This window comes from Budorcas taxicolor, chromosome 15 (genome assembly GCF_023091745.1).
Source record: "Budorcas taxicolor isolate Tak-1 chromosome 15, Takin1.1, whole genome shotgun sequence".
Taxonomy (NCBI): domain Eukaryota; kingdom Metazoa; phylum Chordata; class Mammalia; order Artiodactyla; family Bovidae; genus Budorcas; species Budorcas taxicolor.
The window spans coordinates 19,725,695-19,869,873 of NC_068924.1; the positions used below are offsets into that span (position 1 = coordinate 19,725,695).

At 38.1% G+C, this 144,179-nt stretch overlaps 1 protein-coding gene across 1 annotated transcript; it reads right to left on the reverse strand.

Annotated features, from left to right (window-relative positions):
- Positions 1–1,847: 1,847 nt before the first annotated feature.
- On the reverse strand, positions 1,848–105,061 carry RDX (radixin). Its single transcript, XM_052652103.1, has 16 exons — positions 104,906–105,061; positions 87,961–88,034; positions 79,970–80,053; positions 75,460–75,555; positions 74,663–74,937; positions 68,071–68,154; positions 67,726–67,872; positions 66,517–66,613; positions 65,537–65,700; positions 51,233–51,363; positions 35,455–35,615; positions 33,462–33,554; positions 27,235–27,471; positions 26,160–26,320; positions 6,837–6,934; positions 1,848–1,865 (listed from the first exon to the last, which is right to left on the reverse strand). Exons 2-15 carry the CDS (start codon positions 87,970–87,972, stop codon positions 6,868–6,870), a joined length of 1,809 nt encoding a protein of 602 aa, XP_052508063.1. The 5' UTR covers positions 87,973–88,034; positions 104,906–105,061; the 3' UTR covers positions 1,848–1,865; positions 6,837–6,867.
- Positions 105,062–144,179: the final 39,118 nt, after the last annotated feature.

Here is a 144,179-nt window from a genome sequence, read left to right on the forward strand (position 1 = left end):
TCTTCACCATGACCCATGTCTAGGTTTGACACCCACAGGCTGAAAATCCGCAACCCTCCCCATCTCCACGAACAAGCTTGTGAGCAGCTGGTTATATGGCATTATCTGTAATTGTGTTTATCTCTTATAGTCACACTATAACAGAGGTGACTGATCATTCATCCTGTCTCTTTTCTGGTATTTCCCCCTGTATCAGCAGTCACAGCCAGACCAATCTCTGTGGAAAGATCTGGTGGTAGCACATGGGAATTGGCTGCAGTAGCAGCAGCCCACGCTGCGCCTCCTTTCCCTGTTGACCAAGCCTCGGGGTCTCCGATGGATCTATTAAAAGGTGAAAGTAAGAACATACCTGGCTGACTGTTTGGGTTGTTACCTGATCAGTGGTTCGAAGGCCCCACCAGGTGATTTCCTCGTGTTTCAGACTGCATTGTTCTAACACATAACAGCAGTCTCTCAAGTGCTGCCTGAGAACCCCGGCCGCAGGATCCCAGCTTCGGGCTCCACTGCACCCCCAGGCCTTAAGGCCGAATGCTTCTACACCACCTGCCGCTTGTCATCAAGGAGCAGGCTGGGAAACCGCAGTGTGATAAGAAACCACACAAAGTATGTGATTATCTTTCAAGTTATAAAAAATGCCTGATAAAGCAAAGACTTCAAATTAACTATGAGACCAGTCTGGGAACAAATATTTCTTGAAAGTTGACAAACGGCATAACAAAAAAGTTGTTTCCTATGTGTCCCCTTTGGAAGGGCACAGTTTCTATAACAACCAGACTGACTTAGTGCCCTTGGAAAACCTCAGGAACAGATTCAATATCATGCTGGCATACTTTGTGTGGTTTTTCTGAAAGTGTTTAAGAGGTAATTCTGTGCCTGGCCAGTGAGCACCTGTCACATAACTGAAGCACAATACATTCTTCAAGGATGTCAGAGTGGCTACTGAAAAGGCCGACTCCTGCTGCAACCTGTTACCCAATCCTCTAAGCTTCAGTCCTCAGACATTCAAGCCACTTTGCAGTGTCAGGAATAGTGCCACCTAGTGAATTAATAATGTGGCTTCACGTCCCAGCTCTGCCACCATACCCCTCAGCCTTCTTTCTCAAACACTGGCTGACTCCAAGCTGACACTTTGTGAAATGAGAGAAGATGAGAATCTGAGACGGGACAGGCAAGCCCGCTGGCCAGTAGGGCAGTTCCTCAAGAATGTGGTAGTCACTGACCACCATCAGTGTGCAGAATCAAGCAGAAACTAGTGCCCCAGGCTGATGTTAGAATATATTTATTGCTACATTTATGTACAGTTATACAAACAGCCAGGAATGAAAGAGTGTCGCAACAATTTTTCCAGATTCCACAGATGTGTGCCAGGAAACAGAGCTATATACCACTGAGTCTGCTCTTGGTTCAAAGCCAAAAATGTCACATACTTTTTTTTTTTTATGGAAAGTTCTTGGAAATCCTCTCAGCTTATTCCTCCTTACAAGCTAGTCATGCAGAAAAAAGTGGATTCTCAGAAGCCTATGCCTTCAGGCATCTGTTGTGAGGATGGAGCCTTGAAGACAGGATGCTGGCTTAGGACCTTCGGGTGCAGTGCAGAGCTCGACTGTCCTGGCCCAGCTCTCTAAGCTCTGTCCTTAGGAAAGACAATCGAGAAGGGGGAGGAGAGACACAGAAGAGCAAGAAAAGGGAAGCCAACAGTTGACAGGTGTGGAAAGAACCACCACCAAGAGCCCTGACTGAGGGAACACTTGTCCATTGGGCTCCAGCTGAGATTCTGGACTTTGGGGGAGAGAGACATTCAAATCATCAGGCATATCTTGGTATGACCTTATCCTAAAACTCGCCATGTGTCAAATCCCAGGGACCTGCATGAAGACACAGAAAATGAACAGGAAAATTAGGCAAGAGAGAAGAAAACAAAACTTTTATATATCACCGTAATACGGTTGAAAAGGGCACCACCCTGAACACCTTTCCGGTGACACATAGCCAAGCCTGAGTTTACTATTTAATTATGAAGGGGGATGGAATGCCACAGAGGAAACACAATGATGTACACACTGCAACAAAACAAAGGTGGTTCCACAGACTCTACACTCTGACCTCGGCCTTGCTAGAATTACTTTTGGTTCTCAGAAGGAATCTAACATGATAGATCTTGCAGTGTTCAGATCCAGAATCTTGATGCAGATATGAGATCATGGTATAAACAAACTCCCCTTCACGTCACAGTCTGATAAGCCTTTGTATGTGAATCACAAGAGAAGTAGCTGAGCCGCTTGTGAGACAGGTGTGCCCAAAGGATCAGTCCCTTTATTTTCACCAGTTCTGTCTTACCCACCTCAGGCCACTACCCCTCCCCCACCACCAGGGGTCCAGGAAAGGTCATCAGATCAGGTCTAACACAGCCTCCTAAACGAAAATCAGCCTAGCACCTCAGAGAAATGACAAGGCCTAAAGGCTGAGAACAAGAAGCCTGGGGGTCTGAATGCACCGGACAACCAGAGGCCTCTGGGGCTGATTCAGGACTCAGATCCAGCCTGTCACCCGAGGCTGTAGGTGTTCTATCCCTGAAGACATCTGCCAGCTCTAGTTCATTGGTCCATGGCTATCCATGTCATGTCTAATTCCTCGCCATCATAATCCCTCGGGACCACTCAATCACAAAGAGGCTGAGGATTCTGATACAGAAATCCGCAGGTCCCCGAAACCTGTCAGAAGTCCCTGTCTTTTTCCTTGGGTCAATAACACTATAATCAGCTAAGAAGGGGCCCAGCTGTTATTCTGAGGCAGACAACTATGTGACTTTTCAAGCTGAAGGATGTGCTGATTGCCACCTCCCTTGATACTTTAATAAATCTGTCTTTGGACAATTCAAAATGTCTGTCACTTGCAGAAACTTTCTTTTCGTATGTCCGACGGCAATAGCAGAGTTAAACTCACTCAAAGGATTCACTCTAAAAAGCAAAAACATAAATGCGAGGAAAGCAATGAGGAAAAATTGCAAAACATCAGGCAAATTTCAACTGGAAGGATTTTGCTGGTGGTGTTGCTCAGTCGCTCAGTCATGTCCGACTCTTTGCGACCCCATGGACTGCAGCATGGCAGGCTTCCTTGTCCTTCACCATGTCCCAGAGCTTGCTCAAACTCACGTCCATTGAGTCGGTGATGCCATCCAACCATCTCATCCTGTCGTCCTCTTCTCCTCCTGCCTTCAATCTTTCCCAGCAACAGGGTCTTTTCTAATGAGTCGGCTTTTCGCATCAGGGGGCCAAAGTATTGAAGCTTCAGCTTTAGCATCAGTCCTTCCAATGAATATTCAGGGTTGATTTCCTTTAGGATTGACTAGTTTGATCTCTTTGCAGTCCAAGGGACCCTCAAGAGTCTTTTCCAACACCACAGTTCAAAAGCATCAATTCTTTGGCACTCAGCCTTCTTTATGGTCCAGCTCTCAACATCCACACGTGTCTACTGGAAGCACCATAGCTTTGACTAGATGGACCTTTGTCAGCAAAGTAATGTCTCTGCTTTTTAATATGTTGTCTAGGCCTGTCATAGCTTTTCTTTCAAAGAGCAAGCATCTTTTAATTTCATGGCTGCAATCACCATTCCCAGTGATTTTGGAACCCAAGAAAATAAGGTCTCTCACTGTTTCCATTGTTTCCTCATCTATTTGCCATGAAGTGATGGGACCGGATGTCATGATCTTTGTTTTTTTAATGTTGTTTCAAGCCAGCTTTTTTACTCTCCTCTTTCACCTGCATCAAGAAGCTCTTTAGTTCCTCTTCACTTTCTACTGTAAGGGTGCTGTCATCTGCTTATCTGAGGTTATTGACATTTGTCCCTGCCATCTTGATTCCAGCTTGTGCTTCAAGAAGCCCAGCATTTCTCATGATGCACTCTGCACATAGGTTAAATAAGAAGGGTGACAATAATTAGCTTTAACGTACGCCATTCCCAATTTTGAACCAGTCCATTGTTACATGTTCAGTTCTAACTGTTGCTTCTTGACCTGCATTCAGGTTTTGCAGGAGGCAAGTAAGATGGTCTGGTAGTCCCATCTTTTTAAGAATTTTCCAGTTTGTTGTGATCCATAGTCAAAGGCTTTAGCTTAGTCAATGAAGCAGATGTTTTTCTGGAATTCTTTGGCTTTTTCTATGATCCAATAAATGTTGTTAATTTGATCTTGAGTTCCTCTGCCTTTTCTAAATCCAGCTTGAACATCTGGAAGTTCTTGGTTCACGTACTACTGAAGCTTAGTTTGGAGAATTTGAGCATTACTTTGCTAGCATGTGATATGAGTGCAATTGTGTGGTAGTTTGAATATTTTCTGGCATTGGCCTTCTTTGGGATTGGAATGAAAACTGACCTTTTCCAGTTCTGTGGCCACTGCTGAGTCTTCCAAATTTGCTGGCATAATGAATGCAGCACTTTCACAGAATCATCTTTTAGGATTTGATATAGCTCAACTGAATTTCCATCACCTTTGCTAGCTTTGTTTGTAGTAATGCTTCCCAAAGCCCATCTGAGTTTGCACTCCAGGATTTTTGGCTCTAGGTGAGTGATCACACCATTGTGGTTATGTGGGTCATTAATATCTTTTTTGTATAGTTCTTCTGTGTATTCTTGCCACCTCTTCTTAATATCTTCTGCTTCAGTTAGGCCCACACCGTTTCTGTCTTTTATCGAGCCCATCTTTGCTTGAAATGTTCCCTTGGTATCTCTAATTTTCTTGAAGAGATCTCGTCTTTCCCATTCTGTTGTTTTCCTCTATTTCTTTGCATTGTTCACTTAAGAAGGCTTTCTTATCTCTCCTTGCTATTCTTGGGAACTCTGCATTCAGGTGGGTGTATCTTTCCTTTTCTCCTTTGCCTGTCACATCTCTTATTTTTCAACTATGTGTAAGACCTTCTCAAGACAACCATTTTGCCTTTTTGCATTTCTTTTTCTTGGGGATGGTTTTGATCACTGCCTCTTGTACAGTGTTATGAACCTCTGCCCATAGTTCTTCAGGCATGTATCAGATCTAATCCCTTGAATCTATTTCTTACTTCCACTATATAACTGTAATGGATTTGATTTAGGTCATACCTGAATGGCCTAGTGGTTTTTCCTACTTTCTTCAATTTAAGTCTGGATTTTTCACTAAGAAGTTCATGATCTGAGCCACAGTCAGCTCCCAGTCTTGTTTTTGCTGACTGTACAGAGCTTCTCCATCTTTGACTAGAAAGAATATAATCAATCTGATTTCAGTATTGAACATCTGTAATATCCATGTGTAGAGTCATCTCTTGTGTTGTTGGAAGAGGGTGTTTGCTATGACCAGTGTGTTCTCTTGGCAAAACTGTTAGCTTTTTCCTTGCTTTATTTTTTACTCCAAGGCCAAACTTGCTGTTATTCCAGATATCTCTTGACTTCCTACTTTCCAAAATGGAAAAGAGTTACATAAATGCCTGCATTGGAATTAATGGCTTAAAGATGAATAGCTAAGAACAATATTATTTGTGGCAATCTGGATTGTTCAGAACATGTTTTAACCAAGAATTTTAGCTCTAATATCAGGAATAAGATTAACTAGATTCTATGGAGTCACAAACAGCTACATGCCTTTCAAATCAAGCCCTTCGAGTGGATTTCAAAACAATGAAAATATTTTGGGGATGTCATGGAATGTCAGAGATTCAGTGAATGACCTTAAACTCAATTCATAGCAATCCAGAAGTCAAGGTAATTAAAAAGAATGAAATAATGCCATTTGCAGCAACATGGATGGAACTTGAGATATCATACCAAGCAAAATAGGTTAGAAAGACAAATACCATACGACATCCCTTACATTTGAAATCTAAATATGACACAAATCTATGAAACAGAAACGGACTCACAGACATAGAGAACACACTTGTGATTGCCAAAGGGGAGTAAGAGTTGGGAAGGGAAGTATTGGGAGTTTGGGATTAGAAAATTAATAAATATCAAGGCCAAACAAGCAAATCATTTCTAAAAATTATCCAGGCTAAGTGAAAATAAATCACCATTTGTTTAATGTCACATGAAACGAATCTAAAAAATAACAGTTATTCCACGTCTTAAAGTATTGTCTCAAATATATTCTCACTGAGTTTTGTGTGTAGAATTTGGGGAGGTTTAAGCAGCAAGTTGGGGTGGGGGGCTTAAATGTACCACTGAAGATCTATAAGATAAACTGTTCTGCTGTAGTTTTATTTAGAAATGGGATGAGTCGAAACATAACTCTGAAACAATTTCTTATGGTAATCACGTTGATCAATGATTTTTAAATATTTCCAAATTGCAATCAATGCACAATACTAATCTGGTTTACGAACCAATTCTGGAATTCTTTTACTTAATATATAGGTATGACACTTTATTTTTAAGTATATCTGAACATTTTTTCAAATAAGAAAAAAAAATCCTTCCAACAGCACACAAGTATCATATGTGTGAGCTGGCACAGTGTTACTCTACATCAAGAAGGTTCTTTCACAAAGTAAGAGAACAGTCTAAAGTAGCATGTCTAATCACCTCATAAAGATTACAGCTAAAATCTCACTGTAGTAAACTCTATCTGACCTCAATGTTCTTGACTGGCAAAGAGCTGAAGAGACAAACAGCTGAGAAAGAATCTAGAGTGGGTGAGATTAGGTGCTGCACAGGGAGGGCTGGCTCTGGGTCAACTCTTTTGACTGGCATTTCACTAGACTAAAAGCTCGGGGCTGTGGATGCAGATTCAGGTTTTATGGGGTCCTGCCAGCATTTCTGAAGTGGCTAGGGTGTGGCAGGTCTACTGGGAATCTGTTACCAGTTGTACTTACCCAGTGAGGCAGAGAGCCTTCTTCCTAACTGTTACATTTGTTTTATACTGCTTTGGCAAGAACGCATCTGGAACAATGCATACAGTTTGGGTCCCCACCTTTTAAAAGAGACATAGAAAGGTTAGAAAGCATTTCAGCAAAACAACACAGAAGGAAGCCAACGCTGTAGTACAGAAGCCAGAAGCACCCTTGTCCCCTGCATTCTGTAGAGCCGTCTAGGTAACCAAATTGCCAAAGCAATCTCTTTCCTAATCTTTAACCTCTAACTTTTCTTTTTCAATCACTTTTGAATCTCCACAATTATTACAATGCGAAAATAAGAATAACTTTAAATCTCCTTTTTAAAGAGATGCTAGAATTCTCATAGTTGCAGCCATTCCACACAAACTAGTCTTAGTCTTATGACCAGGGAGAATGGAAAATATTGTTTACCGTATTTTCTATGCTTGAGGGTTAAGCAACTGGAAACACAGTTACTGATAATCTCTATCTTATAAGTGGGTTATTTATCAAAAGGGCAGCTGTGGTGGGCTGTTTCCCATGGAAACCATGTTATGGATGACTAGTTTGGTTTCCAAGCAGTTTAATGCATGAGTCTTTGTAGTAAAATACAGTAGAACTCTCAAACTTGGATAAAGGAACACAGAAACAATGAAACAAAGGAGTTTTACAATTTATTCTTTATAGTGAACTTTGATGTTAAATAGGCAGAATTAATTAGAGGGTGATTAAGTAGTATTTGAAATTTAAGAACACTTTACAGAAAATTTTAAGTATTTTCAAAGACTTGGAAGCTTAGCAGAGCTGGCACTTTACTGTATCAAATGTCAGTCTACAATGTATTGCTGTATATTTCCCCCTAGTAACCAGCACTGTTCTCATCATTCTTAACAATGAGGTAGATTTATAGTACCCATAAAGGAACAAAATGGGAGAGAAGGAAAAGGAAGGAAAAGAGAATGATTTTCATGAGTATACTGAAAAAAATTTTCGTAAGAGCAAGAGAAAGGAGGATTGGGGAGTAAAGTGAATAAATATTATGGTATAAGAAAGAAAATAAAAATAAATGAGGAGTTACAGTTGTAACAGAGAAAACCACGCATGCAGTTGCCTAAGAGGTGAAGAGTATCAGAAATGTTGAAAGCTCGCCAGCAGGGGGCACCATAAAACTAAAAGGCCTCTAAGAAAAACAGCAACTCTTGATGGGGATGGGGGCTGTGAGTGAGAGATACAGACACATCAGCGAGGCAGATATTCACAATACAAGTGACTCTGTTCATGGAGTGCCAAGCCATAGGTTAGGACGTAAATCATACTGTTATCCCGAGAATGAAATTTGGTTTAATATTAGAAAAATCTACTAATTCAATATGCCAACAAATAAGCACACACACATATTACCTCAAAATACAAAGAAATTGCATTTGATAAATTTTAAGTATCCTTTTTATGTAAGAAAAACTCTTGGCAAAATAGGCATACACATATAAAGAAGTTTCATTAACCTGATAAAGGTCATCTACCAAAACAGCAAACATACGTCATGGCAAATGTTCGAAGGATCTTTTTAAATCAGAAATGAGGTGCACATATGTTCTACATTGTACCAAAAGCTTCAGTCAAATCAAGCGGGTAGATAAGGAAAAGAAGTTATAAGGATTGAGAAGACAGACTGAGAATGGTATTAACTGCAGAAGAGGCCTATTTATGCAGAAAGCCTGAAAGGCTTCAGAAATTATAAGAAATAGTAAGAACTGAGCAAGATTCTTAAATATAAGATCAGCAAACAAAAATCAACTTCATTTTTATATACCAGCCACAAATAGCTTTAAAATGTAACACCTAAAAAGATACTAAAAATAAGATGCTTAATAATAAGTCTAACAAAAGAAATACATGATCTTAATGGAAAATTTAAACTTTACTGAAAAGTATTAAGGACATAAATAAATGCAGAGATATTACATATTCCTGACTAGGAATACTTAAGTACTGTATAGATGTAATTTTCTCCAAATTATTAATATATTTCCAACAAAAAGGCTTTTTCCCCATAGTATTTAAGTGAAGTGAAGTGACTCAGTCGTGTCCGACTCTTTGCGACCCCATGGACTGTAGCCTACCGGGCTCCTCTGTCCATGGGATTTTCCAGGCAAGAGTACTGGAGTGGGTTGCCATTTCCTTCTCCACCATAGTATTTAAACTAATTCTAAAATTTATGTAGAATAAGAAAGGGTCAAAACTAGTCACAACTACCAAAACAAGGTGGAGAAACTTTTAAAGGAAACAGGCAAAAAAGGCTATTTCAAAGGAGACATGAAAAGTCCATAAATTTAAGAAAAATTCTGAACTATATTAGTAATCAAGAAAATGCAAACTAAAAGCACATTTTAAACCTTTCAAACTGGCAAAAAGTTAAAAATCTAGTGATAGCAAGTGTGTTCAAGTTAGTGTGGATATATTCTTCCTTTGAAACACAAGTTGATGCTTCCATAGAAAAGTTGAACCGATCAATTCCCCTCCATAGGTGCAGATACTGTTGCTTACATTACTAGGAAACATGTTCAAGAAGATTTCAGGGTATATTGTTTGTAAAATAAAAAATACTAGAAACAATCCAAGTGGGCATCATCAAGAGAGTAGAAAAATTGTAGTGCATTCATGAGACAGACACCTTCAGAGCAGTGAAAATGAATGAACCACAGCTATGTTCATCAAAACAGATGTGCGTGTGTGTAATCAAAATTAGGTAAAATTCCTATGCATGCAAAAGAAGACATACTGTAGATACAAACAGTTAAAATTTTAAAAAAAGGTGATGTGATAGGGGAGGAATATAGAATCCCAAAGCAACTGGCAATGTACTATTTTAAAACCTGATGCCTGAGTATCTATTATATATATATTTACTAAGAAAATGTACTGTATATAATAAATTTCTTTGTTCATATTTCTCCTAGGCACATTCCTTTCCCTAACCCTGTTGAAAAGCACTCTCTCGTTTGTATGTGTTTAAAACTTTCAGAAATCAATGGAGGAAAAATACTATAACAGTTATAAATTTGGTTCCAATTATCTTTGATCTTTTAATCATTAGAATTTGAAGGTCTCAAACCCTCTAGGTAGAGAAAGAAGTCAATAGCTACTCTGAGGACACTGAGTAAAAGAAGCAACTGTGTTAGTCTCACAGGGTCGCACACCCTCATTCTAAATAAGTGATCCTCAAAGTATGGTCCTGGAACAGCAGCATCAGCCTCCTGGTTAAAGATCCAAGTTCTTGGGCCCCACATAGACTTGCTGGCTCAGAACCTTTGGGAGGGAGAAGCCCTGCAAATCGGCATTTTAACAAAGTCTGCAGATGATTCTGATGCACCCAGTTTGAGAATCCCTGCTGGAAAATTTTCAAATTTATAAGGAAATCTCTTCATTATTACAAAATAAAACCCCTCTACCATGAACTAAACAATCTAGACAGCTAAGAAAGCCGTATCACTGGCCCTTGGAAGAATCTAATGGTTTTTAAAATCCTTTAATTCAGAGGTCAGCAAACTATGCCTCAAGGACCATTCAGCTCATCTATTTTTTTGTTGTTGAGACCATGATTTAAAAGTCAAAAGAAGATGATTTCATGGTACATAAAATTATAAAGAAGTCAGATTTCAGTGTCTGTGAATGAAGTTTTACTGGAAGGTAGCCAGGCTCCTTCACTCACATCACCTATGGCTGCTCTCGTGCCAGAACAGCGGGGCTGTGAGATGTGACAGAAAATGTCTGGCACACGAAGTTGAAAATATTTAATATCATTACAGAAAAAGTTTGATGACTCCTACTTTTTTCAGTAATTACAGTCTATAATCTCAAAGCGCAATATAATCCTAGTGATTTTTCTCTGAAAAGTACAATTTTCCTTTTAATTCCACAGGCAAAAATCTAGTAGTTTAAAAGAATTCTTAGGAAAGTTAAATCAGATCCATTTTTTATCGACAAGGTAAAGCAAATAACCCACACAGAGCATCGGAAGAATGTTTTTAATTATGCTACTTTCTCTGTCTTCAAATATTCTAATAAGTGACCAAAGGAAAAAAAAATAAAAACAAAAACAAAAACAGCTGGTGAATTTTAACGAAATATTCCATCACATTTAGCTCTGGAAATTAGCTTAGAAATCTCCATAGGCATTTCAGGTGACTCACTTAAAGTGTGAACTTGTCTCAAGGCTGCAGAGACTTGTTTCTCAGGCCTCACTCTGCAGCCGCCTTCCTCCGTGGCTCTTCTTTGGCTGAAACTCTCTAGGCAATCTGATCCTCAGTCTCTTGAATTTTTTTCTAGACCAAGTTCACTACTTATTACTGAAGTCCTGCTCACCAAATTCCAGAAATATATTTAACATCTATTAACTAGCTGAAACGGCCTGTTTCTAGCCATAACCATCTTCATCTCAAATTTTATTTTCCACTAGATTTCTAAGATTCCTTGAGCACAGACCCACTGGATTTTGAGAGCTTTAACACTCAATAAAAATAAAAGGATGTTTTCTTACCCTCACAAGAATAAATCACATATTTCAACTTAAAATCTTTAAGCTATACTCACCTTTTCTTGAAAATGAGAGCACTAAACTCTTCACAGGTTGGCATTACTAGCCCACGCGAGAAGAATAAGTCTGATCTCTAATTTGATGGGGTTTGGTCTCCAGGTCAGTGTTACTCTGTATTCAGTATAATATTTAGAGCATTCTTCTTTGCCCTCTAATGAATTCATTCACTTCATGTAGACAGGAAAATCCTCCAAAGGACAGTCAAGTGAAAATGTCTCGATTGGAAACTTAACCTTTTATAGTTTTAAAAAGCAGGGGAAGGGCGACTTTCAATTCAAAGAAACCCATACCCACGGCACACTCTGCCATTATAGTGGCCTTTGGGCAAGTTTTTGTGTGTGTTAGCCGCTCAGTCTTGTCTGACTAGTTGGGACCCCATGGACTGTAGTTTGCCAGGCTCCCCTCTCCATGGAAATCTCCAGGCAAGAATACTGGAGTGGGTTGCCATTCCCTTCTCCAGGGGATCTTCCCAACCCAGGGATTGAACCTGGGTCTCCTGTGGGTTTACTGTCTGAACCACCAGGGAAGCAGGTTACTGAAGTCTGAAATGGGATAGTGCACCTACCTTCAAGGGCGCCTACAGCATTTATGGTATCCTTGTACAGATTAGGAAAGGGTGTCCGTCCCTCCAGGCACGTGGTCCCAAGGTGCATGCTTGCCTGGCACACACTAAATTTGCACATCTGTCCCTCCACTTTTGCCCTGTGCTTCTGTGGGCTCCTTGAGATCTGGCTCCTTTCCAAAACTTCATCTCACAGATAACTTTCCCTCAGGCTCACTTAGCTCTGGACATACTGCCCTCTTTCCTGTTCCTTGAACCAGTTGAAGCCCTTTCTTGCCTCAAGTTCTTTGCACATGCTTTTCTCTCCCCTTGGAATGCTTTAAAGCAAAGCTTATAAAGCAGTGTCCAGTGGGCCACTTCTGGAGGACAGACACATTGTTTGGCTTGCAAAATGTTGTCTAAATGTTTTGAAATAAATGACATGCAAACTTTAGGAGATTTCACATAAAATTACATTTCTACTTAAATGTTTAAAGCATTACTCTTTGGACACTTTTTAAAAAAAGGTGTCTGCTGGCTTATCCTGGAGAATCAGAAGGGGCAGCGGCACTGAGGGTGCTGCTTTGAGGAGCTGAGCCCTCTGGACAGGCGTGGATGATTCCCCATCAGGCCCAGTGTGCTCATTTGATCCTTCTGGGCATTTACATTTACTGTCTTGATTTACTTTAAAATCTTTTTTTATATGCCACTTCCTCTCAGAGACTTCTTCCGACCTTTCTACCCTAATTATCATATTTTTCCCAACTCACTCCCTTGTTCCTTTCAAAATATTAATATAGATCTGTTGCTTTCATAGGTCAAAGATGGCTGAATATTGTCAATTTTTCATGACCCAATCTAATACAATTTTCAAATTTTAAATTATTCTGCATGTGTGTTTCATGTTTTACCATAGAAAGTAAGCCCATTGATAAGGATCTAGTCTTTTTCACTATTATATTCTCGGTGACTAGAATGTACATAGTACCTGGAAGGTACCAGGCACTAAAATATTCGGGTGAATAAATGCAAGGGCTCCTCCAAAAAAGTTCCTTAGTAGCTCCACAACATACATAAAAGCCATCTTAACCTGTCCTCAGGTCCCTAGAAGTAACCCAAGTGAACTTTCCTAACCCACAGCCCAAGGCAGTTCTACTGTCTAGCCCCTCCTCAACTCTAGAGCTGGCTTTAGTCCCAGACTTCATCAGCCTCTGCTTACACAGCTGATGCCCCTGGTTTTAGCATTGGAAATTACTCTTAAGGTACAATTTTTTCCTTAACCCATGGGTAAACCAGCCTTGAGAATACCACTGGACATCCACATTCCATGGGGTCACAAGCAGTCGGACAGAAATTAGCGACTGAACAAACAGGTAGTTTCAGCATACCCCTTGTCTGGAGGTTTTTGCACACATAACGCCTGCTATCTGGATGGCCCTCCTAGCTTTGCCTCTCACCCCAAACCACAGACTAACTCATCCTGAAAGACTTGGTTTAGGAATCATCTCCTCCAGGGAGCCTTCCACCAAGATTAGATGCCTTCCTTCTAGGCTCCCAGAATTCATCCACCCCCATTTAATAAAAATACACACACATATATACAGAAATATAAAAATATATGTATAGTACATTGGATAGTAAGTGCTACATAGAGTAGTTAAAAGACATAGGTACGGAATACTGGGGCAAAGTGCAATTTTAAATAGGGTGGTAAAGGAAGGCCACACTGAGGTGACCTTGAAGCAAAATCCTGGAAGTGGTAAGGAAGTGCATCGTAAAAATATCTGGGGGGAAGAAGTCATTCTGGACCGAGGTAAACAGGAGCACTGGCTAGTTTAGAAGATAACACTGAAGCCAGTTGACCTCAACTCAGTGAGAACAGGGAAATCAGCAGATGAGGTCTGAGAGTGACAAGCGATCAGATCCTGGGCTCTGAATGGCCACTGAGAGGGATATTGCTTTCACTGAGATGGAAAAGGTCTGGGGGTTATTTGGGCATAAGTGACAGGATCTGACTTACCTTTCCAAGGCTACTGTCTTCACAGACTGTAGAAGAACAAGAGAGGACTCCAGAAAGCCCATCAGAAGGCTCCAACAACACTACAAGCAATCCTGGTCTGTGGGACGGGCTGACAGCTGTGGAGGGTGTATGAATGGTTATTTTTTAAATGTATTTTTGAATGTTGGGCCAACAGGTTGGTGATTAGATTGGGTGTGGATTAAGAGAAGAAAAGAAGAATCGCATTACAGTCAAGGTTTGGGCCAGATCCACTCAAAGGAGGGCCGGGGAAGCAGAAGGCTAAGGCAGTAACGAGTGGGCGGGGGGAGGAGGAGGGAGACCTCAAATTTGGTTTGAGGTAACAAGTTTGAGATGCCTATTAGATATCAAAGTGGAAATATCAGGTAAATAGTTAGACACACATGTCTGGAGTACAAGGGAGAGGGTTTCGGCTAGAGATTTGTTTTTAGCATACAGATGGTATCTCAAGCAACAACAGGGCATGAGGTCACTAAGACAGCCAAGTACTGAAGACAGGGCAGGCTTGGGCCCTGGTACACTCCAGCATTCAGAGGTTGAGGTTCCCTGAACCTCACTTATTCAAACATACACATTATTTTCTAGCAGTAGATCACAAACTCTTCATGCTCAGGACAAACTGTCTATTTTATCTCTACAGACTTAGTACAGGGCCTGGCACACACTCAATAAACTTCTGCTGAGCAATACCTTGTTCATGGGGTTACAAAGAGTTGGACATGACTGAGCAACTGAACTGAACTGAACCTTCTAAAGAGAATCACAAAGTCCTTAAAAGGCAAACAGAAGACAGAAAAAAATAGAACCCATAGGACCGAGGGAGGTACAAATACTAATACAACACTGACAGATGAACAAATATTATGAAAAACAAAAATAGCATAATAAATGCCTTTAATATACCAGGCTGCAAACAAAATATTCCATGTATATTATTACAGTCAATGCTCATAGTCAGTAGTACTCCCATTTAACAGACAGAGAAACTGAGGCTCAAAATGGCTGAGTGGCTGTAATACAAACCCTGATGAAATTCACTACATTGTGCTGCTTCCCATCTATCTATTTCAGACACTCTAAGTGCCAAGCAGACTGCCTGTTTATCTAACCTGATCTGGACTGGTAACATCTGGATCTATGTATCTATTGTAGAAAAACAAAACTGCTGCTGAAAAAGTAAGAGAATCTGGGAAAGAATCCTGCACCCCTAGAAAGCGGATAACCATGGGCTAGGAAGTCTGTATGTTGACTTGACTAAACATTTCTAAGCATTCCTGTAACCTACGCAAAAACAGAACTCAGCAGCTGGAAGAGCAATAGAAAGATGGCAACTACTACGGACTGAGGACCTAGACTTCATGAGCCTCTCTGGTATTAGCTTAGAATTTACTGTGACTCTAAGGGAATCGGAAGAGAGGCAGACTGCAAACCATTAACATCACTGTTTCTTCTAATCAACATGAAATATCATTAGCACTTTGAAACTAATCTAGGCTGTATCCCCCTAAATTATTTGGGGTCCAAGAAAATCACTTAACCAAAAGTCTATAGGTACAAGAGCAATATTTAATCTGAAAAGTAAAGTCTGAAATCAAAGGACGTTTTCCTAAAGTCAGAAAGGAAGATCACATAAATAGTAGGATGAATTAAGTTGATCTATCTTCTTAAAAACCAAAGAAAACTTTGACATTCTATGAAATACTTTTGCCTCTGCTTGGTGTCACGGTCAAGTGCTTCGTCTGCAATTATCTGACCTTGCCATTTTTCGTTTTAATAAAAGTAAGCAAATGAAAACTCTACACTGAAGAAATGGTGGCACTCAAAGGAAATTAAAAACCAAAAAGCTACCCAAGCTACCTTTAGAAAATCCTACCCTACTGATTTGCTTCTTTTTTCTTTAAATAACATTTTCTGATTATAAAATTTGAAGAAGTCAGAGGAGTTTTATATACTGGCTGATCTTTTACCCTTTGGTCCTCAAAAGTGAAAAGACCATTACAGCCATCTCACCTTTTAAACCTGAAATACAGAAATCCAATTTATGAAATGGAAAAGTGTCTACTTTTCTTATAAAGATGCTTCTATAAGCACATATTACTACTTACATTTTTAAAATGTAAAAAGTGCACCTATGTCATTTGAGTAAACCAAAACAACCTCCTGTATTTTAGGAATATCTAAATCTTATATAAACTTACCTCATCCACACTATGACACAATATCTTAAATAGGATAAAATGCAGTGTTTGCACAAGAATACATGGCAGTACTGTTTATAAAACAAAGTATTAGTAAAAATATAAGTTTTCATAAGGGGCATCCACATAATACTGTGGTATTTTGTACTTCTATGTAATGATTTCCAAATTACACCATTCAGTGAAAGAAGCGCAAACTGTGTATACAGAATGCTATACCTCGTGTAAACAAGAAGTATATAACATATGCAAGCTTCTGTATGTATAGGTAATTTCCAGGAGGTGTAAGTTGGAAAAAAATATTGGGTTGGCCAAAAGTTCATTCGGGTTTTTCCATAACATCTCATGGAAAAATCTGAACTTTCTGGCCAACCCAATAGTTAACTTTGGGGAGAGCTGCAAGACTAAAGGACAGAGGGAAGTAAGCTTAACTTTTCTGTATTACCTTATTTCTACCTACTGACTTCAGTTTCATGGTTACATATTTTTTTTTAATTTTAATGATTTAACCAAGTTCTTTAAAAATGAGACTTAGTCATAAAGTAGTTAAGTATGACCTAAAGCACCTTTACAAAGGCAATTTCAACACGTGATAATAAAGACAATGAAAAATGTATGTCTTTAATAGCTATAACTTAATAGCTACTTTCCTAGATTTTAAAATTTTCTTTATGCATAGCTCAAAATTCTTTTAATAAAAATGAGAGGGAATCTGGCAATAATAATTATTTTAATGATTAAAATAATCTCAAAAAAAGTAACCAAAAATCCTTCAATACTCCAGTTTTCTGAGGCTTAGCTGTGATACAAACTGTTGCTATATATGGATATTTACAAAAATCAACACAAACAATTAACCAGTGTTTGAGAAGGAAATTCTACCTGTACTGTTTGGGGTAATGGATATCCTGATATTTACTTAAAGTAAAAAAATAATTTATAGTAAAAAAAAATGGTAAACTTAGTGGAAAGTTAAGTAATTAGCAAAAGGGCTATAAGAAAACTGAATATTATATTTCAATACTGGCTATTCTAACATAAACCATTATTATTCAGTAAACTCTATTATAAGAAAACCAGATACACTGATATTAAAGAAAATGCAATTATTTAGTGGCAGCGAATCAAGTTAATATTAGGATACCTACTCACTGATTAATTTAGAACTCTGATGCTCCCCAGTAGCTTGAATTTTACAAATGAAGGAAAATTTTCCCAGTCTCATTAATCAAGTCAATATCATGTTTCTTTGTATACTAATCATAATAACCTCTCATTTTAACTCCTGAACATCTTATCTCAACTTCTCTTCTGATTTTTTTACTTTCTATACCTTAATTTGAGTTCATGTCTCAAGTTCATGTCTACAGTTTCCTTGACACTTTCACAGGGTCAAATCTGTCTCATAACTCTACCAGGGCTTTGCATAAATAGCAACTGCTCTGTAAATCACTGGAAGAATGACTGCCTCTATGAATGAATATGCATGTATGTATTAATCTTATTACTTAATGGAAGAAAATCCATGCCTCCTAGTTTTCCATTCAACTTTCCTTTCATAATACCATTAAACTGAAAGCCTCTTAAAATTTCTAATGCCTAAGAACGAACACATAATGGCTCAAAAATAGGTAGTGGAGAACATTTTCCTACTTCTGTACATCACATCAGTAATCTATAGAAGACATACTGGCTTCCAGTCTTCCTAATGCTTGAGAATATTCCCCAAACGTTAATGCCAACAATCTGCTCTAAAAATGAAATTACTTTTTCCAATGGATGTATCTTCTATACATTGATAAAAAGCCTTTGATACAGCCTATGTGTCCCCCCCCCCCAATTCATTATATTCTTAAAGCATCAAGTATACTGAAATGTAATGTGGCCCAGCACATTAAACTGTAAATAATATACATGGTTAGGTTCTGGGTTCTAATTCAGGTTTTCTACTGTTTGGTATGCTAGTTTTTACACAATGAAGGTATTCACAATGTATTTTTAGAATACAAGTAAAAGTACTCTTAAAACACAAATTAAAAAGCTTCAAACATCTATATTTAATCTCTATGCCAATGATAAATCAACATATTTTAAAGTTGGGGGGGGACCATCCACCTATAACTCAGATTACCAAAAGAGCATACATTTATATTCAGAATTTTATGGCCTAAAAATTGAGAAGTATATTAAAATTATCTGGGGAAAATAAGCAAAAATAAGGGGGGAAAAAATAAACATATCATTTGGGCATAAGCATATGAATCCAAAAAAAAAAAAAAAAGCTAAGTTGATGAGCATAATCAGATTCTCAACTTTAAAAAACCTTCAGCAATTTCCAAATTAATTTGTTCAAAGTTGTCACAGCCAATGAAAAATTATTTATGTATATTGAGATAATCCTCATTGAGTTGTGTTTCGATATATATACTCCCTTCATAATTATCTGAAAGAACTTTTTCCTGGACCCCTTAAAACCTATTTGAAAAAACCTTCAAGTTTCTTCCAGTCACTACATTATTAGAGTCATCATCGAGCAGAAAGGATATTGATAGAACTGCTGTAGGCACACTTTGCAGTAAGTTTTTCAACTATAAACAATTCTTAATAATTCAAAAGTACATGGATATTAACATTTGGTCAACACATGCCAATGAAACAATGAGTCTGGAATCTAAATGTCTGTATTTGATCCTAGTGAAATGCTCCAAAACAGACGTTCTGATTTGGAACTATGAAATCGCTTATAAAACTAGAGTGTAACAGAGTGCAACAACTTGTAATTAGAACTCAGAATCTCGTCTATTTGTTCTTGGGTGTTCTTAGTTTCCAGCTCTTTTTTTGTCCCACTAAAGAACCTATTCTTAAAAGCTCAGGGATAAAATGGAGGTCTTAACTGTCCTCAAAAGATGTTATTTGGAAAACAAACGGAAGGAAAACGATTACCACATATAGCAAACATGAGAGCAAATTACATCTAAATGTTTCCTTTAAACACTCAGAAGGTAGTAATACCATTCATTTCCATGACCACAGCCTTTCTGCAGGCTAATTACACTATAGCCCTTTCTAGTCCATTGTACAGAGCAGCATGAATTTTCCTTTGGAGCAAAGTTCAGTTATTATTCCCTTCTGTAACTGCATTCCCAAAGGCACCAGATGTCTTCAAATCAAACTAAACCACCTCAGCAAAGGATTAAAGCCCCCATTAATTCCTGACTCAACCTTCCCTAGCTTTACCATCCTGCAGTCAGAACACAGGAAACTACATTTTCTATTCCAGTTATAACAGTCTACTTTTCATCTCTCTAGACTTTGACCACTCTACATAATCTCTCTTCTGTCTCATTAATAGTTCCTTCATTAAAAGGTATTTTTTCCTCTTAAAAAAACACAAGACTAAAGCACAGGAAACAAAAGAAAAATAAATTAAATTTCATCAAAATTAAAAATGTTTATGCATCAAAGAAGACTATTGATAGAATAAAAAGGCAACTCACAGAATGGGAAAATTATCTGCACTCATATATCTGGTAATAGGCTAACATCCACAACATATAAAGAACTTCTACAATTCAACAAGTTTAAAATGGTAAAAACATGAATATACATTTCAGCAAACAAGATACAAATGGTCCATAAGCGTAAGAGAAGATGTTCAACACCAGAGAGAAATGCATCATAAGGAAATTAAAGTCAAAATCAAAATGAGATACCACTCCATCCACTTGGACTGCTATTAGCAAAAGCAACATGAAAGGGATTTCCCTGGCTGTCTAGTGGTTAGAACTCAGCACTTTCACTGCTGTGGCTTGGGTTCAATTCCTGGTTGGCAAACTAAGATTCTGCAAGCAGAGTGGCCAAATAAAATAACAACTTGAGGATGTGGAGAAACTGGAACTCTTATGCATTGCCAGTGGGGATATAAAATAGTGTAGTTGCTGAGAAAGACAGTATTGGCAAGTTTCTTAAAGAATTAAACACAGAATTACCACATGATTCAGCAATTACATTCCTGGGTATATACTCAAGAACTGAAAGCAGGAACTCAAACAGATATCTGTACACTAACGTACACAGCAGCACTGTTCACAACAGTAAAAATGCAGAAATAATCCAAATGTCCATTAACTAATGAATGGATAAGGGAAATGTGGTATATGTGTACAATGGAATATTACTTAGCCTTGAAAAAGAATAAAACTTTGCTATGTCCTACAATACAGATGAACCTTAAAAATATGCTAAGTGAGATAATTCAGATACAAAAGGATAAATATAGGAGTCAGCCCACTTATATGAGGTACCTAGAATTGTCAAATTCAAAAACGCAGAAATTAGGATAATGATCACCAGACACTGGGAAAAGGGAGGAATGGGAAGTTAGTATTTAAAGGACAGAGAGAGTCTGTTAGGGCTGATGAAAAGCTCTGGAGATGGGATAGTGGTGATGTGTGGTTACACAACAATGTGAATACCCTTAATGTCAACACTTGACAATTGTTAAAATGGTAACTCTTATACTTTAACACAATAAAGTAATGAAGATTCAGCTGAAATCTAACTCTACTAACCTTCTCAGTATTGAACACAGATTACTATACGGACTGGTTGTCAACTGGGTATAAAATGAGTCTTTTTATAAAGTTAGAAAACCTTTTTAAATTAGGCACTTTATTTTTTTAGAGTATCCTTAAACATTGATCAGTGTTTAAAATTCGACCTATAAAATGAAAATTAAGTCATTTATCAGAGAACAACCATACTTAAGAAACTGTACTGTCTATTCTTACTCTCCACCAGTTGCCCATTTTCCTCTACTGCTCTTCTTTATGCTGTAGTCGTCTCCTTCATCACACAGTGTATCTTCGTCTCCTTCATCACACAGTGTATCTTTTTATCCAAATCAGCTAACATTTAAGAGCAAATAATTACATAAATGGAATGATGGTATATAAAACTAAAATGCTACATCTGAATTACAGACTTTAGAGTATAAACAAAAGGAAGGAGAGGAAGGGGTAGTGTTGCCCTATGAGCTTAAGACATTCCTGCATTTCTAGGTTTATAAAACATCTTTTTAAGTTTCATACACTATAATACAGTGCTAGAAGGCTTTGATATAATAAATCCATATTTTATCAAAAGGAATTTCCCCAAGGATTATTACATAAATCTCAGAAATTCTGATCCCATGTTACCACTAAGAACATGGACATATGGCTGTATAGACTTAATTGAACAACACCAGTCAACCACTTTTAGGAGCAAACTCAATGACATGCATAATTATCAAAGCAAACCTAAATTTTAAAAATGTTCATCAAATAAAACTGAACAATTAAAACTAATAAATTACAAGGATGGAAGCAACTGACTAGATATAAGCACGGAGGAATCTGGGCATACAAATACCATGAATCAATAAAATGGTGTTGCCATCTTAAAAGAAATTTAGTATTGTAACAGATTATTGCAAATGATCCAAGAGCTAAGATAAATATTTGAGGTTTCACACTTTAAGATAGTCCAAAACAATGGGTCACAGTCATTTTACTCATACTTCTATATCCTAGAATATACAACATACTGAATAAAAGTGTATTGGCTAAATGTGTGTGTGTCCTAAGTTACCTCAGTTCGTGGGGACAAGAAGGGTGTTTAAGAACCTGGAACTGTTTAGTAGCTAGGGAACTCCATAGCCAAACATAAGTTTGAATTTAAAGACATGCCATGGGGTAATTATCTCAGTCATAATCTTTAACCCTAAAATTCTGTAAGAAATAATAAAGAATATTTCAACTCCTAAGGCAGCATGAAAGTGACAGTCACTCAGTCATGTCTGACTCTTTGCAACCCCATGGACTATATAGTCCACGGAATTCTCCAGATCAGAATACTGGAGTGGTTAGCTATTCCCTTCTCCAGGGGATCTTCTCGACCCAGGTATCAAACCCAGGTCTCCTGCATTTCCAGTGGATTCTTTACCAGCTGAGCCACAAGGCAAGCCCAAGAATACTGGAGTGGGTAGCCTATCCCTTTTCTAGCACATCTTCCCAACCCAGGGATCAAACTGGGGTTTCCTGAATTGCAGGTGGATTCTCTACCAATTGAGCTATCAGGGAATCCCCTAAAGCAGCGTATGTAACCTCAAATCAGAAAACTTTTGTTATCACAGTTTAAGGGAGGTTGAAACATTGAGGCAGCAAAGCAAGAAGTCATCATCTTTCCAGAGGGAAAATGGTAGCTCTTAAAATCACTAAGATGGAGACATTAAGAAATTGGTCCACTAGGAAAAAAGGGGAGTTAAAATTAACTGGAAAAGCCAGGGATGAGAAGGTGACAGGCTTTAATATATGGCAGGCCAATTTTTCCTTGCTAACAGTGTAATACATGAGGAGTCATATTGCCTTGACAGTTTATGAAGTTATGCTATCTGCTGAATCCATAGTGCTTTTAAAATGTAGTAGAGTATTTGTCATTCTACATGATAAACCACACAGGACTATTTAATAGACTATCTCCTAGTTAAAAAAGAAAAAAAAAAGGAATGAAGTACAGAATAAGAAAAGTTAAAGTTATATTTAGAACAAACAAGAGAGAACTACCAGTGTGGTTCCATATTCAATGTTTCCCCTTATTATAGACAGATACCAAAGCTCTGGTTTACTAATCAGTTCAGTAAATTAATGCTAAAGGCAATAATCCCTATACTTTAAAGTTTTAGATTTCAAAAAGACTAATTACTTTTATTATGCATGCATACATAAAATGGGATGCTCTGGGGCCTAAAAAATCTTTTTATCTTTAATTCTAAAAATATCACCAATCAACAGGTGGTAAGAGCTGAGACAGAAAGTAATGGTATTTTTAATCATAACATTGGACCTCTTTTCTAATGATAACCAGGAGTGAGTTCTAATCAGTCTAAAATAACTTCCTAAGTGCTAATTCTAGTTCTAAGAGAAAAACTCTACTCAGATAAAAAGCAAAATCTAGGTAACACAAAATTCCCCTTTCTTTTCTAACAGGGTCAGAATAAAGAGATCACTACCTGTTTTTGAGGGCAGAAATAATAAAGTGACAAAATATTATTATAAACTGAGAAAACACCTGGCTTTTATTTTTCTTAGAATAGATTTATCACTTGTTTCTTTAGGAATAATCTTTATGATTTTTAAGAAGCACTTAGTATATAGCTCTTTAAAGAAAACTAACATTTTAACAGTGAGATTAATCAATGACAATGAAACTGTTTCTTCCTTAGGAAAACTAAACACTCACTATACAGTAAGAGCAGTGACTAGAAATCTTATATGATATTCTATTAGGAAGAGGGCTGATCTTTAATAATTTAACTTCTCCAGAAAATTAACAATCACTTACTTCCATACCAAAAGAGATATATTATTTTAGGGAAAGAGTAAATGTATTGAGATTTTAAACTTTTTCCTATTCAATTCTCATTTTAAAAATATAATAATTTACAGATTAGAAATTATAATTTTCAGGAAATATATATAAGAAGTCCATGTTAAATAACAACAGTGAACTGTGAAGGCATGAGCTTTTGTCACTTTATTGTTAATCAATGAATGTTATCCAAAATTATAGATGTAATGTAACTTAATTATACAACACAAAATTATGCTAATGGGAAAAGCCTGTTGGAATTTACCAAATACTCATTAATATATTTTTACATTGCTATATGAACATGTGCTTCTCAACTGCTAATAATAAAAGTTGTAATTGGTTTAATGAAAACCCATATTGCAAATAGTTGTTCCTGTTTAGAAAAATTCACACAGCTTTAAAAATGGATTAAATCCATTTTAATCCTAATCTACAAATAGATTATAAACAGCAAATATAACTGGTAATTTTTCAACACTGATATCAAACTGAAGTAGGAATGGTAGTGCACACAATTCAAAATGAAGCAAATTAATAAAAACCCAACAGAAATCCAAATTTTCACCTATTATGGCAATTGTTTAATGCTCTGAAGTGAACACATGCTTTAAACCATGAATATCAGGGCTCACCATCTATTCCTCTCATGTGCTACAAGGAGAAACATCCTCTTCCACCGTGTTTTGAAGGATGTGCACAACCACTGTACAACAGTCACTTCAAGGTTAACCAGTTACTTATTTGTCCTACTAAATCCAAAAAAATATATTAAATGCAACCTTTCCTTTTCATAATGTCTGCCCAGATTAATCCTTTTAAAGTCAGCAAAATCAAAAAAGCACAAGAGATACTTTCAGACACAACTTAAATCTACTGTGCATGAAAAATGTCTAACAAAATGGCAATTTTAATAGATAAATGTAAATTTGAATGCATAATACCAGATGGAAAGTAGCTGAACCACACAGAGAAAACAAGGCTTTCCTTATCTTCAAATCTAGATGTTTTACAGTAAAGAAAATGTTAGAACATGTGAATATTCAACATCTTTTAAACTGGAAAGATTTCTTTGTAAAACATTAATGAAATTAATATAACCTAAAATTATAATTTCTAAAATACAATTAGCTAATAGAATTTAAGTATCTTTAGAGATTGAAAAAAATAAGCACAATGATTTAGAAACCAAATATGCTAAAATGATTATGTAATAATTACATCAAGAATGAAGGTACAGACATTCGTCATATGCTACAAGGGCAACCTCTCTCTCATACATTCACACACACATACACACTTCCCCAGACATACAACACCCTTCCAGAAGATAGTATACCAGTGAGAGCTTACAATTTTAATACAAATCAGAGTCCCACAGTTCAGTTTAACAAAAAGGCAGTTAAAATTTAGCACTCTTAAGATATTCAGAAGGAAAAAGAAATCTCAAAAATATTCCTTTATGATGGAAAGTATCTCTATGTGTCATAAAGCATACAGCTTACACATTTCACTGTGTTTGAACGACCAGTCACTGCAGGTATAGTAGTGAGGTAGTATTACTGTCCCTTTCTTGGGACTGATGTTTTCATACGCTGCCCTTCCAGAGAGGTCCAGGGTTTTTTTAATGATGACAATCAATTACCAACAAATGTATAATTTCTTTCATTAAATATCTGTTTTTCTAAACCAATCTATGAAATATTTCAGAGACAACTGCCATTTGCAGTAGTGTTTCACCAATACACCTTCCTAGGGAACCACTTACTACCTGCTGTCCATACCTTTGTGAAATCAGTGGGCAAAGAAAACCAAAGGATGACAGGAGATGAAACACCAATCAATCCAGCTGTCAAAGAGGACTGTAATTTTAAAAGATCCAATAATGTTTTAAATTGAGCTTTAAAAAATTAACCACAAGCTGTACACTACACTATTTATTAAACTTTCTAATCCTTTTCATGATTCATAGCCATCTTCTACACAATAATCAAAGACTTTTCACCTATGCTTAATTTAATCACTGCCCATGATTCAAACATGCAGTGCTATGGTTAGAGGGCATATTAAGGTATGAAAAGTACACACTGAGAAAAGGAGAATGAGAGAGAATCTGGAAATATATGCAGCTAAAATATGGGAAGAGAAGGAAAGAGTGCTCTACCTAAACACTCATTAAGTCACCATCATCCTGTAAAATGTACAAAGTGCTTAAATCATACACACACATTTGTCAGACATGATAATTAGTGTTAATCTTCAACAGAAAAAAAAAAAAACAGAAAATGAAAAATGTGAAAAAGGAGGTGATGGAGCACTGTTCTTCATTCCCTGGCCCAAAAGAAAAAGAAAATCAAGCATGGTATCACACTGCCTTAATGCTGAAAAGCTCCCCTTAAATGTCTTTTAGCCACCACAGTCAAACTGGTGTAAGTGCTTTGGCAAGGTGGGATGCATTCCATCACATCTGCAAAGGCCTGCTTTTCTCTGCTGGTGGTTCAGCTTATGAAGAACATGTATGCAAAATAACAGCTCTCACATTGCTTCAAACTCATCAATACGTTGCTTTGTATTGCCTTGCCGAATCTGTCGCAGAGTCTTGTACTTATCACGGCCTGCTTTAACATTCTCAGCATGAAGAACATCATTTTGTGTTTTCTTGGTTTCATCTCTGGCTTGGGCTAATTCTGAACTTAATGCCTGTTTAAAAAATAAAGAGTATGACTATTATTATTTTCTTAGATTTTAAAAAAAAATCTATGGAAAAGGTTTAAAGACAAAAATACATATATAACACATCTTTGACTCTGTACTAAAGATTTCCACTGTGAAATCTTTTTCTTTAAGTTGTTTGTGTGTTTTACTTTTAGTAATGGTGGGGGGGATAGTGGTTAGAAAGGAATACCCATGGCCTTTCATTTCTATACTCTGCAACTATGATTTGTGTGTTATTCTAAATTTCCTTAACCTTCTCATCTAATACCTGAAATGACTTAAAAAGGTTCAATGTAGCCATTATGGTTTGTGTTACCGTAAGATCTAAAATCTATACCATGAGAGAAACTTTCTCCAAAAGGATAATATTACCACTATCACCTCATTTTTCTTATTAATATTTAAAATTTCACAATTTAAAAATTAGAGAACTTATTTTAGCAAGTTCTCCAATGGGTATAATACTACTAAAATTTACTATTTTGACCTAATTATGCATTTAATAAGCTGATATTTTTGCCATTATAAAATCTAAACAAAAAATTTAGATTCTGTAATGTCTTACGGGTAGTCTTTTAAATTATCATTGCTTTATACGTATACTGTTTAAAAACAAAGTTTGCCTCTTAAACACAGTACTAACATTAGGTTAAAAGTTATAATTAAATAATAACTTACTAATTAAGGTCTCTACACAAGGCTAACAAACATCTGGTAACAGGGACATACAACGGAAAAAATAATATGCCTGTAGGCCAAGCATTTACAAACCAACCACAAGGCCAGCTAGAGCCAAACGCTTCCAAAAATCAAGTATTCCTTTTTAGTAAGTTTGACTTAACAAATGGGGGAAATGCAAACTATATTTAAATGTGCATACAAACTGCAAATTTAAATACCTGAAGTTGCTTTTTAACACGTTCATTTTTCTGTGTTTCTGTCACACGTTCCTCCTCACTTCTATGGTTCATTACCCCATCATTTGATAATTCAGCGCTAGCCTCAGCATTATTCTCATCGTGCTCATCGTGTTCATTTTCTGTCGGAGGAATGACTGGTGGTGGCGGAGGCGGGGCAGACATCACAGTCTTTAACTCTTCTTTGGTCTTTTCCAAGTCTTCCTGGGCTGCAAAAGCCTAAGCAGAAAAAATAAGCTTATCAGCAACTTACTTTGAAAACCAGTAATTAAAAGAATCAAGTCATCCTTTCTTTCTATATGTCAAGATAATAAAAACAAGCCCCAGTGATAGAAGCTTATTTTCAGAATTAAAGACACCACTGTGCAAATCCTAATAAAACTGTTAATTCTAGCAAGGATTATCAATTGCTGCTAAAACTGTTGTACAAATGGTTGATGAGAAAATGGATATAGGTATAATGACAAAGAAATTCACATGTTATAGATTACATTTTAGCTATGATAAAATATAATCAGACATGGGAAGAATAAGATTGTTATTACTCTGATCCCATGATTATTACTCTAATCCCATGATCAATTAAAATGATCAATTAACTAATGGTGGGCCAATCAGATATTAAATGTCTTCTGATATAATGCAACAGGAAATATCGAACATCACCAATTGTCTGAGTAATTAAATCGTGCTGGGTTGCCTGGAAAAGTCCTGGTGTAATTATTAACAACACTCCCTTATACTCTCAAAAAGTGTTCCAGTTTGGATAGTAAATTATATGAAAATTTCACTTATAAGGCATCATAGCCAGAAACTTTTCACTTGAATCCTTCAAGCTTTTAGATTTATCTTTCAGCTTACAAGAATACTGAAGGAAAAAAGACAAGCTGAGTAACATCATAAGGAAACTAGAAAAATACAGAAGGAAGGACAATGTGGATCCTTTTAATAAATCAGTATCACAAAAAGAAGAACTGCCCTACTAAAAGAGACAGAGCAAACAGATGCAATGCAAAGTCCTACTTTGGACACTGGCTTGGCAAATTAGCGCAAATAGACTTTTTGGGTCAATTCTGAATACTGTGTGCTCAGAAATATACCCACGCATATATGGTTAATTAACTTACAACAAAGCAGCCAAGAATATAGATTAGGGAAGGGAAACTAGACAGCCACATGCAAAAGGATGAAACTGGACGCCTACTATACACACAACAGAGAAATATCAACCCAACATGGATCAAAGGACTTGAACATAGGACCTGAAACCATAAAACTTTTCAAGAAAATATAGACAGTAAGTGCCTTGATATAGGTCTTGGTGATAAATTTTTGGATTTAACACCAAAAGCAAAAGCAATACAAAAACAAACAAACAAGTGGGACAACCTTAAACCAAAAGGCTTTGCAAAGCAATATATATATATATACACACATATATATATATATATACACACACATATATATCAAGAATATATATCAAGAAGAGGCAAGATACAAAATGGGAGAAAATATATGTGAATTACAGGTCTGATAAGGTGTTAATACCCAAAATATGTGAAGAATTCATACATCTCAACAGAAAAAAAAAACCCTAATAGTATTTTTTTTAAATGAGCAAATGATATAAACAGACATTTTTTTCTAAAGAAGACAGAGATGGCCAACAGGCACACGGAAAGATATTCAACTTCATTAATCATCAGGAAAATGCAAATCAAAACCACAATGAGATAACACATCATACCTGTAAGAATGGCTACTATCAAAAAGACAAGAAATAATTAGTGTTGGTAAGGATGTGGAAAAAAGGGAACACTTGTTCACCTTCACTGAATGTAAACTGGAGTAGCCACTGTGGAAAAGGGTATGAAGATCCCTTAAAAAATTTTAAAACAGAACTACTATATATAATCCAGCTATTCTACTTCTGAGTATTTATCCACAGGAACAAAATGCTAACTCAAAAAGATATATGCATCCCCTCAATATGTTCACTGCAGCTTTATTTACACAACAGCCAAGATAGGGAAGAAAACTAAGTGTCCAATATTGTATTGCTGTTCTTTCATCACTAAGTCGTGTCTGGCTCTTTGCAACCCCATGGACGGAAGCTTGCAAGATTCCTCACTCCTCTGTCTGTAGGAGTGTCCATGCAAGAATTACTGGAGTGGGTTGCCATTTCCTTCTCCAGGGTATCTTCCTGACCCAAGGATTAAACCCGAGTCTCCTGCATTGAGGGCAGATTCTTTATTGCTGAGCCACCACGGAAGTCCCCATACAATGCAAATATAAATATAAAGACATCCAAAATCTTAAGATATTGGATTTCCATCCAGTACACATATACAGTGGAATATTATTCAGCTATAAAAAGAAAATATTGCCATTTGCAACAACACAGATAGACCTTGAGGGTATTATGGCAAGTAACAGAAGTCAGACAGAGAAACCAAATTACCTCACTTATATATGGAATCAAAAAAATCAAAAAACACACAAAACAAAACAACTGAGCTTATGGATACAAAGAACAGACCAATGGTTACCAGAAACAAAAGTGGAAGAGGAATGGGAGAAGGGAATCAAAAAGTACAAACTCCCATGTATAGAATAAATGAGTCATGGGGATATAATGTACAGCATTATATGGACTAACATGGACTATAGTTAATAATTTACTCTATATTTCACAGTTGCTAAGAAAGCAAATCTTAAAAGTTTACATTACAAGATGAAAATTTCTGTAGCTATATGATGATGGATGTTAATAAGACTTACCATGATGATCATTTCACAACAGATACAAATACCGAACCATATTATACACCTGAAAATACATTATATGTCAATTATATCTAAATGGAAAACTTTTGAATATAGTCTAAGATGAGATGAAAACTGACTAAAATGGAACAGTATGTACAGCATGAGCTCACTCTGGACATACAACTGTACTGTTGTTGTTCAGTCACCAAGTCATGTCCAACTTTTTGCAACTCCATGGGCTGCAGCACACCAAGTTTCCCTGTCCCTCACTATCTCCCAGAGTTTGCCCAAGTTCATGTCCATTGCATCGGTGATACCATCCAACCATCTCATCCTCTGTCACCCTTTTCTCCTGCCTCCAATCTTTCCATGCATTCTGGGTCTTTTCCAGTGAGTTGGCTCTGTGCATCAGGTGGCCAAAATACTGGAGCTTCAGCTTCAGCATCAGTCCTTCCTATGAATATTCAGGGTTGATTTCCTCTAAGATTGACTGGCTTGATCTCCCTGCTGTCCAAGGGACTCTCAAGAGTCTTCTTCAGCATGACAGTGCAAAAGCATCAGAGTTCAAAAGCATTAATTCTTCAGCGATACCAATGTATATGTATACACATACATACATTCAATATGTCAGCAAATTTGGAAAACTCAGCAGTGGCCACAGGACTGGAAAAGGTCAGTTTTCATTACAATCCCAAAGAAGGGCAATGACAAAGAATGTATAAACTACCACACAATTGCACTCATTACACATGCTAGCAAAGTAATGCTCAAAATCCTTCAAGCAAGGCTTCAGCAGTACATGAACCAAGAACTTCCAGATGTACAAGCTGGGTTTCAAAAAGGCAGAGGAACTAGAGATCAAATTGCCAACATTAACTGGATCATGGAGAAAGCAAAAGAATTCCAGAAAAATATCTACTTCTGTTTCATTGACTACGCTAAAGCCTTTGATTGTGTGTATCATAACAAACTGAAAAATTCTTGGAGATGGGAATACCAGATCACCTTACCTGTCTACTGAGAAACCTGTACGCAGGACAAGAAGTTAGAACCACACATGGAACAACGGACTGGTTCAAAATTGAAAAAGGAGTACAACAAGGCTGTATACTGTCACCCTGCTTATTTTCACTTGTATGCAGCACATATCATGTGAAATGCCAGGCTGGATGAATCACAAGCTGGAATCAAGACTGCCAGAGAAATACCAACAACCTCAGATATGCAGATGACACCACTCTAATGGCAGAAAATGAGGAGGAACTAAAGAGCCTCATATAGAGGGTGAGAGAGGAGAGTGAAAGAGCCGGCTTAAAACTCAACATTCAAGAAACTAAGATCATGGCATCCAGTTCCATCACTTCATGGCAAACAGAAGGTGAAAAAATGGAAGCAGAGACAGAGTTTATTTTCTTGGGCTCCAAAATCCCTGGGGATGATGACTGCAGCCATGAAATTAAGATGCCTAGCTTTCTGGAAGGAGAGCTATGAGAAACCTAGACAGCATATTAAAAAACAGAGATATCATTTTGTCAACAAAGGTCTGTGTAATCAGTTATGATTTTTCCAGTAGCCATGTACAGATGTCAGAGTTGAACCATAAAGAAAGTTGACAGCTGTAGAACTGATGCTTTCAAATTGTGGTGCTGGAGAAGATCCTGCAAGTCCAGCAAGGAGATCAAACCTGAATATTCATTGCAAGGACTGATGCTGAAGCTCCAATACTCTGGGCACCTGATGGGAATAGCCAACTCATTGGAAAGCCCATGATGCTGGGAAAGAGCGAGGGCAGCAGAAGGGGACAGCACAGCATGAGATAGTTAGACAGCATCACCGATTCAATGGACATGAACTAAAGCAAATTCCCGGAGATAGGGGAGGGGAGAGAAGTCTAGCATGCTGGAGTCCATGGGGTTGCAAAGCACCGGGGCACAACTCAGTGACTCAACACCACCACCACACATATGCACATAGGAAAAGATCCTGGAAGGATATGCACTGCGATGTTAAAATACTGATCCTAGTTTGTGGGAATGTGATTTTTTTTTTTACATGCATTTTCTAATTTCTATAATTCACAGGATGTGTTTCTGTGATACATTATTTTTATAAGTTTATGTGTCCCTGAAGTTCATCAATCATTCCTAAGAGGGATACAATTCTAATAAAGGAAGAGTTAACATAAGTTAACAGTGCTTTCACTTTTGTGGAGTTCTATGTACATATATGGGCTTCCCACGTTGCCTGCCAATGCAGGAGATGTGAGTTCGATCTCTGAGTCTGGAAGATGCCCTGAAGAAGGAAACAGCAACCCACTCCAGTATTCTTGCCTGGAGAATCCCATGGACAGCGGAGCCTGGAAGGCTACCGTCCATGGGGTCACAAAAGAGTCAGACACGACTTAGCAACTAAACAACAACATGTACATATATACATAACTCTCAATATAAAAAACTCCCTTATGAAACCCAAAATGCTACAAAGAAAATTTAAGAGTGAAAGAAAACCATTTTAGCTAATAAGTACATGTTGTTGTAGAAAAGTCACAGAACTATATACCTTTGAGTGTAAAAAATAATTATTATAGTTTCATTTAAAAGTTTAAAGTCTGAATTAAATCCTCCTACCTTATATTCCCCACCCTTCCAAGTAAAGCCTAATTTTTCACATTTTTTGCCATTTCAGACAACAGTGGTTTCACATACTTAGGAACTCCGAAATCTCAGTATCATTTTGATTACATTCTTCTAATTCAACCTCAGAGCCAATCAATTGGTTGCCATGCCCCTTTGAGTCTATCAAAAAATGTCCTTCAACAATTCCTGTCCCTCTCTTTTCTCAATGCCACATCCTTAGTGAGTCATTAGCTCGTAAGTAATCCTGCCCACTATCGTAATCCATCCATCATTCTGACTGCTAAGATGTTTTTATAAAACCATGCTTCATCATGTTACAAATGTGTTTTGAAATCTTCAGAGCCCAAAGTCTACAGATACTTCCCAACATCTTTCCTCTGAGCAGGGCGTTTACTTAAAGCCTTTCACAGCTTAATGACTTCTCTAACTTTCTAGCCTCAACTCTCAAAGTTCCTGAAATCAGATTCTTCCTATGCTCAATCAATTCCTACAATCTGGAATGACTCTCTCTTCAGTCCCCATCTTTTCTACCCCCAAACTGAATGTCATTCAAGAGCCAGCTTAAACTTTAAGGGTGGGTGTCCCCAACACCTGCCTCATTCCTAAAGAAACTAACACTTCTGTGTTCTCAAAGTACTTATTAGCTTTTATCACTAGATTAATATTAAACTACAATATATACACATTCACACAGTGGTATCTCTTCCCCTCTAAATCATGACTGTATCTTAATCTCTATAAGTTCAGCATATGCTGGGTACAAAATAGGTGTTTGGTAAATGACAGTGATGAACAAATGATTACTTTGTGTTGCCACTCAGTAGCCTCCTCTTCCTTTTTCTTCTTGGCTTCCTCTAGAAGTGCAATCTTGGCAGTGAATTCGGCAAGTTCTGCTGCCTAAAATAAATGAAACAATTGCCAATACTAAAAAACATAATAGAGTTTCAATAATTTAAGTCAAAAAAGCTTTAATACACATAAACTGTTTTTTTCTTTTTTGGCCACGTCATGTGGCTTTTAAGATTTTAGTTTCCCCACCAAGGACAGAACCCACGCCCACTGCAGTGAAAGTGCAAAGTCCTAACCACTGGATTGCCAGGGAATTCCAACATGGACTCTTTTTATACGTTTCTTATAGAGCCTTCTATTTTTTTAAAAAAAGGAACTATTTCTTTAAGATCATAAAAATCTTATTTGTATTATAAGCTCATAAGGAGACAAAGTGAGACTTTTTTTATTATTCTATGTACACAAAGTTACTCCTGTTTTCATAGCAAGAACCTAGGAGCTACTTTTTAACTTTTGTCAATAAAATATTTGCTAATACTTACAGAAGGAAAAAAAAGAAAAAACTGTTTACATAATGCTTTTTATAGCACTTTGTCAAATAATCTCATTTGACTCCTTATTAGATGAAAGGGAGGGATCTGAGGCTCAGAAAGACCCAAAGACATACAGAAAGGAAATGCCTAAACCAATATTTAAATCCCAATTCTTCTAGGTGTCATGCATACTCATCATTTGCAGGTCTAGTAAATACACACACAAAAATCCAATCATGACCCATCTTATAGTTAACTTCTGATTATCTTATAAAATTTAGAATATACATAATGGCAATTTATCTAAAGCAAAACATGCCAGTAGCTTATATAAAATCTAAGGGATCAGAATCCTTTGTTAGCTACAAGCTCTATGTATCTTTTATGGTTTTATTTCTAGGTTTCTTTTTAAAAGAAGAAATAAACAGTTTAGGCTCATTTCCGAACTCTGTCATTAAGTTACTTGGATCTTTGGTTTGCTTTAAAGAAAGTATAATATACCCAATTTTACACAAGTTTTTTCTTTCTTTCTTTTCTTTTTTTCAGTTTCCATTATCTGAACTTATTTTCTTATTAGTCCTCATTGGCAAACAAAATTTTTACTGTTGATTTTGGGTACAACACACTTCTGGCAGTGGCTGCACAATATTGATCATTTATTTATTACAGTAAATAAATACTGCAACCTCCAAACTGTCTATTTTTACACTGATACTACCTTTATGATGACAGGTATTCCTCTGTCTGAATACAGAAAATGGTTCATTTACTTCATGGTTTTCATGTTTCTTTGTTGTGCTACTTACTGCTTTAAAATACATTCAAATAAAAAGGTATTTGAATGTATTTTAGGAGTTCATGTTTCGGCTTCCCTGGTGGCTCAGCTGGTAAAGAATCTACCTGCAATGAAGGAGATCTGGGTTCAATCCCAGGGCTGGGAAGATTCCCTGGAGAAAGGAATGGCTACCTACTCCAGTATTCTGGCCTGGAGAATTCCATGGACTGGATAGTCCATGAGATCATGAAGAGTCAGACACGACTGAGTGACTTTCACTTTCACAAAGATATGTCTTTGCAGTGAGTGCACATATACCATAGCCAGGAGAGCTGAAAACACATTTAACCAACACCTTTGTGTTCCGAGGGCTTTGTGTTCAGGTGGCTCAGTAATGAAGAGTCCACCTGACAGGCAGGAGACAAGGGAGATGTGCCAGTTCAACCCCTGGGTCAGGAAGATCCCTTGGAGGAGGAGATGGCAACCCACTCCAGTATTCTTGCCTAGAGAATCCCATAGACAGGGGAGCCAGGCAGGTTATAGTCCAAAGGGTCGCAAAGAGCTGGACATGATTGAGCTACTGAGCATGGGACGATGCATTTGTGTTCAGAGAATATACAGTCTGAAACTGTGGGACAGATTTTATCCATGCTTTTGCCTGAATTTTTCTTTTTCCCCAATAGAACTCAGGTCCCCTTACCAGCTGCTCCTGATTCTTCATCTGGTCGGCAGCCTGTTTCGCTAGAGCAGACTTGGCCTCTTCAGCAGCTCGACGCTCCTTTTCAAGCCTTTCTGCCTCTTCTTTGGCTCGTTTTCGTTCCTGGTCCAATTCTAGAGCTTTTCGAGTCTGTTCTTCCAGTTCTGTCAAATGTATGTATCCCCCAAAGCAATGATTAATTCTAATTTTCTCATTATGAAAAGAAGCTGAAACAGTAGCAAGGAATATAATCTGTAAAGTTTTTAAAAATTAGCACATCTTTAAATGAACATACACCTCGTTTTTAACTTGAAAAAGGCCTAATACATTTTAAAACTATATTTACACTCCAAAAATGCAAAGAAATGAAAATTCTTTATAACTCAAGTTCTATCCTAACTCTAGAAACCTATTCTTTATTTCATTTTTAAAAAATATTCTCTCCAAAAGAGAACCCTCCTACACTGTTGGTGGGAATGTAAAAACTGGTACAGCTACTATGGAGAACAGTATGGAAGTTTCTCAAAAAACTAAAAATAGAACTATCATATGACCCAAAAATCCCACTCCTGGGCATATGCCAAGAGAAAGCCATAATTTAAAAATATATATGCCCCCCAATGTTTGCTGCAGCACTATTTACAACAGCCAAGACACAGAAGCAACCTAAATGTCCACAGACAAAGGAATGGATAGAGAAGATGTGGTACGTACATACAATGAAATATTACTTGGCCATCAAAAGAACAAAATAATACCATCTGCAGCAATATGGTGGACCAGAGATTGTCAGACTGAGTGAAGTAAGTCAGAGAAAAACAAATATCATATGATATTGCTTATATGTGGAATCTAAACAAAAGGGTACAAACAAACATATTTACAAAACAGAAGTAAAGTCACAGATGTAGAAAACAAACTTATGGTTACCAGGGGTTGGGGGTGGAGGGAGGTATTGGGACTGACATACATACACTATTATATGTAAAACAGATAAATAAGAACTTGCTGTATAGCACAGGGTACTCAATTCAATACTGTGTAATGGACTATATGTTAAAAGAATCTTAAAGAAAAAAAAGAGGGGATATATGTATAACTGATTCACTCTGCAATACACCTAAAACTAACATAACACTGTAAATCAATTACAATTCAATGAAAATTCCAAAAAAAATGCTCTCTCCAGACTTTTTTGAGAAAAGATATATCGCTCTTTTGAAGTTTTTATTTCGTTCATGCTGGGTACTCGTGGCGTGTGGGCTTCCTCGAGTTGCAGCACAGGAGCCTACAGGACTTGGGCTCAGGAGTTGTGGTGCTCAGGCTCTCTAGCTGTGGCGTCCAGGTTTAGCTGCCTCGTGGCAAGTGGGATCTTAGTTCCCTAACCAGGGATCGAATCCATGTCCCCTACATTGGAAGGCAGATTCTATGCTTTACCACTGGACCAACAAAGAAGTTCCCTCTCCAAAGTTTTGACCAAACAAACTGTATCTATTTTTAAAAATCTATAAAATAGCACACTTTAAAACTTGTGGAAATTTTTACTTATCTAAACTAAGTATTAGATAAGTAAACCCAAGACATTAAGACTGAAAACAATACTTAATGACTCAAATAGAAATTGTGATGTAGACTGTATGAATTCCTGAAAATTTTGAATTATTAGTACACATCCATTCCTCAAGCAGGAAGATAAGAAACTAGCATTTGGTGATGAATGAGATGAATTTTAATCCTTAAGTATACAGATCATAAAGTTAATTCTCTTATTCTAACGAGCTGAGTGAGAAAGGAAAATATTACTAGCATAAAGCCAAGAGTTTAAATCAATTTGAAAGTACTAATTTTAAATATTATTCTGACAATCTATGTTAAGTAGCAAGGACATCTGTGACAGAAGACAAGAGAATGTCGTCTATGAAGATGGGTGCAATGTCCTACAAAGGATGACTCTCCCATTCTGTATACTTTAGAAAAGAGGGAAACCTAAAAATCTATAAGTCAAAAGGTATGAAATCTAACTGTCACATACAAATCACCTTACTGTTCTTATGTTTGCTGTTTTTGGTCAGAACTAATTTAAGTAACTACAGTTAAGACTTGGGAGAAAGCAATGGCACCCCACTCCAGTACTCTTGCCTGGAAAATCCCATGGATGGAGGAGCCTGGTAGGCTGCAGTCCACGGGGTCACTAAGAGTCAGATTCGACTGAGCAACTTCACTTTCACTTTTCACTTTTCGCTTTCATGCATTGGAGAAGGAAATGGCAACCCACTCCAGTGTTCTTGCCTGGAGAATCCCAGGGATGGGGGGGCCTGGTAGGCTGCTGTCTACGGGGTCGCACAGAGTTGGACACAACTGAAGTGACTTAGCAGCAGCAGTAGCAGTTAAGACTTGGAAGGGTTTGAGAAGACTGGGAAGAAAAATGACTTTAAACTCTAAAGTGAAAAATTCTATGTGGCTATTTGGCTATAAAGATGAAATGTATGTAAAAAAGGATGTTACTGAAGCTAAAGTCTAGAATTAATTCATTTTAGTATTTGTCTTCTAAAACTTAGACATCAGAGCTAGCTAACCTCTCTATTATAATATTCTATCTGGTTGACTGACATAAAATAAAGCTTACAAAGTTCATGACTTTATCCTTCTTCTAAAAAAGTAAACAAATAATTAGAAAAGTTTACAAATGAAAACAAAGCTTTCTCTCATAATAAAAATTCTTTCTGTACTATGATATAATAATGAAAAATAAGTCTGGGTTACAAAGTTAACTTTCAAAATAAATATTTCCCAGTATTCTTTATTTTCTATCAGTTTTTTTTTTTTTGTAGTAAGTATTAATTTGAGGAACAGGAGATAAAGCAATGATTGCTTTGTGGTATATTAAGAATTACACAGATGTCTAATTTTTTAAACGTTGAGAAATTAACTGAAAACTTCAAATCTACTCTAGCCTCTTCTAGAAAGTAAGATTTTGAAATGCCATACATCTCACAAAGATCCTCCTGCTTTCCCCTCCAGTGAACTGTAATTTGTAAACTACAACTCAGTGATCAAACCCAACCCAATATCTTGGTTTTGTAAATAAAGTTTTACTGGAACTCACACCCTCACTCATTTAGGTATTCTATATGACTGCTTTCATGCTGCAGTGGAAGAGTTGAAAGCTGTAACAGATCATGTGGCCTGCAAAGCCTGAAATATTTACTATCCAACCCTTTATAGAAGGAGTTTGTGAACCCATGAATTAGAATATTTTAGGAATTCCCTGGCAGTCCAACAGCTAGGGCTCAGTGCTTTAACTGCCGTGGCCCCAGGTTCAAGCCCTGGTGGAGGGAACTAGGATCCCGCTGGCCACGTGACACAGCCAAAAAAAAAGAGAATATTTCTATGAAACAAACATCCCTCCAGACCTTGGGTCAAGTTAGAAGTGCTTGAGGAGAAGGATTAGATAGGGAAAGTGAAAAACATCAATGTTTTTACCCATCTGGGTCATAAAAATCTAGAACCTACAATTTTTGAGGATCTGGCAAGTGGGAAGCCAAGGAATCTGGCTTCTTTTAGAATCTCAGCTCTTTCAGGATGAAGGGGGAAAGTTCCCAGAATAAATTGTTTCTCTCACTAATAGTACACAGCATACTGATGTAGATGGTTACGGAAGTTAAATTAGGAGTAGACCAGGAAAGTTATTCTAAGTTCAAGCTAATAAAATTTGTGAAAGTTTCTCTTCTTAACCAGGTTTGAATACAAGTACCACTTGATTTTGACAAATCTAAGACTTTACAAGCCAAATGATCTCTAATGTTACCCCAAGGGCAAAGATGGGAAACTATAAAGTTGCAACAGTTATAAGTAAAAAATATATTAATTAAAAAAAAATCTCAGAAGGAGTATATATATATATTTTCTTCCTCTTTCCAGTCTAGGGCAATAGTTTATTTTTACACTGGAGAAAGAACTAATACTATTGATATTATAAAACAAAAGCAAAAGTCTTATTATTAAAATTCTTAGAAATCACAGAAAAAGAGTATGATCATAAATTACTCGCTGAAAAAGCAATTTTAAAGTATCTGTACTACATCTACACAATGAAGTATTGTGTTATTGTAAAAAAGTAAGGAAGATATCTTTGAATACATATGGACATTCAAGATTACGTTAATTGAAAACAGCAAGGTGCAATCTGTTTAAGAAACAAGTGGCGAGAAAAGCATATCTTTGTGTGTATATCATGTGCTTGCTTATTTTATATTTAAAAAATGGTATATAATAGTCCTAGCAGAGTGGAATAAAGGCAGAGCCTGCAATATTCTATCAAGCTGAGAAAACAGAGATCTAGACCCTGAAACTGCAAAAGCATCCAAGACTTGAAAGGACAAGATCCTGAAAAGAAATAAATAGAAAAGTCTCAAAATCTGTGTGTTATTTCCCCTCAAGATATTTGCCAACTCCTAAAATGTACACATATGGGCTCAAATACTACAGAAACAAGTAAAAAGTAGCTGTAAGAGTGCAAAGAGCTGATCTGAGAGATTAACACTCTCTTGCAGTTTGGGAATCAAAGGCTGGATTCAAGGCCCTTTAAGATCATAGAACTGTCTTTCAGATGATGCCTCCAAATGGCTACAGACTAGCAGTAAAACTAGAAAAAGACCAACCTTAACAAAGCCTGAAACCCAGCACAACTCCCTCAAGGTGATCTGCACATATTCTGCCTGTCACAAGAAAATTAAACCCTCGCTAAAAAAAAATGTAGGCCTTTCTTGGTGGCTCAGATGGTAAAGAATATGCCAGCAGTGCAGGAGACCTGGGTTCAATCCCTGGGTTGAGAAGATCCCCTGGAAAAGGGAATGGCAACCCACTTCAGTATTCTTGCCTGGAGAATCCCATGGAGGAGCCTGATGGGCTACAGTCCATCAGGTTGCAAAGAGTCAGATACAACTGAGTAACACCACTTCCCTCCCTCACCAGCCCTGAAGGAAAATAACACCATCTAAAGTCTCTATAACTTTTTCACATACAGTGTCATGCATCTAATCAAAACTACCAGGCATACCAGATAGGACCAAACGAGGCCCTTTAAAATCCCCTCCTCCACCCTAAAAAGGGAAAACAGACTACAGAATAGACCCATAAATTAGCTAGACATTGGAGATAACAAGCAAGGTCATTAAAAGAACTATGACTGATACTGCTTATCTAGGAGAACCTGGAAAAAAAGCAAAGCATGAGGAAAATTTCAAAAGCCAGACAAACACTGGCAATAATGCAGAAATGGATTTTCAGAAGTCCAAAAAACCCTCTGCAAAGATGCCAAGGGCCAGAGTCCCATTTGTAACTATAAAAGTTCAACTTACCAACCTTTTTCTTATGACTATGAATATAGTCTTTCCTTTACTACCTTCCAGAAACTCCATACCACCTTTACCTTTAGGCTCACCATCTACAATTGCTAAAGACAACCAGCTAAACACTCAGCTCTTTGACAGAGACTAAACACACTGCTAATTTTATTTTAGCAAAACAGTGAGCCACACACTAGAATCATGCATTAAAGGAGAAAAAAGAAGCCATCTCGAAAAAGATAAAACATTTATAGCCACCAAACAAACAGCAGAACTTTAAATGTGAAGAGTGTGTTAAGCTCCTCCTGTGCCTGAAAATAAAACATTAAAGGAAGAAAATCTGAAAGAAAGAAAAAAAAATGTACACACACACACAGGAGCAGTGGTGGAGAACTTAACAGAAAAGCATGATTATAAGTGCCAACTTAGAAGATAAATCAGAGTTATGGAGCTTTCATCACATCCAAAAACTGTTATCACATCCTCAAGCCACAGAAGTTTGCAGCAAAAACATTTTAACAGCTGATCTTCCTCTCCTGGAGTTTCCATTTCCAGAATATCTTCTCCAGGAGCTCTCTCTTCAAAAAAGTACTGCGAGTAACTAGAATAGGAAGTCACAGAGATTGGAGGAAAGGAACAGTTAATATAGCAAAGAGAAAACTACCAACCTAGGAATGAACCAGGATGTGCATCACCTCACAATACCTTGGGAGGAGAGGGTTTATTCTGTGAAACAGCAGCATATTCAGATTGTTGACTTAAATGGAAGAGCCTAATCTTGGCAGATATTAAACTCTTCTGTAGACATTAGATGTCTTCTTATAAACTAAATGGCTCTCTAATAATGTTTTTCAAGTAATTAATATTTTCCATTTCTCAACCTCAGGATTATAAAAGTATATAACATATAACCATTAACAACTAATACCATAAAAGATTAAAGGTAAAGTAACATGGCAGCCCAAGAGTCACCTTACTTTGAAACATGCTTCCTACCATTTTACTGTATACCTATGACTTATTTATGAGACACATCAGTTAAAAATCTTTTTAGATACAACTAGTAAATGAACTCTGTGGCACTGGCAGTTCAACAGGCAAACTAGTAGGTGGAACAAAGTCTAGCAATAGATTTATACATAGAGACTTCTGGATTTGTGACAAAGGTGATGTTATGTACGGTACAAAGTCTTAGCAATAAATGGATCTGGGTCAGTTAGAAATACATGTGGGTAAAAAATAAACCTTGACCCTTACAAAAGTCACATATATGGACTATGGACCGAAATGTGAAAGGTAAAACAAAATTTCTAGAAATAGTAAAGAACAGTAAAGAATAACACATTCATAATCATAAGGAAAAAGAGTTATAAACAGAGCTTAAAGTTGACTGTCTTTTCATGAAAAGACACCAACCATTAAGAGAGTAAAAAGGTATACCATGGAGAGATTTTTTTTTAAAATAATACATGTAAAGATTTCCTTTACATGATTAATAGGATCAATAGATCAATAGGAAAGAGAAGAAAATTCAATGTTCTTTTCTTGAATGGGCAAAACAAGTGAAAAGGCACTTCAGAGAGAGCTACAAGGATTTGCTAAGGTACTCAGTCATCAGTCATCAAGGAAATACATTGTACTAACTGTATTCACTAGAATGGCTAAACAAACAAAAAAGAAATCCTGACAATAACGAGTGGGGGATGTAACGATGAAGATGTAGAGCACTGGGAGGAATGAAAATTGACACAACCACTTTGGGAAACTGATGGCAGTATCTACAATAGCTCTGTACAGCTGTGATCCTGCAGTTCCACTCACAGTTCCAGGTGTGTACACTCAACAAATTAGTGGGTAAGTACACCAACTACTATTTTCAAGAATGCTCATAGCAGCCTGATTTTATAATAGCTTCAAACAGGAAATATCCCCAATGTCTATCACCAGTAGAATGGATAAACAGGTAAATACGTGCAGTCAAATATTACACAATAATGTAAAAAAAAAAAAACTACAGCTATCTGCGTAAGTCTGAGCAAAAAGTAGCCAAAAATAAGTACACATGAATTTCTATGTGTTCAAACACAGGCAAGATGATTCTAAGACATTGTGCCAAAAACTCAACTAATAACAGCCCAAAATAAATAATAAATTGGACTTTATCCAAATTTAAAACCAAGGAATACCATCAACAAAATGAAAAGATTACCCACAGGAGAAAACATTTGCATATTATATATGTGATGTAAATATGAGATTTACACAGAAATTTTTAAAAGGTCTTCTACCTCAACAACAAAAAGACTTGATTTGCAGAGAAAATCTGAAAATACATTTTTTCCAAAGAGATAATAAGGATATGGAAACATGCTCAACATCATTAGCCATTAGGAAAACGCAAATCAAAACCACAATGAGACAGCACATCACTGCCATTTATGATGACTATAATCCAAAAGACAAACACTGTCAAGTGCTGGTGAGAATGTGGAGAACACATGTCTTGCTGGTAGGAATGTTAATGGCAAACAACAGTTATCTTAGAAATCAGATGGGCAAGTCCTCAAAAAGTTAAACATATGGCCCAGCAACTCCACTCTCAGGCTTACAGCAAAAAGAAGTGAACACATATGGATACACAGTAACCTGTATGCAAATGTTTACAGCAGCATATTCACAACAGTCAAAGGGTAGAAACAACCCACAAGTTCAACAACTGATGAAAAAGTAAAATGTAGCATCATATGCATAGAATATTATTCAGCAATGAAGTCCTTCAAAGATGCTAAAACAGGATGAAACTTGCAAACATTATGCTCAGCACAAGTCACAACAGACCATGCTTTGCATGACTGCATTTATGTGAAATGTCCAGGACAGCAAAGTCTATAGAGATAAAAAATTAAATTAGTAACTGCCCAGGTATGGGGGGTGGGGAAGCAGGGAGAAATGGGAATAAATGGGAGTGACTGCTAACAGGTATGGGACTTCTTTCAGGGGTGATGAAATTGTTCTAAAATCTTGGTGACAGCTGCATTAACTCCTGTGAATAATACTAAAACCTATCACTTCATACACTTCAAACGGTTGTGTGGTATGTAAACTGTATCTCAACAAAGCTACTAGAAAAAAAAATAAGACTAAACTTCATGATGATATAAATCAGAAAGATATCTCACATTTGGGATGAAAAACTGACTTGGAAGAGACACAAGAGGGGGTTCCCTGAGGGCAGGTAATGTTTATCTTGTTTTGGGCAGTTACAAAAATAAATTCATTTAATAAAAATTCACTGAGCCTTACATCTAAGAGGTATGCACATTATTATACCTATGAAAAAATTTCAACAAAAAATTTTTACTGTAACTGTATTTAAAAAAACATCAGTAAATTATTTACTTCCATTTTAGAAGTTAGGAACCTAAGAAAATTTAGAGGCTAAAAATGACTTGCTTATGGTCATACTGTAAATTAATATCTGAATTAAAGCTTGACTTCTATTTGTAAACAATGCATACATAAACCCCCTTCTGCTCACAACTATTACTTTTATCACATTACCCTGTTTATCTCCTTCACAGCACTTAGAACTACATAAAATGATTTTTATTATGTTACATTTATTACTGTCTTTCCTCAATAAACTGTAAGCTACACAAGTGTCGGGATCTTATATGTTCAATACTATATCCCTAACAGCCAGAAAATGGCCTAGAACAGTACTGGGTGCTTAACAAGTTGTCATTGCTACTCAGTAGCTCAATCGTGCCCAACTCTTTGCAACCCCCTGAACTGTAGCCCTGAAGGCTTCTCTGTCCATCACCAACTCCTGGAGCTTGCTCAAACTCATGTTCATTGAGTCAATGATGCCATCCAATCATCTCTGTCGTCTACTTCTCCTCCTGCCTTCAATCTTTCCCGGCATCAGGGTCTTTTCTATTGAGTCGGCTCTTTGCATAAGGTGGTCAAGTACTGGAGTGTCAGCTTCAGCATCACTCCTTCCAATGAATATTCAGGACTGATTTCCTTTAGGATGGAACAGTTGGGTATCCCTGCAGTCCAAAGGACTCTCAAGAGTCTTCTCCAACATCACAGTTCAAAAGCATCAATTCTTTGGCACTCAGCCTTCTTTACTGTCCAACTCTCACATGCACACATGACTACTGGAAAAAACACAGCTTTGACTAGATCGAACTTTGTCTGCCAAGTAATCTGTTTTTTAATATGCTGTCTAAATTTGTCATAGCTTTTCTTCCAAGGAGCAAGCACCTTTTAATTTCATGGCTGCAGTCACCATCTGCTGTGATTTTGAAGCCCAAGAAAATAAAGTCTGTCACCGTTTCCATTGTTTCCCCATCTATTTGACATGAAGTGATGGGACCAGATGCCATGATCTTTGTTTTTTGAATGTTGAGTCTTCAGCCAGCTTTTCACTCTCCTCTTTCAACTTCATCAAGAGAGTCTTTAATTCCACTTCGCTTTCTGCCATAAGGGTGGTGTCATCTGCATATCTGAGGTTATTGATTATTTCTCCCGGCAATTTTGATTCCAGCTTGTGCTTCATCCAGCCCAGCATTTCGCATGATATACTCTGTATAGAAGTTTAGTAAGCAGGGTGACAATATACAGCCTTGATGTACTCCTTTCCCAATTTGGAACTAGTCTGTGGTTCCATGCTTCTTGACCTGCATACAGGTTTCTCAGGAGGAAGGTAAGGTCGTCTGGTATTCCCATCTCTTTGAAGTATTTTCCACAGTTTCTTGTGATCCATACAGTCAAAGGCTTTAGCACAGTCAATGAACTAGATGTTTTTCTGGAATTTTCTTGCTTTTTCAATGATCCAGTGGATGTTGGTAATTTGATCTCTGGTTCCTCTGCCTTTTCTAAAGCTAGCTCAAACATCTGGAATTTCTCAGTTCACATGATGTTGAAGCCTAGCCTGGAGAATTTTAAGCATTACTTTGCATGGGTGAAATGAGTGGTGCAATTGTGTGGTAGTATGAACATTCTTTGGCAATGCCTTTCTTTTGGATTGGAATGAAAACTGACCTCTTCCAGTCCTGTGGCCACTGCTGAGTTTTCCAAATTTGCTGGCCTATTGAGTACAGCACTTTAACAGCATCATCTTTTAGGATCTGAAATAGCTCAGCTGGAATTTCATCACCTCCACTAGCTTTGTTCATAGTGATGCTTCCTAAGGCTCACTTGACTTCGCACTCAAGGATGACTGGACTTCACACTTTGGCTCCAGGTAACTGATGACACCATCATGGTTATGTGGGTGATTATCCAGAATGAAATCACTATACCCCTAACTCTTTCCTATGGCTTGTTTTTTGTGAAAGTGGAAATTCATTTTGAAATGTGGTATTTTTTTAGAACAGAAACTAAATTCAAGTTTGGCTGTCATATCTCAAATACAGTTACCAATGTTATCTTAAAAATAGTTAAAGAATGACAAAGGAAGCTAAATAATCTAACAATAATGAATATGGCAATGCAAACTGTTAGCATGATTCTGTTTAATTATTTGTGACATTTCAAATTTCAAATAGTACCATCAATATCAAATTTTTAAGAAAACGACAATAATGAAATACGTTTCTTTTCAAACAAAAAATTACTGGTTTATCTACTAAATATCATGATTTAGAAATGGTTAGAGCTACTTATCATTTGAATGAGAACTTAGCATAAATTACAAGACAACTGATGCAGAGTTTAGGACAGCCTGGAAAAGCTTTATTATTAGGAAAAAAAAAAAAAAGAGGAAACAAGCAAAACTGGATGTCCTTCACCTTAAGATGACTGATTTGAAACTGTCTTGACAAGGATGCTCTATATTTTTTCTTGCATTCTATCTTCCTTATATTCTTTAGTGTTCACTTACTTAAGTACTTGTCTGTATGTAAATCAGCAATATTTTTATCACACATCTAAATAAATAAGATTGAAAGATTTAGTAAATAGCTATTCTCTCAGAAAAGTTATTATATAAATGAAAAGCTGCTATCCTTCAATCTTCTCTTTAAAATCAAAGCAGTATCATAAATTTCTTTAAACTTTCCTTCTATAAAAAACACTTTAGTACATTCTAGCTTTTTCCCCAAGATTCTTCCTCTAATATAAATATTGTTTACAGTCTTCACATAGCACTTAGCACATGTTATCTAACTGTATTAAAATTTTTATGTATCCATCTCATTTCTATCAAGCACACAGGCTTCACTCCCATGAACACTATGTATCTGTCTGTCTAAAATTCAGCACAAAGTTGGCACATCGTGAATATCTGCTTTAATTGATGAAAAACCACCTGGAGTGGGTGAAACTCGTACAGTTTGTGTCCAACTCTTTGTGCCCCCATGGACTTCTTCAGGCCAGAATACTGGAATGGGTAGCCATTCCCTTCTCCAGGGATCTTCCCAACCCAGAGATCGAACCCAGGTCTCTCACATTGCAGGAGGATTCTTTACCAGATGAGCCACCAGGGGAGCCCAAGAGTGGTATAAACAGCATCAAGTCGGAATTCAGGAAACAAGTTTTACCGTTGCGCTATGGCCTGCAAACAAGTCTCTTTACTACCTTGAGGTTTCAAACTAAACAGTTTCTAGGTCTCTTACAGCTCTGAGAAGTATGGTTCCTCATGAGTCAGAGTAAAACCCAGGGCTTTTAAAAATCTATTTCTTCTCTTAGAAATATTATTTCCAATCATCTTACAATTTGTACATTTATAACAATCTTTGTGACTTCCTCCTTTAGCTACCCATCTGGGCAAATTATTCTACCCACTGCTCAAGAGCATCATCCCACCATCAGCTGATGCAAGGAGCAAAAATAAACCTTAAATAAGACTGATAGCTATTTTCAACAGAACTGAATGTCTGATTCTACTAGTCATCAGGAAAGCAAGTACTACCTCTTAAGAAGGAACACAGTATTTTATTTTGCTCAGTATCTTTTTTGTCTATTCTAGAGTTATTTTAAATTCCATATATATTTGTCAGTATACTGAATTGGTGTTTTTCTTTCTGGCTTACTTCACTCTGCATAATCGGCTCCAGTTTCATCCATCTCATTAGAACTGATTCAAATGTATTCTTTTTAATGGCTGAGTAATACTCCATTGTGTATATGTAACACAGCTTTCTTATCCATTCATCTGCTGATGGACATCTAGGTTGTTTCCATGTCCTGGCTATTATAAACAGTGCTGCAATGAATTTAGAAAGATGGTAATGATGACCCTGTATGCGAGACAGCAAAAGAGACACAGATGTATAGAATGGACTTTTGGACTGTGAGGGAGAGGGAAAGGGTGGGATGATTTGGGAGAATGGCATTGAAACATGTATACTATCATGTAAGAAATGAAGTGCCAGTCTATGTTCGATACAGGATACAGGATGCTTGGGGCTGGTGCATGGGGATGATCCAGAGAGATGATGTGGGGTGGGAGGTGGGAGGGGGATTCAGGATTGGGAGCTTGTATACACCCATGGTGGATTCGTGTCAATGTATGGCAAAACCAATACAGTATTGTAAAGTAAGATAAAGTAAAAATTAAAAAATTAAAAAACTAACTAAATAAATAAAAATAAAGTTACTTTATATAAACCACACTTGCTAAATATAAATGTAGCCCTTCTAAACATACATTGTAGTTGGGACTTCCCTGGTGGTCCAGTGGTTAAGAATCTGAATTGCAACTCAGGGAATGCCAGTTCAATCCCTGGTTGGGGAACTAAGATCCCACACGCCATGTAACACAACTACAGTCTATGCACCACAAAAAAAGATTCCGCATGACAAAGTGAAGATACTGCATTCTCAAAGCGAAGACCTGACACAGCCAAATAAAAATGATATTAAAATAATAAAACATTAATATAATGTAACATTTTGATTACCTACTGTCTAGGAAGTAGGTTCTTTCAAACATGTTACCAAAAACAAACAAAACATGGCTACATATTTAATATACTGAATATACTTGTGTATTTTTTAACATACTGAAACTAGAGACTGAGTTCTAGAAGAGTTTAAATAATCAGAATAGTTTAAAACGCCTTAAATTACCTAGATGCCTTAAAGTACTCAAATATCCATAAAGAGATTTTATTTAAATGCCAGAAAGCACTGAAAATGTATTTCTGCGTATGGAACCCTGGAGAGCCCAAAGAAAAAAATTAACACATACAGTCATTTGTAATGTATAATAAAAGTACATATAAAAATATTTGAGTACTACAGAAAATGAAAAACAAATATATGAGCACTGGATACATGAATGTGCCTTAAAAATGTTTATGATTTAATTCCACTAAGTATTAAATTGGCAATTAAATGGAATTAGGTCTATATATATTCAAATCCTGAAAGATGATGCTGTGAAAGTGCTGCAATCAATAAGCCAGAAAATTTGGAAAACTCAGTAGTGGCCACAGGACTGGAAAAGGTCAGTTTCATCCCAATCCCAAAGAAAGGCAACGTCAAAGAATGCTCAAACTACTGCACAATTGCACTCATCTCACACACTAGTAAAATGATGCTTAAAATTCTCCAAGCCAGGCTTCAGCAATAAGTGAACCGTGAACTTCAGGATGTTCAACCTGGTTTTAAAGGCAGCAAAACCAGAGATCAAATTGCTAACATCTGCTGGATCATCGAAAAAGGAAGAGAGTTCCAGAAAAACATCTATTTCTGCTTTACTGACTATGCCAAAGCCTTTGACTGTGTGGATCACAAAAACTGTATAAAATTCTGAAAGAGATGGGAATATCAGACCACCTGACCTGCCTCTTGAGAAACCTGTATTCAGGTCAGGAAGCAACAGTTAGAACTGGACATGGAACAACAGACTGGTTCCAAATAGGAAAAAGAGTATGTCAAGGCTGTATATTGTCACCCTGCTTGTTTAACTTCTATGCAAGTACATCATGAGAAACGCTGGACTGGAGGAAGCACAAGTTGGCATCAAGACTGCCGGAAGAAATATCAATAACCTCAGATATGCAGATGACACCACCCTTATAGCAGAAAGTGAAGAACTAAAGAGTCTCTTGATGAAAGTGAAAGTGGAGCGTGAAAAAGTTGGCTTAAAGCTCAACATTCAGAAAACGAAGATCATGGCATCTGGTCCCATCATTTCATGGCAAATAGATGGGGAAACAGTGTCAGACTTTATTTTTTTGGCTCCAAAATCACTGCAGGTGAAGACTGCAGCCATGAAATTAAAAGACACTTACTCCTTGGAAGAAAAGTTATGACCAACCTAGACAGCATATTCAAAAGCAGAGACATTACTTTGCCAACAAACGTCTGTCTAGTTAAGACTATGGTTTTTCCAGTGGTCATGTATGGATGTAGGAGTTGGACTATAAAGAAAGCTGAGCGCCAAAGAACTGATGCTTGTCTTTAAACTGTGGTGTTGGAGAAGACTCTTGAGAGTCCCTTGGACTACAAGGAGATCCAACCAGTCCATCCTAAAGGAGATCAGTCCTGGGTGTTCATTGGAAGGACTGACGTTGAAGCTGAAACTCCAATACTTTGACCACCTGATGCGAAGAGCTGACTCATCTGAAAAGACCCTGATGCTGGGAAAGATAGAGGGCAGGAGGAGAAGGTAACGACAGAGGATAAGATGGTTGGATGGCATCACCAATTCAATGCACATGGGTTTGGGTGGACTCTGGGAGTTGGTGATGGACAGGGAGGCCTGGCGTGCTGCGGTTCATGGGGTCGCCATCGGACACGACTGAGCAACTGAACTGAACTGAGGTCTACATAAAAAATGGAAGTAACCTAGATGTTCTTCAACAGATAAATGGATAAACAAGCTGTGGTACATAAAAACAAAAGAATATCAGTCATCCGTAAAAAGGAACAAATTTGAGTCAGTTGTAGTGATGTGGATGAGCCTAAAGCCTGTTATACAGAATGAATTAAGTCAGAAAGAGGAAACCAAACATGGCATAATAATTTGCATTGTATGCAGAATCTAAAAGAATGGTACAGATGAACCTCTCTGCAGGGAAGGAATAGAGAGACACGGATGCACAGAATGGACTTGTGGACACAGTGGGGGAAAGAGAGGGTGGGACGGACAGAGAAAGCAGCATCGACATACACACCCCATCACGAGTCACATACACAGCTTGCGGGGAGTAGCTAGGGAAGACAGGGAGCTCAGCCTGGTGCCCTGTGAGGGGCTAGAGGGGCGGGGTGGTGGGAAGGGAGGCTAACGACGGAAGGGACGTATGTACAATTTTGCTGATTCATGTAGTTGTATGGCACTGTAAAGCAATTTTCCTCTGATTAAAAAATATATTTAAAAAAAAAAAGACAAATAAGATGTAATAGTATTAAGAAATACTATATTATCTGATGACAGAGCAACAATTTTGAATCCAGTATCAAAAAGAAACTTTTACCTTTCTGGGCTTTCATTGTCTGTTCTTCAATTTGCCTCAGACGTTCCATCAGCTCTTCCTTTTCACGTTCTATTCTTTCCTTTTCCTTTTCTGCTATTTCTCTTTTCTTCTTTTCATTCTCTAATTGAGCCCTTAAAAGGAATTAAACTTTGTGTTGTTACAAATTAATATATGAAAATATATACATGAAACCTAAGTACTAACTGTAAATCAACTAAGAAGAAATGACAGCATATCAATATTTTTAGTATTCATTATATTTAGATGTATTCAAAAGTCATATAGTTAAGAATATAGGACTACAACACTGTTACATATACACACACTGGATTAAAATATAGATTTTATTTTAAGGTCACAAAAACTATAGTCAGTGACCGTTTAAACTGAACTCCTGACAATTAATTATACGTGAGCACAAAACAAGTTAACTGCACAGCTGCCATACCTAAGAACATGCCTTCTTTAGATTAGCTGAAACCACCCACTGGCATAAACAGCAAGGTTTGAAGGGAGTGCACAGGCTGTTTCACTTTAAAAAGCAAATTAACATGGAAGGGCAAAATATTTCAACCATTAACAATTAATACAAGTTTAATTTCTAAGGTAGTATCAACTTAAGATGACAAATCAGTTTAATCTCCTTTGACAAATCCCTTAGAACGACAGTATGCATCTGCTGCTGCTAAGTCGCTTCAGTCGTGTCCCGACTCTGTGCGACTCCATAGACGGCAGCCCACCAGGCTCCCCCGTCCCTGGGATTCTCCAGGCAAGAACACTGGAGTGGGTTGCCATTTACTTCTCCAGTGCATGAAAGGAAAAAGTGAAAGTGAAGTCGCTCAGTCGCGTCCGACTCTTTGCAACCCCGTGGACTGCAGCCTACCAGGCTCCTCTGTCCATGGGATTTTCCAGGCAAGAGTACTGGAGTGGGGTGCCATCGCCTTCTCCGAGCCCACCATCTAGTGCTATCTAAAAAGATCCTCCTGAGAGTTTGGTGGGAACGAATGCTTTTGTCATTTAGATGCATCTACCATGGGCCTAAATATAGCCAAATTCATTTATCAAACATCTACCAAAGGCTTACAGTGGATCAGACTCTATGTTGAAGGCCAGAAATATAATGATGAATAAGATTTAATTATCAGATAATATTATCTTCAATGGGAATAATATTCTCTTTTTAGTTAAGAAAATAATAATTATGCTTTCATCTAAAACTTATCTAAATATACCTAAATACTTACAAAAGACATAGCTGCCATTTGATGTCAGTTCTGAATTTCAAGCCCAAGTCACATAATTTCTCAACTTGCAATCTCTGATAAGCTTGTCAGCAAAGTTTTACTACCTATTTCTTCCTACAGCAACTAGCACCTATCTGCTTTCAATATGAAAAGAGACTCCAGCTTTGGGGCAAACAGGCAGAGTTGTAACAAGTCAGCAAGAAAAGTAGGCCTATGCATTAAGTGTAAGGGTGACCATATCTTCCCAACTGGTTTTAATGAATACTCACAGCATTTAATAATCTAAGGCCTAGAGTTCACTCATGAAAGGGGAACTCCACCTCTGTTCTAGACTTCCCTACAAGGTACTTTCTCAACAGCCAGAAGGAAGATTGAATAACTAAGCGCCCCTCTGCCCCCAAGACTTGGACTCACTTTTAGCACATTCACCTCTTTCATCCTATCTCAATCGACAGAGTATATACAGGTAAACAGCCCCCACTGCTGTAAGAGTCAGGGTTTACACAGGTTTAAGGAAGTTTGAGCATCCCAATTTCCTTGAGAAAAACAAGGGCCTGCAGGCCCCACAGATACTGCTGCCCTTCCTGTATTCCTTAGAAAGCTGAAAAAGCAGTCTTGTCTGTGACATCAAGAGCACAGTATTTCTCAAGTAATTGCTAGTATGGCCAAGAGCTACTTTTTCCATGCCAGGCTGCCTGCTACTCTAAGATGTTGACTAGCCTGCCCACATCACTCCTCAGTCAAATCTAGAGCTGTCACAGTCTCCAAGACAGTTAGCTTCCGCCCTGAGACAATGAGACACTTCATGAATACTTACATCTCACCAGATCTGAAGACCAAAGGCTACAATAATATTCCACAAACTCAGAACTTTTCAAGTCATGCTCTGGCACACAGATGGCCCCTTCTGGAGGTGGGCACTGGTGCTGTTTCCCTTTTCCCTATTGATGTTTCATTTGTTCTTCCTTAAGGATGGAGGTAAAGGAGACATGGAAGCAAGAGATAAAGACTGAAGATAACAACAAGCAAGTTGGGCGGAGGAATTTTAGTCTTTATATTGAAAAATGAAATAAATGTGTAGCCAGTATTTAACTTGATTATGACAGCTAAAGTGTTCTGTAAAGTTTACTATCCCGCACTCTTACAAAGTTTGTATTTCTCATCTCACAAGAATTCTCATCTGCCAACAGCCATCACCAACGAATACCCCACTCAATTAATACAAATGACTTTGGCTCTCCACACTTCTTAGTGATACCTAGTTTCTTTTTGTAGGGAAAACCACTAGGCCATTCAGGTATGACCTTAACAAATCCCTTATGACTGATTACACAGTGCAGGTGACAGATTCATGGGATTAGTTCTGAGAGACAGAGACTGAGTGCCTGAAGAACTACAGACGGAGGTTCGTAACACTGTATAGGAGGCGGTCATCAAAACCATCCCCAAGAAGAAGAAATACAAAGGCCTTACAAATACCTGAGAAAAGAAGAGAAGCGAAAGGCAAAGGGGAAAAGGAAAGAGATACCCATCTGAATGCAGAGTTCCAAAGAATAGCAAGGAGAGATAAGAGAGGCTTGCTAAGTAAGCAATGAAAAGAAATAGAATAAAACAATAGAATGAGAAAGACTTCAAGAAAATTAGATATATCAAGGGAACATTTCATGCAATGATGGGCACAATAAAGGACAGAAACAGTGTGAACCTAACAGAAGCAGAAGATATTAAGAAGAGGTGGCAAGAATACACAGAAGAACTGTACAAAAAAGATCTTCACAACCCTGATAACTATGATGGTGTCATCATTCACCTAAAGCCAGAGCTCCCCTGGAGTGTGAAGTCAAGTGGACCTTAGGAAGCATCACTATGAACAAAGCTAGTGGAGGTGATAGAATTCCAGTTGAGCCTTTTCAAATCCTAAAAGATAATGCTGTTAAAGTGCTGCACTAAGTATGCCAGCAAATTTGGAAAACTCAACCAGTCACAGGACTGAAAAAGGTCAGTTTTCATATCAACCCCAAAGAAAGGCAGTACAAAAGAATGTTCAAACTACCACACAATCACACTCTTTTCACACACTAGCAAAGTAATGCTCAAAATTCTTCAAGCTAGGCTTCAACAATACAAGAACTGAGAACTTCCAGATGTTGAAGCTGGATTTAGAAAAGGCAGAGGAACCGGAGATCAAATTGCCAACATTAGCTGGCTCATAGAAAAAGCAAGAGAATTCCAGAAAAACATCTACTTCTGCTTCATTGACTACACTAAAGCCTTTGATTGTGTGGATCACAACAAACTGTGGAAAATTCTTAAAGAGAGAGGAATACCAAACCACCTCACCTGCCTCCTGAGAAAACCTGTATGCAGGTCAAGATTCCTTACCCCTGAGCCACCTGAGAAGCCCCATATTAGAATACATTACTTTTTAAAGAATATCAGATAGCACCAATTACATTTTTCTTAAAATGAAGACTAAAAAGCAACATATATCCAACTTCTATTCAAACTATGTACTAGTAACATTAAAAATTATTTACTGCTACTACTTAATTATGTATTAGGTACTCTGCTAAATGTTTCTATACTGACACTATTATTTCTCACAAAAACTCTTGAAAGGACTATTATTTTCACAGTAAGGATAAGAGAATAGTGGATAAGAAGTTACTTGTTCAACAAGTATTAGAATTCAAACCCAGATTTATCTAATTCCAAAGCCTGGATTCTTTGGTATGACATCAGCTGAGTCCCAGGCATAAAGGCAGTCAGCTGTGACAGACTATTCCATAGCTAATCTACAACTGGTATGTAGCTATCTCACTCTAAATTGTAAACTCAATTTGATTTGGATGCAAGTAACTTAAGAACACAGACTACAAGGACCAATAACCCATGGAAAAGAACGTCATTTTCACTATTTTAAAAAAGTTATGAGAGTTACGCAGGAGGACATAGCTACATATGCCAATGTATTGTAGGGAAAGAGGCCTCCTGCTGCCTCTTCCCAACTACTGTTCTTGCCCACGAGACTCCAGCAGCACACCTCTGGGCACTCCCCCAAGTATGTCACTGGCTCCTTTGTCATTGGGCTTGACCGAAATTGTTTCCACATACAGTTGTCACTTCAAAGCAGAGAATAAATGAAGACTTGGCATGCCACTTCTGAAAGACCACCAATCCCCATGTGGCTGGACTAACATAAAACAACCTTCAGGTGTTCAAATGAAATAAAAAGTTAATGAATTCCTACTGTATACGAAGCAGGCAATCAATACTCACTAATGATAGGTTGGAACCTTTCATGGAATCCAAGAAAGGAATCATGGGGTTGTTAACTGTGTTAAAAAGATCCAGCATCACCCAACTGCTGGCAGCACCCTAGTGCAGGACACCTCACCCAAACAATGAACAAGACAAAATCATAAACCCAACCATTAATCAGCAGACAGGATTACCAGACATCCCAAAATATACCACCTCACATGGCCAAGCCCATCAGAAGTGGGGGGAAAAAACACCTCAACTCCTTTCACCAGAACACAAGCAGAAGTCACTCCCAACACAAAGCCTACACAAACCACTGGACAAACCTTACCCACTGAGGGAAGAAAGCAAAAGGAAGAAGGAACACAACCTGAAAGCCTGGGGAAAGGAAGCCTCAAACACAGTATGTTAGAATAAAAATGAAAAGGCAGAGAAATACTGCACAAATGAAGGAACAAGACAGAAACACGTAAGACCAAATAAACGAAGAGGAAATAGGCAAACCGTCTGAAAGAGAATTCAGAGTAATGATAATAAAGATGATCCAAAACCTCAAAAACAGAATGGACAAAATGCAAAGAAGAAATAAAGAATAAACAGAAACCTACAATACATAATGAAATTTAAAATACTCTGTGTGTTAGTAGCTCAGTCACGTCTGACTCTTTGCAATCTCATGGACTGTAGCCCGTCAGACTCTTCTATCCATGGAATTCTGTAGGCAACAATACTGGAGTGGGTTATTATTCCCTTCTCCAGGGGATCTTCCCAACCCAGGGATTGAACCCAGATCTCTCCCACAATGCAGTCAAGCTCTTTACCACCTGAGCCACCAGGGAAGCAAAAATACTCTAGAAGCAATCAATACCAGAATTAACTGAGGCAGAAGAATGGAATGGTGGAAATAACTTCTGAAGAGCAGACTAAAGGAAAAAGAATGAAAAGAATTGAGGACAGTCTCAGAGACCTCTCAGACAATATTAAACACACCAACATTCGGATTATAGGTGTCCCAGTACTAGAAAAGAAAAAGAAAAATATTTGAAGATACTATATTTGAAAATTTCCTCAACATGTGAAAGGAAACAATCAAGTCCAAGAAGTGCAGAGTCCCACACATCCAAGGAGATACACACTGAGACATGTACTAGTCAAACTAATAAAGATTAAACACAAAGAAAGACTATTTATTAAAAGCAGCAAGGGAAAAGCAACAAGCAACATACAAGGGAAACCCCATTCGATTTACAGATATCTTCCAGCAGGAACCTTGTAGGCCAGAAGAGAACGGCAGGATATATTTAAAGTACTAAAAGGGAAAAATCTACAAGCAAAATTACTCTACCTGGCAAGAATCTCATTTGTATTTGACAAGAGAAATTAAAACCTTTCAGACAAGCAAAAGTTAAGAGAATTTAGCACCACAAAACCAGCTTTACAGACAAAGTTAAAGGGACTTCCACAGGAAGGAAACACAAGAGAAGGAAAAGACCTACAAAAATAAGCCCAAAACAAAAAGAAAATTCCAATAGCAACATATATATCAATAATTACTTTAAATGTAAATGGATTAAATGCTCCAACCAAAAGACACAGACTGAATGGATACAAAAACATGACCCATACATATGCGACACCCACTTCAGACCTAGAGACACACACAGACTGAAAGTGAAAAGATGGAAAAAGATACTCCATGCAAAATGGAAATCAAAATCCTATCAAACAAAACAGACCTTAAACAATATTATAAGAGATAAGGAAGCACACTACATAATGAGACATAACAATGGCAAATATTTATGCACCCAACATAGGAGCCCCTCAATACATAAGGCAAACACTAACAGACATAAAAGGAGAAACTGACAGTAACACAACAGTATGGATTTTAATACCCCACCTACACCAATGAACAGTTCATCAAAACAGAAAATTAAGGAAACACAAGCCTTAAATGCCACATTAGGTCACATGGACCTAGTTGATATCTTCAGGACATTCCATCCCAATGCAAAGGAATATACTTTCCTCTCAAGTGCAGATAGAACATTTTCCAAGACAGACCATATCTCAGGTCACAAATCAATTCTCAGTAAATTTTTAAAAATGGAAATCATATCAAGCATCTTTTCTCACCACAAGAATATGAGACTAGATATCAATTACAAGGGAAAAAAAAACAACTGTAAAACATACATACATGGAGACTAAATACATTTCTTAAAAATGAACAGGTCACTGAAGAAGTAAGATAAGAAATCAACCATTCCTGGAAACAAATGACAACAAAAACACGACAACCAAAAACCTATGGGATGCAGCAAGAACAGTTCTAAGAGGGAAGTTTATAGCAATACAATCCTATCTCAAGAAACAAAAACATCAAATAGACAACTAACGTTACACCTAAAACAACTGAAAAAGGAGAACAATAAAACTCCAAAATTAGTAGAAGGAAAGAAAGCATCAAGATCAGACCAGAAATAAATGAAAAAGAAATGAAGGAAATAATAGTAAAGAGTAATAAAACTAAAAGCTGATTCTTTAAGGAGATAAACAAAATGGACAAACCATTAGCCAGACTTCTCAAGAAAAAAGGGAGAAAAATCAAATCAATAAAATTAGAAATGAAAAAGGACGTTACAACAATGCAGAAATACAAAGAATCAGAAGAGACTATTACAAGAAACGATATGCCAACAAAATCAACAACCTGGAAAAAATGGACAGATTCTTAGAAAAGTTCAAGCTTTAAAGACTGAACCAGGAAAAAACAGAAACTATGAACAAGGCAATTATAAGCATAAAATGAAAACTGATCAAAAATCTCCCTACCAACAAAAGTTCAGGGCCAGACGGCTTCACAGGTGAAATCTATTAAACATTTAGAGAGGAGCTAGTGCCTATCTTTCTGAAACTTTTTCAAAAACTTGCAGAGGAAGGAATACTTCCAAATTCATTTTACGAGGCCACCATCACCCTGATACCAAAATCAGAAAAAGACATCACAAAAAAAGAAAATTACAGGCCAGTATCACTGATGAATATAGATGCAGAAATCCTCAAGAAACAGCAAACAGAATTCAACAACACATTATAAAGATCATACATGTGCTTTTCTTTTCTCCATCATCCTATGTATGGTTGAGTTTGCTTCTCACGATTTCTTCTCATAAGACTTTCAGGGTCAAGCAATTTCTGGCCAAGAAACAAAAGCAGAATTGTCCCATTCCTCAATGGATTCAAACGAAAACTAGTAAGATCAGGGACAATTCCAAGAGAAGACACTGCAGAAAAACCAAGCTGGGTCTATAAGAAGTGTCACATATAAAGTGGAACACATGCTCTGTGTTAAGACCATCTGCATATTAACCAGCCAAATCACAGCTGGAACATCACAACTGTCTAAACTTACGGGAAAGATGGAATGCTTGGCTCCTAATGTTTCTTGTTTCCTTACTATAAGTCTATGAGGCTCAGTAATAAATATGTGAAACTTATTTGGAGAAAAAGAAAAAAATCCCGTGATTCCAGGGATGCAAGGATTCTTCAATATATGCAAATAAATGTGATACACCATATTAACAAACTGAGAGATAAAAACCATAAGATCATCTCAATAGATGCAGAAAAAGCTTTCGAAAAAAATTCAGAACTCATTTATGATAAAACTCTTTAAAAAATGGGCATGGAAGGAACCTACCTCAACATAATAAAGGCCATAAATGATAAACCCACAGTAAACATTATTCTCAATGGTGACAACCTGAAAGCATCCCCTCTAATATCAGAAACAAGACAAGGGTGCCCATTCTCGCCAATATTATTCAACATAATTTTTGAAGTCCTAGCTATGACAATCAGAGAGTTAAAGAAAACAAAAGGAATCCAGATTGGAAAGAAGCAGTGAAACCCTCACTGTTTGCAAAACCCTAAAAATACCATCAGAAAAGTACTAGAGCCAATCACAGGATACCAAATAATACACAAAAACTACTTGCATTTCTATACACTAACAACAAAAAGCCAGAAAGAGAAATTGAGGAATCAATCCCATTTATCACTGCAACAGAAAGAACACAATACGTAGGAATAAATCAACCTCAGGAAACAGAGCTATACATAGAAAACTATAAGACACTGATGAAAGAAAACAAAGACAACATAAACAGATGGAGAGATATTCCATTTTCCTGCATTGGAAGAATCAATATTGTGAAAATGACTAAACTACCAAATGCAATCTACAGATTCAATGTGAACCCTATCAAATCACCAATGGCATTTTCCACAGAACTGGAACAAAAAAATCTTACAATTTATATGGAAACACAAAAGATCCCAAAAAGCCAAAGCAATCTTTTTTTTATTTTTATTTTACAATACTGTATTGGTTTTGCCATACATCAACATGAATCCGCCACGGGTGTACCTGAGTTCCCAATCCTGAACCCCTCTCCCACCTCCCTCCCCATATAATCTCTCTGGGTCATCCCAGCGCACCAGCCCCAAGTATCCTGTATCCTGCATCGAACCTAGACTGGCGATTCGTTTCTTACATGATATTATACATGTTTCAATGCCAGTCTCCCAAATCTTCCCACACACTCTCCCTCTCCCACAGAGTCCAAAAGCCTGTTCTATACATCTGTGTCTCTTTTGCTGTCTCGCATACAGGGTTATCATTACCATCTTTCTAAATTCCATATATATGTGTTAGTATACTGTATTGGTGTTTTTCTTTCTGGCTTACTTCACTCTGTATAATCGGCTCCAGTTTCATCCACCTCATTAGAACTAATTCAAATGTATTCTTTTTAATGGCTGAGTAATACTTCATTGTGTATATGTACCACAGCTTTCTTATCCATTCATCTGCTGATGGACATCTAGGTTGCTTCCATGTCCTGGCTATTATAAATAGTGCTGCGATGAATCTTGAGAAAGAAAAATGGAGCTGGAGGAATCAACGTTCCTGACTTCAGAGTATACTACAAAGCTATAATCATAAAGGGAGTATGGTACTGGCACAAAAACAGAAATATACACCAATGAAACAAGACAGAAAAGCCAGCGATAAACCCTTACCTTTGACATAGGAGGCAAGAATATACACTGAGGCAAAGACAGTCTCTCCAATAAGTGGTGCTAGGAAAACTGGACAGCTACATGTGAAAGAATGAAACTAGAACACTTCCTAACATGATATACAAAGATTAGCTCCAACTGGACTAAAGACCTAAATGTAAGACCAGAAACTGTAAAACTCTTAAGAGGAAAACATAGGCAGAACACTTTATTATATAAATCACAGGAAGATCCTTTATGAGTCTCCTCCTAGAGTAACAGAAAAAAAAAAAAAAAGTAAGACCTATTTAAAAGTTTTTGCACAGCAAAACAACAAACAAGGTGAAAAGACAACCCTAAGGATGAGAGAGAATAATAGCAAATGAAAGTTGACAAAAGATTAATTTCCAAAATACATAAGCAGCTTATGCAACTCAATAATAGAAAAGCAAATAACTCAGTCCAACAGTGGGCAAAAGACCTAAATAGACAGTTGTCCAAGGAAGACATACAGATAGCTAATAAACACACGAAAAGATGCTCAAGATCACTCATTATTCAGTTCAGTTCAGTCGCTCAGTCATATCCGACTCTTTGCGACCCCATGAACTGTAGCACGCCAGGCCTTCCTGTCCATCACCAACTCCCAGAGTCCACCTAAACCCATGTCCATTGGCATCAGTGATGCCATCCAACCATCTCATTCTCTGTTGTCCCCTTCTCCTCCTGCCCTCAATCTTTCCCAGCAACAGGGTCTTTTCAAATGAGTCAGCTCTCCACATCAGGTGGCCAAAGTATTGCAGTTTCAGCTTCAACATCAGTCCCTCCAATGAACACCTAGGACTGATCTCCTTTAGAATGGACTGGTTGGATCTCCTTGCAGTCCAAGGGACTCTCAAAAGTCTTCTCCAACACCACAGTTCAAAAACATCAATTCTTCAGTACTCAGCTTTCTTCACAGTCTAATTCTCACATCCATACATGACTACTGGAAAAACCATAGCCTTGACTAGACAGACCTTTGTTGGCAAAGTAATGTCTCTGCTTTTTAATATGCTGTCTAGATTGGTCATAACTTTCCTTCCAAGGAATAAGCATCTTTTAATTTCATTGCTGCAATCACCATCTGCAGTGATTTTGGAGCCCAGAAAAAGAAAGTCAGCCACTCATTATTAGAGAAAGGCAAATGAAAACTACAACATCACCTTACACCTGTCAGAATGGCCATCATCAAAAAAATCTTCAAATAATAAGAGCTGAAGAAGGTGTGGAGAAAAGGGACATGACATGTTTGTTGGTGCACTGTTAGGTGAAATGTAAACTGATGCAGTCACTATGGAAGACAGTAAGAAGATTCCCTAAAAATCCAGGACTAAAACTATCGTATGACCCAACAATCTCACCATTAGGCAAATACCCTGAGAAAACTGTAACTGAAAAGACACATGTACCCCGATGTTCACTGAAACACTATTTATAATAGCTAAGACATGGAAGCAACCTAGATGTCCATGAATGGATGAAGAAGCTGTGGTACATATACCACAATGGAATATTACTCAGCCACAAAAGGGACGCATTTGAGTCAGTGCTAATGGGGTGAATAAATCCAGAGCCTATTACACAGAGTGAAGTAAGTCAGAAGAGAACAAATATCCTATGTTAAGGCATATATGGGACCTAGAAAGATGGTTCTAATGAAGCTATTTGCCCAGTTGCAATGGAGATGCAAACACAGACTTATGGACACAAGGGGTGGAAGAAGGAGAGGGTGAGATGAATATAAGAAGGAGAGGGTGGGATGAATGGAGAGAGGCATAGAACAGAAACATACACATTAACATATGCAAAATAGCCAGCCAGTCGGGGAATCTGCTATATAACTCAGGGACCTAAAACTGGGGCAAGCTGCAAGCTTAAAGGGTGGGATGGAGTGAGAGGTGGGAGGGAGCTTCAAGAAGGAGGGGACATATGTATACCTATGGCTGATCCATGTTGATGTATGGCAGAAACCAACACAATATTGTAATTATCCTTCAAGAACTCAAGAACTACAATATAATCCTAAGCCACATGAGAGCAGTAAAAAAGACAGAGCTCAAAGTAACATTCCAACTTAGCATCTTTAATGGTGGAGTCAGGAATTACAGGACAGTTTCATGCCTGTTTAAAACATGTTTTATGAAGCAGTTAACTTCTCTTGAAAAATCTGTATGCAGGTCAGGAAGCAACAGTTAGAACTGGACATGAAAACAGACCGATTCCAAATAGGGAAAGGAGTACGTCAATTCTGTATACTGTCATCCTGATTATTTAACTTATATGCAGAGTACATCATGAGAAACGCTGGGCTGGAGGAAGCACAAGCTGGAATCAAGATTGCCGGGAGAAATATCAATAACCTCAGATATGCAGATGACACCACCCTTGTGGTAGAAAGTGAAGAACTAAAGAGCCTCTTGATGGAAGTGAAAGAGGAGAGTGAAAAAGTTGGCTTAAAGCTCAACATTCAAAATACGAAGATCATGGCATCCAGTCCCATCACTTCATGGCAAATAGACTGGGAAACACTGAGAGACTTTATTTTGGGGGGCTCCAAAAATCACTGCAGATGGTGACTGCAGCCATGCAATTAAAAGACGCTTGCTCCTTGGAAGAAAAGTTATGACCAACCTAGACAGCATATTAAAAAGCAGAGACATTACTTTGCCAACAAAGGTCCGTCTAGTCAAGGCTATGGTTTTTCCAGTAGTCATGTATGGATGTGAGAGTTGGACAGTAAAGAAAGCTGAGCGCCAGAATTGATGTTTTTGAACTGTGGTGTTGGAAAAGACTCTTCAGAGTCCTTTGAACTGCAAGGTGGTCCAATCAGTCCATCCTAAAGGAGATCAGTCCTCAATATTCACTGGGAGGGACTGATGCTGAAACTCCAATACTTTGGCCACCTGATGTGGAGAGCTGACTCATTTGAAAAGACCTTGATGCTGGGAAAGACTGAGGGCAGGAGGAGAAGGGGACAACAGAGGATGAGATGATTGGATGGCATCACCGACTCAATGGATAGGAGTTTGAGTAAACTCTGGGAGTTGGTGATGGACAAGGAGGCCTGGTGTGCTGCAGTCCAAGGGGTTGCAAAGAGTCCAACATGACTGAGCGATTGAACTGAACTAACTTCTCTAAGGCAGATAACTTGAATGAAACAATGTGAATTAATAAAATATCTAAATTACACAGAACATTTAAGAAAAAAAATGTATCTAATACAATGACTAAAAATATAGGTAGCAAAACTATTTCTGGCAAAGGGCTGATTTAATTACTGGATTCAAATTATGTTATTTCCAACACAATATGTTTTTATGTATATGGTTAGGGGTCCTCAATTTTGTTTTCTTTAGAACCTAAAGATTATTGTGTTATTCTGCAATGATTTCTTCAATTAATGTTAACTTTAATTTGGACTCTAAATTTTTTCAAATAAAGCATAAAGTCTAAGTTAGTATAGAATCAGATTTGGGAATTATGAGTGCCAGAGCCAGTAATGTGGTTCCAAGGTAAACAAGGAATTTATTCAATATTTTTATGTTTCAGAAGTCTTAATTTAATATTTAACATCTTTTTTGAAAGTCAAGTGAACCCTGGTTAAAAAGATCAGTGTCACTGGCAGGGAGTGCTAGAGTTATTTAACTATGAATAGTGACTATTCACTTCACGTCACTGACACTGTTTCAAATCAAAATATTCAGCATATTCCTACCCTGAAAAATGAAGACACACAAGTCACAAGCAAAACAAGCTTGAAAATTTCATACTATGTCCACACCAAAGTCTGTCAGTAAAAAGCAAGCACAATACAGGAAAAGCACATCTGTGAAGTCTCAAAAAGCTATTTTCTCAGAAATATCTATCAAAGATTTCTAACTTGAAAATTATATACACTCACTTTAAAAGAGGACAGTGATAACACATGCTGTCATTCAATTTTAAGAACATTTTCTGTAACACCTTTTGGAAAAACCTGGACAAACTTTTTGGCCAACCATATATCATAGTATTAAATGAATATAATGTAAAAATGTAAATTTAAAGTATACTATAGAAACTGATAGGATTCTTATATTTCAGAGAAGGCAATGGCACCCCACTCCAGTACTCTTGCCTGGAAAATCCCATGGATGGAGGAGCCTGATAAGCTGCAGTCCATGGGGTCACTAAGAGTCGGACACGACTGAGCGACTTCACTTTCACTTTTCACTTTCATGCATTGGAGAAGGAAATGGCGACCCACTCCAGTATTCTTGCCTGGAGAATCCCAGGGATGGGGGAGCCTGGTGGGCTGCCGTCTATAGGGTCGCACAGAGTCGGACACGACTGAAGCAACTTAGCAGCAGAAGCATAGAAACTGATGAGGATTCTTAAATTTTAGATAACCTACTGCTATCAACTAAAACTGAAAGGCTAGGGACTTGCCTGGTGGTCCAGTGGTTAAGAATCCACTTTCCAAAGCATAGGATGCAGGTTTGACACTTGGTTGGGGAACTGGGGTTCTACATATCTTGGGACAGCCAGGCCCATGTGCTCCAACTAGAGAAGCCCATGCACCCCAACTACTGAGCCCGTGTGTTTCGAGCCCATGTTCCACAACAAAAGAAGAGAAGTGCCCATGTGCTGCAATGAAGACCCAGCAGTCAAGAATTAAGAAAAAGGCAGGCCACAAACTCCATACCTTTCCAACTGCTTCTGATGTTTCTCCTCTCTAGCCTGGGCCTTCATCTGCTGTACTTCAATAGTGTCAGGCTTCCTTCTTCGCATGTACAGTTCATGGTTTCCCATGCATAAGGCCAAAATCCGCTTATTGATTCTCAAACGAGGTGCATAAAAAACAAAATCCTAAACATAAAGGAGCCTGAATTTAAAATCTTCATGAAAGGATATTTCTTCCCACAATAATCTCTACAAAATTCCAGGCTTTCCTATGAATTCTAATGTCATATTCTATATATTTTAGAAATCATGGAATTTCTTCACTTCTTATGCCATACTTTCAGAAAACTGGTTCCTCCCCCTTTTGTTCCCTACTGGTTTTGTGGAGAAGCTAACATTCTTATGTTCTCAATATAGTAAATGACCTTTATTCTTTTTTCTTCTCCAAAAAAACTATGAACATCAATTCTTTCACCTCAGAGGAGGATTTTTTGTTCGTTTTGCCTTTGCCATTAATCTCAAAATTGGACCTTTGTTCAAGTCTGTTAAACTTTTTAACCTAGATATTTTCTCCATACCTTTGTGTTTTCAATAACTGAGCTAAAGTACTAGAGTATACCTGACACTAGAGCAATTTAAAAAACTATTTAAATATAAATATTTCTTACATTCAAGGCTCTGAGTTACAAAAATCCAAAGTTCATTATGCACTACTCTCTAAGCAAGTTAATGTAGAGGAGGTTACCTCCACTAATTCCAGCCACCAACATGCTTTTTTTAAATAGGAATGGCGATTGTTTCCAACCATCTCCTAATAAGTACTGCCTATCTTATAGTTAAATCTCAGTCAAAATAAAACTGTGAAAAGGGCTACTTCTCAGAAGCAATTCAATGAATACACAATAATATCTATTATTATTATTGTCGTTCTTCAAGTGCTAGCATAGCAAAGTGGCAGAAATTTAAAGAGTTAATACATAAAAATAAAAGAATTTTACTTACAGGTGCCTTTTTGTCAATCGGCTTTATAACAAATTTTTTGTCATTAAATGAAATATTTCTGATTTCACTCCAAGGAAAACCAATTTTAGGTGTTAACCTTAAAAAAAAAAAGCACCCTTTAAGATGAATATATTCTCATTATAAAAAGAAACTGACCCATTCCAGTTAAGCCCAAAGTCCCCACTGTCCAGAATCCCCAGTCCCATTCCCTCCAATCTTGAGCTCACCCCTCTTTCACATTCCCCATCTTTATCTGTAGTCACACCTCTAACAGGTACTCTAAATTTTTAAAGGAAGAAAAAGAAAAGATTTTATCTACAAAATTTACTCTTCAGGTCATTTTTGCTTTTCATTCAAAACTTTCAAAATTTTCTCTTCTGAATAACATAGCATTTTAACTTGCTTTGTAATATATGAAAAAACAGAGTAAAATCAGTAAAACACTCTCTTTTGGAATTTGTATTTGCTTAGGAATGTGTACTTTATTAGATACCTGCAAATAATGAAAATAAAGTTCTGAGGCCAGGATAAAAAGAAACATCTTAGAAAAAAGCATTACTGGCATAGACTTAAATGCTCATGTGACATGGTAAATAAAAGGAAGGTGTAAAATAACTGTAGCTATCATTACTTAAAAGTGCTCTAAGAGCCTGACATATTATACATTTCGGGTTGATTTCAAAATAAAATGCCACTGTTCACTATGCATAATACAGCAATATTCTACTTTATTGATGTCTAAAAATATACAAAGTAGTTCATATAAATGTTCAAATAAAAAGTGTTACAAAATACAGTAAATTATGCACCTATAATTCATTGTCTCACTGCTGCTGTTTATGTATGTTAATTTCAATTACAACCTACAGGCCAGGCAAAACATTTAAGCAATCACTTTTCATCTATGAGAAAACAAATTTTAAGTTACCAGACATAACTCACAAGACATCAGGAAGCATACTTCAAATAGAAGTGAAATCACTCTATTTGATAAACATACTTCTTGAGAAGTAGAACTCTGAAACTACAAGATGTTGAGAAAACAGGTATATTATCTGAGAACCTATCTGACATTAACTAATCTTTTAATTTGGGGGCAAGGGAAAAGGAGTTAAGAGTAATCAGGCCCCAAGAGGACTTTACACGTAAGATTAAAGCCACACAGGCTGCTGAATAAAGACTTATTCACTATTCAACTAATTTACTTACTTGTCATCATGTTCATAAATATTCAGACCCAAAGCATCAACACCTAGCCACAATTCTGTTCCTTTCTTATTTTTTATTTCAAAATAGTTGACTCCATACATTTCTAGATCCTGTGCAATCTTCAAGTACTCCATCATAGAATCCTCCCTATTGAAATAAAGCTGATTTTAACATACATAAAAATAAGATCAAACAAATTACAAAACATTTTGGATTAAAGTTTAGTGCTTTACATGTATTCATATAAGTCTAATAACCTTTGAGGGATAATCTGATATAATAAAAAGTGTTATAAAAAAAAACCTTAATTTGAGGAAAAACACTAAGAAAATAACCACTCAATACCTTAGCATTCCTCTATGTTCTTCATGCCAATTCTGTATTCTCTCTTCCCACTGTTCTTTTGTCAGTTTGTGTTGCTCCAAAACACTGTAAGGAAAAAAAAAGAATCTATAAAAATGTCCCTTAGATTCAAAGTCAATATGCTTTTAAAATGTCTAGAATTATTCAGTCCCTTAACTGTGGTAGTCATACAAAACTATACATATGATAAAACTGCACAAATACATACATACATATACACAAATGACTGCAGTAACACTAATGAAACCTGAATGGGGTCAGTGGATGGCATCAATGCCAACATCCTAGTTGTGATATTGTACTGAAGTCATCCAAGATGTTACCATTCGGGAAAGCTCGGAGAAGGACACATAGGACCCAGACCTCATTACCATTTTTTATTATAACTATGTGTGAACCTACAATTAACTCAAAATAAAAAGACTCTATGACCCTAAAATTATTTTACATTAAGTTTTAGAAATAGTTACATGGATAGCATATGGGAATGTTTGCAATGAATAAAATATTGCACCAAAAACAGGGAAAGTAACTTTCTCATGAATATTAAGAAAGATTTGAGAGGAACAGATAAAAAATCAGAATTCTTTTTTGCTTCTATGTATTTACTTTCTTTGCTGCTAAATTTAATTTTTATATTTTCTACAGGTATACTTTTAGGTAAGTTTACAAGTGAAAAGGCATTTTTTTCCACCCTCCCCCCCCAAACTTCAAGTAACTTATTAGTTTCTTTTGTATCATTTCAGTGTCTCTTTTACAAAAAGCAAACATGAACAAACATTCTTATTTTCAACACTTAAACTGAACACTTCTTTACAGCACTTAAACTTTCACAATTTTCTTGTCTTAATACTCTTGCCATCTGCCCTCTGTGCTCATCAAGAGGCAAGCCTTGAGGGCAATGTAATGCAATGCAATGCAGCCAACTGCAGAAATGACAATGTTAACGAAATCTGAATGCACAAGTTAATTAAATTGAATGCCACTACGATTTATGTTCTGGCTTTTTATATTAAGCATCTCAAATCTCCTTCATTTCCATTTTATATAATGTACTTGTATTATTAATATGCATGACTGGTTTGCAGGTATCTAAAATTCCCACTTTGGAAAAGAATACGGAAAAGAATAGATACATGTTATGTATAAATGAACCAGTCTGCTGTACACTGAAAGTAACACACTGTAAATCAAATATAATATCCCAATATAAAATAAAAATTAAATTAAAAAAAGAAGAGAACTTCCCTCATTGTCCAGTGGTAAAGAATCCTCCTGTCAAAGCAGGGGACACAGGTTTGATTCTTGTGCAGAGAGGATCCCACATGCCTTGGGGCAATTAAGCTGGTGGGCCACAACTACTGAGCCCTAGTGGAGCTCACTGTGGGCTATTTGAGGCAATGGAAGCCAGGTAGAGCCCCCAGGGTTCCCTGTCCCCAGCCCAGGGCGGTGAGGCGCTAGCCAGGGGCCACTTGTCCGGATCCGCCAAGTGCCTGCCTCGCCTGGGGGCCTTCGCGCACACCGCCAACCTGGCCACCAGCCACCAGCACCCAGCTCTCCCCTGCACGGTTCTCGGCGGAACTCCTCGGTCAAGGCCCCAAGTGCCACACCTCCCGCTGGACTCTGACACCCCAGCGCCTGGTCCAGCGCTCACCACCGCGCCCAGTGCACTAGGGCCTCCCCAGCCCAGACCATACTGCGCATGGGCTGGACCCTGCCCCCAGAGCCGGGCACTCCGGAGCGGCAGGCCCCCTCACTAGACTGCCGCCGCCGCCTCAGGCCTCAAAGACAAAACAGGGCCCCAGGGCCCCGCCGCTTTGCAGGGTGGGTGGGGGATGGGGAAGAGACTCTAGCCCGAGGGCAGCAGAGAGGACCCAGCATCCGGGTGAAGAGGTGCTGGGGAGGGCAGTGGTCACATGCGGGTGAGATGTGGTCTGTAAAATTAGAGCATCTCTTCACTTTCAAGCATTGGAGAAGGAAATGGCAACCCACTCCAGAGTTCCTGCCTGGAGAATCCCAGGGACGGGGGAGCCTGGTGGGCTGCCGTCTATGGGGTCGCACGGAGTCGGACACGACTGAAGTGACTTAGCAGATAATACATATTTCCCTGGTTTCCGTCCTTCTCCCTGCCCTCCTTGCTCTAGGATTGTACCTTCTCTGCTCTCAGCCCAGCCCCAGTCCCTTCCAGAGTCCCTAGTGCATGGAATAAAGTGGTTATTAAATCTCACCCCCGCCAAAAAAGCTGACTCTAAATGACTCTAGAGCCTGCAACTACTGAGTCCACGTGCCCTGGAGCCTGTCCTCTCCAACAAGAGAAGCCACCTCAATAAGAAACCCATGCACCACAACTGGAGAGCAGCCCCCACTTGCCACAACTAGAGAAAGCCTGTGCACAGTAAGGAAGCCTCAGCACAGCCAAAAAGAAAAAGAAAAAACTTAAAAAAATTTTAAAAAGAAAAAAAATTACTGAGGGGTGGGTGGGGAAGCTAAATCTTCTGTCCAGAAAAAAAGGAGTCTTTTCTTCATGATAAGGCTAACATGTTTCACCTTGACTTTAAATCTACTTGGGCCTTTAAACAACTTGTGCGTGTGAGTGCCTGCAAGCACACTAAGTCATATCCCAGTCTGCGATCCCATGACTATAGCCCCCCAGGCTCCTCTGTCCATGGGATTTTCCAGGCAAGAAAACAGGAGTGGGTTGCCATTTCCTTCTCCAGGGGATCTTCCTGACCCAGGGGTGGAACCCGCGTCTCTTGTGTCTTCTGCATTGGCAGGTGGATATTCTTTACCGCTGCGCTGCCTGGAAATCCCTTTAAATGACTTATTCCTCTATTTTCTCCGGAAATATGTTCTCATTCCATTATTTATCATCCCTGCCTATCTATATTACCAGATACACGCACATCTCAGAGATATTTTTGGTTCATTTTCAGACCACCTCAACAAAGCAAGTTACACAAAATTGTCAGTTTTCTAGTGCATACAGAGGTTATGGTTATACTATACTGTATTAAGTGTGCAACACCATTCTGTCCATAGAAACAATGTACACACTAAAATTCAAAAATACTATATTGTTAAAAAAAAAAAAGGTAACCACCATCTGAGCCTTCAGAAGGTCATAATCATTTTGCTAGTGGAGGGTTTGAAATATTTCAGGAAGCTCCAAGCTGATAGAGATACATGAAGTAAGCTAAAGCTGCTAGAAAAAAAATAGTGCTAACAGACTTGCTTGATGCTGGCTGCCACAAACCTTCAATTTGTTAAAAACACAGTACCTACAGTGCACAATAAAACAAAGCACACAAAAAAGGAGGTATGACAGTATACTTATTTGCGTGAAGCTCGCACCCATCACATCCATGTTGCTCACCAGTTATGCCCAGTGCCAAACAGAAGAGGCAAAAATTTGTAGAGTGAATAAAGGAATTAATTATTTTCCATATTTTAAAGAACACTTTAAACCCATGCTTCCCTCCTCTTATTTTCTTTATCACAGCCAAATTTCTTTCAGGAACTGTTTGTATTTACTGTCCTTTATTTCTATACCTCACATCACTGCCCCGAGTCTACCACAATCTAGCTTCAACCCCCAACGTTCTACTAAAACTGCTCTTACACTGGAGATGTCAATAGGTTCAAAACTGACATCTTCCTTCTCTGAAATGGGTTCCTTCTCACCTTGAAAAGCTATTGCAAACCACCCAGATACCCAAGTCAGAAACCTGGTACAGAAAAACATGCACATCTAGCTCTTTTCAAAAGAGAGGGATAGTATCTGGTGGGGCTGACTATTCCTATCAGCAGACTGCTAAACTCTACTGTGGGAGACCAGATTGCTTATCTGGGTTTTTCAATACAAGGATTATAATCATCCATCAAAATCATTAAATTTATATATTTGATTTAGGTTCACCAAATAACCTGATTACTAATTTTCCCCCAGGCACTTAAGTGATAAAAGTTTGTTATATATTATACATGGATTCTGGCTTCCCTCATAGCTCAGTTGGTAAAAATCCACCTAAAATGCAGGAGACTCTGGTTTGATTACTGGATCGGGAAGATCCGCTGGAGAAGGGATAGGCTACCCACTCCAGTATTCTGGCCTGGAGATTTACATGGACAGTCCATGGGGTCCCAAGGAGTCAGACATGACTGAGCAACTTTCACTTTAATATCTGCAATAAAATCAATGACTAAAAGTATCTCCCCTATTCTAAACTAAAAACTTAGTATTCTGACATTATGGATTTATTTTTTAAACTTAGACAACTTGAATTAATCATCCTGAGACTAACAACTTGAAGGACACCTGACTGGACCTTCAAAGTTAAAAACCAAATCTTGAGCAGCATGCGCTTCTTCCTAAATAGATTGGGTTTCTCTAGGTCTCACAGACCTAGATAACGAACTTATGGTTGCTGGGAGGAAGGGATAGTTAGGGAGTTTGGGATGGACATGTATACACTGCTGTATTTAAAATGGGATAACCAACAAGAAGCTACTGTATAGCACATGGAACTCTGCTCAATGTAGCATGGCAGCCTGGATAGAAGGGGAGTTTGGGGCAGAATGGCTACATGTATATGTATGGCTGGGTCCCTTCTTTGTTCACCTGAAACTATCACTATGTTGTTAACCAGCTATACTCTGATACAAAACAGAAAGTTAAAAAAAAACAATTTTTAAAATAAAATAATAATAATTTTTAAAATTAAGAAAAAAATCATCTGAAATGTAATTCTACTACACTGGTAATCAATTACTCAATTCAATGCTTAAAAATCTGAGACACTGATTTTTGGGTTGGACCAATAATTATAGACAGACTAACAAGTATCTCATACTCCTGATTCTTTCAGTGAATAATATATACTATTGTAACTATTATTGTTATAGTATTAAAGAGCAGAACAGTACATGACATTTAATGATCAATTACTAAATCTACTGTACTTAATGGTACCTATAAAGCATACAGCAACAGAATATAATTTACTAACCAAAATTAATTGTTAATGCTACAAAGGAATTTAATAATAAAAGTAAACAAAAAGTAGTTTTGATGTCTTCATATTTAGTACCTACAAAAAAGAAATTACACTTAAGAGCTTAAATATTATGAGGAAGTGATAGAGAACTTAAATTTTAGGTTAATAATATGCAGTTTTGCCTTTAATTAGAAATTTTAAAATTCAGGAATCTTGTGCAAATAGTAATAATTTCTCTGGATTTTAAAGAAAAGTCCCTATTTACATTCTAATATCAGGGTCATGTATACCACTACCATTAAGAACTGAAATGTTTAAAAGTAATATTTGATGTAATTTCTAAATTTTGTAAATAATACTACCAACTACCAGTTGTATCACACTTTACAATTAAAACTGTAAAGCACACAGTTCATGAAGTGTAATCATAAACATAAGGCTGACAGAGCAAAACTGCTACCCTCGTTGTGCAGAGTGAGACACTAAGGCTCAGAGAGTATAGGTTATATACGTGAGGCCACATAATTAGCAAAGGGTAGAATCAGCATTTAAAACCAAGGCCTGCTAATGATGCTTTCCTGCAGCATGCTACCTTAAAATAACTGTTACATTGAAACCAGGTCTCCCTAAACCAAATTCTCTTACTGAGTTTTTTATTAATCTCTATACACAAAACTTTTTTGCCTTTCCTTGTCCCCTCTGACTTCAACCCTGTGCTAACTGAACACTAATCAACCAACAGCCAGATAACTAAAGCTGCTGTTGTCAATAACAATATTAATGTTACTATACTAAAATTTCTATTATAGATATCATCATTAATGTACAAACTCAGGTTATTTGGCAGCCCCCAAGTCACGGGCCACCTAGCCAGAGAATCTTAAACCACAGACTTCTGACTCCCAAGCTGTCACAAAACAATGATTAAATTCTAGCCTCTTTGTTCTTTCCCTTTAATAAGCACCTAACTCAAAGATCAAGTGGGAGTGGACCTGAGACTTGTCTCTCACTCCCTTGTTTGGTACCCTGCAATAAATGCTGTACTTTCCTTCACCACAAACAGGTGTCAGTAGATTGGCTTTCCCGCGTCTGGGGAACAGACCCAAGTTCAGAACAGGTAGTAGTATGCTGCAGATGAGAACAGAGCACTAGACTAAAAGTCCAATAACCAAGTTTAAAAAGTCTTTTGGAACGTTAGAAATTTAATTTTAATTCTATGGAGGAAATATAGCCTGGAACTTATTATTTTCAAAAACATTTATTAAGCAACAGTCTACCTGCATGAGAATTTTTACTAATAAGTAGCAACAGTCATGCCTCCTCAAGCCCAAATTATCACTGCCTCCACTTACTGCTTATCTGTGAGAATGAGAAGAGACAAAATGTTTAGGTAATTCCAGAGTACATAAATCTATGTAGCTTCTGGGTCATAACTTTTAAAAGTATGCTCTAACCCAACTGGCAACTTAAAAATCTAAATAAAAGAAAAAAAAAAAAAAAAAAAACCCAAACACAACCATTTACAAACTTCTAAAATATGACTTTTCAGAGACTATAGGGTAAAAGCATGCTTCACTTACCGCTGGGGGAGGAGTCTATCATTAGCCAGGTAGCCTGGTTTATGAATCTCTTTATTATAGTCTCCGTACTTGGCCTGGACAGCATAGGAAGCCAAAAGAACTGCAGTTTCTGGTGGACAATATATCTCATCATTTAATATAGCTTCTTTAACTTGCAAGAAGAAAAGTCTCTGGGTTATTTCTTGAATTAATTCCTCAGAAACATCTTCAGGAAAGAATTTAGCTCTAAATTTGAATTGCAAAGGATTCTCTTTTTTAACATCTTGCTGTGTCACCTGTAATAGTAATTTCAAGTATAGTCAATAAAAACCTTAGGTTCACAATAACTGACCATAGTCACATAATATTCTCTTTTGGTACAAAATAGGATATAAAACATAAGATTCTAAATCTATTAAGTAAGATTTTAAACCTGTAATAAATGTGAGAAAAAGATTCCATACTTATGAATGTGACTGATAACTCACAGATCCTTAATTAATAACCTAACTGAAATTTCTCCAGAGCAACTTATCCTGAAGATGTTTAAGACCAAAGTACTAAGCAATACCTTATAGTATTTCTTACTGCTGAGTTTTCAAATAGGAAAAAAATGAACATTTCTTTTTTGAGGATGATATGGTGATGGTACCTTAATAAATTAAGACATGACACCTCTAATGATTCACAGATATAACTATGAAGAGAGGTTTAAAATCAGTCTGAGTTTTTCTGGCTCAATCTGACTGATTTAACATGATCAAGATCAACTTCAAAGCAACTTAATTATTAGCTAGATGTTATCATACACACTTTACCTTCTTATTTAGTTTAAGCCATGTAGAATAGCCCTTGCTGTCCACGTACTGCAGCCCAAAAAACCAGACCTCACGCAAACCAACTGTTTTCACCACCTTAAAAAAAAAAGTTTCAGTTCAACACTCACATTGTAACCAGAAGGCACTATACTTCAAAGGAAGAACAAAACCACATGGAAATTATAGGTTTATTCGTTTGCTATAGTAAAGATCTTTCCTAAATTTAACATACTGATTAAAGGAATATTTCTAAAAGTTTAAGTTCAGGTTTTATTAAATTTCATAATGTCATTTCAATCTTATCTCATCCACTCTTCTGTATGCCCTTTTCCTTTTCATCTGCCAACAAGACCCTAACAGATAAAAAGAAGAATCTGGGGAAAAGATACAGAGCTGTCCTAATCCCACTTTCCTATTTCAATTTACCACTGCCCCCAACCCAAACTATACTATCAAGTACCGCAAACAAACAGTGTCATTTTGGTAATAAGACTCTCTGAGGACATGTAAATGCCCTGCCTCAGGCTATCCAGCTGCTGCTTTCACCTCCATTCCTACTTGACTCAGCATCGTATATTCTATGTTCTTCTACTTTCACTGAGCAAGAAACCAGTCTTTGAACATGCCGTCAATTTTACCCTTCTATACTTTTGCTCATGCTTCTTCCCCTCCCTAGAATGTTTCTTCTGTACTTTTATTTTTCTTTGCTTTTCTTCTGTACTTTTACCACCTGTTAAGCAATGTATTCCTCAAGGCCCAGGTCAACTAACATGCTTCTGTGAATGAAGCTTTCCTATCATCTAGACAAAATTAATCACTTGGTCCTTAGTAACTCCACAGTATTTTATTTATACTGCTGCTTAAACACTTATTTTGTCATAATTAATTATTAGTAGTAGAGTGTCTATTTACCTTCCTTGGCTGTTTAAAACTAAGGACAAAGACTACTGCCTTACTCATCTTAATATTCATGTCATTTCCAAGAATGACTAGCTTGCGGTAGGTACTCAAGAATACAGAGTAACCAAAGTGGTAAACTAGGATTATTAACTCACACTCAGGATTATGCCAACAAAAGCATATTTTTAAATCTGTATTTAAAATGAGGGAGGTGAGAGTTTATTAGGACTTTAAAAGCTTTACAAAAAGATTCAACATTAGTTCTTAAGTAGTAAACATTCTCAGTTTAAAACAAATAATAAATATCTCTTTTAAAACAAAAATCTAAAAACATGCCAGGCTTTTGGTTTCAAGACAGTAAATGGAACCCTTCAGTTTACTCTCCCTCTTGAAAAAATTTCACTGAAATGACACATACAAAAATTAAGAAAAAAAATTTAGTTGTGGAAAAAAAATTAGCTGTGAGAGGAAAGGTTACCACATTAAAAAAAAAAAAAAAAGAATTCTCTGAATGATATGGAATATAAATATCCACAGTGACAGCAAAAGCTGATCAATGCCAAACAACCAAAACTTGAACGTGGACAAAGGAGACCCCAGATAATTTAACTTTGTCAAAAGATAGGTTGTCCCAACAGGGCTACAGGAAACATTTCAGCTCAGAGTGACAGGAACAAGAAATGTCAAAAGCAGTACCAAAGCAGCAAGTCTCAGTTTTGTCTCCAGGCTTTCTGTGAGTCACAATACTGCTAAGTAAAAAAGGGATCTGCCAGTGGGGCACAAGGGACAGCCTCTTAACTTCAGACTGTCACAACACACAAGAGAAAAATAAGAGACCACAGTTGTGAAATTCCTTAACAGGCTCCATCTTTTCCTATTTCTGAAAGTCTTCTAGGAAACTTTAAATCATGCATCTATAATTAAAAACATACTTGGGCACATAACTATAATATATGTATATTTATTTATAAGTTATACATATGCTATCACTTAATATATCAGAAAGCCCTTCCTAAAAAATTAAAAGAAAGATAAAAATACAAACAAACATTTTAGTATTTTTTTCTTGCACCGTAACAGACGATGCTGAGTACTCCTGGGGATAGCACTATTCTAATCCCACAGACAGAAGCTGGAAGAGGCCAGTGAAGAAATTCAGCAGGCAGCAAACCAAAGGACCTCACAAACTCAACCAGAGCCCCTCCACATGGCAGATGGCTTTAAGCTGACATCCTAATCAGAAGTGAGGGTTTGCTACAGGTGGATTCATCTGAGAGAACTCCTGCCCCTAGGTCGGCTGTTCTGACCCTGAACCTACTGACCTTGACCTGACAGCTAGCTCACCCATATACTCAACTTCACCCAAGGTAACATCAGATTTGGATCTGGAATTTGGGCTCAAGTTGCCAAGATACAGAACAAGGACTACAGGAAGTAACTGCTGAGACAGGCTGTAACAGATAGCAACACTCTTTAACTTAGATCTTTTCATTTACAATATGAAGTGTGTGTATGTGTGTGTGTTTGTGTATCAAACACTGTTCTACATAGTTTACATGAAGTCTCAATTAATTCTGACAAAAACCTTCTGAAGGAATAATGTTACCACCATCCTAATTGTACAAATGAGAAAAATGAGACAAAGAAAGTAATTTGTATGAAGTCAAACAGCAACATCTGGGACTCTACCTCTAGCAGTGTGGTTCCAGAGCCCACGGTTTTCAACTACTACACAATACTGCGTCATAAAACATGTAGTTTCCTTTTCCCTGGCATGTAAACTAAAGCAATTCTGCTTAGAAAAAAAACAAATATTTTATTTCTGACTATCCACTACCAAAAGGCCCATGTGCTAATTTGTTTTTGACTAACACAAAACATTTTGCTCACTATAAATAACATTTCAATTTGCTATGAGTACAGTAAATGCTAACTCCATCCACATTTTTATTCAAGTAAGACAGCTTATGTACTTACAAACATAAGACCTAGAAGAATCAACAGAAGTATTAGTTCACAAAAGTAAAATATCTATAATGTAAATTCAATGCAATTGCTTAGGATGTTGCCATAAAAAATTGCTCACTCACAACAAAAAAAAATCCTTTCATCTCCAAAAAGATTTTATCTGGACGTTCAAGTTCACTAATTATGTAATTAGTAAATTAAGTTTATTACCTGGTCAAGGGAAGAAACAACTTCCCAGGAGTTTTGAATTTTTATTTCATCATTATTTGGGATCAGTAAGTAATTAGTATGTTATTTATTGCTGTAATACCAGGAATTCTCCCATTTTCTAAGGTCAATAGTTAGCATGACCACAGACTACTGCTCTTCTGATCATGTTCATGTAAAAGTTCATGTAAAAGCTACCTCCTCCTTTCTGCAATCAATTCACTTCTTGAACACTTGACCCCTAGTCACCAATCTCTTTCCTCCTTTTCTCAATAAAACTTGACTACTTAAATCATTATAGACAGCATTACCTGGGGAGCCTCAATAAAAGTCCTAATAGTTTAGAGTAGGTCCCAGACAATCAAACAGAATCTCTAGAGGTGGTTTCCAGGCACTGCTTTATTTTTCTCTTTAAAGCTCCCCAGGGTGGCTCAAGTGCGCACTCAAGAGTGATAAAAAAAAGACAAAATCAATAGTTCAAGTTCTTTAACATGACATCCATGTTCTAACTCCAGGCTAGCTTATTATGAGCCTACGACATCAAACTGCTATCAGGGCCCTACTTATAGCTTATGCCTTTGCTCCTGCCATCTCCTTGAAACCCAAGTTCCCCTGCCGAGTTTATGATTAATCTCTCAATCCAACTTTTTGCCCTTTCTTGTCCCCTCTGACCTTAATCCTGTGCTAACTGAACACTAATCAACCAGAGTCAGATCGCCAGAACTGCTGCCATTGTTGATAATACCAATAATGTAGTAAAACTGCTCTTGTATCATCATTTATCATCATTAACACACAGGTTACTTCTCCAGGGCAAGATAAGCTAAGAGACCCTCAGGTAACAAAACCAGAGACATCCTAACTAACCAAACCAAAACTACAATTAAGAAATGTCACAGAAATATCACATGATGATTAACCCCAGTTTCTTTGTTCTTTCCCGTCTATAAAAAACCTCTAAGTCAAAGACCAAGTTGGAGTGGATCTGAGACTTGTCTCCCACTCCCTTGCTTGGTGCCTTGCAATAAACCCTTATTCCACTGGAAACTCTCGCTGTTAAGAGTCTGACTTTCTGTGCATTGGGCACACAAGCCCATTGCTCGTTTACATCCTCTGTCTAGGATCTCCACCTATTCCACTCATGGACTATGGAGAATATCACTGAATTCCTTTTAGTCCTCATTACAATGATTTTCATATCAGATGTTTAATAAATACCTGCTAATAATTATTTTTTAAAAGTCCCATCTCTCAAATCTAGGAATGAGAAAGACTATCCCTACAGTTGTTCAAGACATCTGAATAAGTACTGTGAAAAATTCCAAATGCTACATTGTAGCATTTTAAGTAAAGGTACAGAAAAACACAGAAAGAAGTATGCAACAGCATGCACGTTATGGTGTCAAAATTGCATGCTTCATGTAGTGAATGATACCTGGTCAAAAAGCTGTTTGCCAGTTGTGTTGGGCTGAATGGCAAATTCCAGCTCAGCATCCATCGTTGTTACTCTTACATTGATCTGCAATAAAAACAAAAGGTATAATCAGCAGAAAAAAGAAAATACTTAAGTATAATGTCTGGTATGAGAAAATATTTTAGCAATTAAAAAACAACTCAATGTACCTAATATTTTCTTTATTAAAGTGACAGTTTGATTTATTTATATTTTTGATTTATTGAATACTTAATATACAGTAGGTGCCAGGCCTGGTGCTTTTCACATTCTTATTTAGCCTCTGCAACAATACCAGGAGATATGTGCATTTCCACAGAAGTATTCATTTATATAGAAAATTCTTTGTCACTTGCCCAAGAACACACAGATATTAAAAAGCCGGACAGGTATTTCACTGAGGTACAACTCCAAATTCTTTGACTGTCGTTCACTATTCCACATTTCTTTTGACACAAAAATCAAATTGTTTTATTTATACTGTAAATGTATTCTTTACTTTATAAAAATCATTCATCTATTGCCTTTTACTTGCTAGACTTTTTCAAATTCTAATTTTTATGTGTAAATACCTTCCTAGGTAGATATCTCACCAAAAATGTAACATGCCTTAACCAAAGTAATTTTTATTCCAGAATAGCATCTTCACCTAGAATCCACCATGACATGGTAAAAACCTTTTAACTCGCACTATTAGAACTCTAAATCAGACTTATTTCCCCTCATCTTTAATTCATTCTAAAAACCACATGTACCTTTATCTGAAATACTTTCTCTGATCAAAAATATCTTATAGAGCTCCTTTATATAATCTTTTAGGAAATATTAATACACATAAAATGTATGTAACATATATAGACAATGAACCATAATAAAATAAAAAATGGTAATATAATAATAAGTATATATTTGGTCTTTATCCTGGTTCCCAGCAGAGCTGCTAAAATCCTTTAAATTCCCTGAGTGATAGATGTGAGAGGATTTTCTGTTAGTCACAACAAGCTCCTTTCAATCATACCAGAGTTTATGCTAATGGGTGACTCTAGATGGGCCCTAAGAGCTTCAGAACGGGGGCCAGTACCTAGAGAAACCAATCATGCCATTAGCAGAGTGAGCCTTTCAGCCACCTATCCCAACTACCCAGGAGGGTGAAAGGGGAGGAAAGAGAGCTGATCTCCAAGGTCCAATGATTTAATCAATCATGCCTATGAAATGGAACTCCATAAAACCCTAAACAAAGGGGTTCAGAATGCACCCACTTGCTGACAGGGTGGTGCATCGCGAACTCCACAAAGACAGAGAGAAGCTCCTTTACTCAGGACCCTTCTGGACCTCATCCTCTACATCCATATTCTTTATAGTTCCCTTTACATTAACCAGTCAGCAACAGCAAGAAAGTGCTTCCGCGAGTTCTGTGAGCTGTTATAGCATATTACAGAACCTGAAGAGGGGACTGTGGGAATCTCCAAATCTTGGCCACGTTAGCCAGGAGAGAGAGTCACATGCATTACCTGTGATTAGCTTCAGCAGTCTAGTGGTCTGGGCCCTTAATCTCTGGGGTTTGCGTTAACTCTGAGTAGCTGTGTCAGAATAAATTAAACTGCAGGACATACACCTGGTATCCACATAGAACTCGGGAACTGACTGGTATGGAAAACCCACCCATCCGGTATCAGAACATTTTGAATTACCAAAGTGTTTTCCTTTACCCATAAATCTACCATTCAACTTAAAAACTAGAAGAAACAAAGCAGTGTCATCAGTGTATTTCTTGTTTGTGAATTTCTGGGACCTCGATCCCCACAGGTAAGCACTAACCTAAATTTTCTGTTTGTGATCCTTAGTTTTTTAAAATAGTTCTATCACAAATGCAGGCATCTATGGTAAAATATTATTTAGTTTTTGATTTTTAGCTGTTTTGTTGTTGTTCAGTTGCTAAGTCATGTCTGACTCTTGTGACCCCATGGACTGTATGTAGTCTGCCTGGCTCCGATTTTCCAGGTAAGAATACTGGAGCAGGCTGTCAGTTCCTTCTCCAGGGGATCTTTCTAAAATTGTATAATACTTGCTAATAAAGTCTTCCTTGATGTGGACAATGATTACAATATGTATTTACTTTATGAAAATGCATCAGCAGCACAAATATTCTTTTGCATATGCATATTCTATTTTTTTGTCTATTCTAATTCGATAAAAGGTTTAAACAAAAATTTTGCCGAACTATAATTTGCCTTTTCACAGTTATATTTCTAAGATTAATTGATGTTTTTGTTAGTAGTTTCAATTCATTCATCTTTATGTGACTACAGTAATTCATTTATCATTTTCCTATAAATTGGCATTAAATTGTTTCCAATTTTTTGGTTATTAAGAACAAAACTGCTGTGAACATTCTTGTACATGTCTCCTAGTACAAGTGTCTAAGTTCCTCTAGAAGTATAACTCAGAAGAATCCCTGGGTGACCAAGTACACACCTTCAACTTCACAATGTAATGCTGAATTTTCTTCTAACATGACAGCATCAATTTACACTCCCACCAACAGTGAATAAGAATTGCTGCTGCTTTGTATTTTCACTAGTAGTTATCAGATTTGCTAATGTTTAACAATTTAATAGGTATAAACTGATATCTTAGTATGTTATTAATACACAGATTCTTGATTCCTAATGAAGTTGGGAACATTTTCTTATGTGTATATGCAGAATTATAAGACATCCCTCATAACTTCCCCCAACCCCTACAACTTACTCCCATGATTACATTAACATTACATGATAAAAGGGATCTTGAAGATGTACTTCAGAGCTTCCCTGATGGCTCAAATGGTAAAGCGTCTGCCTGCAATATAGGAGACCCGGGTTCAATCCCTGGGTTGGGAAGATCTCCTGGAGAAGGAAATGGCAACCCACTCCAGTATTCCTGCCTGGAGAACCCCAGGTTTGGAGGAGCTTGGTAGGCTACAGTCCATGGTGTCGCAAAGAGTCGGACACGACTGAGCAACTTCACTTCAATCAGTTGATCTTAAGATAGTAAAATTATTGTGGGTGGATCTGAATTAATCTCACCAACTCTGCAACCCAATGGACTGTAGCCCACCAAGCTTCTCTGAACAGTAAATTTCCTTTAACTAAAAAGACAGTAATAATGCCTTAGGTTAGAATTTCTCCAATTTCATAGTCTCAAGATCTCTTTATGCTCTTCCCAAAAAGCTTTTACGTGAGTTCTCCATCTATATTCACATTAGAAATTAAAACTGAGAAAATTTTAAGATATTAAATGTAACAAGAATAAACCTATCACATGTTAACATAAAAAACATCAAGTAGGCTCTTCAGAAAAGTCTACTTAAAAGTCTGTTTAAAAAAGGCCCAGAACGCTAACGTCAGAGGTGTTTCATTTGATTCTAAGAGTAATTCCGTTGTCGTTCAGTTGCTAAGTTGTGTCAGACTCTGTGAAACACCATGGATTGCAGCACGCCAGGATTCCCTGTCCTTCGCTATCTCCTGGAGTTTGCTCATCACAATTAAGTTGGTAATGCCATCCATCCATCTCATCCCTATGTCACCCCCTTCTCCTGCCCTGAATCTCTCCCAGGATCAGAGTCTTTTCCAATGAGTCAGCTCCTTGCATCAGGTGGCTGAAGTATTGGAGCTTTAGCATCAGGTCTTCCAGTGAATACTCTGGGTTGATTTCCTTTAAGATCGACTGGTTTGACCTCCTTGCTGTCAAAGGGACTCTCAAGAGAGTCTTCTCCAACACCACAATTCAAAAGCATCAATTCTTCAGTACTCGGCCATCTTTATGGTGCAACCCTCACATCTGTACATAACTACTGGAAAAAGCACAGCTTTTGACTAGACAGACCCTTGCCAGCAAAGTGATATCCTTGATTTTTAACATACTATCTAGATTTGTCATAGCTGCCCATTCCAGTATTCTGGCCTGGAGAATTCCATGGACTAAGTCCATGGGGTCGCAAACACTCGGACACGACTGAGCGACTTTCACTTACACTCCTTCCAAGGAGCAAGCACCTTTTAATTTCATGGCTGCAGTCACCATTTGCAGTGATTTTGGAGCCCAAGAAAATAAAATGTGTCAATATTTCCAATTTTCCTCCATCTATTTGGCATGAAGAGATGGGACCGGATGCCATGATCTTAGTTTTTTGAATGTTGAGTTTTAAGCCAACTTTTTCACTCTCCTCTTTTACTTTCATCAAGAGGCTCATTAGTTCTTTTTCGCTTTCTGCCATAAGGGTGTTGTCATCCAGCCCAGTGTTTTTCATGATGTACTCTGCATATAAGTTAAATAAGCAGGGTGACAGTATACAGCCTTGACGTACTCCTTTCCCTATTTGGAACCAGTCTGTTGTTCCATGTGTCCAGTTCTAACTGTTGCTTCTTGAGTTGCATACAGATTTCTCAAGAAGCAGGTCAGGTGGTCTGGTATTCCCATCTCTTTCAGAATTTTCCAGTTTGTTGCGGTCCACCCAGTCAAAGACTTTGGCATAGTCAATAAAGCAGCTGCTGCTGCTACGTCACATCAGTTGTGTCCAACTCTGTGCGACCCCAAAGACGGCAGCCCACCAGGCTCCTCTGTACCTGGGATTCTCCAGGCAAAAATACTAGAGTGGGTTGCCACTTCCTTCTCCAGTTCGTGAAAGTGAAAAGTGAAAGTGAAGTCACTCAGTCGTGTCCAACTCTTCACAACCCCATGGACTATAGCCTACCAGGCTTCTCTGTCCATGGGATTTCCCAGGCAAGAGTATCAGAATGGGGTGCCATTGCCTTCTCCACAATAAAGCAGTAGTAGATGTTTTTCTGGAACTCTCTTGCTTTTTCCATGATCCAGCAGATGTTGGCAATTTGATCTCTGGTTCCTCTGCCTTTTCTAAATCCAGCTTGAACATCTGGAAGTTCACGGTTCACGTATTGCTGAAGCCTGGCTTGGAGAATTTTGATCATTATTTTGCAGGCGTGAGAGATGAGTGCAATTGTGCAGTAGTTTGAGCATTCTTGGGCATTGCCTTTCTTTGGGGTTGGAATGAAAACTAATCTTTTCTAGTCCTGTAGCCACTGCTGAGTTTTCCAAATTTGCTGGCATATTGGGTGCACTTTCACAGCATCATCTTCCAGGATTTGATACAGCTCAACTGGAAGGCCATCACCTCCACTAGCTTTATTTGTAGTGATGCTTCCTAAGGCCCACTTGATTTCACATTCCAGGATGTTTGGCTCTAGGTGAGTGATCACACCATCGTGATTATCTGGGTCATGAAGACCTTTTTTGTATAGTTCTTCTGTATATTCTTGCCACCTCTTCTTAATATCTTCTGCTTCTGTTAGGTCCATACCACTTCTGTCCTTTATTGAGCCCATTTTTGCATGACATGTTCCCCTGGTATCTCTAATTTTCTTGAAGAGCTGTCTAGTCTTTCCCATTCTATTGTTTTCCTCTATTTCTTTGCATTGATCACTGAGGAAGGCTTTCTTATCTCTTCTTGCTATTCTTTGGAACTGTGCATTCAAATGGGTATATCTTTCTATTTCTCCTTTGCCTTTTGCTTCTCTTCTATTCACAGATGTTTGTTAAGGCCTCCTCAGACAACCATTTTGCCTTTTCGCGTTTCTTTTCCTTGTGGATGGTCTTGATCCATGCCTTCTGTACTTACTCAAACAGTTTTCCAAAGTAGCTGTAAATTTCACATTCCTACCAAAAACAGAGTTCCAGTTGATGCACATCCTTACAGACATGGTCTTTTCAGTCTAATTTTAGCCCCTCTAGTAAGTATAAAATGGTATCTCACTGTAGTTTTATTTTTCCCTGAGGATCTTTTCAAGTGTTTATTGGCTATTAATGTATCTTCTTTCGTGAAGTTTATTTTGTGTAGTACCTGCTCAAAGTTTTGGCCCACTTTTTAAAAACTGGGTTGTCTTATTAGAGTTCTAAAATAACAATATACTACAATTATTTTGTACCATTCTGCCTTGCCTTTTCACTTTCTTATTGCTGTTTTTCAAACAGCAGAAGTTTTTAATTTTGATGAATTTTTTTTAAAACTGCTACAAACTTTTTGTGTATTATCAAAGAATCTTTGCCTACCTCACGACTGTAGAAATATTCTATTTTCTTCTATAAGTTTTATAGTTTGGGGCTTTTAATTTATGCTTATGATCCGTTTAGAATTAGACGTGTGTAAATTGTGATATAAAGGTCAACATTCATATTCTTCTGTATGGATAACTCTTTGCTACAACATCATTTCTTGAAAAGAATTTAATTTCCCTACCAAATTGTGTGACATCTTGTTAAAAATATTTAGTAAGAATGTATGTATAGGTACACTTTTGTTCCACTGATCCTATTAACTAATTTCTCAATACCACACTGTCTTATTTTTGTCTCTTGAAAATTAATGTTGAAATCCAGGAGTGTTAACTGTTCCACCCTTGTTTTTCTTCCAAATTGCTTTAAATATTCCACATAAGTTTTGGTAGTTCCATAAACATTTTATAATTAGCTAGCCAATTTTATCCAAAGGGATGCAACTGCTGGGATTCAACTGATTGGAATTACATTCAACCTACCAATACATTTGGGGAGAAGTGTTTTAATAGTATGCTCTAGGCATATCTATGATCAATGTGTATTTTTCTATATCCTCTGGTCTTTTTAATTTCTTAAAGGTTTTCAGTATAGAGATTTTAAACACTTTCTAAAAACTTATTCCTAAATATTTTATGTTTTTGACACTGTTACAAATGGAATTTTTACTTCATTTTTTGAATTTTGCTGCTTGTATATAAAACTGATTTTTAAAAAACAAAACCTTATGCCCAACAATCTTGCTGAATTCTGTTATTACTTCTAATAGCTGTTTTGTAAATTCCAGGTTATTTACATAATCATGTCATCTGTAAATAGAGAAAAACATAATCCTTGCTTTCTACTGATTATGGCTTTTATCTTTTTATTCTTCTCTCCCTCCAACAATGCAGTTTTTACCTGCTCAATCTTGAAAAGTAATTCAAAAGTGACATTCATGCCAGAAAGTTCAAAAAACCAAAAAACAACGATTTCCTTCAAAAAATAACTGGCCAAAAAGTTAATTAAAAAACATTTTGTTAGATGAAGAAAGGAACACTGATCCTAGGATAAAAAGATAAACCTCAGTCACAAATTATATAATAATAAAACAATAAAATTATTGTATGTATGCCCTTAAATCAAAAACCTAAGACCATATATGGGCTTCCCTGACTCAGACAGTAAAGAATCTGCCTGTGATGCAAGAGACCTGGGTTTGATCCCTGGGTCTAGAAGACACTCTGGAGAAGGAAATACCTACCCACTCTAGTATTCCTGCCTGGAGAATCCCATGGACAGAGGAGCCTGGCAGGTTACAGTCCATGGAGTTGTAAAGAGTCAGACACGACTGAGTAACACTTACTTTCACAACTATATATAACATCAGCACTGCTATCACTAGTATCAAAGCCAGAATTATGAGAAAATTAATTCTGCATGAATCCTTCTGACCTCTCATTATGTTCTCCTGTTTAACAATAAGTAACTTTTTACTGAGCACTGAATGTGTATGTACCAGGATCTTCTAATCCTCACCGGACTCTCACGTAACTAATTACATCTCCATTTTACATGTGAAGAAATTAAGACCAGGAGGGACTGACTCTAACAAAGGTCAGTCAGATTAAGTGGCAGGGTGAGGATAAGAACTAAGTCTGACCCCACAACCTATGGTAATCTTAATACATACGTGATACTTAAACCTCTATCACTGGCCCATATAACATGTTACTTTAGCCACATAAATTTACAACAAACAACAGTAATAACAGTGCCTTTTCTCCCACCAAAACTCTACCATAATACTTTGCCTTGTTCCAAAAGGAACTTAATGCCATTAAGTAAATATAAGCAGTGTCAAAGTAATAAAATACACCTACTGGTTTCGGCATTTTTCTTCTCTTTTTGTCACCCTCTTCTAAAATTCTTCACTTTTATGAATTCTCTTGTATGTCTGTTAAAGAAAAGAAAGCATAATTGATCTATTTTATATAACAAGGTTTTTAACAATATAATTAGTACAGATTAAATAAAATTTTCAACTCACATTTTAAAATGTTAACAATTAAGTTCTCATTTTATTCTGATTTTCAATGTCTTCTATTATTTCTCATGCTTTAAAAATACTTACATTGGTGATTTAAAATAGCACACATCTCAAATAACATACTATATAAAAATATAAAAGCACCTTGATTATCAACTAAAAGTTTATTTAATTACAGATAACACACAGTAAAAAGGAAAGATTACTAAGAGCCCAAATTCTCTCTTTCCAAGTCAAGTCCTCCCCTGTGCCCAGACTGGGAGAGAGAGGGACAGCAGAGAACTGATTCAGAGTCTAAAGAAATCAACTCCAGAACACTGTCAAAGACAAAAAAGGAAATACTGATTAATGTAAACCACACAAAGATAAATTTTTAAAGAAAATTACTTTTCCTCCTTGAAAGTTTAAAAGTCCAAGTAGAGACAAATATGTTAAAAGTAACTTTTTCACCTAAGGTGGATATAAACAGCCTTAGTTTCCACACTAGCAACCAGCACGCTACTCACCAGCAAGATAATGGCCTTCACTAAAATACAGAAGTGTCCTTAAGACCAACGTTAAATTATACCTTCACCCACTAAGGCAACAGAACTAAATCTTAATCCAGGGAAAACATGCTATTTTAGGGTAAGTTTTCTTAAAAACATCTAACAAAACTGGGTTTTCCCTATATAAAACTACCAAAAGATCTAACATTCTTAACCATTTAACTGTCCAGAAAAAAACTGATTATCATTCCAATTTGAAAACCTATTTTAAGTAGTATATAATTACCTGAAAATCACTATATACAAGTATTATCTGTCAAGAACTTTTATTCATTACACTATGAACTACTGACAAACATACAAATAATTTTGAATTTAAAAAATATATTAACTCCCTTTTAAGATACTACTTTAATAAAAACGAAAATTCTTCAAATTAAAATAAAAACAAAGGATCAAAATAAGGTCATTTCTCTAAATTTTAGCTAATCACATGCTAATAAACCTCCCTACAGAGGGAACTTCATCATGAGAAATTTGTCACCTAAATACAATTGGGTATGAAATTCAGTGAGAAGCATGAACTATCTCATCTCTCTCTCGCTGCAGGAAATGACAGATACTCCGTATCTACGATCACCTACTTTCATGAACTTTACTGTACTTCAGTCCTAGCTTCCACTTCTAAATCCTCCCTTTAAACCCTACTATCAGATCATCTCAGGTCTTGAAACAGCCACGCAACCAACCTTTTACACCATCTCCTGCACTGCAGGCAGATTCTTTACCATCTGAGCCACCAGGGACATCCATTTACAAGCTAGTAACTCCCAAATCTGTATCTCTAGTCTTGCTTAGCTAACTTGGCTTGCTCAGCATCTAAATGACACCTCAAATACAGCATGTCTATAACACAGCTTAAACCTCTACAGCCCGTAGTCAAATCTGGTTTTTCTGCAAGCCTTAGTGACCTGGTTCTATATTCCCAGTACCTTTCCTATGTTTCTTAATATCTCTACTACATCTACATGATGATCCCCTTTCCATTCCTAATACTGTCCATTTTGTCTTTCTTTTTGATCAATTAATCTTGCCAGGAGTTTGTTTCATTTATTGGTCTAAAACCAGCTTTCAGTTTTATCAATCTGCTTATTTCTCTGCTTTATTAATTTCTGTCCTACTTCTCATCACTTTTCTTCTCAGTAGTTGGCTTTGACTCTGTGGCTAATTTTCTAATCCCTGAAACTGAAAGTCTACCTAAGTAATTTCCAATCTTTTTTCTAATACATGCATTAAGGTCACAAACTAAATACATCCCACCATAAGGATATTCCAAATTTAAAGTGATCTCCCTATTTTGCCACTGAGACTACTTTAAAATCATTACCTGATTATGTAAAATAATCTAAATTCCTCAAACACAAAACATGAACATTTTAATCAAATTTTTGAAGTCATGGTGTTTTCCAGATTACATAAAGTACTTTTTGATTCTATCACTAAAATTTTCATCTTAAGCCACAACTACTCACTTATATAAAACCTTAGTAGGACTTTTTATTTTCCTATTTGTATTGTTGGAATATATTTTAATATCCACACAGTATAACTAGGTGTGTTATTTTTAAGTGACTTTTTAAAAACCAGTTCTCCCCTAAACTTCTCAGCCTCCTTTTCACACTTAAATCACTTATCAGATGGGCTCTATGAGCTTTCCAAACTGAAATGTACTAAAGGCATTTCAGGTCAGTTTCTTAAACAGTACATCCATGCTTAAGACAAAACATCTTGCAATGAGGCAGTTTCTATGAAAACAAATCTAAGTCTCCTTTCGGGGGAAATAACTAGGGGGAAAAATATCTTATATTTAAAACTCTTCTATTTTTCTATACCACTCTCATTATTATTTAACTCTAGATGCTTCAGTGTCCAATTATAATTTCTACTCACTACTAAGTTTTAAATTTTCAAACAGAATGGTTAGAGTCCTGGGGGCAGAGACTACGTTTATTTCTACGTTTATTATATTCTACAGTCAAAGAATTCATTTCCATTTTATCTAGTGCTTGGTCAGTTTAGTTTCCTTTTTGACTGTTCCGGATATAAATGAAAATAATGTATGCTTGCATTCGATAAGTTAGATCAGGCCGGATCAAGTATTTAATGTTGTGTTTCCAGTCTACTTTCAGTTTAGTTTGTATGCTAAGTCACTCTAGTCGTGTGACCGTTTGCGACCCTAAGGACTATAGCCCTCCAACTGTCCATGGGATTCTCCAGGCAAGAGTACTGGAGTGGGTTGCTATTTCCTTCTCCAGGCGATCTTCCCGACCCAGAAATCAAACCTGTGTCTCTTAAGTCTCCTGCATTGGCAGGTGGGTTCTTTACCACTAGCACCACTCAGGAAGTCCCTTCAGTTTAGCTGATCAAATTGAGAAAAAAATGTATTACCTTTTCTCAACTGATTGTGGATGTTAATTTCTTCTTATGAATTGCCGGTTTTTTAATTTGATTTTTTATATGGTTTATGTATGGATGTGAGAACTGGACTGTGAAGAAGGCTGAGCGCCGAAGAATTGATGCTTTTGAACTGTGGTGTTGGAGAAGACTCTTGAGAGTCCCTTGGACTGCAAGGAGATCCAACCAGTCCATTCTGGAGATCAGCCCTTGGATTTCTTTGGAAGGAATGATGCTAAAGCTGAAACTCCAGTACTTTGGCCACCTCATGTGAAGACCTGACTCATTGGAAAAGACTTTGATGCTGGGAGGGATTGGGGGCAGGAGAAGGGGACGACAGAGGATGAGATGGCTGGATGGCATCACCGACTCAATGCACGTGAATCTGAGTGAACTCCGGGAGTTGGTGATGGACAGGGAAGTCTGGCGTGCTGCGATTCATGGGGTCACAAAGAGTCGGACACAACTGAGCAACTGAACTGAAGTGAACAGGCTATGTTATTGGGCTTCCCTGGTGGCTCAGAACGTCATGAAACTGTCTGCAATGCAGGAGACCTGGGTTTGATCCCTGGGTTGTGAAGATCCCCTGGAGAAGGGCATGGCAACCCACTCCAGTATTCTTGCCTGGAGAATCCCATGGACAGAGAGACTGGCGGGCTACAATCCACGGGGTTGCAAAAAGAGTCAGACACGACTGTGTGACCTAGCAAGCAATTAACGCTATGTTATTAGGTAAGCAAAGGTTTAGAATTATTGTATCTTTGTAATAAATTCTTCTTTTCATTAATAATTCAATAGCATATAAAATTCTAAATTAACTGTTATTCTCTCAGTATTTGGAAAATACTAGTTTTCTCGTGGCATCTGTTACTGATGAAAAGTCTGCTATCAATTTAATCTATTCCAGGTATGCTTTTTCTCTCTGCTTTCCTGTAAGATTGTGTGTGTGAGCACATTCTTCAGATTTGCTTCTATTTCTCTTGCTGAGGATTTCGTAAGCTTTCTTATTCTGAAGACTCATGCTTGTCTCAAATTCTGGAAAATTATTAGCCACTGTCTCTCCCAGTCAGCAATTCTTTAATTAGATACATAATGACTGTCTTGTTTTCTAACCCACGGCTACAAATTCCTATTTTTCATCTCTTTACCTTTCTGTGTAACACTCCTCCAGTCACTAATTCTCTCCAGGTGTTCTTAATGTTTTACCTGTCCACTACATTAAACGTTTAAGTAATTATATAAACTTCTAAAAATTTACTTTTAGTCTCTTAAAAAATTTTTAATGCTATACTATTTTATAATTTGCACTGAATCCTTTTATCCCTACAATGTTTATTTTATATCCCTATAAAACTTTGTTTCCAATTCATTATGATTTGTTTCTTTATGGAGTTTATAATTTTGGTGAGAAAGCTCATGTCCCTAACCCACTCCCCAGTGTGGGATTTCTGTAAGCCCTGAGCTGTCTATGTAACCTCACAGAGGTATTTCAGGTTTGCTCCTAACAGAGTACAGAACCAGAAATTTTAATTGCCCTAGATCAATGTTCTCCTCAAGAAAATAAAGGACAGAAACGGCAAGGACCTAACAGAAGCAGAAAAGATTAAGAAGAGGTGGCAAGAATACACAGAAGAACTATACAAAAAAAGATATTAATGACCCAGACAACCACAATGGTGTGGTCACTTACCTACAGCCAGATATCCTGGAGCATGAAGTGGGCCTTAGGAAGCATCATGAATAACAAAGCTAGTGGAGGTGATGCAATTCCAGGTGAGCTATTTCAAACCCTAAAAGATGATGCTGTGAATGTGCTGCACTCAACATGCCAGCCAATATGGAAAACTCAGCAGTGACCACAGGACTGGAAAACGTCAGTTTTCACTCCAATCCCAAAGAATTTCAAACTACCATACAACTGTGCTCATTTCACACACTAGCAAGGTCATGCTCAAAATCCATCAAGATAGGCTTCAACAGTCTATGAACCAAGAACTTCCAGATGTATAAGCTGGATTTAGAAAAGGCAGAGGAACCAGAGAAAAGGCAGAGAAACCTGAGATCAAACTGCCAATATCTGTTGAATCATAGAAAAAGCAAGGGAATTCCAGAAAAACACCTACTTCTGCTTCATTGACTACACTAAAGCCTCTGACTGTGTGGATCACAAAGTCACACTGTGTGATCACACTGTGGAAAATTCTTAAAGAGATGGGAATACCAGACCACCTTACCTGCCTCCTGAGAAACTTGTATTCAGACACGTAGCAACAGTTAGAACCAAAAATGGAATAATAGGCTGGTTCAAAATTGGGAAAGGAGGAAGTCAAGGCTGTATATTGTCACACTGCTTATTCAACTTCTATGCAGAGTACATCATGCAACAAACTGGGCTGGATGACTCAGAGGCTGGAATCAAGACTGCTGGAAAATTTATCAGCAACTTCATATATGCAGGTACCACTCTAATGGCAGGTAGTGAAGAGGAACTAAAGGGATTCCTGATGAGGGTAAAAGAGGAGAGTGAAAAGCCGGCTTAAAATTCAACATTCAAAAAACTAAGATCATGGGCATCTGGTGTCATTACTTCATGGCAAACAGGATGGGAAAACATGGAAATAGTGAGAGATTTTATTTTCCTGGGCTCCAAAATCACTGTGGATGGTGACTGCAGCCGTGAAATTAAAAGACGTTTGCTCCCTGGGAGAAAAGCTTTCACTGACAAACCCAGTGAAAGTCAGTCGTGTCTGGTTCTTTGCAACCCCATGGACTATACAGTCCATGGAATCACCCAGGCCAGAATACTGGAGCGGGTAGCCATTCCCTTCTCCAGGGGATCTTCCCAACCCAGGGATCAAACCCAGATCTCCCACATTGCAGGCGGATTCTTTACAAGCTGAGCCACAAGGGAAGCTCCACGAAAAACCTAGACAGCATAGTAAAAAGCAGAGACATCATTTTGCTGACAAAAATCCATATAGTCAAAGCTCTGGTTTTTCCAGTAGTCATGTACGGATGTGAGAGCTGTACCATAAAAAAGGCTGAGTGCCAAAGAATTAATGCTTTCGAATTATGGTGCTAGAAAAGACTCCTGAGAATCTCTTGGACTGCAAAGAGATCAAACCAGTCAATCCTAAAGGAAATCAATCCTGAATATACATTGGAAGGAACTGATGCTGAAGCACTCCTAAACTCTGGCCACCTGATACAAAGAGCCCACTCACTGGTAAAGACCCTGATGCTGGGAAAGATTGAGGGCAGGAGGACAAGGCGGCAGCAGAGGATGAGATGGTCTGATGGCATCACCGATTCAAAGCATATGAGTTTGAGCAAACTCTGGGAGACAGTACAATTCATTGGGTTGCAAAGAGCCAGAAAGTACTTAGAAACTGAACAACAACCAATCAATTTTTACCCTCTTGATTTAGCACTCTATTACCATATCAGACCCCATGGCCACACCCTAGAGAAGTCAGCAGATACTCAAGAGAGCTTGCTTCTGATCATTGTTATTTGCTAAACCATATGGCTGCGGAGCCCTTCCTGTGCCAGGTCTCACTGGTAAACAAGAACAAAGGGAAAAAGTGAGCATTACTTGCATGCCAGACTATAAACTAAGTTGAAGCACTCAAATTACAGTAAGAGTATTCATCAAACATAGGATCAGCTAGGCAGGTAAATAAATATCACATACATAAGATTTTGCAGAACTTCTTAAAGTTATGTTTTAATCAATTACTGGAATTAAATAAAGGTAAATAAGAAAGGTAATTTTTTTATTTAATAAAAAAGGTAAATAATTAAGTTTCCTTTTCCCTAAAGAAATAATTTATCCAAGTTTGTCATATTAGAGTTACTTGAAGTTACACTCTTTAGAAAAGGACTTTTTAAGCAAAATAACCCTATTGAAGTTTTAGGTTTAGTATGAACACTCTGATGACATAAAACAAATATATCACAGGCCAACATACACAAAACCAGGTTTACACACACGCTAAGTAAGCTTTTAAAATCTCCAACAAGCCTAACTGATCTATATGAACTGTGGAAAGTGAATTGCCTAACAAAAAGCCTCTGCAAGTAAGGATATAGTTGACTTCTAAAAGAAGTTTCTAAAATACATATTTTCAGACCAGTGTTCTCTCTTGAAAATCAAGTAGCATCATAAACTGACTCCATATTTCTGGAAAATAAGTTGTCAACATGTAACAAAAGCAACAAGGCTTCTTTGAACAGGAAATCTACTTTGGCGTATACTCCAAATAAATAAATATATACAACAAAGCAAACTGTACTAAGATATTCTCACCAGTACAACGATATTATAAGAGCCAATGATTAAAATCAAAATCACAATTAAAGTAATGTTGAAATTACATGATAAGATGGACAAACTGTGTCAACATTTACATAAGGATAAGTAAAGATGCAGAATACATAGCCACTTATTATAACTAAGTAAAAAAGCAGGTATCCTTACAAAGGATTTTGGATATACAGAACTGAGCATTTAATACTAACTAGAGTCTTATTTTTCATCACACTACTAATTTTAAAAATCAAATTAGAATTTTAAAAATATATTTCACTACATACCAATTTATTTCTATCATGCTATACGTAAGAATTCTACCTTAAATTTTTTAGGATGAATCTGTGTATACTGCTGCTGCTGCTAAGTTGTTTCAGTCGTGTCCGACTCTGTGCAACCCCATAGATGGCAGCCCACCAGGCTGTGTATAAATGTAGTTAAATCCTAAGATTTTAGCCAATTTAGGGATCATTAAAAAGTATTTATCATAATATTATTCAACCTCAATAGTACATTTCTAGTCCTCCTATGATTATATTAGCACATTTTTTCCCTTGAAAATGGCACCTGTTAGTAGCAGAATGAACAATTTAATAAAATGTCACATGAAAAGCCAAGGTACCTAGATACATGTCCTCGGTTTATACCTCTAACTGGTTCATCTTGAAAACTGTGTTTCATTGCCTTCCTTGCTTTCTTCTCTAGAAAAATGACAGCATATAATCACTTAACCACTGTATATCAACGATATATAGTAAAAACAAACTCTTCTCCCCTTACCCTCATAACAAATAATTATTGAAAAAAAATCTACTCCTTCCTCCCCGCTCTTTCTAAATTTCTTAGGGGTCTCACCCAACCTCTTTTCTACACTGGCTCCCACAGAAGCAATGAGGCAGTCATGGCAAAAGGGATTAACAGACGCCGCCAACATACACATCTCTCATTTCCAAAAAATGCATAAACACGTACTCAAACACAGTGCCATATTTCAGAGACAGAACATTCATATAAAACTTTCTCTTCTTCGTCCTTTAACTCTGAGGGTGACCCTAAAACAGCCTCTTTTCTTCCCTACAATGGAAAAACAGCCTCACATTTAACACCTCCACAACAGTAGACTCTCCCCACCTGTCAGGTGGTAAAACAGGTGTTAAGTCTGTCCATACTGGGCCTACAACGATGCTTCAATAATTTATACGAGAATGCCTAATTTTATTCTTAAGATATTCTTTTCCACAAGCATAACTGTACTTTTTCTTTCTGTCTTTTGAGACCTCATCTCTGAATATAAATGTGGTCTCTCCAAAGACCATAAAATTACAAAAGGATTCCTCTGCCACCTTACTGGAGATTGAGAAACAGGATAACAAAGTACAAAGTGAATTAATAAGGTAATTCTGGCAGTCAAATTAATGGAATAATGGCATCTACCAAAAAAGAGTTCTTAATCACTTTTCTCCCCCAACATGGGACCTCTGTTAAGTCTATGAACTCCTTCCTAGAAAAGTATCTTTTAAACACATAAAATAACACAGTATCACATAAAAAGCCAATTATATTGAACTATAACTATCAAAAATATAAAATGCACAAATTTATGATACAGTAATATATGTGCTTTATTAATCTTTAAATAAATATCTACCAGTATATCTAATAATTAAACTCTAAGTAATGATGGGTATTAAACATCATTCTGAGATAGGCAACAATAATGCATCATGAAAATATCTACAATTTCTATTAGAAACAGTCTCTGCTACTGCTGCCCACATTCATAATGGAAGAAAACATGTAAAGATGTAACTTTTCTCTCTATTCAAGTTTACAGACCTACAGTTTTAAAACCTCAAATATACGAAGAACAATTTATTAAATTTTTTAGCTCTGTTAAGTACTGAATCTAATAGCAGTAATAATGTACTTTACCTACATAATGCCATGTGACTTTCCAAGAGAAGCAGAGGACAAGAATTTTAGCTCCAAAAAAGAAACAAGGCCAAAAGCAAGGACAAGGGTAGTAAATGGAATTATTTGCAGAAAGCTCACTCTTCAGCCACTTTACCTACATTATCTAATCTTCCTAATAACTGCCCTTCCTCCTTCTGACCAAGGTTAAGAGTCACAACCCCTTGTTCTTCTAACTAAGCAAATGAAGATTCAAATAAATCACTTGCCCAAGGTAATAAGGCTAGTCAACAAAGCCAGAAGTCCTCTTTGTCCAAGTCCCGTGCTCTTTTGGCTATCCTATTCTGCGTTTGTCTGACATCATTCTAGAGAAGCTCACCCCAATTACCAGAGCACTTCAAGAAGTTAAAGCTCTTTCCTCTATTGTTTTCAGGTCAAAAAGACTACTTCTAAAGATGCTGTTGCTGCTAAGTCGCTTCAGTAGTGTCTGACTCTTTGCGACCCCATAGACGGCTGCCCACCAGTCTCCCCCATCCCTGGGATTCTCCAGGCAAGAACACTGGAGTGGGTTGCCATTTCCTTCTCCAATGCATGAAACTGAAAAGTGAAAGTGAAGTCGCTCAGTTGTGTCCGACTCTTAGCGACCTCATGGACTGCAGCCCACCAGGCTCCTCCATCCATGGGATTTTCCAGGCAAGAGTACTGGAGTGGGGTATATTGATGTAATTACCTTTGTAAAATAATTTCCTGTAAGGGAGACATGCAGTTCTAAATAAGGTATTAAGTACTTATGTAGGAACTGATTTCTGTTCAAGGAAATAAAATATTCAACATTTTTGAGCAATATACACGTTACTGGAAATGCAAAGCAAATTTCTAGAACCTAAACCAAACATAAAGCAGAAAGCTAGGTTTTACACTGTATCTAAATTCTTTTCTAAATGAATTTTTTAAACTTAAAAAAGAGAAAACACTATACCTGTATTATTTCCTAGGAGGGTAGAAAAACAACACAGTATCATTTGCAAATATTAATTGTAAATGTTGAAAGGTAAGAAAGCTAAATCCAGTCCAATTTCTTCACTTTACATTTAAAGAAACATCAAAAATTCATATAATAAATGTTTATAAATGGGAAAACAAAGATAGGTTCAAGAAAGTTCCCTAGGTACAGGAAAGAAGAAACATCTCAAACTGACCTGAGGAATTCTCTCCACATGTTTTGAAACACCAGCTATTACAGTAACTTAATTTTCAAAGCATAATAAAGTCAGTATGTTTCTGAAATATCTTTAAAATTAGACAGTACTCTGTGATGCAGTCATTAAGGTTTCATGGCAGTCCTATCACTAAGTTTCTAACTTCTGAGATATTTGATCTCCCTTCTGAGAAACTGGAATGGTGTCTGGCTCACAGTAGGGCCTCAGATGTTTGTTAGTAAATAAAGTACATAATATTCATTGGAACTTTTCTGTTATTATCAAGGTCAATTATTTTCCTCTCAGATGAGTGAACTAGTAAGCAACAGGCTACAAGAAACAGCAACCATGAATGTTGGGGAAAAAATAAAAACTCTAACTACGTCTTCCAAATTCAGGCCTTTATCATCCCACTTAAGACTCTTTCAATAATCTCATTTAATTTGACAATCAAATTTAAAGGCCAGTTAATTCGACACATTTAATATCTATAATTGTCATGCTGCTTAGTAATTAGATATAAATGGTAAGCACTTCAGGTATACAGTCATCCCTTGGTATTCACTGGGGATTGGTTCCAGGACCCTCCTGCAGACACCAAAATCTAGAAATGTTCAAGCCCCTTATACAAAATACATGTACATGTACACCTTTATACATATATGGGCTTCCCAGGTGGCACTAGTGGTGAAGAACCCACCTGCCAGTGTAGGAGACATAGGAGACTAGGGTTCAATCCCTGGGTGGGAAGATCCCCTGGAGGAGGGCAGGGCAACCCACTTCAGTATTCTTGCCTGGAAAATTCTATGGACAGAGGAGCCTGGCAGGTTACAATCCATAGGGTCACAAAGAGTTGGACACAACTGACGAGACTTTAAATTAAAATTTAAATTAAAAAATTAAATAAAAATGAAATTAAAAGATGCTTGCTCCTTGGAAGAAAAGTTATGACCAACCTAAAGAGCATATTGAAGAGCAGAGATATTACTTTACCAACAAAGTCCATCTAGTCAAAGCTATGGTTTTTCTAGTAGTCATGTATGGATGTGAGGTTGGACTATAAAGAAAGCTGAGCGCTGAAGAATTGATGCTTTTGAATTGTGGTGTTGGAGAAGACTCTTCAGAGTCCTTTGGACTGCAAGGAGATCCAACCAGTCCATCCTAAAGGAAATCAGTCCTGAATATTTATTGGAAGGACTGATGCTGAAGCTGAAACTCCAATACTTTGGCCACCTGATGCGAAGAACTGACTCATTTGAAAAGACCCTGATGCTGGGAAAGACTGAAGGCAGGAGAAGGGGACAACAGAGGATGAGATGGTTGGATGGCATCACCAACTCAATGGACATGAGTTTGAGTAAACTCTGGGAGTTGGTGATGGACAGGGAGGCCTGGCGTGCTGCAGTCCATGGGGTCTCAAAGAGCCGGACACAACTGAGCGAAGGAACTGAACTGAAGAGACTTAGCATGCACATACATACATACAAAATATATCTGGATTTTGTATACAAAATATACAAATCCTCCCATATACTTTAAATTATCTCTACATTACTTATAATACCTAATACAATGTAAGTACTATGTAAATAACTGTAAATACAATACTAGTGAAGTGAAGTCGCTCAGTCGTGTCCGACTCTTTGCGACCCCGTGGACTGTAGCCCACCAGGCTCCTCTGTCCATGGGATTCTCCAGGCAAGAATCCTGGAGTGGGTTGCCATTTCCTTCTCCAGGGGAACTTCCCAACCCAGGGATCGAACCCGTGTCTCCTGCATTGCAGGCAGACGCTTTAACCTCTAAGCTACCAGGGAAGCCCAGTGCTAAATGCTATGTAAATAATTGTAAATACAATGTAAATACTTGCCAGCGTGTGGCTTTCAAGTTTTACTTTTTGGAACTTTCAGGAACTCTCCCCCACCCCCACGGAATATTTTCAATCAAGGTTGGGAGAATGCACAGATTTGGAGTGCCAACTTTGCTTAATAACCAAACTAAAATTTTATAGTTTCCTTCAGTCTAGAATCTAGAAACAGCTTAAATATCAAGACTGCTAAGGATGGCTCATGAAAGTTTAGCCCATCCCACACTTTCAATAAAAGCCAAGGCATGACTGGATTCAATTAACCAGGGCTGAGATCTCCTATGTCCCCATTCTCCCTTTTAACGGTCCCTCTATTACACTCGTGCCCACATCATTCTGAGTACTATCCGGATTTCTGATTACAAAAAATTACTCTGGTTATCAAAAGGTTATTAGCTAATTTGCAGAAACACAAGAAATTTTTTTTCTTTTTTTTTAGTACAAAACAAAAATTCACATCACAAAAAACTATGCTTACCATGCTGTTACACTGAATATGGATTACAGTTTATATAAACAAACAGCATTTAAATACGTCATGGTATATAAAATGGCACAAGTATATTCCCATTAAAGTGTGATGGTCTCATTATCTTACTTAACAAATGCAAAGAATATCTGGCATATGACTATAAACGTTCAAAGGTATGAATGATACCTTAAAGCAGGAGTCAGCAAACTCCTCTGCAAAGGGCCAGATTAAGTAAACCTTTTAGGTTTTGTGGCCCACAAAACCTCTTGCAACTACTCTCTGTGGTAGCACAATAGCAACCATAGACAACAGGCAAATCAATGAGTTAATCATGTGTTGAAATAAAACTTTATTTACAAAAACAGGTAGTGGGCTGAATTTGGTCTACAAATTAGCTTGCTGATCTCTTCTCCAATTAACAGTAAAGAGAATGTCATTTTCCAATAAATCAACTTTACCAGAGCCAGAAGTTTTTTATTTCAAATATATGTAAATTATGCAGAAAAGCAACCAATGTTTTTAGAGCATCCTATTTATATTAGAGCACCTGATGTAAAAGAAAAGTCCAATGACCTTATTGACATATATAACTAGCCTCTATAAAATGTACTTTAGAATTCTGCTGAAAAAAAGTTAAAATTCTATGAATTTGCAAGAACTTCTGTAAATATTGACTATTCAAAAAAACAAACACAAAAAAACACACCTATACAGGGACTTCCCTGGTAGTCCAGCAGTTAAGAGTCCACCTTCCAAAGGAGAAGGAACTAGGATCCCACATGCCACAGGGCAACTAGGCCCACAAGTCATAACTACAAAGCCCAATCGCTCTGGAGTCCATGCACTTCAACTAGAGAGAAACCCGTGCTCAGCAAGGAGAGATCCCTCATGCAGCACAAAGACACCAACTAAGGCCCAATGCACTCAAAAATGAGTAATATTTTAAAAAAAAAAAAAAAACCCTATACAAATGCTACCCTGAAAAAAACCCTCTAAGAAGTCAAAGACTGGATTCACTATCAAAAAGAACGAAGAAATAAAGAAGTGAATCATATGAACCATACTTTCTTTCCAAACAGTTTCCAGGCAAAAAGCTACATCTATCATAGGGACATTTCACTATCCAAAATCATAAACCCTTTTTTAAAGGATATTTTCCAGTGTCAGTTATATACCATACCCTAGGAAGAAAACAAAAAGTGAATTCACCTTCAATCATGAAAAAAATTTACACAGGTACGTAAACACTTCTTATAGGAAATTCCATTTTGACTTTAAATGATGAAAAATCCAAGAAATATTAAGTACTGAATACTAAACACAGTAATAAGCAAACATCCTTTCACAGTTTGTTACAAAATAACCTTACTTTTAAAGACTTTAAAATTGCAAATAAGGGATATATATATAAAGTATATATTTACCCTTCCATAAATATTGGCATTTTCTACATAGGAGGAATGGCTAATAGCAATTACCTCTGAAAAACAAGACTGGGGGGTGTTCTGGCAAGTTGGGGAGAACTTTTAACATCTTTCTGATTTTTTTAAGTTTGTCATAAAATTTATTAATTTTACAGTCATTTAAAGTGGTTTAAAATATATGCAATGTAAATGAATATTGAAAAATATACCAAGAACTAATATAAACAGTAAAGCAGGATTCCTCTGAAAGAGGCTAGAAACTGAGGAAATCTCTGGGGTCAGACAAGCCACCTACCACTCAACCGAACATATACTTGCTGCAGAAGTTAGGGAAGTTCCCCTAAAAGGCTTCTGACACCATGAGGTTTAAAATCACCTTGTAAGAGTGGAATCTACAGCAGTCCAATCCAGTTCCACTGACTCCAGTAAGCCAAGGGTAGTTATCGGGGTCCTGAGAAGAGCTACTGGGCTGCAGGATGTCCAAGTCATCCAAGAAAGGGTGACTTTCTTGACTTCCCAGATGGATACCAATACCATAGTATTATATTAACTATTCCCTATCAAGTATGTTCCCCAACATGACTATCCTCACAGTCTTAACAGGACACTTTGTTTTAGGCTTTGGTCTTTGGGAAATATTGATTAAAATTTGTCATTTTGAAATGATGTATGTTAAGTTGAATTAAGTTAAAAATAAATGAAGAAACGTGACTCCCATCCTAACTGAAGATTTCAGACTCCACTGTGCTAGAAAATTACACTAGATTATATTAGAAGATTCAGATCTGAAATTAAGATAAAATGCATACAGACTTTCATTTCAACCGCCTGCCAAAGATAAAAATGGATAATAAAAGCCAATTCTGCTCCTGGGAATAGAGAAGCAAAAAATCAAGAAATAACCCTTGTTCTCTGATACTACTGAGTGTTAGCAAAAGAGAGAAAGAATAGCAGTCTGTCATTTGTCACCACCACAGAAAAAACGTATCAATTTAATTTCCAGTTAATGCAAATGTCCAAAACAAAGGACAGACTAAACATATTTTCCCCATGCTGAAATTAATTTCAGTTCTGAGCCTCTCCTACGCTCTGCCATGCTTGGGAACACAGGAGTGAACAAAACGATGTATAATCCACAAGGGCAAGAATTCAACATTCCTAAATGCCACAAATTTTGTTTCATTTAAATATACTGTAAAGAATTTCAATGAGTATCTATTCATCTCTCACTAAAAAAACGTTGTTTATTAAATACCATTATGCACTTTACAAAAGTAGTTAAGCAAAAGAAACAAAGTGCAATTCATTTTACAGATGAATTATAATCCACTAACTTCAAAAGAAATCTTTTACGTTTTTACCACATTTGCGGTAATTATTAGTCTTTGGAAGATAAAGCACACGTGAAAATAATGTAGTACTAAAAGAAATTTAAATGCAACCCTGAATATTAGCCTCTCTTCTTAATTCTAATAATGCTGTTATGATAAACGGATTAAGCCATTATTTATCCAGCAAATGAACGGGGCAATTGTTCATTCAGAGCTCCATCCGAAATATAAAAGAGTATTTAGTGCTCTAAAAAAAATGTATGCTCAGTAAACAATAGATTGCAATGCCTATTTTCGAGCGCTCGTTTATCAAACAAATGCTTACTATCTTAGGTATTTACATTTACATCATGCTTGTCTATTGCCACAGAACTCATTAACATTTCGACAAAAATCTCAAGTAGATAGATTTTAAAACATATCGTTGATGAAGCTGACCTTCAACACATTTCCAGCCTCGTTAATAACCAGTCCTTAATGGTATTTTAAAAAAAGAAAAAAACGCTCAATACATGGTGTGAATAAAGAACCATGCTACATCTGTATAGGATGTGATGCGCTCTATTTAAACTAAAATAATATAGTGTTCCACCCGCCCTCCCCCCCTTTCAAAGTTAGCCTGAGAATTACGTTTACAACCCTTTAAAGGAAGAGGGGGCTGTAATGTACTCAACTTGTCTACTGGGGTCTAAGATCCAAAATCGGAGAAAGTTACGGGGCTCGGGGGGCGCCCGCAACTTCAGCAGCAGCAGGTAGGGCCGGGGCCGGAGCCGCCGGGGCCGCCGCGCGGGTGCGGGGGCCGCTCGCGCCCCGAGCCCCGTCACGCAACCTCCCTTTGCCGCCACCGCGGAACTCACGCTCTCTAGTAATTCAACACCTTTACTTTCAAATCGGAGACCGGGGAGAAATGGTAATAAATTCCTTTCCTACCACAGCAAATAATAATTATGTCATTTTTTTTCTACGCTTAAATCTGCATTCTCAAGACTGCCTAGAAGGGACGAGCCAGGCCGAGCCCGGGGCGGCGCCCGAGCGGCGGGAGCCCGGCCGAGCCCGGGGCCGACGCTGAGGGCGGACCCGCGCCCGGGGGGGAGCAGCTCGCCGCGGCGTGTTCAGGCCGCGGCCGAGACGCCGGCCAAGCCTCGCGGCGTCCGCGACCCCAGGAGCGGCCTGGCCTGCGGGACCGTTAGGACAAGCGGCGCCGCGGCCCTGGCGGCGAGGCCACCGGGCAGCACCGGGCGCCGCGACTTCTCGCCGCCACCTCAGCGGCTCCGGCGGAGCCCGGGAGCGGCAGTGGGGGAAGGGAGCGCGCCGGCGGCTTACCTCAGGAGCGGGCGGCTGCTTCCCGCCGCGAGAGTGGCCGGGCGCTGCGCGGCGGCGGCGGGCGTCGCGGCTGCGGCAAGGGGAGAGAGAGAGAGAGAGAGAGGCGGCGGTGGAGCGAGCGCCGGGACGCCGGAGAGTAGAGGTACCGCCGCCACCGCAGACAGCTCCGCAATATGGCTGCCCGGCGGCTCCTCGGGGGAGAGGCGGGGCTGCCCCGCGCCCCGCGCCCCCCGCCTCCCCCTGCCGGCCGGCCGGCCTCGCGCCGCGGCCCGAGCGCCAACGCCGCTGCGGCGGCCGCCACCCGGCCGCCCGCGCCCCGCCCCGGCCCAGCCCCGCCCAGCCCCTCGGGCTCGCGGCCACTCGCCGGCCCGGGCGTCGCCCGCGGGCAGGGAGGGTCTCCGTCCGGGGCGGGGACGCGCGAGGACCCGGGCGCGGCTCCGGAGTCCCTCGGGAACGGGGCCGAGCGCGGGGGTGGGCCCCTCCTTCCGTGAGGGGGACTGGGCTAGAGTGAACCCGATGGCCGGCGAAGCGGAGCCGCCCAAACCCAGAGCTGGGAGTGGGCCTGCCGCCTCCCCGCGACCGGTGTGGAAACTTGAAACTCCCGCTGGTGCCAGAAAATTCAGAGGGCGTTTCCATCGCCCCCAAGAAGGCATTCTTTCCCAGGGAATCAACGACCGAGTGGAGCGCGTTACTTGGCTCTTGAAAGCTTGAAAATCCTGGATCGGGAGAGAAAAAATGGCCTGCCTTAGAGGGATTTATATATACAATGAAGAACTTTATTTTGGCAGTGTTTACCCAACCAGTAAACTTGCTTTTTCAGGGACAATTTTTAGGCCCCACCAAAACCCCAATCGAGAGTGCAGATTTTTATCCGGGCAAGGAAGAAGTCAGTAAAAGAAAAATGATGGAAGTGGGACACCGCAAAGAGCAGCCAAACCTAAATTATCTTTGACTTTGTGAAGTTAGGCATTTGATCATGGTCTGACTAGCCCACTCGTTTTAGTAGTGGTCGGGGCTAGACAGACTTACGGTCTATCTTCTGTCATCTACTCCCATTCCTCTTGTATTTTCTGGGATTCAAAGAGCAAAACTTGCTCTACGTATGGAAATAGCAAGTGCACAAAATCAGAGTAGCCTAGTTTGCCCTGCTGTATATAGTTTACTTTTTATTAACAAAGTTTGAAAAATTTGCTCAGTCGTGTCCAATTGTTTGCGACCCCATGAACTGTAGCCCGCCGGGCTCCTCTGTCCATGGAATTTTCCAGGCAAGAATACTGGAGGGTAACAATTCCCTTCTCCAGGGGATATTCCTGATCCCAGGATGGAACCAAGGTCTCCTGCATTGCAGGCAGATTCTTAAGGGTCTGAGCCACCAGAGAAGCCCATTCAAATACAACCTCACCCAGTGTACTCAACTTTTTTAGAACAAATAATCTGTATCCTTCTTGCTTTACTGTTTGTCTTCCCTGAGACTATAGCTTTTTCCGGAAACTCTCCTCTGATCACTTTCATTAAATTTACTCTTCAGCGTGTTTCCACCATTGCCCTTTGAGACCACTCGGAACAATTAAAAGTCCCAAGTTAATTCTAAGGCCTTTAGAGTGCAGAGTCCTCGAAGATGGGAACCAGGTGTGTGCCTTTCTTTAACTATAGGATTACTCCCTGACCTTCTCCCTGGGGTGGAACAATTATCCGGGTGATTTTTCAGACTTCTACAATAAGCTGCATGCATAAAGATAGTAAAACTATTGTGTAAATTCCTAGATAGTACACTAATCAAACATACTTTTGTGACAGAAAATGAAGCATTCATTATCATGTGTCACATGACAGGCACTGGTATGAAATGCTTTGTAATACTGGCTTTTTAAAATAATTATAACAACCCTGAGTTTGAGGTAAATGTTATTGACGTTTTTAAAAACCCAGAAATAGAGCCTCAAAGGAGTTAAGTAATTTGCTTACTGTAACACAGCTAGGAAGTTGTGCAATCTGACCAACCCAGTATCATTTGATTCCAAAGCCTTGATTTTATGCTATACTCTTCAACAGCAAACAGAGGAGAAACTGTAACACTTCAGTCAGCTATCATATTAGTAACTAAATGAAGGATAATACTCAATGCTGGTGATATTAAAAAGGTGCTGAGAGACATTGTGAGTGGAGTGTAAACAGAAACAACCTGTTTAGAAAAATTTGGCACTGTGATTCAACCTATAAAAATGTTCGTACCCTTGTAACCCATAATCTCATATCTGGGATTCTTGCTGAATGAAATAATCTGTAATAGAGCAAAAGTTTTATTCATAAACTGTATGTCACAATTTACAAGATGCAAAAATAAATATTGTGGAAATTAAATGTCTTGAAGATAGCTATAAATATTTGGTAGCATTTTAGGTAAAAACTTAAAATATATAGCATTAAGTGGTAAAAAAAAAAAGAAAAAAAACCGCTACAAGTTGTGAAACTAATCATGCAGTATGATCACATCTATGTTTTTCTTTGAAAAAAAAAAAAGACACCTATGAGGTGTTAGACAAAAAGAAAAATTGAAACACAGAGTTGTCTCAGGATAGTGTTTCTACGGGCATCCGTTACCCCCTGCCCCTTATTCTAGTCTTCATTATATTCTGTACTACTTTTGCAGTGAAAAAAAAAAAAATTTTTTTAAGGCTTAATTGAAAATTTTCTTTCTCAGTTTAATAACAACAGTGCAGATTTTAAGTGTTAAAAAGAAAATTCACACTTGTGAAAAACTACTTTAAAAAGAAAAAACCCTAATATTATCAATAGTTGTAAGAAAAACTTTCCTGTATTGCACATAGTATATATATAAAAAAGAAAGGAAAAGCTAATGCAGTAGCCCTCATAGTCAACAAAGAGTCCGAAATGCAGTACTTGGGCTCAATCTCAAAAACAACAGAATAATCTCTGTTCATTTCCAAGGCAAACCATGCAGTATGACAATAATCCAAGTATATGCCCCAACCTAATGCCGAAAAGCTGAATTTGAAATGTTCTATGAAGACCTACAAGACCTTCTAAAACTAATGCAAGAAAAGATACACTTTTCATCAAAGGGGACTGGAATGCAAAAGTAGGAAATCAAGAGATATCTGGAGTAACAGGCAAGTATCACCTTGGAGTACAAAATGAAGCTGATCAAATGCTAACAGAGATTTGCCAATAGAACTCACTGGTCATAGCAAACACCCTCTTCCAACAACATGAAAAACAACTCTACACAAGGATATCACCAGATGGACAATATTGAAATCAGATTGATTATATTCTTTGCAGCTGAAGATATAGAAGCTCTATCAGTTCAGTTCAGTTCAATTCAGTCGCTCAGTCATGTGGGACTCTTTGCGACCCCATGAATCGCAGCACGCCAGGCCTCCCTGTCCATCACCAACTCCCGGAGTTCATTCAGACTCACATCCATCGAGTCTGTGATGCCATCCAGCCATCTCATCCTCTGTCATCCCCTTCTCCTCCTGCCCCCAATCCCTCCCAACATCAGAGTCTTTTCCAATGAGACAGGTCTTCTCATGAGGTGGCCAAAGTACTGGAGCTTCAGCTTTAGCACCATTCTTTCCAAAGAAATCCCAGGGCTGATCTCCTTCAGAATGGACTGGTTGGATCTCCTTGCAGTCCAAAGGACTCTCAAGAGTCTTCTCCAACACCACAGTTCAAAAGGATCAATTCTTCGGTGCTCAGCCTTCTTCACAGTCCAACTCTCACATCCATACATGACCACAGGAAAAACCATAGCCTTGACTAGACAGACCTTTGTTGGCAAAGTAATGTCTCTGCTTTTGAATATGCTGTCTAGGTTGGTCATAACTTTTCTTCCAAGGAGTAAGTGTCTTTTAATTTCATGGCTGCAGTCTTCACCTGCAGTGATTTTGGAGCCAAAAAAATAAAGTCTGACACTGTTTGCACTGTTTCCCCATCTATTTCCTATGAAGTGATTGGACCAGATGCCATGATCTTCGTTTTCTGAATGTTGAGCTTTAAGCCAACTTTTTCACGCTCCACTTTCACTTTCATCAAGAGGCTTTTTAGTTCCTCTTCACTTTCTGCCATAAGGGTGGTGTCCTCTGCATATCTGAGGTTATTGATATTTCTCCCGGCAATCTTGATTCCAGCTTGTGTTTCTTCCAGCCCAGCGTTTCTCATGATGTACTCTGCATAGAAGTTAAACAAGCAGGGTGACAATATACAGCCTTGACGCACTCCTTTTCCTACTTGGAACCAGTCTGTTGTTCCATGTCCAGTTCTAACTGTTGCTTCCTGACCTGCATACAGATTTCTCGAGGCAAGTCAGGTGGTCTGATATTCCCATCTCTTTCAGAATTTTCCACAGTTTATTGTGATCCACACAGTCAAAGGCTTTGGCATAGTCAGTAAAGCAGAAAGAGACGTTTTTCTGAAACTCTGTTGCTTTTTCCATGATCCAGCGGATGTTGGCAATTTGATCTCTGGTTCCTCTGCCTTTTCTAAATCCAGCTTGAACATCAGGAAGTTCACGTTTCGCGTATTGCTGAAGCCTGGCTTGGAGAATTTGAGCATTACTTTACTAGCATGTGAGATGAGTGCAAATGTGTGGTAAATAGAGCATTCTTTGGCATTGCCTTTCTTTGGGATCGGAATAAAAACTGACCTTTTCCAGTCCTGTGGCCCCTGCTGAGTTTTCCAAATTTGCTGGCATACTGAGTGCAGCCGTTTCACAGCATCATCTTTCACGATTTGAAACAGCTCAACTGGAATTCCATCACCTCCACTAGCTTTGTTCGTAGTGATGCTTTCTAAGGCCCACTTGACTTCACATTCCAGGATGTCTGGCTCTAGATGAATGATCACACCATCGTGATTATCTGGGTCATGAAGATCTTTTTTGTACAGTTCTTCCATGTATTCTTGCCACCTCTTCCTAATATCTTCTGCTTCTGTGAGGTCTATACCATTTGTGTCCTTTATCGAGCCCATCTTTGCATGAAATGTTCCCTTGGTATCTCTAATTTTCTTGAAGAGATCTCTAGTCCTTCCCATTCTGTTGTTTTCCTCTATTTCTTTGCATTGATTGCTGAGGAAGGCTTTCTTATCTCTTCTCGCTATTCTTTGGAACTCTGCATTCAGATGCTTATATTTTTCCTTTTCTCCTTTGCTTTTCGCCTCTCTTCTTTTCACAGCTAATTGTAAGGCCTCCCCAGAAAACCATTTTGATTTTTTGCATTTCTTTTCCATGGGGATGGTCTTGATCCCTGTCTCCTGTACAATGTCACGAACCTCATTCCATAGTTCATCAGGCACTCCATCTATCAAATCTAGTGCCTTAAATCTATTTCTCACTTCCACTGTATAATCATAAGGGATTTAATTTAAGTCATACCTGAATGGTCTAGTGGTTTTCCCTATTTTCTTCAATTTAAGTCTGGATTTGGCAATAAAGAGTTCATGATCTGAGCTACAGTCAACTCCCGGTCTTGTTTTTGTTGACTGTATAGAGCTTCTCCATCTTTGACTGCAAAGAATATAATCAATCTGATTTTGGTGTTGACCATCTGGTGATGCCCATGTGTACAGTCTTCTTTTGGGTTGTTGGAAGAGGGTGTTTACTATGACCAGTGCATTTTCTTGGCAAAACTCTATTAGTCTGCCGTGCTTCATTCCGCATTCCAAGGCCAAATTTGCCTGTTACTCCAGGTGTTTCTTGACTTCCCACTTCTGCATTCCAGTCCCCTATAATTAAAAGGATATCTTTTTTGGGTGTTAGTTCTAAAAGGACATCTTTTTTGGGTGTTAGTTCTAAAAGGTCTTGTAGAACTTCATAGAACCGTTCAACCTCAGCATCTTCAGCATTACTGGTTGGGGCATAGACTTGGATAACTGTGATATTGAATGGTTTGCCTTGGAAATGAACAGAGATCATTCTGTCGTTTTTGAGATTGCATCCAAGTACTGCATTTTGGACTCTTTTGTTGACCATGATGGCTACTCCATTTCTTCTGAGGGATTCCTGTCCACAGTAGTAGATATAATGGTCATTTGAGTTAAATTCACCCATTCCAGTCCATTTTAGTTCGCTGATTCCTAGAATGTCAATGTTCACTCTTGCCATCTCCTGTTTGACCACTTCCAATTTGCCTTGATTCATGGACCTAACATTCTAGGTTTCTATGCAATATTGCTCTTTACAGCATCGGACCTTGCTTCTGTCACCAGTCACATCCACAGCTGGGTATTGGTTTTGCTTTGGCTCCATCCCTTCATTCTTTCTGGAGTTATTTCTCCACTGATCTCCAGTAGCGTATTGGGCACCTATGACCTGGGGAATTCCTCTTTCAGTATCCTATCCCATTTTGCCTTTTCATACTGTTCATGAGGTTCTCAAGGCAAGGATACTGAAGTGGTTTGCCATTCCCTTCTCCAGTGGACCACATTCTGTCAGACCTCTCCACCATGACCCGCCCGTCTTGGGTGGCCCCATGGGCATGGCTTAGTTTCATTGAGTTAGACAAGGCTGTGGTCCTAGTGTGATTAGATTGACTAGTTTTCTGTGAGTATGGTTTCAGTGTGTCTGCCGTCTGATGTCCCCTTGCAACACCTACTGTCTTACTTGGGTTTCTCTTACCTTGGATGTGGGGTATCTCTTCATGGCTGCTCCAGCAAAGCGCAGCCACTGCTCCTTATCTTGGACAAGGGGTATCTCCTCACCACCGCCCCTCCTGACCTTGAACGTGGAATAGCTCATTCCACATGAGCTACCCCACACCTGAGGCCAGGGGCAGTGGCCGGGAGGAGCAGCGCCACGTCCAAGGAGTGCAGCAGGGCCTAGAGGAGCTATTCCACATTCAAGAAACTCTACAGTGAAGTCGCTCAGTCGTGTCCGACTCTTTGCGACCCCATAGACTGTAGCCTACTAGGCTCCTCCCTCCATGGGATTCTCCAGGCAAGAGTACTGGATACAGTCAGCAAAAACAAGCCTGGGAGCTAACTGTGTTTCAGATCATGAAGTCCTTATTGCAAAATTCAGACTTAAATTGAAGAAAGTAGGGAAAACCACTAAGCCATTCAAGTAGGACCTAAATCAAATCCCTTATGATTATACAGTGGAAGTGACAAATGATTCAAGGGATGAGATCTGATTCAGTGCCTGAAGAACTATGGATGGAGGTTTGTAATGTGCAGGAGGCTTTTCCAAAACCACCCTGAAGAAAAAGAAATACAAAAAGGCAAAGTGGTTGTCTGAGGAGGACTTACAAATAACTGAGAAAGGAAGAGAAGCAAAAGGCAAAGGAGAAAAGAAAAGATATATCCATCTGAGTGCATACTTCCAAAGACTAGCAGGGAAAGATAGAAAGCCTTCCTAAATGATCAATGCAAAGAAATAGAGGAAAAGAATAGAATGGGAAAGACTAGAGAGCATTTCCAGAAAATTAGACATACCAAGGGAACATTTCATGCAAAGATGGGCACAATAGAAGACAGAAATGGTATGGACCTAACAGAAGCTATTAAGAAGAGGTGCCAAGAATACACAGAAGAACTATACAAAAAAATATCTTCATGATCCAGATAACCATGATGCTGTGATCACCCACCTAGAGCCAGACATCCTGGAATGCAAAGTCAAGTGGACCTTAGGAAGCATCACTACGAACAAAGCTAGTGAAGCTGAGCTATTTCAAATCCTAAAAGATGATGCTGTGAATGTGCTGCACTCTTTATGCCAGCAAATTTGGAAAACTCAGGAGTAGCCACAGGATTGGAAAAGGTCAGTTTTTCATTCCAGTCCCAAAGAAAGCAAGGCCAAGGAATGTTCAAACTACTGCACAATTACATTCATCTCACACATTAGCAAAGTAATGCTCAAAATTCTCCAAGCAAGGCTTCAGCTGTATGTGAACAGAGAACTTCCAGATGTTCAAGTTGGATTTAGAAAACAAAGTGAACCAGAGATCAAAGTGCCAATATCTGTTAGATCATAGATAAAGCAAGATAATTCCATAAAATCATCTACTTCTGCTTCCTTGACTATGCTAGTCTTTGATTCTGTGGATCACAACAAACTGGAAAATTCTTAAAGAGCTGGGAATACCAGACCACTTACCTGCCTCCTGAGAATTCTGTATGCAGGTCAAGAAGCAACAGTTAGAACCAGATATGGAACAATGAAACAACAGACTGATTCCAAATTGGGAGAGGAGTACGTCAAGGCTGTCTATTGTCACCCTGCTTGTTTAACTTCTGTGCAGAGTACATCATGCAAAATGCTGGACCAGGTTGCTGGAGAGAAATGTCAATAACCTCAGATATCCAAATGACACCACCCTTATGGCCAAATGTGAAGTGGAACTAAGGAGCCTCTTGATGATGGTAAAAAAGGAGAGTGAAAGAGCTGGTTTCAAACTGAACATTCAATAGACTAAAATCATGGCATCGAGTCTTATCACTTCATGGCAAATAGATGAGGAAACAATGGAAATGATAACAGACTTTATTTTTCTGGGCTCCAAAATCACTGCAGATGGTGACTGCAGCCGTGAAATTAAAAGACCCTTGCTCCTTGGAAGGAAAGTTATGACAAAAGTAGACAGTGTGTTAAAAAGCAGAGACATTACTTTGCCAACAAAGGTCCATATAGTCAAAATTATTGTTTTTCCAGTAGTCACATATGGATGTGAGTGGGACTATAAAGAAAGCTGAGCACCAAAGAATTGATGCTTTGAACTGAGGTGTTGCAGAAGACTCTTGAGAGTCACTTGGACAGCAAGGAGATCAAACCAGTCAATTCTAAAGGAAATCAGTCCTGAATATTCATTGGAAGAGCTGATACTGAAGCTGAAGCTCCAATACTTTGGCCACCTGATGTAAAGACCTGACCATTAAAAAAGACCCTGATGCTGGGAAAGATTGAAGGCAGGGGGAAAAGGGGACAACAGAGGATGAGATGGTTGGATGGTATCACAGACTCGATATACATGAGTTTGAGCAAGCTCTGGGACTTGGTGATGGACAGGGAGGCCTGGATTGGTGCAGGCCGTGGGGTCTCAAAGAGTCGCGCACTACTGAGCAACTGAACTGAACTTAATACAACAATATTAGAATTAAGTTTATCTGAAGCAGCATAACAAACTAAAACATTTTTTACATCAAAAATTTTTATTCACAATTTTAAAAAGCTTCAGCAAAGTCACTATTTTTAAAACCTATACCTAGAAAAAAAAAAAACAAATGAGAGTCTTCTGTTGTAACTGTGATATTTCATGCTATTCACACTATCTTACACATTCAAGTACATATTCACAATGTGTTCACCAATATGATAGACCTCATTAAAAACAGGCAAGGTAAATAAAACTATCTTATCATCTCTTTGTATGTCTAGTAAGCCATACAAATTTAACTGCTGATATAAGCTATAAAATTTCAGTACAGTCAATAGAGGTTTGATGTCCAATGTGCCTAAACTAAGAGTCAAGAAACCACAGGTATTTTCATATCTTTATTCTCTTTCTATCTAAGATTAAATTACATAAGTACACACTTCATAATGTCCTCAGAGATATGAGCAGGTAGTCTTCAACAATGACAAGGTAAAAGTTATTGCTTAATCCTCTCTGGTTAGGTAGTAAAGCCAATTTAATTCATGATAAACAACAACATTTCAGAGGTAAGTAGTAAATGAAGTGGAAAGGGTCCGAGTGAGGAAATCTATAGCCTTGGCTTTCTTCCCAGTTCTTACTAACAAGTTGCTAGGTAACCCTGAAAGATCAAATGGACTAGACTGTAATTTACCTGCAAACAATGTTAAAAGAAGGAGAACGTTACATATACCTTTTGAGCATGTCCCAGAGATTGTTTTAAGACATTGTAGTTTTTCAGAACTAGAAGAGGAGCTCAAAGAGCAGTAATTCCCTTACCGGTATTACTGTGAAATGGCCATCCATCCCATCAACAGTGGCTTCCTGCCACTAATTGTGTGAGATTCTAGGAACATCTTTTTTCTTTTTTTAAAATAGACTCAGCTTTCTCATCTACTAAACAAGGGAGCTGGATTAGACGGACCATCTGTAAATTTTCAAGTTCTAAAATTCTTCAACTCTGACTCTGATTCACATATAAAATATCTGACTCCCAGGTAACACAGTGGTAAAAAATCTGCCTGCCTATGCAGGAGATGCAGGAGACTTGAGTTCTATCCTTGGGTTGGGAAGATCCCCTGGGGGAGGAAATGACAAACCACTTCAGTATTCTTGCCTGAAAATTCCCATGGGTTATAGTCTGTAGGGTTGTAAGAAGACACAGCTGAGCATGCATGCGTATATACATAACAAAGTGTAATTTCTAGAATTAACTATTTTACAACATAAAGCATTTACTTAAAGGGTCACTTAACATGATATTTCATAATTTTTGACTCAAATATCCACTACTTTATGGTCTATTACACTTCGTATGTGGTTGCTTGCTTCACTAAGTCATGTCTGACTCTCTGAGACCCCATGAACTACAGAACAACACGCTTCCCTGTCCTTCACTATCTCCCTGAGTTTGCTCAAACTCTAGTCCATTGAATCAGTGATACCATCTAACCATCTCGTCCTCTGTCATCCACTTCTCTTCCTGACTTCAGTCTTTCCCAGCATCAGGGTATTTTCTAATGACTCAGTTCTTCACGTCAGGTAGCCAAAGTATTCGACTTTCAGCTGCAACATCAGTCCTTCCAATGAATATTCAGGGTTGATATCCTTTAGGACTGACTGGTTTAATCTCCTAGCTGTCAAAATGCCTCTCAAAAGTCTTCTCCAGCACCACAGTTGGAAAACATCAATTCTTTGAAGCTCAGCCTTCTTTATTGTCCAACTCTCACATCCATACATGACTACTGGGTGGGGGGGGTGGGGAACCACAACTTTGACTGTATAAACTTTTGTCGGCAGAGTGACGTCTCTGCTTTTTAATATGCTATCTAGGTTTGTCATAACTTCTCTTCCAAGGAGTAAACCTCTTTTAATTTCATGGCTGCAGTCACCATCTGCAGTGATTTTGGAGCCCAAGAAAATAAAGTCTGTCACTGCTTCCATTGTTTCCACATCTATTTGCCGTGAAGTGAAGGGACTAAATGCCATGATCTTCATTTAAAAAAATTTTTTTTATGATCTTCATTTTTTGAATGTCCAGTTTTAAGCCAGCTTTTTCACTCTTCTCTTGCACCTTCATCAAGACGTTCTTTAGTTCCTTTTCACTTTATGCCATTAAAATGGTATTATCTGCATATCTGATATCTCTCCTGGCAATCTTAATTCCAGCTTGTGCTTCATCCTGCCTGGCATTTCCCATGATGTACTTCAGCATTCTTGCCTTGAGAACCCCATGAACAGTGCATGCTTAGTCACTCAGTCACATCCCACTCTGCAAACCCATGGACTGTAGCCGACCAGGCTCCTCTGTCCACGGGGATTCTCCAGGCAAGAATACTAGAGTGGGTTGCCATGCCTTCCTCCAGGGAATCATCCCAACCCAGAGATCAAACCCAGGTCTCCTGCATTGCAGGCATAATCTTTAACATCTGAGCCACCATGGTATGAAAAGGCAAAAAGATATGACACTGAAACATGAACTCCCCAGGTCCATAGGTGTCCATATGCTACTGGAGAAGAGCAGAGAAATAGCTCCAGAAGGAATGAAGAGGCTGAGCCAAAGCGGATGCAGTGCTCAGTTGTGGATGTGTCTGGTGGAGAAACTGAATTCAGATGCTGTAAATAACAATATTGCATAGGAACCTGGAATGTTAGGTCCATGAATCAAGGTAAATGGAAGTGGTCAAACGGGAGATGGCAAGAGTGAACACTGACAGTTTAGGAATCAATGAACTAAAATGGACTGGAATGGGTGAATTTAATTCAGATGATCATTATATCTACTACTGAGGGCAAGAATCCCTTAGAAGAAATGGAGTAGCCCACATAGTCAACAAAAGAGTCCAAAATGCAGTACTTGGGCTCAATCTCACAAATGACAGAATGACCCCAGTTTGTTTCCAAGGAAAACCATTAAAAATAAAAGTAATCCAAGTCTATGCCCAACCACCAGTGCTGAAGAAGCTGAGGTTGAATAGTTCCTACAAGACCTTCTATAACTAACACCAAAAGCAGATGTCCTTTTTATCATAGGGGACTGGGATGAAAAGTAGGAAGTCAGGAGATATCTAGAGTAATAGGCAAGTTTGACCTTGGAGTATAAAATGAAGCAGGGCAAAGGCTAACAGAGTTTTGCCAAGAGAACGCACTGGTCATAGCAAACACTCTCTTCCAAGGACACAAGAGACGACTCTACACAGGAACATCAACAGATGGCCAATACTGAAATCAGACTGATTATATTCTTTGCAGCCAAAGATGGAGAAGCTCTATACAGTCAGCAAAAACAAGACCGGGAGCTGACTGTGGCTCAGATCAATGAATTCTTTATTGCAAAATTCAGACTTAAATTGAAGAAAGTAGGGAAAACCACTAGGCCATTCAGATATGACTTAAATCAAATCCCTTATGATTATACAATGGAAGTGATAAATAGATTCAAGGGATTAGATCTGATAGAGTGCCTGAAGAACTATAGATGGGTGTTCGTGACCTTGTATAGAAGGCAGTGATCAAGACCATCCCCAAGAAAAAGAAATGCAAAAAAAAAAAGACAAAATGCTTGTCTGAGGAGGCCTTCCATAAAGCTGAAAAAAGAAGAGAAGTGAAAGGCAAAGGAAAAAAGGAAAGATATATCCATTTGAATGCAGAGTTCCAAAGAATAGCAAGGAGAGGTGATCAGTAAGTGATCGTAAGTGATCAGTTGGAGAAGGAAATGGCAATCTACTCCAGTATTCTAGCCTGGAGAATCCCATGGACAAAGGAGTCTGGTGGCCTAGAGTCCATGGGTTTGCAAAGAGTTAGACACAACTGAGCAACTTAGCACAGCACGCATGCCTGATGTCCCACTCAGGGTACCGGCAATTTGCCTATGCAGTTCCTTCTGCCCATTCATCTAGTTGACACCTACCCATCTTTAGATCTCAGTCACAGTCAAGCCTGTACTGACCACCCTACCACCCTGGTAAAATCTCCATGTAGTATTTAGTAGCAGGTGCATTGTTAACAGATAGATTTTTTCAAAATTGATGTCTGTCCTCTGCTTTAGACTGTCCTATGCTGTGCTGTGCTTAGTCACTCAGTCATGTCTAACTCTTTGCAACCCCATGGACCATAGCCTGCCAAGCTCCTCTAGGGGTATTTTCCAGACAAGAATAGTGGGGTGGGTTGCCATGACCTACTCTAGGAGATCTTCCCAACCCAGGTATCGAACCCAGGTCTCCTTCATTTCAGGCAGAGTCTTTACCATCTGATCCACCAGGGAAGGCCATGAATACTGGAGTGGGTAGCCTATCCCTTCTCCTCGGGATCTTCCCAACCCAGGATTCAAACCAGGGTCTCCTGCATTGCAGGCAAATTCTTTCCAGCTGAGCTACCAAGGAAGCCCCTCCTTTAGACTACAAGTCTATAAATGTAGATACAATGCCAATTTCTTTTTACTCTTGTGCCCTAGCACTTAGCACAGTGTCCACAATATCATAAGGTGGCCAAGAAATATTTGTTGTAAGAATGAATGAAATTACCCACGAAGTTAGTGTAGGACTAAAATCTAGGTTTCTCGACTCTGAATTTAGTGTTATTTATCACCCATCTGCTGCTCTCAATTTGATGTACTCAACTCTAAGCACAATCCAATGCATTTATTCAGTGGAAAGAAAATCATTGACATTCCTCAAATATTGTTTTTGGCAACACTAGTGGTATACAATATCTAGGCATAGTTATTGTATTATGACAAAGCTGTCACGTAGACTTGTTTACTTTGTGACTTTGCCACTTGTTTCCTGAAATATAACTGTGATGGTTAATTTTATGTGTTAACTTGAAGCCTAGATAGCTGATAAAAAATTATTTCTTGGTGTGTCTGTGCAGGTGTTTCTGGAAGAGGTTGGCATTTGATTGAATAGACTGAGTGAAGGGATCCACTCTCATCAAAGTTGGTGAATCATCCAACCCACTGGGGGTCCAAAGAGAACAAAAATATGAAAGAAGGGTGACTTTTCTCTATATATATGTCACTTTCTTTCTAACTGGGAGATGCACATTCTCCTGCCCTTGGACCTCAGAGCTCCTGGTTCTCAGGCCTTTAGACTCTGGACCTTTTAGCAGCAGGCCCCTGGTCTCCAGGCCTTCGGGTTGAGTTACAACACTAACTTTCCTGATTCTCCAGCTTGCAGGTGGCAGACCATGGGTCTTCTTTATCTCTGTTATTACATGTGAGCCAATTTCCATGTGAAAAAACTCTCTCATACATATCTCTGTATATCCTATTGGTTCTGTATCCTGAGAACACAGAATGATACAACAATCATTACTTAAAATAACTAAAAAACAACTTGCCCTATAAATTTAAGTTAGTAAATAAAAGTAAGGATACTTTTTTACACAAGCAGCTGATATACAATATAAGGTAATGATTACAGAAAAATTGGAGGGGCTGTCTGAATCAGAGATGGTATTGCTGATAAATATCTAACTGCTACTGACAGCTGCGTGTGAAGAAAGGGGACAAACCCTCTGCAAATCCCCTGGAGTCCTTGATCTAGTCCAGTTATTAGTCTCTGGAGTTCTGTCAAGTCACGGGGTTGTGTCTCTGTTCCCTCCCTCAAGACTTCTTCTATAGGCATTGTAGTGACCTGATTCCAAAAGAGGGTGCCCAACGTGGTGCTGAAGCGTTGAGTTAATGACCACTCAATGCTCTGGCTGACCCTCAGGTGGAGAGAAAATATGATGGCTTCCAGAGTGCAGGTACAAGGCCTTATGTAAGTTCTTCAGGAGAAACATGAAAGAATGACATTCCCACCTAGTGAAGGACCTTTTGGTTCAAAGTTATGCTATAAACTAATTTGATATTTGAAAGATGTCCCCCTCCCCATCCCCATGAAAACGGTTTGGAAGGGGTTTCAATTTGAAGCTGGTCTTCAGAAGTTTATTAAAACATGATGTACCTGTACCCACAGTACTGTGCAACCAACTGAAGTTTGTAATCATGTTTTCACTGTAATGTATGTTGGGGATTCAACTTGAAATGAAAAAATATGTCCCTTTTTTGACTGATTGAAATTCATGCTTTCATTCATTTAATCTGTCGCTCAACCACTGAACAAACATTTCTTGAGCATTGGCTATGCTGCAAGCTCTGTTCTAGGTGTTGGGAATCCAAGATTAAATAAGACTACTTTCCCCCCAAGAAACTCAGTCTACTGGAAGGAGCAATGTTACAGCAGATAATTATAAAATTAATAATTTGAGAAGTACTCTAGATAATTTGAAAAGTACTCTAGGTAAGTTGTCTTCCCTGAGCTCCAGGCTGATATATTTATTTTCTACTTAGCATCTGTACTTGGTACTCATGAATATCTCAAATTCAACATGCAGAGCTGAACCCATCATCTTCTTCATTAAACTCTCTCTTCTCCCTCCTCCCTCTTCTCCTCTTCTTCCTTCTGTATATGTTCACCCCAATTTGTGAAACCATCTTCTGATGAGCCATCCATCATAGAAACCTGAGAATAATCCTGAATTCATTCAACCCCCACATTCTCTCAGTCATCAAGTCTTACTAACATCTCTTAAAAGAGTCTTCCAGCCCACTCTTCCTCTCTAACTCTGCTACCTACCGCTTTCTTCATCTAGGATGCTGGTAAGTCTCCCAACTGAAATCCCAGAACAGTGTTCTGTCTCTCTCAAAAAATCCTTCATAGAGAGCTATTTTTTTAAAGTTATTTTTAATAGGATTATTTGAGTAGTTAGGTAGATTCTTTTTTTTTTAATTTATTCATTTTTAAATTGAAGGATGATTGCTTTACACAGTGTTGTTGTTTTCTGTCAAACCTCAACATGAATCAGCCATAGGTATACATATATCCCCTCCCTTTTGAACCTCCCTCCCATCTCTCTCCCCATCCCACCCCTCTAGGTCGAGACATACAGTAAATTCCCATTGGCTGTCTATTTTACATATGGTAATGTAAGTTTCCATGTTACTCTTTCCTTATATCTCAATCTCTCCTCCCCTCTCCTCATGTCCATAAGTCTATTCTCTATGTCCTCTATTCCCTGGGATAAACTCAACTTGATCATGGTATATGAGCTTTCTAATGTGTTGTTGAATTGTTTGCTAAAATTTTTTTGAGGATTTTTGCATCTATGCTCATCAGTGATATTGGCCTGTAGTTTTCTTTTTTTGTCTTGTCTTTGTCTGGTTTTGGTATCAGGGTGATGGTGGCCTCATATAATGAATTTGGAAGTGTTCCTTCCTCTGCAATTTTTTGGAAGAGTTTTAGAAGGATAGGCATTAGCTCTTCTCTAAATGTTTGATAGAATTCTCCTGTGAAGCCATCTGGTCCTGGGCTTTTGTTTTTGGGGGAGATTTTCTTATCACAGCTTCAATTTCAGTGCTTGTAATTGGGTTGTTCATAATTTCTGTTTCTTCCTGGTTCAGTCTTGGAAGAATTGAACTTTTCTAAGAATCTGTCCATTTCTTCCAGGTTATCCATTTTATTGCCATATAGTTGTTCATAATCAGTTCAGTTCAGTTCAGTTCAGTTGCTCAGTCGTGTCTGACTCTTTGCGACCCCATGAATCGCAGCACGCCAGGCCTCCCTGTCCATCACCAACTCCCAGAGTTCACTCAGACTCACGTCCATCGAGTCGGTGATGCCATCCAGCCATCTCATCCTCGGTCGTCCCCTTCTTCTCCTGCCCCCAACCCCTCCCAGCATCAAAGTCTTTTCCAATGAGTCAACTCTTCTCATGAGGTGACCAAAGTACTGGAGTTTTGTCTCTTACAATCCTTTGTATTTCTGCATTGTCTGTTGTAACCTCTCCTTCTTCATTTCTAATTTTGTTGATTTGATTCTTCTCTCTTTTTTTCTTGATGAATCTGGCTAAAGGCTTGCCAATTTTGTTTATCTTCTCAAAGAACCAGCTTTTGGTTTTATTAATCTTCACTCTTGTTTCTTTCATTTCTTTTTCATGTATTTCTGCTCAGATCTTTATTATTCCTTTCCTTCTACTAATTTTGTTTTTTTCTGTTCTTCTTTTTCCAGTTGTTTTAGGTGTAAAGTTAGGTTGTCTATTCGATGCTTTTCTTGTTTCTTGAGGTAGGATTGTATTGCTGTAAACTCCCTTGTTAGAACTGCTTTTGCTGTATGCCATAGGTTTTGAGTTGTGTTTTCATTGTTTTTTGTTTCTAGAAATTTTTTATTTCCCTTTTGATTTCCTCAGTAACCTGTTGGTTATTTAGAAATGTATTGTTTAATCTCCATGTGTTTGAGTTTTTTACAGCTTTTTTCTTGTAACTGATATCTAGTCTCATAGCGTTGTGTTTGGAAAAGATGCTTGATACAATTTCAACTTTCTTAATTTACTGATGTCTTTTTTGTGACCCAAGATGTGGTCTATCTTGGTGAATGTTCCATGTGTACTTGAGAAGAAGGTGTGTTCTTCTGCATTTGGATGGAATGTCCTTACGGTATCAACGAGATCCATCTCATCTACTGTATCATTTAAGACTTGTGTTTCCTTATTAATTTTCTGTTTTGATGACCTATCCATTGGTGTGAGTGGGGTGTTAAACTCTCCTACCATTATTGTGTTGCTGTCAATTTCTCCTTTTATGTCTGTTTGTCTTATGTTTTGAGGTGCTCCTATGTTGGGTGCATAGATATTTACAACTGCTATTCTTCCTCTTGGATTGATCGCTTGATCATTATGTAGTGTCCTTCCTTATCTCCTATAATATTCTTTATTTTAAGGTCTATTTTGTCTGATACAGAGTGCTATTTCTTAAGTTTTCTAACCAGAGAGCTTAGCACAGGGCCTGACCCATAGTAAACACTATTGTAATTAATGCCATGTATTAATGCTGATGAGAAATACTGACAGGCCAGATTTCTGAAGGGGGAGTGTTTTGTTTGTTTTATGTTAGTCTGGAATGTCAACATTCTGGTAACTGAAAGGTGTTCAGGTCACTGGACATCTAGCTTATATAATCTAAATTTGTGAGAGGAAGTATAATGTAAGGACAAAAACATTGGCCTTTGCATCAAGTGCTGCCATGTAAAGCATATAGATGCTATTTGTTTTTTCTTTTTCTTCATTTTATCCATATGGAAAGTCAAATTTTTACTTGCTAAGATTAAGCTCAGCAGAAATTTACAGAAGCCCAAAATAATAGTGACTTTGGAAAGGCAGAAAGTTCTCTCTTATAAATGATATCCAGGAAGGCATTCTAGAGCTGGTGTGGTACCTGTGCAATCTTCAGGAGCCCCAGCCCCAGCCCTGTGACCTTTATGTTCCACCATCTTCAATATGTGGCTTCCACCTCATGGTAAAATATGGCTGCCTCAGCTCCAGCCATCATACTTACATTAAAACCAGGAGGCAGAAGTAAAGAAAAGGAAAAAACCACTCCCATTATTTTAAAGACATTTCCCAAAGTGTGTGTGTGTCTTATTATATACATTATGTATTATTAAAATGTAATATATTATTACATATAGTAATATGTAATAATATATAATATTGTATATTGTATTATATAATATTGTATAATAATAATATCAATCCTAAAGGAAATCACTCCCGACTATTCATTGGAAGGACTGATGCTGAAGCTGAAACCAATACTTTGGCCACCTGGTGTGAAGAACTGACTCATTGGAAAAGACCCTGATGCTGGGAAAGATTGAAGGCAGGGGGAGAAGGGGAGGACAGAAGATGAGATGGTTGGATGGCATCAGCGACTCAATGGACATAAGTTTGAGCAAGCTCCAGGAGTTGGTGATGGACAGGGAGGCCTGGCATGCTGCAGTCCATGGGGTTGCACGAGTCAGACATGACTTAGCTACCGAACTGAACTGATATAAATAACTGCATTCAGTGATCAGAACTTAGTCAAATGACCAAGTGTAGCTGCAAGAAAATTTGGATACTATAGTGTTTACTCTGGATAACCATGTGCTTAGCTGCTGCTGCTGCTAAGTCGCTTCAGTCGTGTCCAACTCTGTGCGACCTCATAGACGGCAGCCCACCAGGCTCCCCCGTCCCTAGGATTCTCCAGGCAAGAACACTGGAGTGGGTTGCCATTTCCTTCTCCAATACATGAAACTGAAAAGTGAAAGTGAAGTCGCTCAGTCGTGTCCGACTCTTAGCAACCCCATGAACTGCAGCCCACTAGGCTCCTCCGTCCATGGGATTTTCCAGGCAAGAGTACTGGAGTGGGGTGCCATTGCCTTCTCCGATGTGCTTAGCTACAAATTAAAAATACCATCTTATATAAAATAAGTAACAGTGGATATAATAAATGTCTTAGTGTGGGTTCCCAGAAAGCAGAAGCTGAGGCAGAAGTAAATGTGCTCCTATTTACCATACAGGACAAAACCAGGAGAAAAGAGTGAAAAGAAGGCGAGTGAGTCAGGGAATGGAGAAGGTGATGGCACCCCACTCCAGTACTCTTACCTGGAAAATCCCATGGATGAAGGAGCCTGGTAGGCTGCAGTCCATGGGGTCACGAAGAGTCGGACACGACTGAGCGACTTCACTTTCACTTTTCAGTTTCATGTATTGGAGAAGGAAATGGCAACCCACTCCAGTGTTCTTGCCTGGAGAATCCCAGGGACGGGGGAACCTGGTGGGCTGCCGTCTATGAGGTCGCACAGAGTTGGACACAACTGAAGTGACTTAGCAGCAGCAGCAGCAGAGTCAGGGAAGGAGGGAGAGCCAATGTCAGGGTCTTTATTGAACTGGCATCACTTGGTATCAAGCACAAGTAACCACCTGATTTTATAGTAGGTCTCAGAGAGGAGTGTAAATGACTGTATCGCAGAGCATTCTGCCCAGTGAGAAAGGAGGAGAAATTCAACCACTGGTTCCTATCTCTGGTCAGCTGAGGTTCATCCCATCAGGCATTAACTTCCTTGCAATTCCAGCTGTTTGCCTTGAGTGCTGTGTGGGTCCCATGGCATCTCATCATCAGCATCCATAGAGAAGCTTCAGCAAGAGAGTCAGTAGGCATGTGCATGGGCGTGAGGGGAGTCACCATCACATCACACGGCATCTGTATGAAGTCAGAGTCGGTACTGCAGCATCAGCTGGGCCCAACCAAGAGGCTGAAGCCCTGGAGACAGGTGAGGCTGACAAATCTCAAGGAACACCTGATGCAACAAACATCCAGTGGTCTTTCTGCCACACCACTCTAAATTGGGGTCTACCAGTCAGTGAGCCACTGGTACTATATAGCCAAAACTGAGATACTTATAAAACGGGAATGGTAACAGCAGTTGCATTGAGGTGGAGGAGGAAATGGCAACCCACTCCAGTATTCTTGCTTAGAAAATCCCGTGGACAGAGGAGCCTGATGGGCTGCTGTCCGTAGGGTCACACAGAGTTGGACATGACTGAAGTGACCTAGCATGCTTGCATGCATTGGAGAAAGAAATGGCAACCCACTCCAGTATTCTTGCCTGGTGAATCCCAGGGACAGTGGAGCCTGGTAGGCTGCCATCTATGGGGTCGCACAGAGTCGGACACGACTGAAACGACTTTGCAGCAGCAGTTGCATTGAGCAACCACCTGCTCTAGGCCAGGTAGTCTGCTGAGTTTTGTATGTGCTATTTCTTTGAATTCTCACAACAGATCCAGATGGTGGGTACTATCCTTTTCTTCTTCTTCTTTTTCTTTTTTCCTCTTAATTTTCTATAGGAGGAAATGAACAGGCGTATTAACATAGCTGGTAATCAGTGGGGCCAGGATAAATACTCAGGAAATCACTCAGACTTGTTTGTATGATACTCTGAGGTAGGGCATAAATAATGAGAAAATTGCAAAATCAGTGTGGGATTAAAAGAAGATATTTTCAGTAACGGAAACCTCATAATCTTAAAAACCATGTCAGTATCTGGTGGAAAAAAATGCTAATGATTTTTCTTTTCCACTGAAGGGTACACCCATCTATTCCTACCCAGAAACGAGCAGTGCCTTTGGTGGCAAAGTTCTCCTGCTAGTGATAACTCCTAAAGACATGTCTCCTTGCCAGGCCTGGCCCCTTATTCATCCTTTTCTCCCAGATGATCCAAGTCTGACCCTAGCTTTCTTCTGGCATCACCCCCCATTTCTCAACCTGAGGTTTCTTCCCTCTTCCTCTGAAAACAATGTAATTGTTTATTTCCTCCCTTCCTTGTCCAAATGCCAGAAAATGACTCAGAGGAGTGTTTCTGAGGAGTTTTACAGCTTTCAAAAGAAGAAAGGCATTTGGTTGGGGGGAGCAGTTAAAATAGCACCTCAGAGAAATTTCAAAAACTTACAAGTCTTAAAACTTGATAGCTATAATACTCACTCATTTTTTCTTAGAATGTAAACTAACTAGGTCAAACTATATAAGAAGACAACCTTCTTCTCTCTGACCCATCATTTTGGTAAAAACTGGGTCTAGACAATCCAATTCCTTGATCTCTTACCTACTCTTAGGACTGAAGCCTCTGAGACCTCCTTCCTTTGCTAAGGAAGTCATCATTTTTTCCACTACACCAAATCTCTCTATAAATCTGTATGGAAAAAAAAAAACCAAACAAACAGAAATACTGACGAGAGGAAGAAGTTGACAAAGGCTCAAGTGTGACTTATTTAAACTTTGTAGAAAACTCAGACTGCTCATCTTCACATTCATCTCTTTTTTTTCTTCTCACAGAAAACCATCTAGGGCTGTTCTGAGCATAATATCAATCTTCTTTATTGTTGTTTTCTTCTCTATCTTTTGTCTTGACTCCAAGATAAGAGTCATTTGTTCATCCACAAACTTTTGTAAAGCATTGCAAAGCACGATGAACTGCACCAGGGAAAGATAATTACACCTATCATTTCAACATGACCCTTCATCATTTCGGCACACTTTATAACATGCTGCAATTTCTAATAAACATGCACATTATTTACTTTCAAATCACATTTTAAATAATTTCTCTAAGCAGGTTCCTGTAGACCTCATTCATAGTATCTTTATTCATTCTTTGGCCTCAAATAGTGTAACTTTTTGTCTGCTTCTTTAACATTTTTCTTTCTGAATACCCCACCAAAAACTGACATTGAACCTATGGACCTTGGCCTTGACTGGATTCTCTTGTGATCCTGGCCCAGCAGCACCAGAGACTGAGGTTATAACCTTTTCTGAGTGCTGGACCAGCAAGGACAATCACTGGGGTGAGGTCAGATTTGTCAAAGACCCAAAAGACTCAACATTCTATAGAATACACAAAAGTGAAAAAGCCCTAGCACTTGATTTGTGTCCTAATTTTTTTCCTGATTTAACAGTTGAAGAAACTGTGAAGTTACAGGATATATATCTAGATCTAGGAAATACATCTAGATTGTAGATCCAAGGATGACTTTTCATGTTTTTAACTATTCATAGTCTACATTCATATTCATAGTCTACATTCATATTCATAGTCTATAAAATTTATACTGGATATCTGTAGCTAAGTTATTGTCACTTCTTGCCAGATGACAATTTTCTGCTGGAAAATAAACATAAAAGAAACATAAATTTATAATTTCACAAATTATGCCTTAAAATTTACTTGTTTGTATATCGGAATCAGAAAGCTGAAAAAAGAAGAAAAGCTAAAGGCAAAGGAGAAAAGGAAAGATATACCTATTTGAATGCAGAGTTCCAAAGAGTAGCAAGGAGAGATAAGAAAGACTTCCTCAGTGATCAATGCAAAGAAACAGAGGAAAACAATAGAATGGGAAAGACTAGAGATGTCTTCAAGACAATTAGAGATACTAAGGGAACATTTAATGCAAAGATGGGCACAATAAAGGACAGAAATGGTGTGGACCTAACAGAAGCAGAAGATATTACGAAGAGGTGGCAACAATACATAGAAGAACTATACAAAAAAGATCTTAAAGGCCCAGATAACCCTGATGGTGTGATTATTCAACTAGAGCCAGACATCCTGGAATGTGAAGTCAAGTGGGCCTTAGGAAGCATCACTACAAACAAAGCTAGTGGAGGTGATGGAATTCCAGTTGAGCTATTTCAAATCCTGAAAGATGATGCTGTGAAAGTGCTTCACTCTTTATGCCAGCAAATTGGAAAACTCCGTAGTGGCCGCAGGACTGGAAAAGGTCAGTTTTCATTCCAATCCCAAAGAAAGGCAATGCCAAAGAATGCTCTGACTACTGCACAAATCACACTCATCTCACACGCTAGCAAAATAATGATCAAAATTCTCCAAGCCAGGCTTCAACAATACATGAACTGTGAACTTCCAGATGTTCAAGCTGGATTTAGAAAAGGCAGAGGAATCAGAGAGCAAATTGCCAACATCTGTTGGATCATCAAAAAAGCAAGAAAGTTCCAGAAAAACATCTGCTTTATTGACTACGTCCAAGTCTTTGACTGTGTGGGTCACAACAAACTGTGGAAAATTCTTCAGGAGATGGGAATATCAGACCACCCTACCTGTCCCCAGAGAAATCTGTATGCAGCTCAAGAAACAACAGTTAGAACTGGACATGGAACAACAGACTGTTTCCAAATCGAGACAGGAGTAAGTCAATGCTGTATATTGTCACCCTGCTTATTTAACTTATATGCAGAGTACATCATATGAAGTGCTGAGCTGGATGAAGCACAAGCTGGAATCAAGATTGCTGGGGGGAAATATCAATAACCTAAGATATGCAGATGATACCACCCTCGTGGCAGAAAGCGAAGAAGAACTAAAGAGCCTCTTGATGAACGTGAAAGAGGAGAGTGAAAAAGTTGGCTTAAAGCTCAACATTCAGAAAACGAAGATCATGGCATCTGGTCCCATCACTTCGTGATGAATAGATGGGGAAACAATGGAAACAATGAGAGACTTTATTTTTAAGGGGCTCCAAAATCACTGCAGATGGTGACTGGAGCCATGAAATTAAAAGACATTTGCTCCTTGGAAGAAAAGTTAGGACCAACCTAGACAGCATACTAAAAGGCAGAGACATTACTTGCCAACAAAGGTCTGTATAGTCAAGCTATGGTTTTTCCAGCAGTCACGTGGATGTGAGAATTGGACCATAAAGAAAGTTGAGTGCCAAAGAATTGATACTTTTGAGCTGTGGTGTTGGAGAAGACTCTTGAGAGTCCCTTGGACAGCAAGGAGATCAAACCAGTCAATCCTAAAGGAAATCAGTCCTGAATATTCATTGGAAGGACTGATTCTGAACCTGAAACTCCAATACTCTGGCCACCTAATGTGGAGAATTGACTCATTGGAAAAGACTGTGATGCTGGAAAAGACTGAAGGCAGGAGGAAAAGGGGACGACAGAGGATGAGATGATTGGATGGCATCACCAACTCGATGGACATGAGTTTGAGTAAGTTCCGGGAGTTGGTGATGGCCAAGGAAGCCTGGCATCCTACAGTCCACAGGGTGGCAAAGAGTTGGACATGACTGAGGAACTGAACTGAACTAATATTGAAATCAGAAGCTTTATATATATATAAATATATATATATTACAATGTAGTACAATGTTGATGAATTTGACACTACAGTGTCAAAATATAAGTATACTACTTTAGTTTTTGCTTTTCTGCAAAGCTGACTTGTGTCTTTTAAATAGGATGTCATATCAAAATAATAATTTCCTTGAAGGAAATTCCTTTTCCTTAGACAATGGGTAGGGGGGGTATGGTGTTAAAATTTAAAAGCTCTATAATATTCAGTACTTTGGAGAATATTGTAAGATTGGCTCTTTCCTATACTTTTATATACTTCCAGTGGAATGTAACTTGGGACAATATTCCTGAAAAATAGTTTGGCACCATGGATTGGGAAACCTAGAAACATTCATACTATTTGATTAGTAATCCATTTCTAAGAATCCATATTAAAAAATAAGGACATGGTTTAATATACACACATTCAAAGACATTCAACACAGCATTATATATGTTAGTGCGAACTTGAGAACAATCTAAATGTCCTTATGTCCTTATACAAGAAATGTTAAATAAATTATGGCATATCCATACAATGAAAAATGTAATATTATAATATTTATTATACAATAGAAAAATTGCATTTTGGGAAATTTAATGTAATATTAAATTAAAATCAAGATACAAAACATTACATATAACCCCAAATTTAAAAACTATTATTTTTGTCTATGCATGAAAAGCCTGAAAATAAAAATGCCAGCTGTTATTTCTGAGTGGTCAGATATATATTTCATATTTTCCCTCTATTTTCTATATTTTAAAAGTAACTTTAATAATAATATATTAAATGACATTTAGACACTTATATATAACTTTAGCTTAACTATCTAAGTATAACAAGTATACTCTAAGTATAAATTTTGAAATGTTGTGTCTAGCACATGTGCTTGAATCACTAACATTACATAAGTCACAGACAAAGGGGTAAAAAGAGCAATATTTAAAAAGCATTTCCCTCCCAGCTTTATTGAGCTATACTTTCCATACAGTACATTGCACTCATTTAATGTTTAAATTTGATGAGTTTTGACATTTTTATTCTCACAATCCATCACCATCACCACAATTCAGGTAATGAATATGCACCCTCCGCAAAAGTTTCATGTCCTTTTTTCATCCATTCCTCCTTGTTCCCAACCCAGGCCCAGGCAACCACTGGATCTGATTTTTGTTATTATAGGTTAGCTTGCATTTACTAGAAGTTTATATAAATGGAATCATTCAGAGGGTCATTTTTTCTTGTTGGTCATTTTTCTTTCACTTTAGAATAATTATTTTGAGATTTATATAAGCTATTGCATGTATCAGTGCTTTGTTGTTTTTCATTGTTGAATAGTATTTCACTGTATGGATGTGTTGTAATTTGTTTCTCCGCTGTTGATGAACATTTGAATTATTTCCAGTTTGGAGCTATTACAGCTAAAGCTGCCATAAACATTTGTGTATAAGTCTTATGTGGAATATAGTTTTTTTCTCTTGAGTAAATACCCAGGAGTGAAATGGTTGGGTCAAATTATAGGTATATGTATAACTTTTTAAGAAATTGCCAAACTAGTTTCAAAGTGGTGTACCACTTTATATTTCCACCACCAGTGTGTGAAAATTATACTTGCTTTATATTTTCACTGACACTTGATATAGTCAGTTTTTTAAGTTTTTAAATTGTATGCATTTTAGTGGTTGTATAGTGATATTACATTATGATTTTAATTTGTATTTCTCTAAAGATTCATGATGAGCTTTTCATGTGCTTGTCGCCCATATGTTTACTTTGCTAAAGTGTCTGTTCCATTATTTTGTTCTTTTTTTTTTATAGGTAAAGTAGTTTCAGGGTGTCCCTGGTGGCTCAGCAGTAAAGGATCCGCCTGCGATGCAGGCACCACAGGAGATGCAGGTTCGATCCCTGGGTCGGGAAGATCCCATGAAGAAGGGCATGGCAACTCACTCCAGTGTTCTTGCCTGGGAAATCCCATGGACAGAGGAACCTGGCGGTTGAGAGTGACTGAAGTGACTTTGCATGCACGCACATACGCAAGGTAGTTTTATTTGAGCAGTGCTTTCTGCAGACCTGGAAATTCTTTCCTTTTTTTAAAGATTTATTTATTTAGTTTTGGCTGTGCTGGGTCTTTGTTGCTGCAGGCAGGCTTTCTCCAGTTCCGGCGAGCGGGACTACTCTTCCTTGCAGGGTGTGGGCTTCTCCCTGCCGTGGCTTCGCTTCTTGTGGAGCATGGGCTCTGGGCACTTGGGCTTCAGTATGTGTGGTGCGTGGCCTCAGCAGTTTTGGCTGCTGGGTTCTAGAGCGCTGGTTCAATAGCTGTGCCCCGCCAGCTTAGTTGCCCCAGGGCATGTGAAGTCTTCCCTGAGCAGGAATTGAACCTGTGTCTTCTACATTGTCAAGTGGATTCTTAACCACTGGATCACCAGGGGAGCCCTATTTTGCCCATTTTTAACAAAGGTTGCCTTCTGATTGGTTTATAAGAGATATTTTAAAATTCTAAATAAAGTCCCTTGCGTGATAAAAGTTTCGCAAAGATTTTCTCCCACTTTGTGGCCTGCTGTTTCATTTTCATAGCAGTGTCTAAAGAGCAAATGCTTTTTATTTTGATGAAATTTACAAATTTTTACTTTTACATATACTATTTTATTTCTTTTCTAGTTCATGCTTTTTGTGTCATATTTAAGAACTCTTTAATAAACTAAGCATCATTAAGATTTTTCTCTTATGTTTTCTTCTAGATCTATTATAGTTTTAATTTTTATATTTAGGTCTATAATACATTCAGAGTTAAGTTTTACACATGATGTGAAAGTTTAGAAGTTCATTTGGGGGTTATTTTTCTCATACTATTTATTGAAAAGATTTCCCCCTTTTCATTAAATTGCCTTAGTACCTTTCTGGAAAATCAGTCAAATATATTTCTGGACTCTATCTACCATTACATTTAGATCATTACAATCTAAATATCTATTTTATGAGAATTCCTCACAACTTTGATTACTGTAGATTTATAGTAATTTTGAAACCAGGTAGTGTATATCTGTGAACCTTATTCTTTGTTTTAAAAATTGTTTTAACTATTCCAGGTATGTTATGTTTTCATACACATTTTAGAATCAGTTTTTGAATTACTATAGAAAAAATAATGCTAATATTTTGATTGGAATTTCACTGAATCTAATGATCAATTTGGAAATAATTGATATTTTAAAAATACTGAGTCTTCCAATTTAGAAACATACTGCATGTCTCCATTAATTTTAGTCTCAAAAATGTTTCATGGTTTTCAATGTATCACTCTTAACACGTTTTGTCAAATTTATTCCTAAATATTTTTTGATGCCATTATAAATGGTATTGATTTTATAAATTTCAAGTTGAGATTGAATTTCAAGTTAAGATCTTCATTAGAATGTAGAAATATAATTGATTTTTATATTGGTCTTGTATTCTGCAACATTAAACTCAATAATTAGTTCTAGTAGCTTTTTGTAATTCTGTAGGATTTCCTGTAGGAGATCGTGTTATCTGCAAATAAAGACAGCTTTACTTGTTCCTTTCCTTTTATTTCTTGTTTCTGGTTTATTGCACCACCTAAGACCTTCGATACAATCTTGAACAGAAGTAACAAGAATAGATAATTTTTGCCTCACTCCCAGTGTTAGGGGAAAGTCATTCAATCTTTACCATGAAATATGATGTTAACTCTATGTTTTTCATAGTTGCCCTTTATAAGATTGAGGGAGTTCCTTCCTATTCATATTTTGCTGAGAGTTTTGTTAATAGATGTTGAAGTTTTAAACATTTTGAACATTATTTGAAGTGTTAGCAATTATTTTAAAATAATTTTAAATTTTGCACCAAATACCAGAGTGAGTAATGTTTTAATATTATTTACAAAATTTGCAGTGGCTTTATCAGTTCAGTTCAGTTCAGTCACTCAGTTGTGTCCAACTCTTTGTGACCACATGGACTGCAGCACATCAGGCTTCCCTGTCCATCACCAACTCCCGGAGCTTACTCAAACTCATGTCCATCGAGTTGGTGATGCCATCCAATCATCTCATCCTCTGTCGTCCCCTTCTCCTCCTGCCCTCAATATTTTCCAGCATCACAGTTTTTTCCAATGAGTCAGTTCTTCACATCAGATGGCCAGAGTATTGGAGTTTCAGCTTCAGCATCAGTCCTTCCAATGAACACTCAGGACTGATCGCCTTTAGGATGGACTGGTTGCATCTCCTTGCAGCCCAAGAGATTCTCAAGAGTCTTCTCCAACACCACAGCTCAAAAGCATCAATTCTTCAGCACTCAGCTTTTTGTATAGTCCAACTCTCACATCCATACATGATCACTGGAAAACCATAGCTTTGACTAGAGGGACCTTTGTTGGCAAACTAATGTCTCTGCTTTTTAATATACTGTCTAGGTTGGTCATAGCTTTTCTTCCAAGGAGCAAGCGTCTTTTAATTTCATGGCTGCAATCACCATCTGCAGTGATTTTGGTGCCCCCCAAATAAAGTCATGTATGGATGTGAAAGTTGGACTGTGAAGAAGGCTGAGCACCGAAGAATTGATGCTTTTGAACTGTGGTGTTGGAGAAGACTCTTGAGAGTCCCTTGGACTGCAAGGAGATCCAACCAGTCCATTCTGAAGATCAGCCCTGGGATTTCTTTAGAAGGAATGATGCTAAAGCTGAAACTCCAATACTTTGGCCACCTCATGCGAAGAGTTGACTCATTGGAAAAGACTCTGATGCTGGGAGGGATTGGGGACAGGAGGAGAAGGGGACGACAGAGGATGAGATGGCTGGATGGCATCACTGACTCGATGGACGTGAGTCTGAGTGAACTCTGGGAGTGGGTGATGGACAGGGAGGCCTGGCGTGCTGCAATTCATGGGGTCGCACAGAGTCAGACACGACTGAGCGACTGAACTGAACTGAACTGAAAATAAAGTCTATCACTGTTTTCATGTTTTCCCCACCTATTTGCCATGAAGTGATGGGACCAGATGTCATGAACTTAATTTTCTGAATGTTGAGTTTTAAGCCAACTTTTTCACTCTCCTCTTTCACTTTCATCAAAAGGCTCTTTAGTTCTTCTTCACTTTCTGCCATAAGGGTGGTGTCTGCACATCAGAGATTATTGATATTTCTCCCAACAATCTTGATTCCAGCTTCTGTTTCATCCAGTCCAGCATTTTGCAAGATGTACTCTTTATATAAGTTAAATAAGCAGGGTGACAATATATAGCCTTGATGTACTCCTTTCCTGATTTGGAACCAGTCTGTCATTCCATGTCCAGTTCTAACTGTTGCTTCTTGACCTGCATACAGATTTCTCAGGAGGCAGGTAAGGTGGTCTGGTATTCCCACCTCTTTAAGAATTTTCCACAGTTTGTTGTGAAATGGATTTATAGTATATCCAATCTTTAAAATGAGGAATTTTCTCATTAATATTAAAAACCAAAATTTTGACTTCTTTCTGGCAGCTTCAATAATAAATAGAATGTTAAGTGATTTGAGGCTGCAGTTTTCTTTTCACAATCAACAATTTAAATTTTAGTTCCATATGTTGCAACAGTGAGGAAAGTTAATTACACAGGAATTACTGCAATGTGCTAATAAATACAGATATTTGGTTTCAAAAACACACATGTGACCCTAGAGTTACACGCTGAAGGCAGCGTATGAGTAGCAGTGCTGTTTTTGCTTTGCTCTCCTCTTGACTGAGTGCAGACCTGGCTGCATTATAAGCAATGTGACTCCCCTTATTTATTGCAAGGGGGCATCACAAAGCACATATTTTAAGGGATTTAGATCAGGAACACTTCGTCAGCCTTGATGGAGACTAACAAGAGAGTCTCTAACAAGAGTCTAGAGAGAACCATTCAAAATAAAATTCCTCAAACACTCAGAATCAAAAAGCTGATACCAAAGTCCCATTGTTTCTTATCACAGGTGCATGATGTACCATTTTATGAAAATATACAAAGATATTATCATAACTTCTAGACAGATTGTCAGGAAATCCTCTTTTTAAAATAAGAAAGAAAAGAGCCACACCAAATTTACTATTCCTTGGAAAAATCCATTGGTTTGTATGATAAACACTAAAATAGACTTATTATACACCTGGCTAGATGCCAAGCCATTCTTCTGCGAACGGTGAGATAATCGACCTTCATTGTTCTCTGTGTTATCGTTGCCAGTTCCTGTCAGACTGGTGCTCTGCAGTTATGACGGCTTCTGCCGTTTATCAAAAGTCTGAGGCTTAGAAGTCTCTCTACTTGTCTGAAACAATTCATTTGTTTAATAAACATACATTTAATAATATTTGCAAGGTTCACATGTGGCTGGTAAACTGTAAACAGAGAAAATGTGTAAAACCATATTGCCTTAGGAAAAATTATAAAATCAGCTACATTTATCTTTGGTAGAGACATTTTCTCCACTCTTTGATTTGACAATGGATCATTTTAGATTTCACTAAAATAAGACTTTTCTATTGTTTAAATTGTTTCTATTGTCTGTTTGGTAAAATGTAAGATAACAAACTCCAGCACACAGAGTTAGTGACAGTGTTACAAAATTATAAAACCTTAAAGCAAAAAGGGACCTGATTTCATAAAGTTCTTTTGCTGAAATTTCTTCTTACTATTTTAAGCACAAAATCCTACAGTTCTGCCCTTTTTAGAAATACAAAGTATTTTTTGTGAATTAGACTCTGAATCTGCTAAACTGCATTTTTACAAATCTCTGACTGTGCATTTATAAAACAGTGATGACATCAGCTCAGATATTATTCTAGGTAAACTTATAAATGTGTCTACTTTTGGTTTGGGTGCATGAGTATGTAACATACTTTGTTGTCGTTATTTAGTTATTAAGTTGTATCTGACTTTTCCAACCCCAGGGACTGCAGCTCTCTAGGCTCCTCCATCCATGGGATTTTCCAGTCAAGAATGCTGGAGTGGGTTGCCATTTCCTTCTCCAAGGGGTCTTTCCAACCCGGGATCAGACTCGAGTTTCCTGGACTGGCAGGCAGGTTCTTTACCACTGGGCCACCTGGGAAGCCAGACTGCAAAGGACAATGAAAACAGAAAGACAAAGACATAAAATTTGCATTCAGTTCCTAAATTCACTTTGGAAAGCTATTTTTGAAAAGTGAGCATCAGAAATAGAAAGTGAAAAGGAAAAAGTTGGGAATTCCCTGCCAATCCCGTGGTTAGGACTCTGAACTTCCACATAGGGGACACGAGTTCAATCCTGGGTCAGGGAACTAAGATCCCACATGCTGTGCGGCACGGATTAAAAAAAAGTAAAAAAGAAAGTAGGACTGGAAATTATTTACATATTGGTTACAGAAAATGATAATGGATTTCTGTTAATGTCACATTTTATTTGTTTAGATTCTACAGAAGAGATTAAGAAAAAAATGTATAAATTATAACACAAAGGAGAAAAAGGTTGGTTTGCTTTTTAAACTAGAAATAAAATTTTTAAAAAGTCTTTCACATTCTGGGCAATTTCAGAATCATGAAAGCAGCTCTGTGTCCTGTAAGGGTAAGAGGCACTCTCTATCAGCAAGACAGGGTAAACAAGAAGGCAAGCTGGGGTTGCCTGCTCTTTTCCTGGCTTCCTTGAAGTTTTTCAACATACCAAGAGATCACAGCAATATTTGTCAGTGAGTTCCATTTCTCATCTCTGGGGTTAAGCCTTGATGCTCTGCTTGAGACCATGGCCTCCCAGATCTTGCTCTCTGGGGAGGAAGGAGGAAGAAGGGACAGGGCAGAAACTTGCTGGGATCAGGGGAGAGGGTTTAGTTTCATGATCATTTTTGACCTGAGCAGCTGTGGGGGTTTCCTTTAAATCTAGCCACTGTCCATGGATGGGTGCCCACAGGTAGGTCACCAAACCTTTCTATGCTGCTTTTCTTTTGCATTAAGGTACTAACTTTATTGTGGTCACAACATCAGTTCAGTTCAGTTGCTCAGTTGTGTCCGACTGATTGCAACCCCATGGACTGCAGGATGCCAGGAGTCCCTGTCCATCACCAACTCCCAGAGCTTACTCATACTCATGTCCATCGAGTCGGTGATGCCATCCAACCATCTCATCCTCTGTTGTTCCCTTCTCCTCCTGCCTTCAATTTTTCCCAGCATCAGGGTCTTTTCCAATGAGTCAGTTCTTACACTTACATCAAATCATCCTATTGTATACCTTAAGCTGACAACATTGTCAGTTAGAGCTCAATAAAGCTGGGAAAGATAAAATAAGGGCACTGAAAACTACTTATTTCAGAGGAAGTTCTCAGATAAGATGACAGGATTTCCCTGTGAGCAAGACTAATGCTTTTCTTTAGGATAATAAACATTCCACAATTCCACGGAGGCAATCCTTTATTTGTTCCTCTGGCCCTGACAATGGGAAGTCACAAAGCCTCTTTCACCTCTTACCCAAGGTCATTGCGCAAGCACAAGCTTCAAGGAAAAACGTAAAGATAAGGTTAAAATCCCTAAGGAGGGGGTAATAACGTGCTGTTCAGAACTCTTCCACATCCTACTTTCTTACTTTTCTCTTTGCCTCCGATTCCCAGCCTCTGCTGCCTATGCAGTATTTCATTTACCCTGATTCAGGTGTGAGAGATCAGTTTTTCTCTGGGCTCAGCTGAGACTTTGTTGGAATTTGAGGGGGAAGAACTGAAGGAAAAGAAAGCAAGTATGAGAGCAGAGAAACAGATAGGTTTACAAAACCTAGATTTTTTTGTATCCTAATCTCACCAAGGTTTAGCTACAGCCTAGTTAGATTGGCATGGTTAGTGGAGCTTACCCAGCTCCAGCTCTTTTTCCTGGCCTCCTCGCTATCTGGCCTGATAGGGTGGAGGCTAGACTGAACTCCTCGGATTTCTGGCCCCACGTTCCTTTGGAACAAACTATCTCTGGTGGAATCTGGGGAAGGATTGTGGTTCCTCTGGCTTGCTTCTTTGTCTGTTCTCTGGGATCAGCTCTCTAACTGTCAGTTCCAGCTTGGGCTCAACTGATTTTCCTTCATACAAATCCCAGAATTTTTGGCCCAGTTTTGTTTCTCTGTCTTTCTAAGTTAAACACCCCCTCCCCTCTGAATTGCAAAGATTCTGCCCCTAATATTCATTTGGAATTAGCTCTAGCACTCCAGGTCATGTTTATGGCTCTGACCTTGGAAATCTTACTTTGGCTCTAATCCTGTCCTTTCTGCTTGGTTTGTCTCAAGTAGGTAGTTAGGACTGGGTTCACCTTTGGCTGTGACACAGCACAATTTCTTCATTTTACACCAAGTCAGCATCTGGGCTTCTCTCATGAGGCTTAGGTGGCCACTGTCCCCTAGAGCTTTGTCTCCCTCAAATGATGAGAAGCAGACCCCTTCTCTATTTCTGTTTGAAAATACACACCCTCTTTTGGACAATCCAATTTCTTATTTGAGGATGGCCTCCTGTTTTCAGCTCAGCTGCCAAGCAGAGAAAATGATGTATTTTGAACCCAAACACTACAATTCAGCTACCATTTCCACCAGTTTTTACCAAATTCTCAACTCATCACTCACAGACCTGCACGCTTACTGGATCTGACACACACACACACACACGCATGCACGCACACACACAAGCACACAGAGTCCTGCTCACCAGCAAGGAAAGCGGAGTTTTTCCTACATCTAAACTTCTTTCCTGCAAAGATTTTAAACCCTTGAATAAGCAGTTTGAGAGCCCTAGTTTTCACACCAAACTGAGCTTCTAGAGGCTGATTACATAGGGGTCAAGCACATAGGCTTTGGAAGCAGGCCATGGGATTTGAATACGAGTTTAGATACTTACTAGCTAGTCAACTATTGGCAAATTATTAATCCACTTTGTGCCTTAGTTTCCCATCTGGAATATGGAGAGGAATAATAGCAACTACTTCTATGGCTATTCTGACAGTTAATTAATACCTGTAAAGCACATAGAACAGGGCCTGGTACATTGTAAGTGCTCAGTAAATGTTAGCCTGCATTATTACCACTGTGCAGGTCTCTCTCTCTGTCTCTAAATATTGATTTGTCTGCACTGGTTTTAGTTGCAGCACGTGGGGTCTTTTGCTGCGGTGCATGGGCTTCTCTCTGGTTGTGGCAGGTGTGCTTAGTTGCTCCACAGCATGTGGGATCTTAGTTCCCCAGCTAGAGATGGGATCTGTGTCCCCTGCATTGGAGGGCAGATTCTTAACCACTGGACCACGGGGGAAGTCCCCCAGATCTCTCAGATAGACAAACTTTTAAAAAGTAATGGTTGATGTAGTGGTTTTTAGCAATAGGACTGGAGCTAAAATTTAAAGATGAGTTTTAAGGGTAACTTCAATGTTTCAATGAATAAAAATGTGAGAGAGGATCCTCACTTGGCATGCTGTGTAACCGTGTTTAAGTTTTAGGTACAGGAACCCTCCAACATTTCTGCTACATTTTGTATTTGTGCTAGTATTCACCTGTCCAAGAAAGTACCCATCTAAGTTATTTCTGTTTGTGACTAGTTCTCCAGTTCAAGTAGCTCACTGTGAATTTAGATTCCATCTAACATGGTGCCGGCCTCATCCCTTGTTCAGTGTCAGTGGGCATGAGTGCTGCTGGACTATTTCATCACTCAGCACGCTGATTAAAATGTTGATCTTAAACCAATAACCCTTCTCAGGGGATAGATTCCAATAATACCTATTACAAGAGACCCAATAACCCTTCTTATGGGATAGATCAGGTAGTCTTAGCCTTTTCCAAAACGAATTCGAATACATCCTTCATCAAAGCTCAAACTCAGATGAGAAGGTTTAGTTCCTTAGTGTAGGATCAGTAACAATGCTGAGCATTTTCCAGTATAAATATACCAGCCAAAATGTGAAAGACAGCACAGAATTGGTGTAGTTTCTCATTATAATGCTGACCATACTTATGCAAACAAATATGGAGTCAGGTCTCCACATGGAAAAGAATGAACATGCATATGAGAATTTCTTAGGGTCATTTAGCCGTCACTTCCACTTTTCCCCTTCAGATATACCATGTTCTTTCCTAGAGCATCAGTACAGAATTTTTGGTTGCAAAGATGATAGTTTTTCTCCCTCCCAAACTTCCTTATCCATCTCTATTTCAAGCAACGGCATTAGATTAGACTCAAAAGACTTCTTTCTTTTTTCCTTCATACATTTCTTTTTTTTTCCCTTCCTTCTTTCCTTTTTATAAACCTATGGATTTTACTGTGAAAACATTCAGTCTTTCACCATTAAGTATCATGTTAGCTATAGGTATAAGTATATTCCCTTTTGGTCTTAGTTTATTGGTATTTCTATCATGAAAAGGTGTTGGATTTTGTTAATTGCTTTTTCAATATCTACTGAAATGATTACATGAATATTATCCTTTATTCTATTAATGTAACATATTTCATTAACTGACTTTTTTAATGCTAAAGCAATTTTACTTGCCTGAGATAAACTCTATTTGGTTTGGTGCATAATCTTTTCTATTCATTGCTAGATTCTGTTTACTGATATTCTATTAAGAATTTTTATGCCTATGTTTATGAGAAATATTAGTCTGTAGTTTTCTTGTGATGTGGCTTTACTATTAGGATAATGCTGGCTTTACAGTATGGTTTGGGGAAACGGTTCCTCCTCTGCTACTTTATGAAAGAATTCCTATATGACTGATGTTATTTCTATTGTAATGTTTGATAGACTCCAACAGTGAAGTATTCTGGGTCTAGGATTTTCTTTGTGGAAAGTTCTTAATAAAATTTCATTTATTTACTTGATATAGATCTCTTCATATTTTGTTTCTTCTTGAGACAGTTTTATTGTTATGAAGTTGTTTGTACTATTCCTTTTGATTTCTGTTGAGTCTCATTTTTGGTTTAGATAATTTGCATCTTCTCTCTTTTTTTTTCTTTGTCAGTCTAGCTGAAAGCTTATCGATTTTATGGATTGCATTAAAAAGTCTACTTTTAGTTTTCTAATTTTTTCTACTGTATCCTTATTTTCTATTTCATTTATTTCTGCTCTGATCTTTATTATTTACTTCTATATATTTATATAGATCTGATTTGCTCTACTTTTTCTAACTTCTTAAGGTAAAAACTTAACATTATAGATTTTAGATCTTTCTTCCTTTTAATAGAAGCATATAATGCTATCTAAGCTTTGTCTTAGCTGCAGTCCATAAATTTTGACATGTTATATTTTCATATTTAGTTCAGTGTATTTTCTGGTTTTATTTGTAATTTCTCCCTTGACTCACAGTTACTTAAAAGTGTGTTTCTTAATTTCCAAATGTTGGAGATTCTCCAAATTTTTTTTCCTTTGTTGATTTACAATTTGATTCCATTGAGATCAGTGAACATAGTTTTTAATTTATTGAAACTTGTCTTATATCCCAGCATATAGTCTCTACTAGAGAAGGCTCCATGTCATTGAAAAAAACATCTATTCTGCTATTTGAGTGGAGAGTCCTCTATATATCAATTGGTTGGTGGTTCTCTTCATGTCATCTATATCTTTACTAATTTTCTGTCTGCTTACTTTATCAATTACTTTGAGAGAATTATTGAAATCCCTCACTACAACTATTTAATTGTCTATTTCTCCTTTCATTCTGTCAGTTTTTGCTTTATGTATTTTGTGGCTGTTTTTACCTGTTACCCATTTACAATTGTTAAATATATGACATGTCCCAATTGGTCTCAAGAAATCTTTTCTAAAGTATACACAGTGCAGTTGCCATATAGTTTCTGTTTGCATTATTACCCTTTTCCATCCTTTACTGTTTACTTTAGAATCTTTGGATCTAAACTGTGTTACAAAGATATCCACACCTAGACAAAGAAAAAGAAAATCTTATCCATTTTTTTCTTCTACTGTTTAATATTTCCCCTTTGTCTAGGTACAGGTACCTTTGTCCTGTGTCTTTTTCTTGCTGCTGCTGCTGCTGCTGCTGCTGCTAAGTCGCTTCAGTCGTGTCCGACTCTAGCGACCCCATGGACTGCAGCCTACCAGGCTCCTCCATCCATGGGATTTTCCAGGCAAAAGTACTAGAGTGGGGTACCATTGCCTTCTCCGTGTCTTTTTCTTACTTAGGATTATTTGTGCTTCTTGAATCTATATATATTTGTTTTTCATCAAATTTGAGTTTTTGGCTATTATTCCTTCAAATATTTTTCAGAATCATTCACTCTTTCCTCGCTTTTTGGGTTCCTATTATATGTTTGGGATGTGAGAGTTGGACTGTGAAGAAGGCTGAGTGCCGAAGAATTGATGCTTTTGAACTATGGTGTTGGAGAAGACTCTTGAGAGTCCCTTGGACTGCAAGGAGATCCAACCAGTCCATTCTCAAGGAAATCAACGCTGGGATTTCTTTGGAGGGAATGATGCTGAAGCTGAAACTCCAGTACTTTGGCCACCTCATGCCAAGGGTTGACTCATTGGAAAAGACTCTGATGCTGGGAGGGATTGGGAGCAGTAGGAGAAAGGGACGACCGAGGATGAGATGGCTGGATGGCATCACAGACTCGATGGACATGAGTCTGAGTGAACTCCGGGAGATGGTGATGAATAGGGAGGCCTGGAGTGCTATGATTCATGGGGTCGCAAAGAGTCAGACACGACTGAGCAACTGAACTGAACTGATTATACGTTTGATGTTATCCCATAGGTCTTTGAGATTCTGTTCTTTTTTCCTGTTTTCTTTCTGTGTTTGTTTGTTTGTTTGTTTTTACTCTGTAGTTCAGATTGAACAATTTCTATAGCTCTATTTTGAGTTCACTGATGCTTCTTTCTGACATCCGAGATCTGCTGTTGAGCCCATCTAGTAATTAAAAAAAAATTTAGTGTGGCATTTTTCAATTCTAGAATCTTATTTTTAAAAAGTTTATATTTATATTGATAGCCTCAATTGCTGAGAGTAATATATTATATATACATATATAAAATTGTCAAAATATATTTTTTAAATTATTTGTACTGCTGCTGCTACTGCTAAGTCACTTCAGTCGTGTCCGACTCTGTGCGACCCCAGAGACGGCAGCCCACCAGGCTCCCCCATCCCTGGGATTCTCCAGGCAAGAATACTGGAGTGGGTTGCCATTTCCTTCTCCAATGCATGAAAGTGAAAAGTGAAAGTGAAGTCGCTCAGTTGTGTCTGACTGCTAGCGACCCCATGGACTGCAGCTTACCAGGCTCCTCCATCCATGGGATTTTCCAGGCAAGAGTACTGGAGTGGGGTGCCATTGCCTTCGTAAATTATTTGTACTTCTTTATAATAGTTGCTCTGAAGTCTTTTTCGTGATAAATCCAACATTTGTGCTCCCTAACTGTCAGTTTCTACTGATTACTGTTTTTTCTTCTCTGCTTCTTTGCATACCTTCTTCTTTTTTTGAAACTAGGCATTTAACTAATATGAGGATATTGTAGCAAGCATGGATTTTGAGAGTTTTTGTTTGTTTGTATCTCCCCTGGACTTGAACTACAGATTTTGTCTTTTCCACAGTATGTAGCTGGTAGTATATCCGCTGACATATTTATTGCAATTTTTATTTCTTTCAGTCTAACCTCCTAGGGTTTACTCTTGTACCTTCG

What these genes read in the sequence shown, in the direction of transcription:
- RDX (XM_052652103.1), bottom strand. An exon ending in GCAAACAGCTTTTTGACCAG is followed by an intron (nt 75,556 to 79,969) that starts GTATCATTCACT and finishes TTTTTTTTTAAG; the next exon opens with GTGGTGAAAACAGTTGGTTT. An exon ending in GACAATGAAAGCCCAGAAAG is followed by an intron (nt 35,616 to 51,232) that starts GTAAAAGTTTCT and finishes TACATTTGACAG; the next exon opens with AACTGGAAGAACAGACTCGA.